The sequence below is a fragment of the Cebidichthys violaceus genome, unplaced genomic scaffold (genome assembly GCF_023349555.1).
Source record: "Cebidichthys violaceus isolate CVI_PGR_0920_01 unplaced genomic scaffold, fCebVio1.0.p SCAF_14, whole genome shotgun sequence".
NCBI classification, from domain to species: domain Eukaryota; kingdom Metazoa; phylum Chordata; class Actinopteri; order Perciformes; family Stichaeidae; genus Cebidichthys; species Cebidichthys violaceus.
In genome coordinates, this window is record NW_027176307.1 from 8748223 (window position 1) to 8891512 (window position 143290).

The window sequence follows — 143290 nt, forward strand, 5'->3', positions numbered from 1 at the left end:
TTGCCCATATTATATCGTCCGTATGATATCGTATCATTCGTATTGTATCATTCGTATCGTATCATTCGTATCGTATCATTCGTATCGAATCGTATCGTTTGTATTATATCGTATCATTCGTATCGTATCATTCGTATCGTATCATTCATATCGAATCGTATTGTTTGTATTATATCGTATCATTCGTATCGTATTGTTCGTATCAAATCATATCGTTCATATTATATTGTATCGTTTGTATCGTATCATTCGTATCAAATCATATCGTTCGTATTATATCGTATCGTTTGTATCGTATCATTCGTATTATATCGTATCGTTTGTATTATGTCGCACCATATCGTTCGTATTGTACTGTATTGTTTGTATCTCATTGTTTTGTATCCTTAGTCTCATGTCATATCTTTTGTATAGTTCATATCGTATCGCACTTTTTCAAATCGTTCATACGTATCGTATAATACCATTCATATCACATTGCTCCGTATGGTTCATTTCGTATGGTATGGTATTGTATGGTATGGTATGATATTGTATTGCATAGTATCGCATAGGATAGTATTGCATCGTTGGTATCGTGTCATTCGTAGCACACAGTACGGTACCCTATCATATCGTATTGTTTTCCCTCAATCGGACAATGACAGTGACCGCTGCATGGCCCTGGGCTGCTGAGGTCAGAGTAGGAGGTCAAGTCTGTTCGCTGAAAATAACATTTATGTCATATTTATAATCATCATTTTCAGCAATAACCTTTGAAAATGTCATAGAAAATGTCCACCTTTCTAAATCTTGCTCTCTATTGCTAACTGATGTAACACAGCTGTGATTCCCTCTATATCCAGTTCATGAAAACATTTACTCTGTAGTTCCAAAATCTGGTGTCAGATAGGTCTTTCTCAGGAAAAAAATCCCCACAGGAAGTCTTATGTTTTATGTTTCCAGCAGCAACAACAGTGGCCTTTACAGAAAAGCAAGGAGTATCTGGCAAAGTATTGATATTCTTTATGGCTCTGGTAGCTGAAAAAGAGAAAATAGAATAAAAAAGGAGAAAGATATATGATAATGATAATGGCATACAATATGCAATATTGCCTGTGTCAATAAATCGTTTCACAAAAAAGTAAACCTGCATAATCCCATTTTAAAATGTCACAATGTGATACTGAAGAGATCCCTAACCCCTCGCCTTGCTTCCCAACTCCCTAGAAGGTAATGTCCATCCTCGAGAATTTAGGGTCTTCTGGGGCCAAACTCATGCTTGAGTGCATTTACGGCTCAACCTGACCCCTCAACTGACTCCCTCATGTACCAGCAAGCCAGGCTGCAGCCGGAGCAGGGGCTTTAATGAGAGGAAGAGTTAAAAAAGCAAAAGTGAAGAAAGCCTTCCTTTGTTCCTTTGTTTGTGTGTGTGTGTGTGTGTGTGTGTGTGTGTGTGTGTGCGTGTGTGTGTGTGTGTGTGTGTGTGTGTGTGTGTGTGTGTGCGTGTGTGTGTGCGTGTGCGTGTGTGCGTGTGTGTGCGTGCGTGCATTTGTGTGAAAGAAAGACAGAGAGACAAGGGGGGGGGAAATACTTTTAAACGTGTTGGCCCTTTCAGTGTGTTCATGTTTGTGTTTGTAGGAGTAGGCCATCTTATAAACCACCACCTACACCACCCGTCGCCTTCACCAGCAAGTTCAGCTGCAGAGGTGGCAGTGTAACGGTGAAACTCCATCCAAAGCAAACACCGCAGTGCCTCTGTTTCACTTCGGATTCCCGCTACTTGGAATGTTTTGTTTTCTAAAAGGCGCTCTTTGTCCCCACTGACGTGTATTGATCTGGTGAGGCACGTGGGAGTCCGCCCTCGATTAAAACTGGCCCAGGAGGGGCTGTTTAGACGAAACAGATACTGCCACCTGAATATGCACGCTGACGATTGGTAGCAAAGTTGATTTTTGGCTCCTAGCAGGCTTTTCGCTGCTCCCCACACCTCCTCCTCTACCTTCTTTTCTGTGAATTTCCTCTGAAGCAAGAGGTCCGAGGCCTTGACCAGTGAATCGTCAATTGCTGCCATTGCTTGTACCTCCAATTGCAATAACTTATTTTCTAATTCAAGCCAGAACTTTCCCCAGCTCCTCCCTGTGCTTTTGATGTGAAAATCATAAGCACCAGTCTGGAAATGTGAGGAATTCCCATATTAAAAGTAAGGTTTTCATACAGCAGCGGTAAGGCGAACCCTATGTTTTTTTCCCCTCTCACGCCTCCACCTAAACGGTAAGACTAGAGGCGATCACAGCCCACACTTTCCAGCACACAAAGCCCAGCATTCATGCGTTCGTCCGCCGTCCTCGACGCCCACTGCTCTGACAGCATACAGAAAGCAGCGGCCAACAGGACGGAGAGGAACGCAGAGCTGATATTTCATGGAAAGGAAAAACATGAATAGCACTGAATGAATAGTCCCCTCAACACACCTAGACAGTCCTGTAGCACTGGATTCTGAAGGGGCAGTGTTTGAGGACAACACACCAGTGTTTCGGGCTTAACCACTTTTAATTATCAAGGAAAGCAAAGGTGTAACTGCTACAGTACTGTAGATCACATTGAGGGAAAGGGTGTTTATACTGTAGAGAATAGTGTGAAAATGACTTTGGTTTGAGACAGTTATTTATACTCCCAGAGCTCACAGGAGTACGGAGCCACTTGTATGCTCCCATACATCAGATGTGAGCAGGAATCTAATCTCTTATTCACAGCCCATTTCAAACTATGAATTGAGTGCTTTGATTCTCAAGTCCAGCAGCTTACAGCAGTTTTAAAGGGACTTCTTTAAAGACTTGTTCTCATAATTGGTTAGCAAAGCTTGTTTATTTGCAGTTTACACTAGCTTCCACCATTTCAGACACTCCAGCTCTCTGGTCCCTCAATGAAAAAGTTCCCCATAGTTGAACTCAATGGGAAAAATTGGGCATAATTCACTTTGCTCTTACCACAAATTGCAGTAATTCCAATGGACAGAACTGATTTTTTGATCGAGAGAGACTGACAGGAAAGGCAGGGGAGAGAGCGAGGATGACATGCTGCAAAGGGCCCTGAGTTTGACTTGAATCCAAGCAGCTGCAGTAATAATTAGGGATGGGTATCGTTTGCGGTTTTTCTGATACCGGTGCTAAAACGATACTTTTAAAACGATACCGGTGCCTAAACGGTGCCTGAACCGATACTTTAAAAAAAAAAAAAAGCACAAAACGACGATTGACGACATTAAAGAAAGGCTTTTTTTATTGCCAAGGCAATTTTTTTCTTCAAATTGAACAATATATTAACTGTTTAAAGTATACTATAAATATAAATAAATACAAAACACTTGGCTTCAAACTACAGCTTCAAACATTTTAACTTCAAACTATGAACAATATATTAACTGTTAACAACAGTTTACAGTATTCTTAAATAAATATAAATAAACTTCAGCAATTCTTTTGCAGAAATATGAGCATTCTCTGGCAAAATACGACACCTCTCCTGACTAATTGCATGTCCTGCACAGGAGAAGACCCTCTCAGATGGTGTTGATGAGGCCTGTACACACAGGGATGAATTAGTGTATAGGACAGATCATCCCTGGATGGGGGTCGGTAGCGAGGATTGAGGGCAGTGGTCATCTCTCTGTATGAAATAAATTTGAGGATATTTATTAGTCTTTTTCACGAATTGTCTTAATGGAACAGATTTGATACAAATATTGTTTTCACATCACTTTTTTTTACCTGAACCATGGAGATTCCACAGTGGAAAAAGAAGTCCCTTCACCACACATTTGGTCACAGACCTGAGGAATTCCTCCACCTTCTCTTTTTATAAATGAGCCTTCTTTGTCAAGGTGAATGGGGCCACTGTTGAAGCTGGAGAGCCAAAAATATAAACATAAATAATGTTAAATATTTTACAGGCAACAGAAGTATCACTGCACATGCCATCGCTAGTTTCATTAACATTACACTGACTTGCTATGTTGGCGGCAGGTAGCCTACCGTTTGCTAGTAGCTAGCTAGCTAACTTAAACATGGTTATAACGCCTAATTTATCATTTGTTATTAGGCCTACTTTTATAAATGCAAGATTTGTAATCAACGTTACATTACTAACCTGAGGTAAGGCTGCTGTTGTCATCATCGGTCTCCACTTGTTCAGGGTTGGGACCAGTCTCCCCATCGCCGGGGCCAGCGAGGCCCACACTGCCCGCTGACATGCTTGGCATGGGCTCACGCTCACGCAGGCAGTCGAACACGGTGCATGCCTTTTTGTGCGAAATACAGCCACACTTTTGACCGTTTACCTTTCGGCATTTTCTCTGTTAAAAGGTTGATGGCTAGCTAGCTACTGTAGCTCTACAAACGGTAGGCTATCGTTACCTGCTGCCAGGACGGAGTCATCAGAGTAGTGTAACGTTAACTAGCACAAGTGAGGTAATGCTTATGTTGGCTGTAACGTCCGTTTTAGGCCACCAGTGGCAGTATTTCAATCGGCTCAGGCACCGAAATGAAGCACTGAAATCTGCGTTGCGTTTCGGTCTGGTAGGCACCGGTTTTCGGTACCCAACCCTAGTGATAATATAATCTGTATGCAACAGGACCAGCTTTTGGTCTAAGAAGTGTTACGTTAGGTGGTTTCCATTTTGTAGTGTAAGTAGTATTGACCAATCAGGTTTGAGCGGGTTTAGGTTGGATGCAGGTAAACAGTCTGTGAGGAGAGCAAAAGAAACGGAATCGGGGAACCCACTGGCTATCATCTGAAGATGATTCGTCTTTTCCTTGGTTTAGATAGCTTGTAAACTGGCTACTCGTAAAACAGTCCGGTCATACACGTCGTCTCTCCACTTCTGAGCAGCGCATGGAAAAGGAAGTCGCAGCCCAGATACCCGCTGGCTACACCGGAACCCCAAAAATGTAGCCCCCTGACCCCAGAGGCTTATGGACGTAAGACCGACGGTTAATGGGTTCCGACATTGCTGCGGTAAGGACTCAACCTTAAAGGTACACGCTCTACCAGAGCTACCAGTGTATGCGGAATTAACTGAACTTTTGCTGTTTTAAAATGCTGGAGTGACCAGGCCCTGGGAATAAAAGAGTTTTCCTTTAATGAGTGTTGCCAGGAACATTGTCCAGTATGTGCCAACTGTGGGGGATGGCCAGCCACCTTGACCTCAGCATCAAACCAGAGATAGGCAGGGCTCACTGATCTGTGAACAAGATCTCCTTTTATCTCAGAACTGGCAGGCAGAGCCCTTCGGCTTAACAGGGGCCTGTTCTCGTGCCAAACCATGACACCACCACCTCTGATCCAAACACTGGATGTATTTCAAGTACATGTATCTGACTGGTTCAAGTGAAGGAATGAAAATGGTTCAGTGGTTCAAGACATTGTAAATTGTGACTGTGTTTCCCTTTTAACTCCTCTGCCTTAATTTGTCCAACGTTGTCAAGCCACTCCATTATCTTTATGCTTCACTGGATTGTGGGAAATATACACACTGAGTCAGCACCTCCCTCCATGGGCCTAATGTTATGGTAAAACATTCCTTTGACATTACCTTATTTCTTCTTTCTAATTTCACACTGTAGTTTGGGAATCTCCCTTTTCACGGACAGCAGCTCCGGGTCCAGTCGTCTGCCAAGGTTGGAGTTTGTCTGTGTGTGTGTGTGTGTGTGTGTGTGTGTGTGTGTGTGCGTGGGTGTGTGTGTGGGTGTTTAAAAGTGTGGGAGAGACGGCCTACTTTACGGCCTATGCCTTAGTTTCCAAACATTTGGGAAATATCTTTTGTGTAACTGATTGATCGCCAAAGATGAGTCAGGCAACATATAACATGAAACAGGGTTACCAAAGCCTGCGTGTGCATGATGCACAACACACATTTCTGTAAGCAGGCCAGGTATTTAAGAATTGAATCTGCATGCGGAGTATCAGTGACAGAAAGTATTATGGTTCCAGAAGCCCAGTAGCAGTGCAGATTAGTAGCAGGTGGCCGACGACTGGCTGTTTGGGGAGCCGAAGGAATCCCGCTAACTTGTTTACTTGACCTTGGCCTGCCATCAGTTGCTCACGACCCACAGTGGGACTGTTTACAGAGGAATCTAAGCGGCTCCAGAGCATTATTAACTTCTCACACAAACCATTGTTTCTCACACTCATTTTGTATCATAAGCAGTGCAGTCAGTGGTGTATAACTCCCATTCTGTTTTTTTTTTAGTGTATTAAATACTGAAATAAGCTTTGCCATTTGGGAGCAGTGCAACAAGCTGTAACCACAACATCAAGTATTACCTTAACGTTGGGATGAAATGAAAAAGGACTTTTTAACCCTTTAATTTTACATCCCTGGTCATATTGTGCAACTATTTAAATTTTTTAACAATATACAGTATGCAAAGAAAATACAAAAAAAATAAATCTTTGTATATTTACAAAGAAGTGCTTACGTTAACTAGAACCAACAATTTCATGACATGATCATCAATCAATCTGCAACTTGTAGCGACATTGTGGTAAAAGGACCCTGAGCTGTGGCCGCCCTTACAGTCAACCACTCTCCGAACAGACGCTAAAGATGCTCTAACTTCCATATCACTGGGACTCTAAAGTATATATGAGACATGCCTTATTTACACATTGAGCAAACACAGGGTAACATTAGCATCAGTCTGAGTTGTGTTTGTATCCAACTAATTCTATTCACTTTCCATTATGCTCTCCACCAACTGATGAGGGACACATCTCTTTAGCCTCTAAATGCTTCACAATGTTCACCTGTTAGTGGCTAACTTTTCCTACAGTTTGGTGCTGAGCAGTAAGTGTACAGTGGGATTATAGAAACTTTTTTTTAGCTGTAAACTGTATATCTCCATCCACAGGATTTCCATGTGTGAATGTTGCTTCAACCTTGTGTCTACAGCAGTGGTGGGCCGTCATGGCCAGCAAAGCCTTCTCTGCTGGCCTAAACAGAATCACAAAGTTATAGCTATTTTATGATTTAATTATTTTTCATAAATATTAGCTTAGCTTATTTTCTCATTGCACAGCTACTGTCTTCTTCTGTTGCTCTGTTTCCAGCCTGCAGCACTGCTTCCAGCACAGTTTGTTCTAAGTAGAGCTTTTATCCAATCAGATTTCACCTCTATGCTGTCTCTAAGTAAAAACATCTGCCCGGAGGCCTTCAGAATTACCAATGAAAGCCTTTGCAGTTTAAGTAAATGGAGACAATATTGTTGATTGTCATAGTCTTCAACCAATCAGATTTTTAGTTTGACATGTTGGGCGTATTCTTTGACATGCCAGAGCTTCTAGCTGGCCTATCCAAGTACGTCAGCATTAACTAGCGTGACATGTTTAGTGATGACAATCCCAATATCTACTTCCTCTGTCGAGTGGACATTTTCAGCCCTCAAACGCATTAAAACATATTCAAGCAATACAACTGGGGAGGCTTGACTGTCATCACTGGTGTCCATGAATCGAGAAGGACTTCTTATTAGAACTGAACCGATGTTCTGTACAACCGTGTCATTGAACTCTTTGTAATCAAAGAAAGGAGGATGGACTTTGTATAATGAACAGCAGCTTTGGTAAGTGAACTGCTTTTGTGTTATTACATCTGCAGTAGTGTTACTACTGTGTTAATTTGTCTATCGTGTTGTTTTTATGATATGGTTAATATTGTTCCCTCTGATGTGAATAATATTTGAATGACCCGAGCTCTTTTTTTTAGCGCTGCAGTGTTGCTGGATTGATTTTGACTATATGCATTGTCCGTTAATGACACAGCATCCCATCATGCACGTATTCATGTATCTGCACTCTGCAGTTAGTGTATGTGTAGCCCTCATAGGTGTTGAGCTTCATGTAACATTTTATTTCACTTGTCAAATGTGACAGTGTGATGTGAATATGAAGTTTTTTTCACAAAATAAATAATAACCGTAGCTGTGGCGTCATAGTGAGGTTATTAGGAGGTGGTTCAACTGTAGTAGGACAACACTGAAGGCCCAGGTATAAAACACACGGCCCGCCACTGGTCTACAGAGATAAAGCATCATCTTTTTTAAGGCTCACCACCTGCAGGCATGGCAACAGCAGGCCAGACGTCACTATGGACACCTCATGCTGTATTTGTATTTGCGGGTCACTCTGTTATGTCCACGTTTTTCTTTTTAACAAGAATCTGATGATAACTCTGGGCCATTTTAATCATCGTGTCGTCAGAGTCGGGCTTTATGGTTTCCAAACTGACCGTAATGCAAGAATTAAAAGTCCTAAAGGCAAAACTGCCACTTAAAGAGACCTCAGACGTTTTACTTTAAACACACACGTGAGTGCAAAGCTTTCATCCTTTCCACTAATTCTGATCTGTGAGGAAAGCCAAGGACATTTGAATTCTTTTTAAAATCATCAAGTTAAAGTTAGATCTTAAAACTTGGAGTGATAACCGAACAGAAGCTCTTCTGTCTGGCTATTAAAGTGTGTGATTGCAGTCTCGGTAGCGGCCTCTCCCTGCTGCGCGGGGATGAGGAGCCCTGCTGGTCTGGGATCAGAGGCTGGAGGCTGTTGGCTGTGGAGATCAGCTGCAACAGTGAGGGCCTGTCATGTACGTTTAGCCTCGAGACTAAATGGAAGGAGACAGAGGGCAATTTACCACACACACACACACACACACACACACACACACATACACACACACACACACAACAGTAGCAACAGCGCCAACAAAGCATGGCTTCTGCAGACCTGAGGTAGCAGACCTGACAGGCACTGTAACACACACTTTAAAACACACGTGTCAAACACACACACACACACACAAACCGACTCGTTTCACACCCAGCCCTCCTCCCATGCCTCTCCCCAATAAAACCCCCAATGCTTGGAGCACACTCCCCGTAGTGCAGTTTATTCATTCCACACTTCCTCTGAGCTGCCACAGTGACAGTTTGAGAAACAGCCAATGGTCAACGGTCATTTGATAGTTATGGTTGCTGTCAGGTAAAAACCTTGAATGTCCAATAAGTCACTTTCTCACACGTCTTCCTAACTGGATGCGATGCGAACGAGCGAACATCAGATTGTTTCTGTGTTTGCTGATGAAGACGTCCTAACCTGCAGTGCTGTAGTCAAGACTAGAGATGCACCCATACCGATACTGATACCAGATATTGGTCCAATATTGAATTCAACAGGTGGATCTGGTATTGGTGACAATTTGTTGATTATCTGATACTGTTATTCTAATAAGTAACAATTCAGTACATTTATATCTGTATATTTATTTGTTACATTTTCTTTTACAAAGTTTGCAAAGCAATTTTTAAGTCAGGCCTGATGTTGCCTTATACATGCAGCTTATTAATTAAACACTGGTAATGGTTCAGAACTCGTTATCGGCCCAAAGCCCAGGTATCGCTATCGTGACTGAAAAAGTTGGATTGGTGCATCCCGAGTGAAGAACACCGAGACCGATTCAAAGTCATGGCTAAGACCAGAGTGTATCGAGGCCGAGGCAAGACCAAGACTTTGACAGGTTAAGACCAAGTCAAGACCAAGACCAAGGTAGAGCGAGACTGAGTCAAGACCAAGACCAGACCAGTCCGAGTCCCACACTGCATGACACGCTTACAATCAAATGTGGAACATGCAAACTGTAGACACTCCTCGAATTGATCTGAAAGATCTACATTATCATAAAAACAGATGAAGATTCCTCTTCATTCACCTCTTTTATTGCCATATGTTCTGTATAGGTGTGTATGTATAAGTGTACCATGAGTAACATCTTGGTAAAATAATCCAAAGTTTGGGAATATTTCTTTGTTTTCTATGAGCGATCACAGTAGTGATGAAAACAAATAAATCAGACAATGCACAAGCAGATTAGTAAGTAGTCTTGAAATAAAATCCAGAGTCTGTGACCGAGACAAGAAAGTGAAGTTGATTCAGAGACGAGACTGAGACCTTTGTCCTGGGTCATTGACGTTTCCGTTTTCCGTCCGGTCAGCTGTCAACATGGATAAAAACAGTAATTTACTGGGTGGAGAAGCAGAACATCTTATCTGATCCACTGCAACCTTTTTATAAGGTCATCATCAAAAATGATGATGTGTAGAGAGAAATCTGGAAGTTGTAGGGAATTACAAGCAAGTAAACTTTACGAACAATCCGCCCAGAGTTTGCTCACTCTCTGTATGTTAGGAAGAGGTGTTGTGGTCTAAGAACAGTAGCGTTGGCTTTAACTTCACTGTGTTCCAGATGAGCTCAAGCTTCTGGAATGAAACTTAAATGGAGTTTGTATGTTTTTCATCAACAACCAATCACTACATGTATCATTAGAAGGTTCATTTCTCGACCGCCTGGGTAGCCTAATACTCAAGACTGATTGATAATTAATGCTTTTCTGAAAGTGCACGAGTTGACGTCTTGCTTCAAATGCTGTTTCGAACATTGCGCATGGTGAGATCACAGAGATTGACTGTAAAACTGTAACTCTAATGTAACTGAATGCCGCTAACAGCTCTGTGAAATTGCACATGAGTACAGTAGTGCTTTGAACTAAATGCTAACAGGCTCACAATCACGATGCAAACAAGTTGATGTTTTCATGCAACATTTACCACGTTCACATCTTACACCGGACTTAAAACTCTGCGTTAAGGTCTGCATTAATACAAGGGATAAAGCTACCATGGGACCGCAGGAACCGTGATCGTTCTGCTTGAGCTGCCTGTGCTTTCTCTTCCAAGTTCCCAATGTCAGTGGAGATGGTTGAAGGACGACTCAGATGTTGTCTCCTTTTCAGCAGCGCACATCTAACAAAGACATTTTCCTCCGCGAACTCTGATGTCAGCTGCATGGTAGTGGGCTCCTATTCAGTAATGAGAAGTTACTTGGATGTAACTCCAGTTCTATGTATGTGTCATAGGCCACAGTAGCAGTATAATACAAAGTGTCACTGTAAACACACAGGGGGAATATAATAACAGCATGCTTGGTCCGTATAATTCCAAACCTACAACACAGGTTATAAATCAAGCTTTGGATTAGCATGGTAGCCAGTGGGAATGTCATTATTTTTTGCAGGTATCGAACACATTCAGATTTTGACTTTTTGTGGCACTAGATGGAGTTCAGGGGACCACCAACTTTGGCTACATTGTCAGGAAACTATCTCTACCCAATTTTTCGCCAATTCATCAAGTACATGCTGGATGTCGTATTTTTGGAGGATGATTGAAAACCTGCTTGACCCGCTTGTGGCACTCGATATAAGTCGTGAGATCACCAACGTCAGTACAATACATCATCCGGAGACATTTCATATCTTTCATGGCAATCCGTCAAATAGTTGTTGAGATATTTCACACAAAACCAAAAATGACGACCCTCATGGCAATGTGAGACAGATCACCAAAGACTTGGATTGTTTCTCTGGGGACCATGTGGGCAATCCATCCAACAGCTGAGACATTTCAGTCTGGACCAAAGTGGTGGGTCAGCCGCCATCAGAGCAAAAGTAACTAATCCATTCAAAAGACATGATAGATAAACCAGTTTACAGGCTACATCATATCTTATTTTAATCTTGTATTTCATTATCTCTACTGCTGGTTTAGATTACACATTTTTGCAATCTCTCTTCACACCATCTTTGCTGTAGTTGCGCTAAGTTGGACCAAATCCATAAAAAACTGTCAACGGTGTCTCATGTCTGTACGCTTATCTCTCATATTATACCAAGCTTTACTGTAATGCCTCATTCTTATCACTTAAACACACTCACTGTAAATACACACACACACACACACACTGTCCGGTCTGAAGTGCTGCTCCTTTCCTAATTGATTGCCCTATCAGTCCTGACACATTCAACTGCCCGCTGAAAGGAGGCAGCGAGGGAAAATCTAATTATCAGCCTTTCAAAACAAAAGCGGCGAGGCAGAGATGATAAGCCTCGGTGAAGTCCCGGGGAAGAAGTAGCGGTGTGTTTTTGAAGGTGATTCAAACCAGACCTGGGCCGTTCAGAAACTTTCCAATAATTTTTTTTTTTTCTTGCGCTCCACAGAGAACCAGATGAGGAGGCTTATCATAAGCATTCCGATTATGTCAAGTGACTTATCGTATATATTTTTAAATGCTCATATCTGGCTGGTAATTAGGCTCAAGAAGTCTCGCCTCAAATGAAAAACAATAATAATGTCTTTTAAAATGACACAATTTTACTGAAACTAGTTGAGGCACTATTTGAGGAGGGGTTCAGTAAAAAGGTTTCTTCACGTTTTCCTCCTGTCTCAGTCAATGGACGGGGGGGGGGGGGGGGGGGGGCATTAGTTCAGGGTATCCATCCATCCCTCATCCATTTATTCATCTGTATCTGTCCTGCATTCGGCTCCCAGCAGTCGTCCTGCACCGAGCAGCATCGTCACAGTCTTTAATGCGTGTCAGAGCTGCAGTACTTCATGTTCCCCTCTGCCCCCTGCAGGCCTGCTGCTGTGATTTAGAGCGAGATGAGAGGGAGGCAGAAGCAGGAGGCCCTGGATGGAGGAATGCCTCCATCCTTCCTGCTTTTTAACAGCACCATTTCCCGTGGGGGAAACACCAACGGGGACCTGTAAAGGTAAAATCTAAGATGCGACACACTGCAGGGGTTTTACTGAAAAGGCCAACGTGAGGTCATGCTTTTTAGAGGTGCTCTTACTGTTCATGTTTGTAAACCTTCAAATATATACATAGTGTCACAAGATTGTTAAATTAGTTCAGGCCTGAAGGTGAAATGATTAAATAAAACAAATATGTACTAAAAATACTTAGTATTTGTATTTTTTTTTTCGTGCACACTAAAAACGCATATTAAAACAGGTGGATTAAAACAAAGTGACCTTACAAATTTAATACAGTATACAGGTGACATGTTAGCAAACAGATATGAAGCAACAAAATCATTTATTTGGAGCCATATTACGCTCTAAAAATCACTTTCTTTTAGCTCTGTTTTGGTCCCCACCAACTGCCGAGGGAAACATCTGGCACTTTAGCAGCTATGTGCTCCTCTATGTTCACTAGATACAGCTGCTAACTTTGTTTTGGTCAGGAGCTGGGATGATAAAACGGACAAAACCACAAGCAAAACATAACATGGGTTCATTCTCCCACACGATGAGTGACCCCTTTCTCACTGCACTTTGTCATTTGATTCATTGTCTATGTAAAAATGTTGATTAGTGCAGTTTTAAGTAGTGCTTTTTTGTGTGTGTTTTCAACGTGTCCTGTTCCAGCTCACAGAAAGGCCCAGAAAGACTTTCTTTGTAAAAGGCCTTCGCTGAATGCTCTTTTCCAAAGCTGATACTTGTGCTTTTGTGTTGATGAACATCAATAAATCTCCGTCTAAGAAAACACTATAAGGGAACACGTGAGGAATGCGTCAGATCATCAGATCTCTGAGCCCCCCTTTAAGGCGGTGATATATATGAAGCAGTTCTTCAAGGTGCAAGGTGATCAAAGGCGTGGCAGAGGTCTGGCCTCGGTTTACGAGAGTGTGGTGGTCAGGTGACGGGCCCCCCGATCACAGTGGGGGGAATTCACTTTTCCACAAGTGCACATCTGTGTTTGGCCCCCATAAAGGGGCTGAACTAATGCAGAAGGGTCTGCTCAGACCTCTTCACCGAATTCCTGTGAATTAGGGAGACTTATGACCCTCAAAAGGCTATTCTGTTATCAATGACATGGTTAATTGTTTTCTCCCTGTCTTCATATAACATCATCACTGTCCCAAAGGAGCACTCTTTTCAAAAAATGCCAAAATGTTTTCATGTGTTTGGCTTTGTGCCTGTAAAGTCAGTCTCGTGACAAAATTAATCCATATTTTAATTCATAAAGCAGCAGTATAGTCTTCTTTGATATGATGAAGCATCTGTACCGCATGTGTGTTTTCTCACAGGAGCCAGATTTAGTAGTTTTAAAGTGAAGTGGCTGAAAATCAGGTGAGACTTGGACAAACTTCAACATCATGAAACAATATCTTTAATATGTTTTTGTACCCTGATGCTATAGGTTGACACGCACTATTTAGCCACCAGCTAAAGAAGCATGATTGACTCAAACCACATGGTGAACTTGAAATGAAATGAAATGAAGTTCAGTCCATGCATGACAAACAGTGTTGTGGATTTTGGCAGACAATACCAGGTATAGATTTTTACAGAATTGGTTAATTGATGGAAATATGATTACATTTAAAAATAGAATACAGACCCCTGACTGACTCAGTGGAGGAATGTCAGAGGTTGAAGTGCACCCATTGGGTAGATAATTCAAAAGGAGCCCAGACACTGGAACTGCTTATGTTGTATTGTAGATCCAAATTCCCAGCATTCCCTACTGGACCACTGGAGAACACAACATTTTTAGCAAAGACTGAAGAATAAGCAGAGGCCAAAAACAGACACAGAGGGGAATTGTTTTGTTTCTTTTGTTCTTTTCATGTGTTGGTACACTCTGCTCACATTCCTATTTCTCTGCAATATTTTTTAACTTAACCTTAAATCATCTGACCTTTCAGAATGTCTTTATCTCGGTCCATTTCCATGCACTACAAACAGCAGCTCACACAATGAATCTGGCTTAGTGCTACATTTTAGAGGTGTCACACAGCAGTCAGGGTCTGATCTGCTGTTTATGTGTTGTTTAAAGGAACAGTGTGTAGTATGTAGAAAGATTTATTGGTAGAAATGAAATATGATGTTAATAACTATGTTTAGTATATATATTATATATTAGTATATAATCACTTGAAACTAAGATTTGTTGTGATTTCATTAGCTTAGAATGAGCACTTCATGTCTACATAGAGTGGGTCCTCTTCAAAGAGTCCGCCATGTTTCACCGCCATGTTTCTACAGAAGCCCAGAACAGACAAACCAAACACTGGCTCTAGAGAGAAACTTTCAGGTTTTTAAATCACCTGAAGGCCCCCATAGTTCTCCAAAGTGCTTGGAAACAGAGGGGTGAGCAGAGGGGTGTTCAGTTGGATGCAATACGAGGGAATTATCTGGCTCTAGCTGTTTAAATGCTAACTAGCTAGCTGCCATCTTTGTATGTTTGTTGTTGGGCAGGTTGTGTACTGTGATCTCTTAGCGCTTTTTCGCTGAAAACCGCTTCGTGCTGCCGCTGGAAACAACACTGATGAGAGCCGTGAGAGTGAGTCAAAACGGTGTGCAGAGTAAAAATTTTAATTAAATAAAAAAAGATGTTATAAAGCTCTGTAGGGTTGAGGGGAACTGTAGATTCAGGTGATGATTCTCCATGAACCCTTTGACACAACATAGTCATTTGAACCATTGTTGATATACAAATATTGATTAGTGCAGCTTTAAAATATATTCATGTCAATAAAGCAGTGAGTCCTACAGTAATAACAGATACACTGACCTTGTTAGAGTGACGCAAAATCCCCCAAATTGAGTCCTTAAACCAGAAAATGAGTCAGCATTTCTACACTACCGGTTCCCTAGTCTGAAAGTCAACAGGTTTTTTTAATGTGTTATTGGTTAGATGCCTGAAATAAGGTCTGTGGTTAAAACAAGCTTCAGAGATTTTTGTTCCACGATATAAAATAAGTCTGTAAATAGCCTTTTCTGAAGCATTTACGCATCTTAAAAAAGGCAGTTGTGAACAAGTGTCTTAATGAGACTACAACACGTCCGTCTTCACAGCCTCAGTGTGTTTACTCACGCACATGTGACTGAGGTGTGGTTCTTTTTACTTCAAAACTCATAAAAGTGGTGTTCATTTGTGAAGATTATGCTGACCAAAACGTGTAAGTATCATAAAAGCTGGTTTGCCACAGAGCTTACTTTCTGCGATAATCCAAAATCCAATGGAAAAATCCCCTTGGCTTTCTGTCAGGGCAACCAGTGAGATGTTATCATCCAGGTTGGCCCACGAAAACACATCATCACTGCAGCACTCTATCTCCTCTCAGGTCGCTGTTCATGTTTACACAGTTCACAGCTGAGGTTCAACACCATTATAGCAGTAGCCGTAAATGGAGGGTGCGTTTTGTTAAATGAGCCTTGACAGCAGCCCCCAAAAACACATGCTCAGTCTCAAGACGAAAAGACCGTGTGCATCCCTCGGAGAAAATGTTCAAGCTATTTGCCAGAGGGGGCAAAGGTCCGCCCTGACTGACCCCGACTCTTTGTTTGTTCAGCGGGTCACCACCTGGTTCTGTTTCTAATTCTGGATGCTGGCTTAAAATGTGTCTTTGTTACAGTAGGGGGAAGTCGTTTATTAAACAGGTGGGGGGGAAACAAGTTGACAGCTCAGTTTGGTGGGTTTGATAGTTGGAGCCAGGGTGGAGGAGAGTGTGTATGTATATATATACATAGATATATATTTGTGTGTGTGTGTGTGTGTGTGTGTGTGTGTGTGTGTGTGTGAGTGTGTGTGTGTGTGTGTGTGTGTGTGTGTGTGTGTGTCACTTCTGTTACTCTTTCTGTCCCCCGTTGCTTTCTTTATCTGCTGCTCTTTATCTGTCTTTTCACAAGTCTGTCTTTCTCTCTCTGTCCTTTTGTCTTTGTGTCTCTCCCCTGCTGTGCGGAGGTCACTCGTCCTGGTCAGTTGTTTTTTGGAAGCGGAGAGGTGAACAAAGATAATTGTTGCCGTGTCGGTGGGGAGGTGTCTCTCCGTTAGCTTTTTAACCACTCTGCTCGCTGTGCATCTTTTCAAAACTCACCGCAACTCTGGAGTCCCTCATCAGACACTCACTCACACGCACTGGAAGACAAGAGTTAAGTGTTCTTCTTCACTGATTAGAGTACATCCACACTACTCCGTTTTCGTTTGGAAACGCATATGTTTTGCTCCGTTTACACTGAGCGTCCACACTACGCCGGGGTTTTCGAGCACCGTAAACGGATAAGTTTAGAAATGATCCCGAAGCCGGATAACTTTGGAAACTCCAGGTAGCGTATTCGTGTGGACGGACGGAAACGCATACGTTTTGGAAAGCACTGTAACTAACGTTAAGTCAGAAAAATAAAATGTATTAAACTTTCCACGAACTGTATCTGTTTGAGTTTATAGAGAAAGATTTGAGAGAAGATCTTAAGTATCAAACACGTACTTACGATCATTAAAGACTACTTTATTACTCTCATTGCTTAGTTACAAAATACGACAATCTACTTCCTGTTTACATCGGCGCATGCCCAGTGTACGTGAAGAGTCACGTGATATTCGTTTCCAGGCGTGTAGTATGGACGGAGATCATTTCGGAAACGATGGCTGAAACGCTGTATGGACAGAGATCGTTTTCGTTTGAAAACTCCGTTTCCAAACGAAAACGGAGTAGTATGGATGTAGCCTAACTTACAGTAGTTATCCTTAAACCAACAAACAGACCCCTTCCAGCATTGAAGGCACTTTAAAGGGTGGGTCCATTATTTTTGAGGGGGAGCTTCCCAGCAGGAGTTCCTTATGTATTTAAATCCCAACATTCACATTTAGGTTGAAGCATGTATGTTTTAGCGTCAAAATGTTATTTCCACAACTCCATCTCCATACGTCAGGTCCCATGTGACCTGACGTAGGTTCTTGCATGATGAAGCTGCTACATATATATATCCATATAATCAGTGTATTACATACTGTCACTTCGATGGCGGTCAGCATGCTCTGCCAGTTTGGAGAAGGAGATAGGAGTACCAGCACTGAAGCTAAGCAGTACTACTGTGTGGACACCACATTAGTCCAAACCCGAAAGTCACACGATAACGCATACAAAATACATGATTGAGGCAGCGGTACACCAGCAACTCCTATGTTGAGCAAAGTCAAATTAATGTTTTTATTGATGGAGTTTGGTGGCTTTGAAGACTGGATAGATACTGGCTCCAGTTCCCTGACGAATAGGGCTGTCTGACTGCAAAGTTAAGTGGTGAAAATGTTCTATATATATTATATATATCATTTTGCTGCTCCCCTCCCTGTCACTTTATCTTTCCGTCAGAAGGCCCTTGTAGACAGAAAGATTTGTGCGTAGAAAGATCTTCTAGTGAAGATTTTTACATTAACAATTGATGAAATTGCTGTGTGTAATGTTAAAAGGGTCACCCATATGATGTCAAAGCCACAGAATTATGGACTCTGTGGTTCCTCCACAGAAGGTTTTAGTGTCTTTCAGCTCATTGTTGTCATTTTACAACTGTTTTGGTTCAGCATTGTTTCCAGCATGCAGCTGTTGTTTTCAGTTTAAAAGCGGTGATAAAGCCATTGTACACCACCTTCTCAGAACTAAGCAGCAGACGTCTATGTTGGTGGTGTTTCTAACTTGGCTAGACAATTGGCTGTATTTGCAGATGGGAGGCCAGTGATGGGTCGTGTCCTACTGGTTGCTCTGGTAACCTATGCAGCAGGGGACGGGGTCAAGGCTGCTGGAAGAAGGGGGTCCAAAGGGCCACGTTTCAATCATTCCCGTCCCCTCCAGGGAAAACACAACTCATAGATCAACTTCTCTTCCTCCACATCCACAAAGACTTGACCGATGGCCTGGACCTTCAAAAAAGTGCTCCCCAGCTTCTGCTTCTGCAAAATTTAAGGGTATGATGAGATTTTATTAGGCCTTACCTAACAGTTCAGCGTTGGTGATGTGGTCCAGTAGGAGTGGCACTTTGAACTTTCACAAATTCCTTTTTCCTTTTCAATGTTGTGTTACAAACTGATGTAATAGGCTATGGAATTGAAATGTAATATATATCTTTATACTATAAAGACTACTAAACGTGAGTAAAAAGAGGCAGACTGTTAAGGTTTATCATGCAAGCACAGTTTGAAATAAACAGAGATCTTTCTGTTTGCTCATTTTTTATATGAATACGTTACCTGAATCTTTTGCTTCATCATGAAAGAGGACACGCTGATGTGCTGCTGCAACTTTGTTAAGTCAACTTTATCTATACAGAATGTTTCATACATAACGTCACGCGGATCTGCAATCATGGATCACAATGTCAAAATACGCCAGAAAAACAAACGTGTCTTCACAGTGATTTTTTCGAACACCAGATTCACTGACTTTAACAACTTCATAAGCTCAAAAATCCACGTCAGAGCCCTGTGCATCATGTTTTAGTGTCTCCTGGTTGTGAGATTCTTACAGCGCCTTTTCTACATGCTGCACATGTGTCGTCAAAATGAATGTTTTTATGTGTTGTCAAGTGTTTTTGAGTGCTGTGGAGTTAGTGAAGATTTTTCTACATCTGCTTGTGTTGTGTCTATTTGCAGTGCGTTGAGATCTCAGGGCCACCGTAGCTTACGTCTTTTAAGAACACATGGTGCATTTGTAAGAAGGGGAATACGTCTCGTAAGGGACGTAAATAAGTCTGCTCTGCTCCTCTTGCAGATGAAGAGCAATATATTTGATGTATTTGTGAATACATGTGAGGGCCTGAATCCGTATGGTGTCCATATGGATGCGATGGTTAACTGGTATAGCAGTGCAAGGAAAGTGGGTCAGCTCTCTCATAGTCTACGCTATTCACAACCATTCCAAATAGAAAACAGCTCTCCAAAGCAGTGGCCCTGAACTGTTTCATGGGGATACAACCTGTTTACACCATTCTTATTCTAGTTTACTTTACTTTAGTTTATTCATGTTTGCAGTCATATTCACATTTCCTTGTAGATAAATCAAAGGCACTTGGAGAAGGGGTAATTTTGGATTCAATAATAAAATTCACAAGTACAGCATATCTCAGATTAAAGGTGCAAGATACTAGATTGGGGGGATTCCGATTGACTCTCAATGGCTCTCAACATGGCGACAGTAAAAACTACAGCAAACGTGCTGACAGAACTAACAGTGTTTACCTGAGGGGGAACCAAAGGGTGGGCGCAGCCATCGCTGTTTCTGCAGCGATGGCGTTGGCTGGGACGTCGTTATACGCTGTGACCGCCGTATCAGAGCAGTGCAGAGTGGCGGCCGGGAGCTAAATGGGGAGCGCTCACATGCATGAAAATCATGCGTGGATGGCCTGAAGGACATTACTGAACATTCTGCACTGTACAACACATTGCTGCATCACTGTATCATATCATCACTATTTTGTATTGGTAAAAAAAATGACAATGCTGCTTACAGATCAGCTTGTGACTGGGCCGCTGATGACTACATTTGAGTCATATTCCTGTTCCTAAAATGTCCTGTTTCTCTGTAATGATACTGTCATTATTACACTGTACAATATTAGTAATATATATGATAAACTAGATATTGCTCAAAGCTTTACAGTAATGTGCAGGTTTTTCTCTGAATAGTAAACTGTTACACATCATGGGCGCCAGATTCTTTTTAGAAAGTGGGACAGGGCATTTTAGGTGAAGGGGACAATGGCCCATGTGACAATTGACCACAAGGCGCAAATGCTTCTGTGTTCTTAATTTCTTCTTATCTTCAATTTGATCCCAGGAACTTTCCACAAACACACCATTTTCTTACTTCTTGTAAAACCGAAGTAGAGATATTTAGTACAAACCTGAATACAATGTCAGATGATTTAAAAGTTCCACAGTTCCATCTCTCATTTCATCTTTTTGAAGTCAAAGACTTAAAACTCTGTGGTCTTAACTCTATAATACAAGGGCTTTAATCAGACACAGCTCTATGTGGAGAAGACTCACTGCATGAGGGGAATGGCGGTCACTCCAGATACTGACCAAAAACAGCATCTCTGTAGCCCTCGTCATGTGAAATCCTAGTGAATGTCTTTTTTCAAGATCAAACTTAATTTAGAGTGACTTTTTGTTTTGACCGCCTGTGTAATAATCATGCTATTTAATCAGTGTGTGCGTGTGTGTGTGTGTGTGTGTGTGTGTGTGTGTGTGTGTGTGTGTGTGTGTGTGTGTGTGTGAGCCTCTTGATTGGTGGCATTTGTGCAGAAACACTCTTCTTCTGTGTTGCTGAAACACAATCTCACATCCCGTTGTGACCAAACATGTAATCATTGAGTGTGACGGGGTTATGATGGCGTCTCTACACGTGGTGAATAACAGGAGAGCACATGGTATGCATGACATTAATACAGTGTATAGGATGTTGAAGTAACAAAGGTAATTTTCACAGTAAATAACTGAAACATGGTTATAAAAGAAGGCAGTAACATGCCTGTTTGTGCACCATGTTGTTCAGAAGACTTCCTCTAGACTCCAGCTGATGGTGTCTCATAAGGATTTTTATATGGGGGAGTGGGATTTGTGTAACAGGGTTGATGGGTCACTAAGGTACGGAACTAAATGATGGGATTTTAACGAATAATCATGAATTCATAAAAACACAAATAAGTGGTGTCAACTGAAAAAAACAAGATAATTTCAGATAAGTATAGAAAAATGATGTTATGTTTTTTAAACTGTATTAAAGAGGCCATTTTAATTGATATAAAACATTTTTAAGAATAGATTTTGGTGACCCAATAGATGAAATACACCTAAATAGGTCAGAGGGACTCAGATCGCGCCGGATTTGGTGGGATGGCTCATATCACAGTATGTTTTCCTGATGGATGCTGTAACAGCAGTGGAGTTAATTCAGATCATTGCATCGATAATGAAGTAACCTGAGGCTGGTGGGAAATGGAGTCATCCATTTTACAGGCACCAGAGGGTGACAGAGCACTGCAGCCATAAGAGTTTATTTCAGCTCAGTTTGTGACAGCAGTGGGACTGAACTAACATTTTACAACAGTAAATGTGAGAAAAATAAAGTCTCTCCCCAAATATATACGTATATGGGTTTTGTTTTTGTTTTGTTTTTGGGGGGGGGGGGGGGGGGGTGTTGCGAATAAATTAATTTCATTAATTGAAATGATTTAAGAAATTTTCATAACTCAAGACTTTATCATTCAATCATTCTCCTCTTTTATTTCATCACAGCTTTTTCCTCAATTACACTTTTATTCTATGTCACTTGTTATTTTATCTCTTAATCATTTTTTTATTTTCTTCATGATGTCATTAATAGCATCATAATTCATTTATTCAATATTCGCCACTTTGGGCCCACATATAAATCTTAATGAGATGTTATTCAATAAAATAAATTGTTATCTTTTCCATACATTGACAAATACAACTAATTGGAATAAAAAAACGTAATATTGATTGTCTTTAAAAGCAGCTTGATGTTGCACACAATACTATAATGATTTATTCCTTTTCCCATCATTTTCAGATGCAGCATAACTCAGGCTTCAGGAAGAGCTGCAGGTAAATCTTTACAATGTCCAATGTCTCGCTGTCTGTCTTTACATCATCATTAACACACACTGGACAGCAGGTCCATCAGTGAGAGTGACGGGCAAGTTGTTCACAAAGAACAGTTAAATCCTCGCTGCCTTTGAGGAAGGCCTCCTCCTCTCTGACCCGTACATCGCGTCCATCACACGGGGGACTCATAGCTGCCACACCGCCTCATCACTGCAGAGCTGCTGCGTTACCCCTCTGACCCTGCAGCACAGGGACTTGTGTCTCGGTATGCTCACACACACACACACACACACACACACACATTGGCCCTGTATTTAGCATCTGCACTGCATAAAGAGAATAGCAAGAACAAATACCTGGAACACCTGACCTTTGATCTCAGGACCCCTCTGCACCCAGAGGGGGTCAGTGGGTGAAGGTGTTTCCACAGTGGAAAATAAAGAAAACACAAAATGAATATTTATCAGTGCAGATATCTGGGCCCGGTTCCAGAAAGCAGTTTCAGTTAAAACTGTCACGATTCGTCAACTCAGAGTTCAGGGTTAGGCTCAGAGTTGGTTAAACAAAGGCCAAATCCCAATGTCCTCCCTAAACCCTAAGCTCTGGACTCTCAAGGACTTAATTGACGTCACCTGGTGAGAGGCTGCAAGAGCTCGAAATGGTATAAATATGAACGGGACAGCACTCTGCTGCAACATATCACGTTACCATGAAAACAACAAAAAATAAGATGTATAATTGTGGGTATTTATTTTATACTTTGAACGTCTTCAGGCTCTTTCCTCACAAGATGATTTAATTTCATATAATTTGTTTACTTGTTTTTGTCAAAACAACTTCAATGACAAAATCAAATATTTGATGGATGAATAAATAAATATCCTCTGATTTCATGTGTTTTTGTGTTCTATCTTTAACCCTTAATGTTTCTGTGTAAATTTAATATGACAGGCTGAACACACGTGAGTCGTCCTCTTTGTTTACCTTTTTTTTACGTCTCCATACGTCTACTGGTTACCCAGTGTTTAACGTCACGTTGCTATGACTTGTGGGTAATTCCCTTAGTCTAAGTCAGCATACCATGCTGACTTACGGAAAGGGTTCATAAAGGGCTCAAAATGTCTTCCAGAGAGCCCTCAAACACTTGACGATTTGACAGTGGGACAGAACTAAACCCTCACGGACTTCGCGGGAGCGCGCCTCAAAGTCCGTGAGTCCGTTGGGACTTTGGGATTTGGCCCTACTTTCTGAAACAGGGCCTCGGTGTATTTTAACGGTGCTGGAGGCCATCACCACAGGTCAGGTCAGTAGTGTAGGACTACTGGGACTAATTACAGATTTGATCACTGGTTACATGTATACCTCTTTTATACCTGTAGATAGGCCAGAAGATGGCAGCACCTCTAGACTAAAATGTATGCCTGTTTGTCTCTCACAGAGTTTATGGTATAGTTTCCCCACTAAGCCGGCAGGCTTTGACACGATTAATTTTCTTATTGAATTAATTTTGTAATTTTGCTACACATACCAGGTACTTCTCTTAGTAGTAATAGTGGTATATATACTAGCAGTGGTAGTAGTAAGTAGTAAATTACTTCTTGGATCAGATACAACATTGCTGCAGCTCATAATTAAACTTCAGCTGTTCTGGCCTCATAGAGAAAGATGGAAACACATGGAATTACCCCTCCCCCAATCAGCAGGCTTTGTTTCTTGGAAAAATATCTTGAATATGAGGCTGACTGGCATCTTACTGTAGACCAGTATAAATATTTGCGGGATGTGTGTTCTGTGCTGCCAGGTTGGTATTTGTACCTTTAAGTACCTTCACTGCCTCTTGAGGAATTTGTCTTGCCTAGTAGCCTTCAGAAACATTCACACTATAGACACTTAACTATATATATATATATACATGTATATATATATACATATATATATATATATATATATATATATATATATATATATATATGTATATATATACATGTATATACATGTATATATATACATATATATATATATATATATATATATATATATATACGTATATATATATATATACATGTATATATATATACATATATATATATATATATATATATATGTGTGTATATATGTATATATATATATTATCTGATATTATTTTAAAAAGAGCTGGTGTTATATCCAGTGTGTCAGTTACAGCACACAGTGATGGTAGATGATGCTTCAATGCTAGCTTAACATGATACATTTTCGATATTGCAAGCAATGCAGAATAACTGCATAAAGCTGAAGACACACAGTGTTTTACATAAGCTAAAAACATTCAATAATTACAACGAGATCGAGATGTCACATAAGATACCATTAAAGGATGTTGTGTGTGCAGTATCAATGTGCCGTCATGTACAGATGACCAGAGTAACCCATAAACTATGTAAAAACCTTATTTTAATTGCCCCTGCAAACGTACAAAATGCTTCCAGACCATCATACCGGAGACTTGGGCGCGTACACACGAACACACATTTTTCCTGCCATTCAGCGACTTCTCTCTCACTGTCAGTTCCTTGTTCCCATGGCAACAGACTGTTCCAGACAGGCTGTCCTTTGACAAGTGTGGAGTGCAGGAGCTGATATCTGCACAGTGAAGGAGGTCAAGACAACTCTACGTTATTAGAGTCTATCAGGGCTAGTTATCGTTTTATGTTTCTCGTGGATGTTGTGTTAAATTTTGCATGAACTAAACATTTTGATTATGGCCGAAATGTAAAGATTTCCATTATTTATCCTTTTTTTCTGTTGATGCAGCATTAATGCAGATGGAAGTTTGCAGTTGTTTATAAGAGGACCTAAATCACTTATCCTAGTTTTTAGCTAAGCTAAGCACTATCGGAGCCAAACTCCTCCACAGATCAGGGGGAAAGGGATTGCGCTTCACTTCTGTACAAGTGGGGTGGACTTGCCATGTTTCCCCTTGATAGCAGATCCTGGCTGTCAAAATCAATGCTCGTAAAAAGCCCTTCAACTTCAATTGGATCACTGTGTGGAGCATTTTACCAGTAATCTAATTATCCTACAGTGGACACCTGCACAGGATGTACACACTGTGTCCATCCGCTCGCTTATTCATGAAACTTAGTCACAATCCATTTTGTGCACACACACACACACACACACACACACACATACACACACTTTGAGCAGAGTGAGTAAGGCTAGTAGTTATAGAATGATCTCATCCTGGGACACTGAGAGATGATGTCAGACTTTAGAACAGGGCCCTGGTGCTGCCGCTAAGCTACTGCAACTGTTTATGTTTTTACAGGCCACGAGGGCTTGCAGTGCAGTGGAGTGAGGAGGTGATGTGCAAGTGTGTGTGTGTGTGTGTGTGTGTGTGTGTGTGTGTGTGTGTGTGTGTGTGTGTGTATGTGTGTGTGTGTGTGTGTGTGTGTATGTGTGTGTGTGTGTGTGTGTGTGTGTGTGTGTGTGTGTGTGGGTAAGAACTTGAGTACTTTAAGAATGTTTTAATACTTTTGCTTTATTATCGCCTCCAGGCGTAAGCTTGTGGGTGATCATGCGTTCGGACGTGTGTGCATGGACGTGTGTCTGTCCACGGTTTATCTCGCATACTGCTGGACCCATCAGCCTGATATTTTTTGTGCTTATTTAGGACTAAATGCTCAATGACTTCTCATGGTTGTGGTTTTTGACTGTTTCATACAGTAAATACCTGCAGAGTCCTCACTCCTCTTAACCTGCTAGTCTAAACTAAAAAAGGTTAAAAATAAGCCTTACATTCCATACCAAGATGTTAGGATCCACTTAAGATAGATACTAGATTAATAAATCACAGTTTTTGTTATCTTGACTTGTTTGGGAGAGTTGAGGAAGACACACCTGGCACAGATCTGCACTCTACTGAGTGCACTTTTCTAGTTTGCATCTGTGATTCTTTTATTTTTTTTAAAAGTAAGAAATCTAGACGGAAGACAATCTAACCAGGCCATCAGCCAATCTTTCTTCCCTTGATTCCTATCTATTTAAATCTATTTCCTTCCTCAGTTGTGTGGGTCTGCAGAGATTTAACATGTATTCCTTCTAGGCAGAGGGAACTGGTTTGTCCTTTTTTGTTCCTCATCTCACTATTCAGCTGCATTCACAACCTGTAAAATGAGTGATTCTTCATCCTCCATCCTCAGATCATTTTATTTTAACAATCGTCTCCTCCCAACTTCTCCCATGGGTGTTCCCTGTTTCACTCGGTCCTCCCTCCTTATTTTTTTCCTCCTGCTCTGGTCCTCCCTCTCATCTTTGTTTTCCCAGAATCCTTGAAATAATCTGTTCTGTTTGATCTTATTTCCCCCCCCCCTCTCCTCCTCCACCTCTCACTTGTTCTTTTTTTCTTCTCTCTCTCTTTCCCTGGTGATCTCATTTCCAGGATGTGCGTGATGTCTAATGTCTAATGTCACACATGCGTTTACCGTCAGTGGAGGTTGGTGAGGGGAGAAGTGAGGAGTGGAGAGGAGAGGAGAGGAGAGGAGAGGAGAGGAGAGGAGAGGAGAGGAGAGACAGCGACAACAGGACACACCCTGGTGTGACCTCATGCATATCCCTCTCTCTCCTCCTGCGTTGTAAGCTCTTTCATCTCGTGTGCCTGTGGACAGCGTGGTGACATCATGTTAGTCGTGTGAGCTGAATGCAGGATCAAAGGGCGGCAACAACAGAGACGTCCCTCTGCATCTCCTCAGTGTTCGTCCTCTGCCATCCAGACAGTTTTCCTTTGTCACTTTGATGTCTTCACATATTTAGAAAAATGATTGTGATCGAAAAGACCATTTTTTCATTAGTGGTGGACTTATATTAATGCCAGTGCACCAGCAGCAGTTGCAGTAATAATTGTAGTGATGGTCATTCAGCAGGGATGTGCACAGGCTCTCCAAGGGACAGGGACAAAACTGAGAAAAAAAGCATGCAGGAGGTTATTACACTAGGGACAGCAGCCACAGAGTCCCTGTGGTGACATAAGGGCAAATGTGAAGCATTAACCAGTTAAATAAATGGCAATCGACCTCCTGTCATATCCAGCAGCTTGGGATACATGAGGACACCAGTGATTCAGTGACATTACGTTTTTTTAAGACTTGTCCGGAAATACCAGATTACATTATTATATTTTGTGGCCACAAGATGGACATGCTATCACTATTATCTTTTAGGATGATATGATAAACAAATTAGCAAACCATTTCTATTTACACATACAGCGCAACTTCAGCATTCGGTTGAAGTTGTGTCTCTGGTCACCTGATGTAAATCCAATATTCATTCTCTCTTTACCTCAGTTTTTGGTCTCTACCAACTCCTGAGGGAAATATCTGGCTCTTTAACAGCTAAAAGCTCCGCTATGTTCACCAGCTAGTCGCTAACTTTATCTGCCGTTTGTCGTGTGTTTTAGAGTTTTGATGTTTGATAAGAGCTGTGAGAGTGAATTAAAACAGTACAGGTGAGGGCAGTAAAACCTCTTTCTTGCTACAAGTAGTCATGGGACGACATCACTTTAAAAAAAAAAATATTGATCATAGCTGCTTCAAAACACAAACTCACCTGCAAAGCAAAGTCAGATAACACACGTGTGAACCCATACAGACGCTTTTGTCTGTGAGCGAGGCTGGAATATCAAAGCGGGAAACTGCCCGATGACCCCAGACCTCCAGGATCCCCAAAAAAAACCATGTTCACTGTGTGGCAACTTGTTCGTGGTAGATTTATCATTGTAGCTTGGAAATAGTCAAGGCCCTTCTCATGCAATAGAATAATGTACCAAATGTTGCCTAGGATCTGCACAACAGCAGAATACATCATATGAAAATGAATTTGTCGGACCATATTTTTTTTTATCAAAAAAGAATGCAATCAGGTTCCAGCAAGAACATGCCTATAACACAATAGCTACACTTCTATTGCCACAGGTAGTGGCAAAATAGTGGTAATGATAGTAGAAGGAGTTCTGGTAGGAGTAAAGTAGTTCTTCAGATAGTTGTAGTAGAGGTACCAGTATATGTGATCTTAACACAAATATAAAATATAGCTATTTTGAAGAACTGCATGTGCTTCACACTGCACAATGTTCTCTACTTGTTCTTGTATATACTGTCAGGCTCTAAATAATTTAGTGTCCTGTGTGCTTCCAAGCTGGGCCCCCTGCTGAGATGCACACACACACACACACACACACACACACACACACACACACACACACACACACAGACGACCAATCTTCACCAATTTCTCACACTACTTCACTCAACCCTTCACCATGCATAATATACATACCCACACGCACACACTCCTGCGCCATATAATAAAACATCCCACCACCCACCCTGCAGTACAACACAAAGAGCTCACAACCCTCCCCCGATCCTTCCTCTGCGCTCTTATTGGCTGAGAGGCTCCAATGCTGGCCGCGTCTCTGGCCAATGAGACATCTTCAAGGTGATGTCATGGAGGCAGCGTTGATGCTGATGCTGTTGCCCGGCGCCTGTATCCGTGCAGCCAGACGGGGGTAACCGTAGTCACCGGTCCATCAGCAGCAGCGGAGAAGACAGGGCCAGAGGGGGGTGAGTCTGCATCACGAGACACACACTGCTCACATCTGCATTTAACTTCATGAACTTCTATGTTTGAATGTAAAACTGAAGGTCATGTGCGAGTGTGTGTGTTGGTATAGGGGGTAATGGGGCGAGGGGTGAGGATAGTGATGATGCAGTGGTTGCTGCTGACAAAAGGGAGAGAACTCGGTGTACCCACAAACTGTACGCTGTGTAACATGTGTCATTTATTATTCATCCGCCATATGGGCAGACACAGCTTTGTGTCTGCATTTGGGAAGGGGAGAGGAAAATTTGTTTGTGAGTACGTTTATGGTGAAAGGGTGTGTGTGTTTGTGCGTGTGTGTGTGTGTGTGTGTGTGTGTGTGTGTGTGTGTGTGTGTGTGTGTGTGTGTGTGTGTGTGTGTGTGTGTGTGCGTGTGTGTGAGACAAAGCAGGATAGAAAGAAAGACACGGGAAGGTACAACAAAATTAAACAAGAGTGACAAATTGCTTCTAAAAGTTCCTATTCTTGTTATATTTTTGGTCAATTTTGAACATTGAGTGTTAATTTCACCTCGGGCTGTACAATGCTTCAGGTTTATTATTGTCGTGCACAGCGCCTTTTCAAGTGCAGGTATTCGGTAAGAAAAGATGGGAAGACAACAGTCTGCAAACTTAATCTTTGTGAAACCTGTAAAACCAAACCGACTGAATCAAAATGGATCGTAAAGATGTCAGATATAGATGGGTGTTAAGGGCTACATTTACCAATTGTTGATATTCTCTTCTTGCACATATGGTATGGGAGGTGTGGTTTGAAGTTGGTGTCTGTTATAACAGCTCATCCTATAAGAAATCAAAATGCTGCCCTCAGAATATTATTACAAATAATCAGAGGTGTGTAAGATTGTGTTCAGAATTCATGAGAAAATACGAAAATGTATATCAGTAGTGTATCATATACTGCCAATGGAAACAGAGTCAATAATAAACTTAGGGTTCATCAAGAACAGTGGAAGGTATCAGAGCATTGTACTGAATATGTAAACTGAAAACAAGACATCCACTTTCATAAAACTTGATATTTGTTCAACGTGGCAGCTGGCTCATGCTAAAACAGTAAACCTACTGTAAGTAAGGAACAATGTTGGAATTTTACTTATTCTCCTGAGACTTTACTGACATCCCACATGATTTTAATTTGAAATATATAGACTAAGTCACCTTTATAAAATTGGATAGTTTTACAAAAACGATGCCCTCACTAAAAACACTTTCGTTAGATGAGAAGAAAAAAACAATTCACCTCTTTAAGGTGGTTATGAACCTTTAGAGCTGCTGGTAGGCAGATTTTGTTACCTGGGGACAGAGCCAGGCTAGCTGGCTTTATGCTAAGCTAAGCTAACTGACCGCTAGATAAAGCTTCATATTCAGCATCTTACTCGCATCAAGAAAGAGGAATAAGCATATTTTCCAAAATGTTGAACTTTTGCATTAAGATTCAACATTACAAATTAGACTTGAGTCTGCAAGTACAACAAATAATTAGCTGTGTTTTTTATTATTTTAACTTTTTTTTTCATTGCTCTTTATGCCTCATGTAGGGCAGCAACAAAAGTCTTCCACTCCCGTCTGTTCTGGGCGAGTCGCTGGATGGTGCCCCATGAGTGGTTTAGGCTCTGCATCTCTTTCCCCACAGTTCTTCTCCATGTATTTCTTGGTCGGCCTCTTTTTCTTTTCCCTTCTGGTGTCCAATGTAAGGCTGTTCTTGTAGTATCAGCAGGGTCTTTTCTCAACACATGTCCTATCCATCCCCATCTTCTTCTCATTGCGCAAATTATTTTAACATGCAATTATGAAAACTCAAAACTATTGGATATTATGTACAAGCCCAATTTTTAGAGACCTTAAAGGCGAAATATTAGCTTCAGCGAACATGAAGGATGGTGGTCTTTGTGGTAGAAATCCCATGAATATCATAAAATTGTTTTATGAAAAACTTCATTATGTTTTTACTGTCAGCTAATTTCGCAACATGAGTTGTTTTTTCTCTCTCTCTGTATTGACACACGAGAAAGGGAGCGCTCTTACACCTGCAGCAGGAAGCAGTGCATTGATCTGCAGCCTGGGTGGTTCCATAAGATGAGAAGCAGCTGTGTGCACCGTGCATGTGTATTCCAACAGTGTATAGCAGTACTGCCTGATTAGTATGGGTGTCCGCAACGTGTGTGCATGTGCCTATGTGAGCATGTCATGTGTGTCCTTGATTGTGTATGTCCCACCGGGACACATGTCAGGGTGGTTAAGTGAGCGTGTGCTCTACACTGTAGTGAGACGTCTACCACTCTTTGTCATAGGTTGTCTCATTAGTGCACTGCTCCTCAGGTGAAAGACTGATAGCATGAAAATGTTATTAGCTAGGTCAAAGTTTAAAGGATTTGTTCAACATTTTGATAAATAGACTTATTTACTTCCTATCTGAGGGTTACAAGAAAAGACTTATTCAACTGTCTTAGCTAGGCGACCAGCCTAGCTTAGCTTAAAGACCAAAAGCATGGAGAAACAGCTAATTTTCGCTATGTCCAAGGTTCAAAAGCCACCAACACCTCTAAAGCTTGCTAATCAACATTGTTGGGGAGTGGCAACACTGCAAGCTTACACATTTCACATTAACTTTCAGGTAGTGTAGCTACCTACAAAATGCCATGCAACGTTTCTAGTAGTTAGCTATTTTTTTCCAGTAAGTAGTGGGGCAGTGCTACGTAGCTGCTTAGCTCAACTTAGCATAAAGTCTGGAAGCGGGGGGGGGGGGGAGTTCTCGCTGTTGCCGTAAGGTTGCCAGGTATAACCAGCAGAGATTGTTCATCAAGTTAATAGTTGCAGTTTGTAACTCCCTTTAAACCAGCCATACCATCCTACAGCTGTATCACTACAACGTTAGCATGCTGATCTTCCAGCACCATGGATGCTGTGGAGAAATACAACTTCAGAGCTTTGAATACATTTAGTTTTTAACATAATTCTTTAACCTAATGTATAATTCATAAATATTCTTAGGTCCTACATGTTGGACAACAATGCAAAAAAACAACACATTACATAAAAATTGGCGGGGGGGTTAAGCAAGTAGTGCATTCTGTCTCTTTAATGTGGGCAGGGCTTTAGCATACAGCATTTACCAGAGTATATTCCAGAATACTGGTTTGGATGATCATCTATGTAGAAGATGAAGGGGAGTTAATTGAGAGCAGTGCCATTTTTGGCAGACACATCCCACCACAGATGTTTGGTTAAATTAGGCCCACGCAAGGAACCAGTGGGATGTCTCGCCCTGAAGTTCAGTCCTTCATTTACTCTACTATCACTCCTCAGCTTGTTTGCGTCAATACCTAGGTCCTCGTGGGTGTCCACATGATGAGTGTGCTTATGATACCGAATACCAGAATTAAATCCAAACTTAATTAGTGTGTGCACTCAGCTGTGGATAGGTCAATGAACTGCAGGGCGCTCCTGGACTCATATGTGAAAAGATTCTCCAATTAGCTGACATTTAAGTATTCAAGACCTGTGAGTGTATGTTGATTTGATTAATCGTGAGCAGCAATGATGAAGGAAGTTGTGTCCATCTTTTAACATGATCGCATATTAATTTGCTATAATTGTCATTGGAATAAATAGGAAATCGGGGGGTGAGGAAACCTTTGTTCTCTCTCATTATATAACCATCTCTTTCACTAGTTTGTTTGCTCGACCAATTTGCAGCGTCCCTCAGATGTCCATCAATTCAGTGTCGATGAGACCATCTGACAGACAGCAAGGGGACAGACAGACAGAGAGATAGACAGAGAGATAGACAGAGTGCAAGCAGGTGGTGGAAGGTCTGGTGAGACAGTTCTTTGCTTCTGCTCTCTCTCTTTCAAGGCAATTCAGTTTAATGCAATTACTGCTTGAATTAAGTCAGATTTCAATGAAAGTATTCTTGAACCCCCCCCCCCCAGACAATGTGTTAAAATATGGCAAATACAAAACCGTCTGAGCAGATAGATGGTGCACAAGAAGCGTGTGACTTACTTGTCACTAGAGCTACTATTCCATCACATCTACATGTTTTTCGTTTGTTTGACAATTGACTGGCGTTGAACCAACTCCTATTATAATATTCAGATACTGTACTTTATAAATTGGCACGCACTTTGGATGGAAACTTTGAATCATTCAAGTAGTAGACATATTTTGGGTAGTAGTTCAACTTTTTAAATGAATAACCAGGAAAAGTAATTTTCAGGATTTTTTCAAGGTAATTTAACTTTTTTGTGGAAAAACCGCATCAGACACAAACATGTCTGTGGGATCTTTAAACCTGTTCTCTGAGGGTTGTGCAGTGCCAGTTTGGGAAACACAAGGAATCACTGACATAGAAGTGGACATCTCAGATCAGTGATATATAATCGTGTTCAGGGTAAACAAGAATGCAATTTTGAAGTGAGGGAGCTTTTAAATGCTTCTGTCTCCTATTAAAGGGAGGGACGGACTATTTTTCTTCACACGTCAATGAGACAATGACGTATTTATGATATTATGTGTTTGATGATGTCTTTATATTTATTAGTTCTTGTTTCGTCTCTGGTTTGGTTTTCCCAGCGATCCATGGCAAGAATGACCCTCTATTTTGGCCCACATGAATTCTTTGAAGCAGAGCTGTTCTCTTATTGGTCAAATTAAACCTGAATGGGAGGTGCTTGCACTGCAGCTTACCGTCCTTTTCATTCTCTCCGTAGTCACTGCTTCTCACATTCATTATATGACCTTTGAATATGCTTCATTCAGTCCTCTCTCTCTCTCTCTCTCTCTCTCTCTCTCTCTCTCTCTCTCTCTCTCTCTCTCTCTCTGACAGACTGAGAAGGATCATTAGCATCCCTGGAGAGTTATACATACGCAGTGAGAAGATGACTCTGGCAGGTAAATGCAGCCACAGCAGAAAGTCACACACACCATCGTAGCTCCCTGACCTCGCCTTTATAAACTGCTCATGATTCCATTGTGGGAATGATAACGAGAGTGCACTTTTATTATCTGAACCATATGTCTTGACAGTGTTATGACTGTCATAACAACATAATGAGGATGACTAGTCACTGTCAGAATCGTTCATTTAGAGTCAAAACAATGTCAAGCATCACAAAGCAACTGCATATCTGTGTATGTGTGTGTGTGTGTGTGTGTGTGTGTGTGTGTGTGTGTGTGTGTGTGTGTGTGTGTGTGTGTGTGTGTGTGAGTGTGTATGTGTGTATGTGTATATTACTCATGTTGTGGGGACATAAATCTGTTTACACAGTCACATTGTGGGGACTCACTTTCCTTCTGGGGACAAAATGTACGTCCCCATAACATGAATCGACTTGGTTTAAGGCAAGTGTAATGTTAAGTTTAGGTTAAGGTTAGAGTAAGATCAGGTCTAGCTAAAGGTTAGGGTAAGGTTAGGTTTAATTTAAGGTTGAGGTTAAGTTAATGTTAGGTTTAGGTTAAGGTTAAGGTAAAAGAAAAAGTTAAATAAAATGGTACGGTTGAGGGTGGGGTTAAGGTTAGGTTTAGGTTTAGGTTTAGGTTAAGGTTCAGTTCAAGTTAAAGTTATAGGTTTTGGTTAAGGTTAGGTTAGGTTGGGAGTGATGAGGGTTAGGTTTAGGATTAGGCTGGTAGTGGTTATTAGGGTCAGGGTAAGTCTCCAGGAAATTAAATGAATGTAAGTGGATGTAATGTCCTCTTAAGTGATGGAAACATGACTGTAATGTGTGTGTGTGTGTGTGTGTGTGTGTGTGTGTGTGTGTGTGTGTGTGTGTGTGTGTGTGTGTGTATGTCCTCAGCCTACAAAGAGAAGGTCAAGGAGCTCCCCCTGGTGTCTCTGTTCTGCGCCTGCTTCAACCCACAGACTGCAGACAAACCTACATACAAGGCAGAAGGTAACAATAACTCACTTTAGCATGTAAACAATCTTACAGTATTCTATCCAAATATACACACTAGTCATTCTGGAAAATGTAGGAGTTATTGTTTCCAAAGCAGGGATGTAGGTAAACCACAAACCACACGCTGCACCACAAATCACATTGACGATCTGTAATAGTGTATTGAAAATGCATAGCAAATGAAGAGTCTAAACATGGCGACAATCCAACACCACAGATGCGGTGGACCTGGGCTGGTGCGTCATCAAAGACGTGGAGGTAATTGAGCTGAACAAGCGGACTTCTGGTCAGGCCTTCGAGGTCATCCTCAAGCCCCCGTCCTTTGATGGGGTGCCAGAGCTCAACGGCTCCATGCCGCAGCGCCGCGACCCGTCCCTGGAGGAGATCCAGAAGAAGCTGGAGGCGGCCGAGGAAAGGCGAAAGGTGAGAGGAGTGGAGGAGGGTGTGGTCGGTCTAAACTTGTAATCCTAACCCCAGCTGCTGCTCATTCAGGCATTGTCAAACATCTGACAACACTCTTTGTGGGCAGCGTGATTTATCAACTCAGGAGGAAATAGGGTGGAAATGGCTAAAAAGAAAGAGGGAGGGAGTGTTGGACTGGGTGGAGGAAGCAGAAGGAGGGTGGAAAAGATGAAAAGAGGAACATGAAAGCACAAGGGCAATCATGAAAGGACGCACCCACGGTGGCTCATGTTCATCAAGCAAAGAGGACGGTGGAGAGAGGTCGAGGAAGGGAGAGGTGAGGAGAGAGCAATGATAGCTGGCCTGCAACAGAGCGCTCACGCCACACCTGCAGCATCAGATGTTTTCTTTAGTAACCATTTGTTTAAATGTCTTAACGGCCCGAAGATGTATTTTCTCTGGTTCGTGGTGGGCAGGACTTAGTTTGAAAAAAGTGATGTACTAAATTCCCACTAATACGTTGAGGATTTTTGAAATCCCCTTGTTGACTTACCTTTGGTGCTCTCTGTCTCCCTCTAGTGCCAGGAGGCGGAGCTGCTGAAGCACCTGGCGGAGAAGAGGGAGCACGAGCGCGAGGTGATCCAGAAGGCCTTTGAGGAGAACAACAACTTCATCAAGAACGCAAAGGAGAAGCTTGAGCAAAAGATGGAGGCCAACAAGGAGAACAGAGAGGCTCTGCTGGCCGCCATGCTGGAGAGGCTGCAGGAGAAGGTATGGTCCATTCGAGCTTTGCTCTCAAGGTCTCCCACTTTATGAAAGATCCACTCTAACACACAAAAAATATTATTGGTGATGTACCATTTTGACGTTTCTATACAAATGATGATTGATTTGATAAAAAATCAGTCCCTCAGAGCAGTAAGGGCTTCTGTGTAGACATAAACAAGATTTGGAGGACATTTATCAAAGAGACAGTGTAATTGAGGAACTATTAAAGGAATAGCTCAACATTTAGAGAAAGGTGTTCACTTGTGGTCCGAACAACAGTTAGATGAGAAGATTGATACCACTTTTCATGTCTGTGCGAGTACAGAGACGATTAGCTTAGCTTAGCACAAAGACCATATATTGTCATTTCTGTTTCTGTGTGGATTAAACAAACACAATACAATGTGTTAATCAGTTAGTGTAGAGGTGTAGGTATGGGCTTTTTTTACTTTGAGAGACAGCCAGGCAACCTGTTTCCCCTGTTTCCAGTCTTTATGCTAAGCTAGGCTAATTGCCTCACAGCTTCACCTCCAAAGTTAGCACGCGTGGTATCGATCTTCTCATGTAACTCTTTGTAATAAAGCAGAATTAACCTAAAATTGAATGTTTTCTTCAATGACGCAAGCCTGGGCTTGCATTTCCATTCTAATGTTGTTCACAGGCTTGATCAGTAATCATGAATATTATATAAGGTGGAAAAGAGTTTTTATTTCTCCCCACTCTGTTTCATTCCCCTGTTCAATTCTTCATGAACAGTCGATGAGTCATCGCCTTGTTCTGCCGGCGTCTCCCTCATTAATGCTAATGTATTCATGAATGCTAACGTTGCCGTGTCTGTGTTTGTCTGGCAGGACAAACACGCCGAAGAAGTGAGGAAGAACAAGGAGATGAAGGAGGAAGCCTGCCGGTAGATGAATGGAGAAGAACAGAAGAGAGAGAGAGAGAGAGAGAGAGAGAGAGAGGGAGAGAGAGAGAAGAGAGAGCGGGACTGGGATTTTTATCATCGGTATAAAAAAATTAAAATACAAAGACCAAGGAAATCAAAATAGTACAGGAAAAATTTTAAAAAAGAACTCAAAATGAACAAAGGGGAATGGAGAGTTTTCACATTTGATGTGTGCTGTAACGATTCTGAACAAGCTGTACAAAGTTTAGCCAATTCAAAAATAAATCTGTCTCTTTGTTCAAAAGGAAAAGTGGGTGGGGCATCAAAATAAACATTTAAAATGTCTAAAAGAGGGGCAACAATGGTTGATTGGTGAGGAACGAAAGCATCGAGGCAAAAGATGCACATATTTAAATCACGGCTCTGAATTCTGCAGCAGGGAATTATAACCGCCTGTTCACTGAGCTGTGTTTGATGCTTTATATCAGGAGTGGTGACCATTGTAACACAGCCAATCATACCGTTTCTACCCAATTAGACTGTAAGTACGGAGTAGAGAGCTGTAATCTAAGCTGTTACCAGGTAAAACGTGACAAATGTGTGATGTGCTCAAACAAAACAAAAAAACTGGACTCCCAGATGTAGTTTAGAAGTTCGAGTTAGTCCAAACCAGTACAAAGCTAAGAGTCCCGTGCTGCTCCAGGCTTTCATTTACAGGACACTTACCAGTCAATACACACAAACAGGAAATAACACACTGCTGTTTCCCTTATTAAAAAAAAGAAAGAAAAAGAAAGATTTCCCTCGCTCCACCGCTCTCATGCATTTTGTGTGATTGTTGTGTCTGTCTGTTGGGAGGCCTGTGCGGGCAGAAACTCAGTGAATCTCACGATGTGGTTTATGAATATCAAAGGAAAGAATCAGACCTCGCTCCAGGAGGAGTAAGAGTAACAAAAAAAAGGTTTTAGAAGGGGGAGGAAGCTCTGCTGCATTCTGCCATTTCCTGGCTCGTTGTAAAAAAAAACCTTTTAACTGTAGTGTCTAGTTGTAGATCAGTGACATGCATTTGAGTCTTAGATTTAGAGCACTGATTGCACTCTTATTTCATTAAGCACAACTCAAAAGCACATGTGCACACACATGGAGGACAGCAGATATATATACATACAGTATAAACAACAATAACATCACAAGGAGGCAAAGAAGTGACGTAGTTCAGAATTTGGACAGATTTGGTCATGAGGAGGAGGATTTTTTGGGGGGGGGATTCTGGCTAACCAGCGGTCTCACTTTGCTTTGGCATGTGTCCCTGTGCTCTGATTGTCAGTGTTTGATTTTCAAAGGAATGTAAACCGAAAAGAGTAAAACGGTAAAGTAAAATGTTGCTTGTTGAGTCATACTGACTTGATTGAGGAGTCTAACATGTTTGCACTGTATCTGGGAAGTGGTTGTACTTGCTGTGGTGTCGCTGTGTATCTTCGAGGTTGGGTTGATTCTATCTTTTTTGGCATGGTCAGTAAAAACGGCTTGACTGAACTCTGGTTCTCCTCATTCCTCGTGTGTTCATTGATGGCGCATGCACTTGTACACTCGGAGCAATAAAAAGGTCATTCAAACCAATAATATAAATGAAAGAGTATTTAAATAAATATTTTATGTGACAGTTAAATCTGACATATAAATATAGATGCTAGAATAGAAGGTCAATAATAATTCTCATTCTAGTAAAGATGAAAATGAAGCAATCTGATAGCAATATCTGTGAGAGAGGAAGCAAATTAAAAATGATTGAGCCCACAATACATCAGAGTTGAATTAAAAACTTTAATAAAACATTCTGATATTGCTTACAATAAAATAAGAACAGAGGTATTATTATTAAAGGGTGAGTTAAAAACAACCAGGCAACATAAGAGGAATAAAATACTAAATCTTTTTTTTTTTTTTTATGATTCCCTCCCCTGTCCCAACACACAAACAAATAATATAGCATATACAATTATATATTTCCAACGACATCCTTTTCATGACATACAGTAAATGACTGTACTTGTACCTACTGCATTTAGCTTGTTCCACCACTAGGGGGCAGAAAGAAGCTCTTTGCAGGTCTTTTGTGTGTCTTTTGGGAAGTACATAAAAGATGATTCAGTGAAAACTTAAGATAATATTGCAAGGTTGAGTTAGAAAGTGGTAAAACATTGACAATATGCAGAAAGAGTTGCTACCATCAGAAGAGTCCTGTGTGTGGCTGCTGTGGGACGACACTGGGCCTCACACAGGTGCAGCCCACTGTGACCACCTCCGTCCCCAGTCTGAAGCTGTACCATTTCCTCCTTCTGTTACCGGGCCTTCGCTTGGAGATTCTGGAGCGGGATGAAGAAATGAGTGAGTACTGATTAAACACAGACGATGTCATTGTGAGATCATTAAATGGAATCACATAGAAAAGACGAGGAAGAAACAAGTTAAAGTCAAAAAGACAATCTAATACAATCCAGTGTTTCCATTCAGTTTAATGCGATGAATGCAACTTCTGTTAAAAATGCCAACAATTCCTTGACATGGGATGATAAACACCAGATTAGTTTGGGTTTTCACATTCCTACCACTTTGTCCAACTTATTTATCAAATATACATCCCATAATGTTCACTAACTTATTAAATGGTAGAAAAATACAGTTCTTGTATGTACAGTTCAATAACTCTTGGAAAACAGTGAGTCGATACCTCACCTTGTATTGGTATGCATTAAACACCCAGCTATAAAAACATTCTTTTAAGTTTGTGCCTTTGCCTTCAAATTAAAAGAACCGCAGCAGATTGATACTATTTTCATGTGTGTCAAGTACGGAGCTAGAGCAGGGAGACAATTAGCTTAGCTTAGCATAAAGATCATATATTGCTGTTTTTAAATTTCTGTTTTTGTGTGGATTAAACAAACAACGCAATGTGTTAATCAGTCAGTTTTAGAGGTATAGCTATGCGCACTTCTTTTTTAAATCTTTGAGATGCTAAGCTAGACTAATGTGCAGAAGAATACAGTGTTCTCTGTCCTTGTAATCTATGTGTATATAAAAACCCTATTTACATCCTGGAAACAGTGAAACTATACTTCATCTTGTACTAGTGTAAAAGGTGTATTAGGGCCATTTTACGGAGTCGGGGGAGTGGGATTTAAAAAAACTTCTCTGAGATTCTTGTGACAAATTTATGAAAAAGAACTCACAAATTTGCGGATATAAAATTTATGAGATTTTTTTTACAAAGACTGCAGTGGCTCACTTGTGGAGGACCAGAACCTGGTGGTAGATGGGTTTGGCCTCAAGGGCTGCATTCTCTCCCCCCCCCTGCAGGCTCAGACAGCCAGAGGTCAGGCACACAGCGTGAAAGATCCGCCGAGGCAACCGAGACTCCACACAGGACTCCCTGGAGAGGGAGGAAACACATCTTTATGAAAGGGAACACAGGCTTTGAATGTCCAGAACTGAGAACTGAACCGCCGAACAAACGGGTGTTTTTTCTTTGGCACCAGCATGTGCAAAGCGATGAGAGAAAGACCGGTGAGGCCTCACCTGTACGTCCACGGAGACAGAGACATGTTGGCGATGGTCGAGGCGGACCTGCCGAACTGAGGCGGCACTGAGGGATCCAGGACCAGTCTCACAGACGTGCCCCTCAGTCTAGCTCCTTGCCCCGACTTCAGGGAGACCGTCAGGCCCAGCACCAGCAGAGCTCTCAACACCTGAACACCAGAACACCAGCAAGGGCTTTATTGGTTAGAAGGCATGTCAAACAAAGAAGAAATACATATTGATTCTGGAACATTTACACAAAAAAGATTCATCTTTCATTTGCGTCACAACAGTTTGGAGGCATTAGATACATTAACTTTTAATTTAAAGTGGTGACATCCCATCGGTACATATCCCATCATAGTCATCCTGTGAACAGTGATCTGGTGGCCATGGATAAGATTGAAGCACTCACCAGCAGCATGGTTCGTCTCGCCTGCAGAGCCCGACTTTAACAGTGAGGCGCTCCTGTGCTGTCTCGTCGAGTCTACGTTCCTCTCTGTGTTTTTATGCAGGCGGACTGTGTTGGTGTGTGTTGGCAAGATCTGCGGTGCATTTCCGCTATGACTGTCTTTAATTTTTAAAGATGTCGATCTGTAGATAAGATTAACGGTTTTGTGGTCTTTCCCGGCCCCCGTCCACTCGTTACTTTCTACCTGTGTGTGCACTTTTCTCATTGTCGTTACGGCGACATACATTTGAAACATACGAAGGCCTTCCTACACTGGATGACAGTAACTTTTGTTTTGCACAAAGCATCGTTCTTTTTACTTGGCCCCATTTTGACCTGTCAGTGCCTAGAAGAAGCAATACTTCCTCTGAGTGAGATGAGCCAGCTGACACCAAAAGGTGTGAAAACCTTTGTTCTCCGACGGAACTTTTTGATGTGGTTGTGAAAACAGTACACTATTTGTTACTTTTATGGCAAAAAAAAGAAAAGTTTTTGAGTTAAAGAAAAAAAGCACTGGTGTAAAAATCTGCAACTCAAGCTTGATTTTTTACAAAACAAACCAGCGATAATTTTGTCACTAAAACAAAGTAAAACTAATAATCATATATAATGTCTTTTCAAAAAATTGGAAATGGTCCTGTTATCGTTGGTATCCCTTTAAGAAACCGACTCATCATGAAGAGATTCAACTTTGATTTACTTCTCCAAGTCATATAAAACACTAGTAAGCACACCTACACACTGCCAGCCCAGAATGAACGATGTAGGTCAGGGAAACGCTGAGGAGACTTCTGGTAATGAATCAGCAGAACCACTTTCAAACAGAAACCGTGTGATAACATCTTCTCTCCTCCTGCGTCATAAGGAGCCTACAAACTGGAGCGCGGCAACTGTTGATTGATGGATGATGTGTGGTTGTTTACCGTCCATGCTGCAGCATGACTGAAGAACAGAACAGTAACATGAACACCTTAAAGTGATAGCTCAGATTCTTACCCACACAGGTAGTGCTGCTCCATGAGAGTGCAATAGATCCTCCAGTTTGACCAGTTGACTGCCCCCGTGTAGCAAGAACCCACGTTTTACTGGGAGTACAATCCTCCCAAATAAATGAGGAGGATACTACTGACCCAATGAAGCGTGCGTAAGAATCTGAATTATCACACAGGGGGAAGAGCTAGCAGGTTAGCATGTTCTGCTCCCTGCATACTTGGATTTGGACAACAGAAACGTTGCGTTTTTACTCAATGCACTGGGATTTCCACTCTGAGCATCTTCATCGACATGATGGTCATCATGGCCAAGTTGAACTTGGTACCAAACTCCAAAGTTTCAACTGTTCAGTGGCAGCGAGCCACTTTTTTAGGTCGGGATCCAAAAAATGTAACCAATAATAGAAATGTTGAGATTGTATCACTTTTTATACTCTAGGTTGTTGTGGTGGACTCGACAAACAAAAACCTCAAATCTCTATTCTGTAAAACCCGGTTGTATTCTGGAAGCTTTTAAAAACATACATAGCCCTTTGGATAAAAAGGATCCTTCAGTGAAGGAGGGAGTGTAATGACTCCCAGGGCACACTTCTCCCTCTGGTTACGGAAAGGAATCCTCCTTTAAATTATACAAAAACATTAAATCCAAACGCCCCACTAAAGACTATAGGGTGCACCCTATGTTCACTCACTGCCATGACATCCCTTTTTAATATAAACCCTTTCAGTTTGAAATGGTCAGATAAAGAAAAAGGTTATATTTCTATGTATGGCGCTGTTCATAATGCCTTCAGACACTTTCAACAACAATTTGTCAACACTTTTAGATGACCTACATTGACGGTGAGGAGTTGCCCCCATCGATTACCTTGCAGCCCGATTCGCTTCTGTCGTCTGCAACGTTCTACCTCAATACCGGACCAATTTCTACGATTGTTGTCCTCATTAGTCACTTACACACTTACACATGAAGTTACCCTTTACATATTGCAGTTTGGCACTTCAGAGTTGGATGATGTTTCTCTGTGGGTTCGTCTCTACGAGTCACCGTTGTCCTATTACACACTTTTGTCATTTGTTATGGTAGTATAGCAGCTTTAAAGACTTATGAATTAAGTAAAAATAACATAGTAAGATATTTAGTTAATAAAATGTCCTGGGGTGAAAGTACGGAATCTAACATGATGAAGTTTTATTTATGAGTGATTTAGTGCAGATGTCTGATAGTCATGGTGCAAGTTTAGTGTTAAGCTGATTTGTCCTCGTGGAGCTCTGATGAAAATAGGAACAGGAGGATGTTAGAAAGAAAACACAGCTACGTGGTAAGAGGCAGCCAAAGAAGGCATCTGTTAGCGGGACAGAAAAACACTTTTTGTCCCACATGTGATGCATATCTAAGTGAAAAGCTGACGAGTTGGCAAAGAGTTGCAAACCAAACTTCCTTTTAAAGTTTCCCTCGTAGGAAATGCATGGGAGTCAATGACTTAGTGTCTGTGGAAGTAGTAGTATGATACATCATGACCTGCTTCTGATGGACAGCTCTCTGCACAGACACACAGGGCTGCTTTTGTAATTCAGGGGCCCGGGACACATATCGATTAAGCATGTACCTGTGGCAGAAGGGATCACAGAATTATCACTAAATGCTCTGAGAAACAGAAATAGAGAGGAGAGAGAAAGGAAGGGTTATTGTCACAGAGGGTCCCACTCTTTACGTGGAATAAGAGTCTGAATGTAGTGCAGCCTCATCTTTAGTTGTGAGTTTAAGGAGACAATTAAAAAAAAATTCTCGAAGCAAAGGTTTTGTAACATATTGACATTTGGGAAATCACATCCACCAGTATTCACTTTCCTGCCAATAATTATTTCCCTGAGATAATAATAATATATATACAATATATACTGTATATAATCAAATTTTAAAAAATTAATAATTTCGTAAAATCAACAAATAAAAATAAAACAGAAAAGCGACGACATCACATGAAAATGGGTTTTAAGAAGTGATTTAAAAGAGATTATCTCCTCAGGCAGCTCATTTCAAAGCCGAGGGGTCCTGATGGAGAAAGCACGTCACCTTTAGTTTTCAGCCTCGAGAAGGGCCCCACCTGAGGATCTAAGGCTGCAAGCTGGGTCATAAGGGGTCAACATTGACTCTATGAATGTTGGGGTCAGACCCAGATGTGCTTTAAAAGTGATCAGAAAAATCTTAAAATCAATTCTAAAACAAACAGGGAGCCAGTGGAGAGAGGCCAGGATTGGGGTGATGTGATGCAGTCTGTTAAAACGAGTGAGAAGCAGAGCTGCTGCACACTGAACTAGTTGGAGGCGAGAGAGTGATGTTTGGTTGAGGCCAGAAAGAAGGGAGTTACAGTAATCAAGTCTTGAAAAGAAGAATGCATGAAGGACTTTTCCCAGGTCAGGTTGAGAAAGGATTATTTGGACTTTGGAGATGGTTGTTATTTGTAGAAAACAGGACTGTACAACTTTTGTGATTTGTGGTTTGAAGCTTAAATCTGAATCAAAAACTACTCTGACAGTGGACTCTATGTTAACGGACAGGGGGCAAGGACACTTTTAATGGGAGTTATAGGGTTTTTGGGGCCTAGATTTCTGATTTTGAGTTATTGAGTTGAACAAAATGTTGTGCCATCCAACAGTTGACATCATTAAGACAGCATGGATATGAAGCTAAGGCCAGGTAGCTTAGCATTAAGACTAGAAACGAGGAAAACAATTAACCTGGCTCTGTTCAAAGGCAGCAAGACCTTTTATCACTCTGTTTCTTGTGGACATTAAACAAACCAAATTTTAAGTAATTTTTAAGTGCTGGTAGGCAGATTTAGCTATTTCCCCATTAGCTTAATGCTAAGCTAACCAGTTTAGCACCTTGCCGCAGCCTTTTATTTACTGGACAAATACAAAAGTGATAGCTATCTTCACATTTATACAAGAAAGCAAATAAGTATATTTCCCAAAATACTATTGCTTTCAGACATCAAAAAGACCTAAAATACAAGCCTGTCTTCTCTTGCGCTTTACCAAAACTCACAAGCAATTACTGCTAATCCGCCTGCCATTTTTCTTAAGGAGGGTCACAGTAACTTTAAATCATTTGTTTATTCTAAGAAGTTTCTATAATCATGTGTAAACCCAGCTTTAAAAGACTAAAGTAAAACTAAACTGAGTGTCACAGCTGAGGTGAAAGATGCGAGGCTGCTGCAGCAGGCTGCAGCCTTTGATACCAGATGTGATATGAGTCAGCCGTGGGTGTCGAGAGCCCGGCGCCTCTCGTGTCCCGAATGATTGTTGGCCTTATCATCAGACCGATCAGAACCACAGCAGAGTTACATCACGAAGCCCAAAGTCAAATGTCTGTGATGTTGTGGGTGCAGCGACAATGTGAATCCCCCCCACCACCACCTGAAACATAAGCTGACTCGTCATGCTGAACTGTTAAGTGAGGTGAAGCAGCGTGTCAGGGAAGGTGGGAGCTGAACACAGGGGAGTGTGAACTTCATGGGAACGGCCTCCCACACGGAGTGGATTTTGGGGGGGGTTTCAGATTCAGTGCTTCTTGTAAACACTCTGTAACTGAAGCAGGAAGAGGTTCAATCATTCGAGAGCAGCTCTTCTGGGAAATCACAAAGTTCCCCAGCATCTCCGAACATTTTTCAATTTCACTATTTAAGCTCTTAGTTAAACAGGTGTTCTATGCGCATTTTTTACATCAAAATTCATTTCCGCACCATTTTTTGGTACACTGGAATAAATAGCAAATTTTCTTATTTTTTAAACAGCTTGTCCTTATCCGGAGTAGTAGAGTGAATGAAATTTGTATAAAATTAGGTAAAAACGAAACACCAAAGTATGGTTTATATTTTGTAATACCTTGTCATTTGCATGTACCTTCATCAATATAAGGGTTAGCTGTAAAAAATAAATGTTTTATTCACACAACATAAAATACAGCCACAGTAGGTTACACGCACAAATGTACCTGCATGCGGCATGCAGTGATTTCCTCAGGACTCATCACTTTTGCTCCCAGTTTCACTAGTTGAAATAAAAAAATACACTATTCACTGCGCAGACAAAAAGCTTATTTCTCTCGTTCTGGTCGAGGGTTTGGTTTGTTGCACTTCTCCTTTGTGGGGAATCAAGATGCTGAATACACGGTGTTGTTACTACACAAGTGCGTCCTGGGCTAGTCACAAAAAAGGCCTTAGTCTTAGGATTCAGTCAGCATCTTGATGTGCCACACCTGTTTAATAACGAAGCTGTGTAGTCTGCATTTTGATGTGCCACACCTGTTTAATAACACTGTGTAATCAACATCTTGATGTGCCACACCTGTCAGGTGGATGGATTATCACAGTAAAGGAGAAGTGCTCACCAACACGGGTTTTACATAATTTGTAACAAAAATTTGTGAAAACTTGTGAAAAACTGGAGCAAAAACAAAATATTTCGGAGGGGTTTTCGGAGTACAAACTCTGGTGAGAGGAGGTAAAGGTATGAAGTAACATGCTGTAATATAGAGCTTGTCAATTCATTCAAGAACCCAAGTCGTGTCCCATTACATTTTTATTTTTTAATACACAACTACAGTTACAAAACTTCTTTTAAACTATATACAAATCCAGACATCAGAAGTGTTGGTATACTACTTAATGTCCTTATCCCACTGTAGCAACAGTGGAACAATCTGCACCACAGTGAATCCAAATCCATCGGGACAATAAACAGTTTGAGATCATCATCGGTGCCTCATGTGAGGAACTCACTAGAGATCAGGGTGTGTTTTTGCGTGTGCAACATAAAGAGATTAAGGATGCGTAATGGTACAAACAAAATGAATGTGCATTTGAATACAAGTCCCGGTTTCTTTCAAAGTCCATGCAATCAACATCAGCCCCTCAGATGAGGAAGATGATGTCGTCGGCCACCATGACCTGGTTGTCATCCTGCATGCGAGCCAGGGCGCTGCGAACCTCTGGCTCCGTGAAGCGGCTCTCACGCCCTTTGTTGATGTCCTCCGTCAGGTTCGTCATCTTCACCGACTGAGCGTGAGCGGACTGGAACACGGCGAACAGGGAGGACTTGAACTCCTTCAGCCTGGTGGAGGAAGCACACGGATTTTATTACGTTTCACAGAAAACTGCTGTCAGGGAGCTGCTCACGTCTGACATATGCCACATCGTTGTTTCTTCAAGTCTTAAGTCTCCTATTGCGACTAAGAATAATCCTCACATCCAGCCAAAAAATTACAATCTCCTAGAAAAACTCAAAGTTGAAGTTCTTATTTGTGAAATGGGGGCAAATCCATCCACCCCGACTTCATGAAGAAGCAGCTGTTTAAGTTACAACAGTGGAAGTGCACATTGAAAGGTAAATGTCATATTTACATTTAAAATAGTGCTTATTGTCATAAAGTAAAACCTGTTCTGCATGTAAATTGATGTTAAAATTTGTCACAATGTTATTAGGTAGCCAGTTACGGTAAACAGCCTGAAAGTTATCTTCTATCAACAAAAAGTATTCACAAAAACATAAAAAATTGCCCCGATGGGACTTCAATTGTGTGTACATCAGTTTGATGATGATCACTGTTAGCTGTGGTTTTTGTTCACGTTTTGCATGCCTGCTGGTCGGAAGTTTGAAATTCCACCTGGGACAATTCCGACCTACGAGTTGTCAGGAATGCAGCGCTATTTATAGCAAGTAGTAGCTGATCGTGAGGAACGTATCTGGAATATATTGATAGACTTTTGTTTGAATAAGTTGCCCACCTCTCTGCGGAGAGCGCTGAGTCTTCAGCCTGTGACGCGGCGTCCATGGGCTCCTCCTCCCGCTGGGGCTTGGCTGGTTTCGGGGTGCCAGCCTGAACTAGAGAGCAGAACGACCAACGTGAGAACTCCAGTCAGAAACATGCATGCTTAAAGTAAGGGTTCAATCCTTTGAACCGTAGGCTGCTTTGCTTGAAACATGCTATACAGGCATGCTATTCATTGTTATTTTCAGCCTTGGTGGAAGAGGTACTCAAAGAAAATGGTACTTTAAGATTTATCATAGCTTATGTACAAACACGTGAGAAGCAATTTAATGTTACGTAATGTTATCTATGAGATCGAGATCATTTTAACAACTTAATATACTGTTACAGGCAGGTTCATAGAACCGGAGTAGAACAGACATGTAACTGTTCTCAGAGGTTGCCAGGAAGATGAGTGGACAAAGCTCTGGCTAGCTGGTCAGCTAGGTATAGTTACCTTGTCCTTCTCTGGAGTAACGGCGCGAGACAGAGGGACTAGCCCCAGCGCTGCCGTTAGCCACCAGCCGGAAAGCAAGCTAGCTAGCTAGCTAACTAGCATACAGCTGGCTAGTTAGCGAGGTAACGCTAGCTTGTCCTTCTCCGGAGCGAGGAGAGACCATTACACCCAGCGTTGCTGTAGGCCACCAGCTCGCTGTTGGGCTCATTTTAAGAAAACAGTGTAGCATGGCTCAGATAGCAAGCTAGCTAACTAGCTATATTTCCACTGGTCGGCTAGCTAGCATGCTAATTCCACAATACTTAAATGCTACACATGGTTACAGAAACTAAGCTGAACAAAGTTTTGCTTCCCTAAGCTGTGACAAGTGGGTGGATGGAGAATTAAGTAGTTAAAATGTACTCATTTACATTATGTTTTTTAAATTGACCACACTGTTTTAGTTGTTACTGCAAAACCACTCAGGGAGTCACCAGAAATTGTGTAAGCATGTCAAATTCCACCGCTGACTATCAGAATAAGTTGGGCCATACACCATGCAAGTTGCAAATTAACACGTTATGACAGTTTTTATGAAAATCAAAATAATTTGTCTGTTTACTTGCATGCATATCCATATGTGTGTACTGTGACTGGATAGAGAAGAGTGGCAGTGCTCCAGGATTATAAGAACCATGTTGATTGGACATCAACAGTCAATGTAGTGATTACATTTATAAAAAAATAAATTAAAAAAATGTAGTGAACAGACTGTCAGCCTCAATAGTGTTCATGTTACAAAGTTCATAAGCAAAAATTAAATTTGCAGTCTTAAAAAATATATATTTTTTAAAAAGAGACAGAACACAGTGTAACAGGAGAAGGTAGTTGTGCTAAAGTGAGAATGAATGTTCAGTTGTGTCTGGAACGAGTCACAGAGAATGTGAAAGCAGACTACAATAAAAGTGATGCTTACTCTCAGGAACCTCCTGCTGCTCACTGAAGTCATACGGGCTGTAAGGCTCGCTGCCCTGAGAACCACGTCGCCCCCTACAGGACGCACAGGATAGTGTTATTAATGATGGCTGTGAGAGCTTTTTAAAAAAAAAGATCAAAAGTGTGCATCTGTGAGTCACCTCTTTTTCGCGGTTTTCTGTGAACTTTGAGTGGAGGACTCCTCTTCCTCCTCTGAACCAGAGTCCCGCTCCTGTCTCGAGCGTTTCTTCTCTTTTTCCAGGACCTGCGGAGGAAACCAGACAATATGAGCTTCATTCACATGTTAAAAACGCATCATTCCATCCTTGAGCAGACACAGCGGGACAGACCTTTTTAAAGTAGGCGAACTGGACAAGCTCCACGGCCACCTCCGAGTCCTCCAGCTCCACGGCTTTGCTCATGCGGGCCTTGGCGTGTGCTGTGGACAGACGGATCAGCGTCTCCAGCGTACGGGCCGTCACTGGAGAGGTCTGAGGAAGAGGACGATGACAAGGTCAGAGCAAAATCTAAATGTCTGCTGTGATGAGACCTCTGCTCAGACCTTCTGTACACCCCCAACAGAACCGCTTTATAAAAAGGCGTAGGCGTGTGCATGCTGCTGCTCACCCTGGCCATGTCGGCACCCATCTGCTCCTGGCTCCTCAGCCTTGCGTACTCCTCTGCGATGTGATTGGCTGCCTCCTCTGTCAGCACAGGCGTCACCGCCTTGGCGATATGGATGTACTTCCTCATGAACTCCTTGCTCACAATCTTATCCCTGAGACAAAGGACACAGTACATCTCTCTTTAGTTATTCTCTTAAACCAGTCAACCAGATGTTTATGGTTATTCTCTTAAACCAGTCAACCAGATGTTTACGGTTATTCTCTTAAACCAGTCATCCAGATGCGTATGGTTATTCTCTTAAACCAGTCTTCCAGATGTTTATGGTTATTCTCTTAAACCAGTCACCCAGCTGTTTTTTGTACATGAGGATAAAAATGACATTTAACTGAAGTTTTGTTTAGCTCCTGCTAAGGTTGATGGTGTGTGCGTACCTCTTCCTCTTGGTTCCATGCAGCAGGTTGTTGTGTTTCTCGTAGATCTGCAGCTCCTCGTCTTCCTCTACTATAGCGTCTGGGTCTTCAGTAGCCAGGACGTCTACTGTCCCGCCAAAAGCCATGGCTAAGAAAAACAAAACACCAAGCCATGTTTAAACAAATAGCAACTTAATACACAGATTGCAATTTTAAGAAGTCCTCGTGCGCAGCACCTGCTCCCTCCTGCTCGCGGGGGTCGCGGTAGCGGTGCATCCTCAGCACGTGGTCCGAGATCTCGCGGTCCTGCTCGGCATCCATCTGATCCAGCACGATGAACAGGAGGTCAAAACGCGACAGCAGGGAGTCCTGGAGGCCGATGTTCTCCATGGGGGTTTTGTACTGGTCATACTAAACAAGACAAGAGCGGGGTTAACACTTTTGTGTGTGTGTGTGTGTGTGTGTGTGTGTGTGTGTGTGTGTGTGTGTGTGTGTGTGTGTGTGTGTGTGTGTAGGTAGGTAGGTAGAGAGAGAAAAGAGTAAATCATGACAAAGAGTTCTTGTTAGATCGGCTGCTCACCCTGCCGTAGACGGGGTTGGCGGCCGCCAGCACGGAGCAGCGGGCGTTGAGGCGGGCGTGGATGCCGGCCTTGGCGATGGTGACGCGGCCCTGCTCCATCACCTCATGGATAGCCGTGCGGTCCATGTCGGACATTTTGTCAAACTCGTCGATGCACACGACGCCACGGTCGGCCAGCACCATGGCACCCGCCTCCAGACGGCGCTCGCCTTGGGGAGGGACAGACGCAGACAGTTGGTGTATAGGCTTATGGGGACGCTAATAACGTTTGCACACCAGCGCGGATGTGCGTGTCATACCGGTCTCCTGGTCGGTGGTGACGGCAGCGGTCAGACCCACTCCAGAGGAGCCCCGCCCCGTGGTGGGGATGGCCCTGGGCGCTGTGTGAAGCACGTAACGCAGCAGCTGGGACTTCGCTACCGATGGATCGCCTGGTGAAGAAGAAGAACGCGTGATGAGATTAAGCAACAAAGGGCAGCAGAACAGCTCATTAGTATTGGGAAAAGATAAATATACATATAGTTTTTAATTGAAGTGTCATGAGCACGAATAATAAACGGCGGTACCGATGAGCAGGATGTTGATGTCTCCTCTGATGCGCGACCCGTTCTCCAGCACCTTCTCCACGCCGCCCAGCAACATGCAGAGGATGGCCTTTTTTATGTACTCGTGGCCATGGATACTGGGAGCCAGGGAGTGAGCCAGCTGATCAAACACATCCTGAGCAAAAAATAAGACCAGAAAAGGGAGACTTCATCATTCAATTAAAAAGGGAGCTCACTCTCACAATGAGCCAATGCGAGCAATGAGTAGTTAGAAGGATCCAAGTCTTACCAGGGAGCGGTTCCGGCTGAAGTTCCTGATCTTGGCCACGTCGTCCGCTGAGAAGTTGGGGGACACTTCCTTGCTCATAGGTTTGATGTGGCAGGCTATCATGATGGTCCTGAGCAAGAAAAACAGTTAATTAATAACAAAAAACTCGGGGGAAACTCCGCAGCTACGGCACACGCTCAATCCCGTCTCACCTGAACGTCCCAGAAGTGAACCCCCCCTTCTTTCCGGGCAGGCAGCGGTACGTCCCGATGGCTTGCACTCTGTCTCCCGGCTTGACTACGTCCACCAGGTCGTTGTCCAGGATGATGTCCACGGAGCGGGGCAGCTGGCCGGCCGGGGCTTTCTCCGGCATCTCCTGCACCGTGATGGTCTGGTGGTCCTTGTAGATGGAGAGACCAAACTCTGTCTCCAGGGGGTTGTTCTCCTCGTCCTTGTCGAGAGAGGGACAGAAACACAGGAGGAGACGGGAGTGAGTGAGTGAGTGAGAGAGCGTGAGAGTGAGAGTGAGAGTGAGAGTGTGTGTGTGTGTGTGTGTGTGTGTGTGTGTGTGTGTGTGTGTGTGTGTGTGTGGCATGGAGCCAAAAACTGCTCCAGTTAGATGTGAACGCAGATCAAGTTATAGTAAATACCTTGGTGGGGTAGATGGCACTGGAAGGAAAGGCATCCAGCGAGGTCATGTCGGTGTACTTCCTCTCCATTGTCTTCTTGGTGGCCGGGCAGTAGTGGACGCTGCGCACTACTTTAGGACGCACCAAGGAACCTGAAGAAGAAGGCAACAATATACGCGTTCTAAACATCACCGTGAGCATTGTGAAACAAAGACTACATGAAGGCAAGAGACAAAGCAGTAGAGCCCAAAATTATGGGGGGGGGGGGGGACCACACTCACACTTGGTGATGATGCCCTCCACGCACACCATGCTGCCCAGCAGGCGGGAGGTCAGGGTCCGGGGGGTGACGTGCTTGGTGCCGAAGCTGCCCTCCAAGGCGACGAAGAACTCCTCGTACTGCTTGGCGTAGGTGGCGTCCACGGAGGCCACGAGGTCCTTCAGGGCCCGCTGGAAGGCCAGCAGCTCCTCGAAGGCATTGCTCATCAGTCTGGAGGAGACGACAGAACACGCGAGTAGAAGAGGAATTAATATACTATAGCTCTGGGGGCTGTTTTGTGGTTGTAAATGGGGAACGATAACACACCAATAAACAAAGTCTATATTATATAAGATGTGTATGTGATACAGCAGCTACAGTACTGTTAGTGTGAGGAATCACAACTCAGATCAACACTAGAAAAAAAGATTACTGGTTATTCTATGTAATGAATCGTGTGTGTGAGAATTAAGGGAATCAAAACACTTAACATTTGTAGATCAGCTGACTGTGAGCCATGGTAATAACACATCAGTTCGTTCACACACACACACACACACACACACACACACACACACACACACACACACACACAGAGAGAGAGAGTTCCCTTCCTTACTTTGCAGCCCGGGCCTCGTTGCGTCTCCTCAGGTCGTTGATGTTGACGACGAGTCGAGCTTTATTCTCACTGATCATGTCCCGGACCTTGCTTTGGTAAACCCCCTGGTCTTGCTGCAGGAAACAGACATAATAGGTTGCGGGTTTTTTCCCCCATTGTTTACCCAAAATAATTCGATACTGATTTCACTGGGTTTAAGGGAACACATGCATCAGATTACGGAGAACTAAACTTAACTGTCGCACCAAGCGTCGTAGTAACATGTAGAGTTTTGCAAACCGACGTCAATTACTGTCAACAGACCGCATGGTTTCTCATATATGTGCCATAACAAAGAGTTTAACCGGATACAAGTCGGACTTACGGTGTCGTCCAGGAAGTCCAGGTAATCTCTCTGAGCCTCTCTCATCTCCCGGTCATCTACGACGTCGGTTGCCATGGTGGGATATTATTTCTTGCGCTATAAAAACCTTAAAATATTGCACAGAGCTCGGTACGGTGTGCGCCTCGCTGCCGTCGGACTAAACACTGAGGAGGTTTTCGCGCCACTGCGTGCCGCGTAACAAGTAGACCGTAAGAAGCGATTGGTCAACTCTGCAAGCGCGTTTTGCATGGTCGGCGGGTAAGCGTTACAGCTGTCCAATAGAATGCACCGTGACAGCACATGAGCCCGCCCCTTAAAGAACTCGCGCGAAAGTGGAGCCGGAAAAGGGTCGTGGCCTGGCTCCAACAGTGAACCAACACTACGGCCTGATAATCGACAAAAAAATGCCTCAAAGCATTTTGTAAATCGAAAATGACCCGGAAGTCACAAGGAACAGCTAGCCTACGAGGTTCCATTTAGTCGCATTTGTTTTGTATTCTTCATAAAGCATTGTAAATATTGAAAAGATAATATATAATGTCCACCACATCCAATACGGTATAATTTTATAAATATAATGATATACATATACAAATATGAAAATATAAAATATAATAAACACGTATAAAGAGTTTTATAAACCCTTACAAAAACATAAAAATGTCTTGTGAATGTGTTCATAATCCAATATAGGTATAATCTTCTTAAAGTGTTACCATAATGATTTGAGGGCAATATTACATGTACTTTCACAGCATTTTGTTCATATCAAAACAACAAAATGTTTATGCAGATGCAGACACATTGCTTTTGTTAAAAATGTAACAACCTTTTGAAGTATTTAATATTTTAATGATATTGTGTGACTTTAAGGCTCAGGGCCTTATAGCTACTGACAAAGACAGGAAAGGCCCATACCAAAGCTTTAACATAAAGTCAATATGGTGACAGTACAGTGTTCATTGGGAGGGCTGTGTGTGTATAACTATTGGACTAATGGCCATGAAAATTGCTTCGCGTGTTCATGTTCACTTTGGTGACCCTCTCATTTTTCATCAGCATTGTCACCGCGTCAGAAGTTCAACTTGTCCAACACTTTGGTCTATGATTAAATACCTGCACAACAAGTGGCATCCATTGTGTGTAGTGCTTATTAGCAGAGTTAGCATGCTATCACGGCACACTAACATGTGGACCACCTGCTATATATCACTGTTAGCATGTTGGCACTCCGACATTAGCATTTAGCTCAAAGCTCACTATTTGTGACTATTATTGAAATGCAGCCGATTCCTCCTTCAGTCCACGTCTCCATTAGTGAATATAAAGTAAATATGTAGCATAAAAACAAAAAAACAGTAATGAGTCAATAAACTATATATTACCATTATTGCTTTATGGTCTAACACTCAAAAAAACTTCCCTCCACAATGAAAACAGAAGCTAAGATCAGGGCTCCTTACTTGGTGTTGTCCTTGCTGGGGCCATAGAAGGACTGGAGGTTCATGTGGGCCAGGTTAACGTGCACATTTCTCTCCAGAATTCCCACCAGGAGTCTGGTTTTAGACTCCACCAGGCCCACCCTGACAGAGGGAACAAATCATTTTCAGAGAGCTCTTCACAGGTGGAAATTAAACATTGAAACGGTTTCCTCCTTTACTCTGTGTACTCACCATTCAAGATGCTGCCTCTCTGAAGCCGAAGAAGTTTCTAACAGAATGAAATGCCTTGAAGAGAGCCAGAACAGTCACAGCATTGGGCCTTTGTACACATGCTGGCATCTTACTACATCACGTTTCCTCTTTTACCAATAGTGGAATCTCTGTTCAGTGTTTAAAGCAGGCCGAGCAGCAGCACAACGTGTGACATCACTGGACAAAGATTTTCATCACAGCATCATGAACGTTAAAAGACAAAACCTCTGTTGACTCTTTTCAAAGTGGCTCCTGTAGTGAATCTGTTTGTGCATTTCATGTTAAATCTTACTGAGCCGGTGACTCCATCTTTAGTCACATCAAGGATACCGTCTGCTCTGACTTCAACTGCAAATGATCAAGAGTTTCCGTCCAAATTTGAAAATAAAATAACAGATATCTGAACATAACGCTGATTTATTAAAAAAGGAGAATATATTAATGTAACAGAACAAACTGAAGCTAACAGAAGCACAGCTTTTAGTCAGAGAACATCAACAGCTTCTTACAACTACTGAACACGCTTCAGTCCATATTTCTAATAAATAACAGCAAAACTCTTTCAGCACAGTTAAATTAAAATCTATAAATCCACAGAGACAAACACATGATCATTTTCAGTTAATAACGAACAACAAAACTCCGTCTGCACCTCATTAAGTTTCTCATTAAGAAACTGACAATTAAAATCAAGTACAAATAGAAATCTGTCGCACAATAAAAACATAATAACAGCAACAATAACAACATCTGTTTTGCACATTCATTAAAGACCTCCAACAGTTCACGGTCAGTACAAAACAGTCAGTTTACAACAACAAAAGTATTTCTATCACATGTAATGAACAAAGAGGCTGACTGAAAACAACATAACGTATCAAACTTAAATACTAATTCATGCACTTTAAAGCACAAAGTGTGAAAACAAATGAGTCCAAGTCAAGTGTAATGTAAGTAATGTCAATGTGAACTAAATAGTTTGGTTTAGAGCGGGATTCAAAGTACTGTACAGCAGAAATTATGAAAATAAACAACATAAACATCAGATTCACTTCTTTAGAGGAAAGGTTTGGAGTAGCAAACAGTTTGGTCCAGTCAGCTTTCTTCTTCTGTATCTCTTCTGTGACAGTAAACCCTTTGAATGAGGACGTCTGAGTCAAATCTAAGTTATGAGTACAACGTGGTTAAATCGTGGCAACTTGATCCAAAATGACGGAGCACAGATTGAACGTCTGTTCCTGACCAACAGGGTTTTTGCATCAGAGCCAACAGGAAAGTGCTCTGTGAGAATCTGCTGGACATCAGCTGAGCGACTACAGTATGATGGTAACGGTGGAGAAAGACATGTTGAAGGTGGTGTTCTGCTGCGGTACGCTGTGGGGATGATGGGCATCAGGTGCGGCCACTTGGAATAACCTGGAAATGCAGCAGAGCAGCGTGTTTACTGACGATTCTATGATCAAAGCATCAAATCCTGATCAGAGTCCTGCCGAGGCCTGACCCTGGGGTCCCAAACAGGATGGCTGAAGTCGCAGAATTCTCACAGCTTTAACTCAGTGGGGGCTGGCCACTCCCTGACACAAAACACAAGAATTTAATATACGTTTACAAAGCGTTCACACGCTGCTACATCTTCAGAGTGGAAGATCATGAAAATGTCTAAGAATCAAATCTAACGAGTATTTTATGTTGTTCCAGTGAATATGAAATTAACAACACATCAAAGGGTGTTTTTCCCCCAAAGGTCACCTCATATTTTAAAATCACCAATTCAACACAAACTGTGAGAAATGGGTTATAGTAGTGAGTCAACTGGTGAAGCTCAAATGGGCCGTCTGTTCATGGAAACGAGGCATTAACTAGACCCACTCATGGACCAGTAAGGTGACCCGACTACAGCGGGTCTCAGAGACCTTCAGTAAACCCGACTCTGTGTTTCTTTTCATGTCAGAAAACGGGAGAACTCACCACATGTTGTAGCTCTTGAAGAACTCGGTCAATAGAGTGGACGTTGTGGCGTTCGGGTTCACCTATAAGTATGTGGTAAAACATATTAGATAATAACACAAATCATCAGGTCAGTGTTACAAAGCAGGATGTCAAAGATCCTTTGAGACAGGAGAGACATCTTAGAGCCGTCCTCAGCTCCTTGATGACTGAAGTGTTCAGTTTTGACTTGAATACAAACAAAACTTTAAATGAGAGATACTGCAGACGGTGGAGCCGAATGACCCCACTTCCATCATAAAACAGTTATATGAGGGGGGCGAACGCCTCTTGAATGGCCTGAAGAACAATATTGTTACTTTCAACAGAGAGAGAAATGCTCTTTGACTCGCTGTGATTCAGATTATAGACTGACCCGAATGTCTTTGACCTCCTGCTGAGCCTTCAGCTTGTCAATGAAGGAGGTGAAGAAGTCTTTCCTCTCCACTAATCCCGGTCCGACACAGAGGGCATCGATGTCAGCACCTGATCAAGTCATCCTCTCTGCAGATCCTCGCTGATAGGAGCGCTGATCCAGAACCACTTCAGGGTGGATGAGGATGGTGGAGCTTTGCTCTTCACTGGACTGAAACGGGACGTTTGCATTTTAATGAACTAGTAACAGTCCTGACACGACAATGTAACACACACAGCTGTATCAGAGGAGCAGAGGATGAAAGCTAGGCTAAAGTTGTTGCTCGGTGACAAGACCTCTGGAGCAGGAGATCATTCCAACACCTTCTTCTGTGAGATTCAAGATGGAAAGCATCGCCCTAGAGCTGTTCTGGGGCGATGCTTTCCATGGTGCAGGTCGGGATCCACAAACTGGTGGGTCATCTCAGAGTTTCTTAAGTCTGGGGGGGCCTGTGATGAAATGTAATTCATATCATTTCAAACAATGTATGTATTAGCAGAATGTGTCCACAGCACATCTATGCCATTAATCCACTCACAACTTTGAATAATGCAGTTTACCTTTGAGCCACCAGAGGACACCAAATCATTATGAATACGATTAAATAAATGTTGAAAGAAGCGAAGCTTCATGTTGTAGTCTGGCTGTAGCTTACAGGTTTAATTTGATATAGATGATTAAAACCACCAGCAGAACTTGTCATATCGGCTATGAATAAAATAATAAAATAAAAACCTCAATAAAAACCATAATAGATGTCTCTTTAGAGAGGCAGCTGTGGTGGGCTCGTGTGTCTGTCAAGGAAGTGTAAGGTGTGATATAGAGAGAGAATTTAAATGTAACTAATGCTATTAATGAAAATAAAATAAATCTTTATTCTTTTTATCTTGATTTCTGAGCGTGTGTAACAATCAGTTAAGATAAGATAAAATAAAGTAGAACTTCATTAATCCCGAGGGAAATTCAAGAACATTACAACAGAAGAATAGCAATAAAAAAACAATAGAATAAAAATATGAACATATATGAACAATAGAATAACAAATATTAAATGTAAAATAAATAATAAGGACACCAGTGCATAATAGAATACAATAGCAATAAGAGTAAGGTAAATAAATAAATACAAAATTTAAAAAAAAAATGAAAGTAAACAAATACAAGGTGTATAAGAAGTGGCACTAATACCAGTGCCTAATGGAAACGAAAATATAAAAGTAATATCTTGCATGATATTGAGAGAGAGAAAGTTTGTGATTGAAAAATGTGATAACGTTAATTGAAACAGCAAGAATAATGTGAAAGAGCTTCTTGTCTCGTACAGTTATCAGATAACATCTGACATTCTTGAAGCGTTTAACCGCTGATTCACTCAACAGTGAACCACCCTCCCATTGAACTGCTAATAAAGGAAGTTGATCTCAGACATGTACTACTTTGTTTGCTAGTTGATTTAGTGACAAAAACACACACACACAATGGCCCGTTCATGGGCTTGTTGTCAGCACCTCCTTCTCAACAGACAGCACACCAATGAGATGAGTCCCTCCCTGAGTCACCTGCCTGCTGCGAGCCACATAAAGCTGAATGACTGACAGCAGTAAGTGACAGAGCTACAGCTGAGTCAAGCAGCATACAATGTAAGTAATGAACCCTGCAGGGTTTTTTTGTTGCTATATTGCCTTTTTGAAAGAATATGGTTATCTGAAAAATGTGAGATGCTGTATGTTTACTGGACATCATCAGATTGTACCTTATTGAAGAAATAAATGTTAATTCCACATATCTGATACCCACTTTGGTTGCTCATTGCTCATTGCTTTGACGATGTAGTCCTGTACTTTGTTGACACCTTTTGCTGCGTTTTGCCCTTCTTTTTCAGAACACCAGGACAATGGCTCCAGTAGGGATGGTAGGCGCGCTGGGTTGGCTTTCATCCCCAGAGGTGGGAGTCATCTCCCTCATCGTCTTCCTCATCCTCAGTGCCACTCTCCTCGCCCTCTGCGTCCGCTGTCAAAGGTGAGGCGAAACATGTTTAATGAGGAAAAGTGATAATTCATTTGAGTGAGTCTGTGTCGAGCCCTCCTCGAGCATACTGTAGAACATCGATTGCTCTTCTCCGTGCAGTCACTCAAAGGGAGTGAAAAGAGTTAGGAGCAGTGTCACCCCAGGTGTGAGTAATGGTGACCGACGCTGCCACCCATAAAACAAGTCTTCTCCTGTTTGCCTCACAATGCGCCGGCTGATTCATTTCTTTCCCTCCCCGTACACATAAAAAGGCTTTAATTGCCATTCATCACTTTTCAGCAGCACAGAGCCAAAGACTCGTTGGACTCGATGTTTAATTTTTTTGATGAAGGGCGTTGCCTGTTTGAAGAGGAGGAAGCAGAGAAGTTGCTGTCAGATATCATTTTTATTTGAGGGAGTTGAGGCCAAATGGGCTGGGCTTGGATCATTAACCTTCAACAGCGCTGCTCTTCCCAATAAGATCTGTGTGTGTGTGTGTGTGTGTGTGTGTGTGTGTGTGTGTGTGTATATGTGTGTGTGTGTGTGTGTGTGTGTGTGTGTGTGTGTGTGTGTGTGTGTGTGCGTGCGTGTTTGCACGCCCATTACTGCGGTCGTCACGCCAAACATACCAGTGTCTTATCTTCTGCAGCCTGTTTCTGTACATTCCATTGCTGGTTTGTCACTCAGAGGAATGAAACCCATAAACTGTTTGTTTAATTCAAGGAGGGGAACACAGCACTGTCAACATGTGTTGATTGAGTTAAGACACATGTTGCATCAAGGAATTCTTCAGCACATATCCGATACCCCCACTTTTTGACTTGAGATCTCACAAGTTCAACCTATAAGTGCTGGAAACTTTGTTATAAACGAATAAGGCCAATAAATAATTCAGTGTGGCATTTTTTTGGAAAAGCACAGGAGATGTTTTCAAGTCCTTTGAGTGGGACTACATCACGTTCCGACCGAGACCAAATCTTGATCAAGTCGAGATTCTTTTGTGGGACTGAATCACGTCCCAACCGAGACAGAATCTTAATCAAGTCAAGATTTGTCGCTCCAAAGCAGGGCTCAGGTCAGCCAGAATACCGCACTAGATTATTAAACTGGGGCCATGAAGCAGCACAGGAGAGTGCTGACGGAAGAACTATAGGCACAAAGACTTGTTGTAGCTAGAGCAGGGGACTGAGACCAGAGGACCCGGTGAACCAGGATGTTATTAAGGATACAATATAAAGATTCAGAGAGAAAACAGGTGGCAGACGGACAGCTTTTTAAAGGTCTTGAGCATATATCAAATCCACATATGTAAATAGAACAGTATGCACCTTTGTCCCCATAACTGACAGATGTGGCACATCATCATAACACTTGATAGCCTCTCATTTTCTTCTTTGTTATCCACAGGAACGCTGGCAACGCCTACGACGTGAACGTTGGAATGACGGTAACTGTTTCTCGCCTCTCTCTCTCTCTGTTTCCACTTCTTTCTGTAACGGTCTGCCACTTAGCTCGCTCCATTCGTACAACATCACTTTCAACCTTCAATATCACAATGTAGTATGTGTTGCAGTTCAGTCGCTGCCAAATAAGAGCGGATGATAATCAGAAGGAGGACAGTAGAGGGTGTGGTACTTCTGGCCTCATTAGATTCAAACCATGCAAACCCGTGGGACTAATGGAAATAGATTGGGCCATTAATTAAAATGTCTAATTATGTGAAACATTAGAAAGAATTTTATCAGGCTGTTATGACTACATCATGACCATTACTTCCTGAATATGATTAATGTCAGCTTGAATGACAATCGTTTGGGGTATGACATATGGAATCAGCAGTATCATATTTCATATTGTGATTGTGATACTTCTATTCAATTCTTAAAGTTGTCCAACCTGAATAACTCAGTCCAGTGTTGACAACTCTATTCCAGTAAAAGTAGCTAGCAGCACTAGCTCTAAAAGTTGCTAAATCTAGCAAGAAAGTCATCAACACTGACAGCCCTTCCCATCAGGCCTCCCTCTAAAGCCACTCCCTCAAAATGATCACAATGAACTCAAACAACCAACAGGCAGGTGGCCCGTCCAATCAATTTGTTCGGGCCGAATGTAATGATTGGACGATTACAGTCCTGCAACAGCCACAGATACCAGATTAGTTTTCTCTGTTTTTTTATGTCAAAGCATTTGATTCATTGATTGTTGAGAGGATGTACTGAGAATTTCAACAAAAAGATATCAAAAATGTTTTTTACAGAAGATTACCTACCCCACCTTTAAAATGTTAAAAATAATATGCTGTAATGCAATATCATGCCACAGCATGCGGTTTGAGTCGAGCGTTGTCTGACTCAGCATAAATAGCAGGAGCGCAGAGGGACAAACAACGGGGCACAAAGGGCAAAATCACCAAATCAGTATCTGTTGAGTCACCTGAAACCTAATCAAAGTGTAGCCCTTCATCTTGACGCAGGGATGTGGAGCATACTCCCACTCAGTGAGACAAAAGTTCCAGCTAGATACCTGAAAGTCTTTCTGATGTTGAGGAAATCAATTCGAGAAACATTGTTGGTTTGTTCGACTCAGTTACTTTCTTTTGCTTTTGCCAGGGACCTCACTTTAAGAGTTTAATATGTACAACCACACATCATGTGTAAAGCAAGCGCCAAAACGCCACAAACGTACTGTCAGCCCTTGTTTCCGGTCTATATGTTAAGCTACACTAACCGGCAGCTCCATATTTACCTTAAAGACATACTGTTCACAAACTATGTCCCTATTGTCCTTGAACCTTTTCTGTCTTTCTCTTTGACAGACTGATGGAGCAGGAGGACCCAACGGGACCGCCGGCACAAAGACAGGAGGAGCCGCCGGTGAGTTCCCTGTAAATGGAAAACAAAATGTTCAATCAAACGTAAACACGCGCGTCACTTACGTTTTTTTTCTCATCGACGTTTCCAGACCCAGGGGTGACATCACCATGGAGGGACCATAAAAGCATGCCTCCCAGCACACTAAACAGACCCAAAGCTCTGACACACTAACACACAGTGCCACATAACACACACACACACACACTTTCCACTCTTGACATTGTCCCAAATGGACAGATGGACAGAAAGTTGGCCTTGTCCTCTGCCAGCTCGAGCCACCATCCCCACCTTGTTTTCACTCATCTGGACACATTCCTCAAGGAAGAACCTCTTTTTTTAAGTCTCTCAGTCATGGATTCTGAATTCATCTGGGAAGAACTTTTCTTCTAAAGACTTTCTATCTTCTCTTCTGAGTATTTTAGCTTTATGAGAACATGGATTCTGTTTTTTTTAAGAAAATTTGTTAGATTCTGAATTTGCCATGGAGCTGAGTAGAATGCAGTAGAACATTTTTAAGGACAGAAACTTTGCTTCAGCGCAAATCATGTTGCCTGATTAGGTCCACATTTTGGGAAATATGCTAATTGGCTTTCTTTCTGAGAATTAAACGAGAAGATCGATACCACCTTCATATGAATTCGTTAAATATGAAGCTACAGCTAGGAAACGGCTAGCGCCCCCCTCCCTTTTCCAATCTTTATGCTAAGCTAAGCTAACAGTACTGGCTTTAGCTTCAAATCTAATAAACAGATATAATAGTGGTATCAATTTTCTCATTGAATTCTCTGCAAGAAGGTGATTAGGGATGTTTCCTTGAATATTTTTGCCAGCCTTATTCAAACTACTGCATTACTGGAGTTAATGATTATGGGAGGTTTTGATGTCACTACTGGCAGCCACTGGTTTCCACTCCTGTACCATATTCAAATAAATGAGCAGATCCTTGCACCTGGCTTGACGTTTGTAATCCATCCCATCAATTCATGTCACGAAACTTAAAGGGACACTTTGCAGATTTTCAACCAGCTGTGAGTCATTGCAGTGTGTGTGCAGCTGATGGGTGTTTGTTTCATCATCAATGACATTTGTATTTGTACTTTTGTTTCTGACGGTGGTGCAGGTCAAGTCTATGCATTATTAATTCTTTTGTTGTAAACATGTATGACTTCCTTGATACTCGTGGGTCTGTTTGTCCTGGACACAAAGACATCCTTCCTAGTAGAGATGGGAGTGGCACCTGAGCATTCAAAGTGAACCAAAGGTCAGAAAAGCCTCAAAGTAGGGTGGAGTTGTCGTTCTTGACAGACCAGTTTGTCGTGCCATGCACTGCCATATCAAGCTGCTGAGCTGTCCTTATAAAGCACGCCCAAGTGAGACACTGATGTCAGTGATTCTGCTTCCCTTGCTACTGTGCATTAGAAGCCTCTCAGCGTCATACTATGAGGTGGGTTGTTGGCACTCAATCTAAACAAACCATTCCCACACAGCCCTGTTGAAGCAGATTAGCTGAGTTTTAATTACATTTTTTGACTGTTTGGGGGTCTTAAAATGGGTTTGTGCAAAATGTGATTGTGCATATCAAATTTTAGATAAAATATGCTTCCTGTACTAGTAAATATTCTTTTCAATAACTAGCTGGCATAGGGGCTCTGACACTTTCTGTTTTAAGGATGGCAACATCAGTCGATCGACCACTTTGGTCCAGACTGAATTGTTAACTACTGGATGGATTGCCCTGTGTCTAAGCGGGGAAGTCTTACACACCTAACACGGTGGTCACTCCGTCGGCTGTCCCACCTGCAAGAATAAGGTTCTTCTCTCCAGTGTTGGGACAATACTGTCGGTCTTTTATCTCACCCCATAGCTAAATTGTTAGGATTTCGGAATTATTGTCTTCTTAAAGTCTTTTACGGTGAAGCCCTAGGCGCTCTTAATGGGATGCAACCCTAGCACCATGTGTGTAATAGTTATGTACATCGTCTGTACTTTACTATTGCCTATTGTGAACATTCTCACCATTTTATGACTAACACTGTCAAGTCTTTACCCAGGGAACTTACCTTAAGCTCCTCTGATTGCTTCAGTTGTCACCTCTGATCACACCATCAACGGACAGGGGAAGAGGGTTACATTGTTTTAAAGAACCAGAATACTTTATTTGGCTTCAGACATTTACAAATTGTAATCACATACAACAATTTCAAGTCAATGAAACAGTTTCTGTGCTACAAAGACTAAGTCTAACACTCCTACTTCAAGGGGGTCTTTCTTCTACTCAATTGTCATTGATTTACTATGATATATAATCCAGGTCTCTCCTGGTATCTCCCCCTCCTCTTCTAAATGTCTGCTCTGCTGCTTTTATTCTGTTCTAAGGCTGGAACCTCCTTTAGGTTCCTACATCACTCACACACAAGTCCTCCTGTTTTCAGAGCAGACACAGAATGTAACTGGTTTGATCCTGTTCTAAAGAGGAAGAATTGTATAAGTTTTGAGTGACTACTTTATATAAGGCACATATGCAGTTTATATGGTTTAATCACATCTATCAAAAATGTAAAAAGTGTATATGTTTTAATGGTTATACTTTGAATCAAAAAGGTTACAGGTTATGATGGTTATATTTTTATGCTTTCATACTTTTCTACGATCTCTCAACAATATGTTCATGGTTCCCAGATAATGAATGCTGCTGTGAGGTTTACATATTTGGGTTTGATTGTAACGTCTCAGTTAGTGGACCAATTATCCTGGAATTGGTACAAACATTCACATTCCCCTCAGGCTTAATTTAATCACTTTACAATCCCCCAACTTCGTCATCGTGTCAAATCTTTAATGTGTCCAACAGGTCACTCATACCAAGAAAACTGATGACAATCCCATCAGGAACAGCTGTACTTTGGTTTTAGGACTAATTAACACATGTTAGCAGGCTAACATGCTAAACTAAGACAGAGGGAATCACACTAGAATCGTCATTTGCGCAACGCATGACATCTTTAAAAGAGCCAAGCTACTATCATTAGCAGACATCAACTTTTTTTTTATTCACTCAACCCAGATTTTAAAAAAAATGTCAGCCCTCAAAACCACCAAGAAGTACGCTACAGATGAGAGGATCCAGCGAGCCAACCTGGTAGGCAATACTACCACGCATCTAAACCGACATTCATCCGCTAACCACTACTCTTAAAATCATTATTGTACAATGGCAAATTAATGTCTTATCAAAACTACTGCTGTGAACAATCATTATCTGTTTATTATTTCAGTCTGTCTCACCAGTCAGCGTAGTTGCCAGAAGGCCTGACGAAAGCTTACATGGTGTCAGTAATGTATGAAATATTCTGGTTGGTTTAGGAATCAGATTGGGACTAGGATTGGGTTGCTGCCTCTCTCTCTCTGTGTCTGACTGTGTCGGTGCTCAGACCCTAAAATCCCTGCTGACTGGATGTCTGGTGGAGAGGGTTGCAGACAGCCGGCACTAATCCGGTCTCTCAAACACACACCACGAAAACACACACACACACACAGGCACAGACTCTGCAACACACACATACACACACACACACACACACACACACACACACACACACACACACATTGGAATCACACATGCAAATTGCGTTTGATCTCCATGCAGGCATTTTATCATGTGATGTTGGGGGTTGATACACGCTGTATAAACCATGGTGTCAGCAGTTTTATTAGTTTTAAGATATTGGATTAAAACTGTTTATGATGCATGAAAGGTTTTCATCACTCATCTTTGTATTTATGTATTCATATAATATAGTTATTTTACTGCGTCATATGAGTAGCAGCATTACACTGCACATAATCCTCAGTATATACCACTATTATGATATTTCTATTGGCACTTCTACTGCTGAATGTCTGAGTGATCGTGTGGTAGTTTGATCCATTTCGGTACTATGTCTATATTGGATATCATATACTGCATATTTGCATTGTAGCATCTCCATTAAACATGTAGAAATTGTGTGGGGGAAATAAATACACTGAACCCTTCTGTGTAATTTCAATGCAATGCATTTCATGTTGGAATATCTCATTTTGCACACTTTTTTTCTTTATTAAGGACAGAATCCAAACCGTCAACCCAATTTCTAAAGCTCAGATTTGTATGTGCTTAAGGGAGACAGACAGACAGACAGACAGACAGACAGGCAGAGAGTGAGGATGCTGTCTGCTGCTGCTGCTCTGGTAACCCCTCACCTACATCATCCTTTTGTGCACGGCGCGCTCGTGGTTGTCTCTGCGCTCTGCACAGCTGCCACCGCGCCGGCATTGGTTCGCCAAACAGACGCACGTAGGGCGCGTATCCGACCGACCAACCCACTTTTTCCTCCAACCCCCACCCACCCACCCCACCCCCCGGATAGACTGGAGAGCCGGCAAGCGGCGGGACAGCCAGCCAAGCAGCGACGACCGGCTTCTGCAGCTCAGTGACGGGACGGATAGGACCGAGGTCTCCGTCGAACGAGTAAGAACGGAAAAAATATACATTGTGGTTTTTGTTCTCAGCGGATGTGTTTCGGTGCGTTGCAGCGAAGCAGCGTACAAAATATTGTTTTCCTTCAGCGGCTGAGCTGGGGGAGGGAAGGGGGGAGGAGGGAGGAGAGAGGCGGGTGTTTCTCCTGATCTCGATCTGCGTTGCCGGGTGGAGATCAGTGTTGTAGTTGACGGATGATTAAACTCTGACTTATATTAAAGTGACTATCATAAAGCGCTTCATAACCAACGCTACTGGAAAATACCAACGCTGTATTTGTTTGGTTAAGTGCGAATTGCGTCATTTAAAGCTCTGTCACCGCGTGCAACTCGCAACACATTTGCAATAAGCCATGTTATAGCGTCATCATTTTTAATGTTGTGATATTAAAATGCGTGTAAGCTCGTATTACGCGTCCGTAAATGTATCGCATCTGCCTCCAGGAGGGGGTGACGTTATTGTTTTTGTTCATTTTAGCAGCACACACTATATTTTCATCACTTCTGTCGACCTCCTCCTCCTCCTGTTGCATGATGGGTCGTGAGTGTAATTTGACCGTGCTGTGTTTTTATTTCTTTTTTTTGGCGTTCAAAAGTGCGGTCATTTGCGGCAGTGTTCCCCCGTCCGGCTCACAGTCCCCCCGGCGAAACTCGTGTCCGCACACGTTGTCAGAAAGGAGGTGTGTGCCTGAAACGCAGAGCTCAGCCAATGAGCGGCGGCTCCCCCGCCCAGACTGTGGCACTTGTTTACTACCGAAGCCCGACGCTGATTGGTGCAAACGTGGAGGGGGGAAATCGGGCTTTTTGCTGCGTTCAGGTGCACAGAAAATAATGGGGGAGGTGAGCTTTTCTCGTTGAAAACAGTCAGACGATCTAATGAGAGGTAAACAACTTGAGAACGTGCAGGGTTTATCAACATGAACGACTGTGTACACTATTCACTTTGGGACACAGCCACATTGATCAAATACTACACAGTATCAGGACTACTTTAGGGTTATTTGACAGTTTATCGTCGTGTTTGGTGTTTTTTTTATGTATTTTAACCATTATATTAATAACAAATACTGTAAGTATGTGTAAATAATAATAATTTTCATAATCACCAAAATAAATTATTATTATTTGTATTATTATCTGTTAGTAGCAAGTCTGCAAAGTGTTTTGTTTTGTATTTAATTCACAACAATATAAAACTGAAAAAGCCTCACAAGAAACCAAAACTGTTTGGCATTTTTGCCACGGATTGAATAATTGCTTCTTCTTTTCTTCCAATTTATTTGCTGTAGCATGAGCTCAAATGTGTCTCCAGTCATTGAGTTTGACAGCCTTAAAGTGACCTACTCCAAGCGTAATAAATCATAGACGGTGAATGCTGCAAAAAAAACAACAGTTTTGAGACATTCGACAATTTCATCAGCATTATTCCCACGTGCCCTGAATGCAGCATTACCCCATTTTACCTCTGTGGGCATCAGGTCACAGTGAATGCATCCAAACGTCAGATCACGTCCCCGGAACTCCTTATCAGTCGCATACTTTATCAGAATAGACAACACAACTACAGCACCAGCTCAATGCCCACAAGTCTGTGTTCACTTCAAGTTCTTGCAATCATTTTCAAAATCCCCTGCGGTGTTTTTGCTCTGCGCTGTCAGGCAGAGAGATCCAAGATCCAAGAAGGTGTTCAGATATTACAACAAAAGAATATAAAGTGGATTTAAACACACAGTTTAAAGGTGAACGTCATCAGAGTTGTCTTTGACTTGAGCTTGAGACAAACATGGCGGTGTGGGCTTTGAAAGAAGTGGACATCTGGGAGGCGGAGAGGTTCGAATGAAAGATGCTATGGAGTTGCATTGTGGGAAATGTAGGATGCAGTGATTTTGAAGCTAGGGGAGCCAGTCAGGATATCTCGACCTCTGCTGAGCATACTTTTTAAAAATCTGCCTCGAGTACCGGAACATAACACAAGTGCAACACAAACGTTAATCAAACATTTACTGCACGTTACACTGCTGTTGCATTGGACACTGCAGTCAGTTATTTTGAACTGGTTCTAATCCATGTTGTCCCTGGCGTCTCGTCTGCAGGGAGGTGTGACATCGAGCTGAGTCCCCCTCATTTGTGTGCGGCAGCACCGTGGCAGCTATGGGACCCGAGGAGAGAGCCGGAGCGGGGCCGGGCGGGACGGCAGTCAGCCCGGCGGGAACGCTGGCCCGCGCCTCTGTAACGACACGGCCCGACACTCAGCGGACCCTGGTGAGTGGACGGAGAGAGAGGGACTCCCAATTCACCTCACTTCCGACCCTTCTATCTATTCATTCGTTTACATTTTTGAATAAACACATGTAAATATAGCCGTCACCAGGACGCCATATTTTGGTTATGACTCACATTTTGATGATGGGAGGAGGAACATCTCAGTAAGCCACAGAAAAAGGAAAGAGCATCCTCAAATGGATGATGATTTCCTCCTCCTGCGTTATGCGTAATGCACCGCCTGGTCAGAAGCTGGCACCCACATCCTTTTCCCACTGGCATACTGTCATACTGTGCTGTCTGCAGGCTGGACGCCACAGATGGACAGGAAATATTCCCTAAACTGCTTTATTCTTGGTCAACAGAGAGACTCGCGTAAACCCAATAAGGCTGAAAGAGAGACTGGGTTACTCACTGTCTGTTTCCATTCATTTACTGCCTGGGTGTGTAGTGTTGGAACAAAAGCTGCTGCAGTTTTTTTTTAACTAGGAGCTCTTTATTTTCATTACTCCTCACCAAAGGTGGGCACACAGTGGTGTGCGCAGGTGGAGAAAGCGTTCGCGGAGAGCCGTCATCGGAAAAACACGACATCAGTCCAGCTGCCGCAGAGGGAGGCCGAGCGAGGCTGGAACAACCGGGCTGCTTCCTCGGCACCCACGATGCACCTCAGCAACGGGCCAGCAACCCGAGAGGCCCCGTACTGGTGAGGGACGCAGGTGACGGTGTGTGATGGGCTGCAGCTTGTCACACGCCGGAGTCTAAAGGAGACTTTTCTTTGTGTGCCGCGTCCAGTTTCCGCAGCCCAGAGTCGGTGGAGATGGACGAGATCATGGCGGCCATGGTTCTGACCAGTCTGTCCTGCAGCCCCGTGGTCCAGGGCCCTCCACAGACAGATCCCGGACCAGGTCTGTCTCACCTCATACCAACACACAGCCTCCCCAGTGTCCAGCTGTTTACACTTTCTAATAAAGCATCTGTCACTGATGACGTTATTAATGGTAAACATCATCATTAGATAATTTATAAGCCATAGCCAAGAAAAATATTAGGTTGCCAGGTTGGTTATCCTCCTCTATTTGATAATGCACTTATACATGTTAATAAGTTATCAATAAAGGGATTTCATTATCAAGTATGTAGTTGTTTGAACCAAATAAGCATTAATAGTGTCTTGTGATTGATCTTTCATTCATTAGTACAGCTTATAAAGCCTTTGTAAAGGGTCCTTATTGTTAGTTATTATTACCTCGTTTTCAGCCTTGCTAAAGCCGTATTCAGTATATATGCTCTGTTTGTAAAGCAAGATTTCAAAAGAAGCAGTAAGTAACAAAAGCAGTATATAACAAAAAGAAAAAAATTGATAACAAAAGAATATTTGTGCAGCTGCTGCATGCACTAAAACCAACAGTGGGACTAAAGCAAATATAAGCTTATATGCAAAATGTCCCTTATTATCAGACCCAGAAAATGTTCTTTGTGCAAAATACAAATTGTTTAGATGTTAATCTCTCTGCTGTTTTAAAACGAGACTTTGTTACTTTAGCTGCATAATGTTACTTGTTGCATTTGTAATATAATGTTGAATGCTGAATTGTTGTATACAGAGTATTAAGTCATTGTTTTTAATGCACCGGTCAATTTTGCTTCCATAATATCCATTTAGGTGTTTTATTTTACTACTTTGTCTATTTGCAGCCATATAATTCTCCTAAATTCAATTGTTTTAAAGCCAGTGAACTATGGCATCTGTCTAAAGTTTGCTAACATTAGCTGCTGGTCATACCAGACCAAGGAACCACCAAAAAACCCCAGAGTGGATTGAATTGAGCTAGCTGTGTTTTATCGCTTATGAATATTAAAATATGAAAACTTAGTCTCACTAAGAAGAATTGCTTGTTAAAATCACGGCCGTGCTTCCAATAGGCGAGATGAATAAGGAAACATGCAGGGCGGATGTAGTAGCTACTACTGGGTCTACTTTCCCTTTAAAACCTTGATTAAAGTGGAAAAAAAAGTCAAAAATAGATTTCTTGCAATTAAAGATTTTTTGGCATGTTGAAAAACAAAATAGCAGTAAACATGGAACAGAGCATTTAACGAGACGATGGGACAACACACAGCGTGAGACACCTGCTGTCTCCTGTCCCTAATGCACAGTTTCTATTTCAGTCACACGATATCTGATCGCTAAACCGTAGAGTATGTTTCCACAGTCAACTGTTTTGCTGAGGATCAGGCGGGAATACGATGGTGGCGTGTTTAAATGTGTGCACTTCTTCATAGTGTTGAGAGTTTCTGAGAACGGACTTCCTGCTTTTCCAGCCGGGTCGTCTTCCTCAGCCGACATGGAGTGCGGTGGCGGCGAGCTCTCCGACAGCGGCAGCAGCGGCTACTGGAGCTGGGACCACGGCAACGTGAGCCCCGCCCCCTCGCCGTCCGTCACGGAGATGGACAGCAGCCCCGACGAAGGCCTGCAAATGGAGCTGGAGCAGGGAGAGGAGCTCAATGCCAAGAAGCCAAAGGTACGCAGCTGAAGGTTCAGCGCCGTGTGGTGGAGACCTCAGACGTCCTTAGAACCAGCAGAGGAAGCATGTGATGGAAGACCTTGAGTCTTTCTGTGCATTTCTCTTGACTTGCTGTCCGTGTACTTCACCTGTGTTCTCTCTCTCTCAGAGCTCTTTCAGAGGCGTGTATAGGTGTCTGTGGCCCAGCTGTGGCAAGGTGCTCACGTCTTCAGTTGGAATAAAAAGACACATCCGTGTGCTGCATCTGGGGTGAGTTGGATCTACGCAGTCAGTTGCATCCTCATTAGAGGACGCTTGGAATGTTTCCATACTAGTGCTGAATCTTATGTTTCACAAAAAAATAATTTTAGTCGCTACAGCCGCTCTCGTAGTCGTCTCCCAGAGGCAGAGAGAGGCGGAGGGACCGCGGGGTGTAATTCTTGTCTCATTAGGATCAAAAGTAAATTCATCATATTCACTTCCCCCAGCCCATATTGCTATTTTCCTAGTTTTGTTGCAGCTGTCACATTTGCCGACGTTGCGTCGAGGTTTTCGTCATACGGGCCCCATCCCCCAAATATCTTTAAAAAGTACTAAAATAACTACTGAACTACTACAATGTTTTGGCTACACCTCAACACCATGAATCATGCCATGGCACATAGGAAAGAGGATTTTTCAATGCAACAATTCTTTAACTATAAATATATAGTATATAACTATAACTATATATATATATATATATATATATATATATATATATATATATATATATATATATATATATATATTTAAGCACTGAATCTTTCAATTGGCCACTCCTCCATTGTAGTCTGAGGTTTAGTATGAACCAGACAGTTCAGCCGTTTAGAACATTTCTGAGCTGCAAAACAACATTAAAAAAACAAGAGGGAATAAATTGTTCAGGTTGTGGGAGTGCTCTGACTTAGTTACAGGAAGTGTTGAAACATTTTGAGATTTTTTTTCTATCTGGGCCACAGTGAGTGCTGCATTCAGTAAAGGTCCAAGTTAACAACTCACTTTTTATCCTGCGTGTCCGCTGGTCCGTCCCTCCACCTTCCACGCACAGCAGTGGGTCAGATCAGTCCCAGAGAGAGGAGGACTTCTACTACACCAAGATCTCCTGTGAGACCGTGGATGCCAGCTCTACTCCAGCTCCAGCTCTAGCTCCAGGTCCGGCTCCAGCTTCAGGTCTGGCTACAGGTTCAGGTCCGGCACCAGCTCCAGTTCCAGGTCCGGCTCCTTCCCAGCAAGCCCTGGGCCAGTCCTTGTCCTCCCATCTCAGCTGGGCCTCCTGCGGTTCCCCTCCTCCCTCTGGGCTCCAGATCCCCCCAGCTCACAGACCCAGGTCGAACTCCAGCTCCGGGGCCGGTCCGAGCAGGCCCAGTCCGCTCAGCCAGTCGGCCCCAAGCAGCTTCTGGCAGATCCACTCAGAGCATCTCTATCAGGTGGGTGCAGCCGCGTTGCTCTGTGCTCTCTGAGGAGTTTTGGCCTGCTGACTGATGGCTGTCAAGTACTGCAGGAAAGGTGGGTGCACAAGGGAAATGAATAAGTTCTTCTGAGCCAATAAATTAAATTACACTATTTCTACAAAAGGTCAACAAATTTAATAGAAACACCAAAAATATATATTAAAAAAAAGCACAGTGATTAAAACTACAGCCCATGTTTAAAGAACAAATTAGAATACAGACTAAAGACTGGAAGAAGAGTGAAACGCTCGCTCTGGAAGCAGGCTCTGTCCAAAGGTGACATAAGCCATGTACCAGCTCTAAACCCTGAAGCTGGAGACGTGTTGTCACCATGAGGTTTCGAGTCAACGTCGACCAGTCACACAGGAAGTAGTCCCACGCATAATAACCCACGTAACACCACAGCATGTGATTCTTTTTCACCTCTGTTTTTATGCAAATATAACATATTATTCAGTGAGCTTTAGAGGTGCTGGTAGCTGGATGTTACAACAGTTCTATGCAAAATATTATAATATTAAGATGTTTTAGAAATCGTCACATCTAGCTAATAACAGATGACATAGGTTCCTCCCAGACCACAGCTAGTAAATATGGTTTTAAATATTCCTTTTCCTTTTCATATGACTGAGCAGATGATTGATCAGTGCAGTGTAGGAGCTTAACCAGCCAAAAATAATGTAATTAGTCCCAATTTGAATGGGGATTTTTCAGTGCTTTGTTAATGTCTAAAAGCTGTTTGCAGGCTGAAATGAGAGATTTTTTTTTAGGTCAATTTGAGTTTTGGCACAAAGTACCTGTTTTAGCATTGGCATTTAAGATCCCTAATTTCAATAAATAATTGTTTACTTCCCAGAGCGAGCAGTGTTTTGTGGGTGGCGATAGTTCTGAGAGCGACTAAAAGGAGACAGCCCGGCTCTTGTTAGCATGAATTATTCAATGTCAGACGTGGATGCAGCATGCGTATACAGGAATTTATGCTCCGAACATCGCAGGTTCCTGTCGCCCAAAGTCATCTTTTCCATGAAACCAGGCTGCAAATGAAAATAGAAATGATGGATTCATTTTTTTTTCTCCTGCTAAATATCTGAAAGGACATTCTCTCAATTTTACAGGATGTTGCGTGGTTGTCGTGTTGTTTCATAGGTCCTTCTTCCCCAGCCCCCCCCCCCCCCCCCCCCCCCCCCCCCATCTAGATACCCCCTCTAATGAGCCAATGAGCTACAACTTTGTTTATGCATCACAAAGCAGCACATTTTGCTGGTGACCCGCATTTACCCCGTACCGCCGAGTCTGTAAATGGATGCTTTGTGACAGTGAGAGAGTAAGCTGTGTCCCCAAAGGAGACCAGACTCTCTCCAGCCTGTAAAAGGCAGAAAAACACGACATGGAATCTCCCAGTGTGGTTGTGTACAGCGGTTAAGACCAGATGTACACGTGCGCCCACTTTGGACTGACTCGACCTGAAAAATGTGCACATTTTTATGTGATACAGATGTAAAAAAAAATTATTTGTCTTTAATTTCTTCAGGGATGCAGGAATCTGGAGGGGAGGTCCTGCCTAGTGTGGGTTGAATTGTGGGTCAGTGCTGCTGATGGAGCAGCGCTTGTGTTTGCATGGGTGTCATGGCTGCTCGAGGATTGTGGTTTGAAATGCCTGACCACGGTGGTCGAACTCACACTGGCACGTTTTATTTTTTTCTGACCATGTAACTCCAGTAGATGCTCACTAGCACCAGGTTTTCTTGTGCAGATATTAGTGAAATTTCAACAAATGTTCTTGCCCTACGCCGTGGGATGGGGTGCTAGGAATGCAGCAGCACGGCTTAGTGAGAGTTGCTGCACAGGGAGGAGGAATAGGGCGGAGGGAAATAGGAACAAGTTTGCAGGAAAAGACCATTTAATGTGTGGCATTTTGGATGCTGCTTGTTCCAGCAACTGGGTAAAAAAAGCCATGAGATGATTTGTTGTGACAATTTAGCAATTACGTCTGCAAACAGCTGGCAGAGCACGAGCAAACACAACTCCATGAAGCACCGAAGACGACAACAGAAGAACAGAGGTGGGGTAATAGTCACTGACTACTTGGGGAAGTGAGATCAGGTGAGGCTGGTGCAGGACTAATGAGGGACAGGTTAAACTGATCGGGGCGGGGCAGACAATAAAACAGGCAGAAAAACAGTCAGACACAGGAGGTAAAACTAAACACCACACAGAAGAAAACAAGAAACAGACTCCAAGAAAAATCCCAGGACCAGGACAAAGTTTAGGAATTTGTCCGTTGGATTTTCCACAACACCCAACAGGGAACCAGTGTAGGCTCTCTTTATGCTAGTTATAAAATGGTGGCTGTGTAAATAAGCCATATCAACTGGTAATAGGCTGTTTCTGCTGCTAAGTGGCTAGATAATCAATGATTTTTTTTTTCCAGTACCAAAAATGTAACTTCCTTACTTTTAGTATGAAACATATATCATCCAGTTATATACAGATATACTATGTAACTCATCCAGGTGGGTGTTCTACTAGCAACCCCTTTACTACTCAAGGGGTTCATCTTGAACCCATCCAGAGGGTTCTGTAGAGAACCCTTTATAATATAAGGGTTTCATCTGGAACCTGCCCAGAGGGGTTCTAATGAGAACCTCTTTATATCCAGGGTTTCATCTTAAACCAATACAGGGGTTCTACAGAGAACCCTTTATAGTTCAAGGGTTTCATCTTGAACCCAACCAGGGGGTTCTATCGAGAACCCCTTTATATACAAAGGGTTTGATCAAGAACCCTAAAACAATCAACAAGCATGGTCCACGATCACAGTTTTTGAGTGGGTCTGGGTTTGATTGTGGGTGTTCAAAATGGGTTCTTTGGAGGAAAGGGGTTATTAATGGAACATTAGTCTTACAAAGAACCCTTGAAAACCTCTTTCTTCAAAAAAAGGGTTCTCCTGAAGCAAATGGTTCTGAGTAGAACCTCAGCCCATCAGGAAGAAGCTTTCGGCACCCTTATTTCTAAGATGAGTCATGTGTCTCCTCCTCTTTTCTACTCCATCCAGGCCTGTAGCCCCGTCCAAGTATCTGTGGCCCCCAGAAGCCCCGGCTGCCAGGGTTGGACCCCCTCCACCTCCGTCACTGGCCACAGTAACACTCCGGTGGGTCTTGTGTCCTGTTATGTCTTCATATGTGTCTGTTTGTCTGTTTGTACTTGTGTAGCAACCATGCCGGCCACAGGGAAATGAAATGACCACGCTTTATGCCTCTTTCATGACTCGTTCCCCATTATGCTTTTGCACTCTATCTGTGGTTGTGTGTCTCTTTAGGTGGTCAAACCTCGCTGTCGGTCTGTCAGTGTCGGAGAACAGTGGCTCCAACAGAACAGGCTGCAGCCAATAAGTGTGTCTCCCTCCCGCACTCACTGCTCCTTCAGGTGAGGCTTTGTTCCTGCTCAAGGTGTAATACTGCGCTGTGATTGGTGGATTATCTGCCGATGACAATGTGCTGTGACAAGAGTCTTTGATGTGGATGAAGTTGTTTGATTTCCCTCATTTAGCGGCAGCCTTGTTAGCTAAACGTACTAACTCCCTCGTGCTTTCATGCTACACTGGTTACAGGAAACGATCATCTGGTGATAGCAAAGTGCTTTCCTGCGCTGTGACGAGAGTGTGTGGATGAGGCGTTACATTTTTTCATATTTAATCATTTAGCGATCTAGCTTGCTAATCCCACTTTCATGCCACACTGGTGAGAGAAATTGAGCACAAGTGGGAGAGGTTTGCCCAGCCAGGAATCTCCTTAGGTTTAGAGAACAAACCTACGTGGTTCGGCTTAGGAAAAGATCATGGGTCAGGTTAAAATCAAATGCATAAATGATAAAAGAGGAGAAGTTACTCTTGAACGCAAACTCTTTAAACTTCCAGAAAACAAGAGCAACATAAATTTATTTGTTCCCCAATTCAAGTCTATGTATCAGAAGATGAATATTTTCTAGGGAAAATAGAACTAGGAACTAGGAATAATTAGGGAATATTTAACTTATTTTAAACTAAATTATAACAATTATCAATGTATTATTTTTTCTTAGGATTGGCTAATTGATTTATCACCAGATTTCTTCAGCTATAGTAACGAGACCTGATCAGTTCAGTGGTGAAGCGATGCTGTTGTTAATGTCCAGTTTTCATATATTATTTTACAGTTCACATGTATCAAGAAGATTCCATATATTTTGAACATGGAGAGTAAATAATCTGGGTCCTCACATTCTTCTGCTGCTTTCTGTTTTGATTCCAGCATCTGTCCATTATCTTTCACCTCCAGGTTGTCATTTTATCGCCCACTCTCTGTAGAAATCACATTTCCATGACATGGCCAGGAAGGATCAAATGGATTCAATCTTCTCTTCATTGTTATTAATTTGTTATTTCCCCTGAGTCTCATGTTTTTATAGAGATTGCTCACATCGAGCGTGCGTCTCAGCGCCCTCTCCTCTCCTTTCTCATCACTTCTCATCCACGTGATTTGTGTCTCTGCATCTGCAGGAAGGGTCGCGGGGAGGCCAAAAAGTGCCGCAAGGTGTACGGAGTGGAGCGCAAGGATCAGTGGTGCACCGCCTGTCGCTGGAAAAAGGCCTGCCAGCGCTTCCTCGACTAAAGACTGCTGCGTGACGTAGAGAGAGAGAGAGAGAAAGAGAGAGAGAGAGCATGAGAAATGAAGACGTGGATGGATGGATGGATGGATGGATGGATGAGTGGTTAAAAAAAAGACTTTTATCAAAAAGAGGATATAAATCAGGGCCTGAGAGCCATCAAGAAAAACAACACTTGTGGTTTGTTTTCTTTCAGGCTACATCCACACTAATACGTTTTCATTTTGAAACGCATAACTTCTGCTATGTTTTACGTTTACGTCCATGCTGCTCCGACGCTATCAAATTGCTAACATTTTGAAAGTGCAGACACGTTCGCTTCCTGATTGGGTCTTATCAGTCACGATGTGTCCTTCCCTGATTCGTCACTTCCCTATCACATGTACGGTGCAAATCTCTCTCTGTCGTTTTATTTCTGTTGCTGCCGTAAGTGAACCTAACTCCCTACCTGGCTCGATCACGTTAATTTGACAAATAATTCACTGATAAAAGCACCATTTACATTTCATGGGATTATACAAAGGACAATTCTTTTAAATGCTGTAGAAACAAGAGGTCTTAAAAATCTTCATTTGAGTAAATATTTATCAATATATCTACAGTCTATTGGAGAATTTCTGCATTACAGTCGTGGTCTTTTTGATTCTTCACAGTTTGTATGCCCTCTGGCGTTTCGGAGAATAATGCACCGCATATAGTATAAACGGCTCCGTACCTATTCCGTATGACCGTATAAACAAAGCTTTAGTAACTGTGTTAAGTTCTGTCCATGAACCCAGATCCTGGTCCGATGAGAGCTGGCACAAATTAAGCTGTGCCCGTGACCCGTTTCCAGAAAAGGAATGGCGTGCGCTTTGCTTCAACTCACCAAATCTATGTTTTTCCAGCACCGTGACCCCCCTTGACCATGTGATGTGCTAAGCCTACAATACTCACCTACTTTACCCAAAGGTTCACATTACTGCAACCGATTGAAACTTTTCTCCCGTGTGCCAAATATCTGGAACTACGGTGGCCAAAGCAACGTGAAACAGTATCTAGGGTGTTTGGTTTGTCCATTCTGAGCTACTCTGTGAAGAAGACGTGCTCTGCATATAGAAATAAACAGCTCCTTTTAAGGAAACAAAAACACATTGAATACTTATTACATGCTTATTGACATTGGATCCTCCTAAACGCTCTTTTTAACAGGTCCAAGCTAAGAAATCTCTGGTCTATCGCTGTTCTTCAAACCGCAGAGTAGACGGTCTGCTTCCTGTTTACACCGGCACACATACGCCGAGCGTGTGAAAGTTCATGAAATATGTGTTTTCGTGCACGTTAGTATGGACGGAGATCAATTCTAGAACCGGTGCTAAAACGCTCGTGGGCATGGAGTTATTAGTGTGGATGTAGTCTCAACCTTTTTGTTTCCTTTCCTAAATAAATACAAATGGACTTTTCTGTATCTTTGTAACTTGATCCTGAAAACTGAAGTCTGCGATGGTGCTAACTGTTGACCGACTTTGACCACGTGATGTGCTAAGCCTACAATACTCACCTACTTTACCCAAAGTTACCCAAACATTACTGCCCCTGTAGCTCCACTGTATTAGACTGCTACTTGGCTGTTTTCTTTATTCCAATCCTCTCTTCCAGTGGTTACACAGTGGTTATGATGTACATTATATTGTGTGCTTTGAGTTACGTATAAGTATTTTATACCTTCTTTTTTTATCGTCTTGTTCCGCCCGTGTATTGGGCAGATTCTTTTTTTTTCATGTTTTTTGGCACTTTGTTGGAATATAAACTCACAAGAATAAGCTACATTTGGATCGACTCAACCAAGTTCCTGTTTCCTTCCTGCCCGTGTGTTGGCATACGACCAGTGTTAATGGTTTTAAAGCTATGGAGTCATGGCAGTGGGACTAGCATTAGGTAAATGAGTTTGTAAAAGCAATACAAAAAAAAAAGAGAAAATATATTGTCAAACACAAATTAAAAAGCACTGAGAATTTGAAAAGTGTTTGGTAGTTGTTGTTTTTTCTTTCTGCATGACAGTCCACAAAAGAAATAGCAAACTGTTTTATTGTAGTTTTCTCTATACACATTTTGTATGAAGACTCAGAACAATGGTATAATGTTAGAAATGTAGTCTGAAATGTACACTGTATTCACAATTTCCATTTTTTTTTGTGTTGGGTTGACAGAGAATCGCACACATGCACGTGCACAGTCACACTGCAGTCACCCACGCACTCATACGTTATTACACCTCGTAATTGAAACACTAATAAACACTTAAACGCTATTAAGATGCAAAAGAATGAATGTAACCTGCGAGTGGAGGGAAATGTGTTGATGGGCAGGACAAATTAACATGTTTTCACCCAAGCGTGTTCACGTGTTATTCTGTATAATAATGACCACAGCTGACATGCACTTTTCACTTAATTTCACCCCCCCCTGATCTTAAATGGGATATTAGGAGGGTGGTTTCCAGGGTGGGTGTCGCTTAGACCTCCTTTCTCATCCAACAGTGCGATACACACCCAGCGGCCCTGCCAGTTTCCAGCTTCATGCACTTCTGGACTACAGTGACATGACCAAGTGTCCCCGGGTGGAGGGAGGTTATGCCTCCACATCACTTTCAATTTTTGCTCCCTCATTTCTAGAGTTGCAGGGTAAGTTAGGGACTGTACGAAAATGATTGGATGAAATAGAATTGGAATATTTGGAATCTGCATGCGGGGAGGACTTGCAATTTATAAAACAACTCCGGAACTTCTAAGGTGCAAATTCAAGGCTGTAAGATTATTGCTATAATCACATATTATGGGTTAAATCTAGGTACACTGTTGTTAAGCCCTGCCCCCTGCTACTCCGTCAAGCTGTCAGAGTTACCACGGTGCCCACACTGTCACTAACTGCACTCCATGAAGACATAGTCTAGTTTTTTGAAAACAAAGAAATTGGTTTCCTAGAGAAGCAGAGGGAGGGTCTACACTGTGTTTGAAGGATATTGACATCTGGACATTTACAACTTCAGCAGTTAAAAAGAGAAAGATAGAAGCTAAAGCTACAGAACACAGAGTTAGAGTGAACCACCACATCACCTGGTGATCCAGACAGAACAACACTGTTCCTATAAAGCCTAGTAAGTCTTTATTCACTGTTACAATCATTACAAAGCTAAAGCAGCCTGTGTATACATTCAGTATAGCTTCTGTACGTTAGCTCCACAGGGTTTTATGTAGAAACGTATATCTCCTTCCAACCGCCCCGGGTAACGAGTGTCACTATTATACGTTTAACCAGGGCGAGCTCCAAATCCACTTAACCAGCCTTAATAACATGAAAAAGATTTGAAACCACGCTGCGTTATGATTAGCCAGTTGGCGTTTGAGGGCGGGACTTAGAGAAGAGTCAATTCTCCACACTTTACCTTAGAGTGTTAAGAGTTGTTAATAGTGCCATGAACTGTACTAATTCAATTACTTTGGAGGCTTTGTGTTTATAAAAGGGGAACTATAAGGTTCAGCCCCCATCCTCACCCAAATCATTGTTGTACAGTCCCTGAGATGGTTGGCTATAGACAGACACTACTAATACTGTCTGAGAATGAGGGATACTATTTTTCTCTGTCTTTCAGGAACTTTCTGATATTTCAGTTCAACTGGGAAGGACATATCAGCCATAAATCAAGTGTATCTGTATGTTTGACATCTTTTGTTAGTTATCATTTCACTGTAATTGCAGAAAAATCCAAAGATTTGCATGAAATCTTACTGAGGACACGGCCGTCAGTATCAAAATAAACAGTAGAGGGCAGTATTGTTCCACTGAGAGGAGCCCTAGTGAGCCTGCCAACCTGCTGCTTCCTGGAAGAGAACCCCCCCCCCATCAAATGGTGCGGAATTAGAATACGATAGAGAGGAAAAACACATTTCTTTTGTCAAATCTCAGAATGAAGCAATGGGAACAATGCCTCTTTTTAGGAGAGATCCAGAGTTTTAGTGAGCTTTAAAATTAAAAACTTCACATCCATTGTGTTTAATTAATTAAGTTCCTTAAGCAGAAAATTTGATTCTTTTATCAGTAATGAACATTTTGTGCTTCAGCAGTGTCCAACCATCTGACTGAACAATCAGAAATAATAATATTAATAATAATAATTGTTTGTGATTTGTTTTGTCCCAAAATACCATTTAAAAAGGGGAAACCTATGTAGTAACAAATAGGTCCATCACATGAAAGCTGGACATCAGTAACAACCCACATAACACGGAGTGCAAAACAAAGCATCCATCCACACATGCATGAAAGTGCATTCAGCGTGATTTTAAATGTCCCGCCCTCAGGTCTCACCTCTGGTGAAAAGCTCGCAGTGAACCACTTTTACAATCTCATTTGGCCCTTTTTCTTATTATGCCGACACACAAAAATATATATTCGATTGCACTTCTCTAATTCTTTTATTTCACAGAATGGCATGAACATGTGCTTGATAAGAAGGACATCACGGTCAAAAAACACTCCTCGTTACTTAGAGACACAGAGAGAGGTGCGGCGAGATGGCGGAGTCTGTTCCTCTGGTGACGATGGCGACATCGCTCTTCAAAGTGTGAGTGAGCTGATGAAAATGTGATTGGTTGAGGTAACTGGGGTGGCGAGGTCAAACGGAAACACATTACAGTTGGTTTTGCCTCCAAACCCGAGTTACGGGGGTGTTGTTGAGCCTGCCGCTGCGGCTGCTCCTCATGCCCAGGTACTGCCTGAGCAGCTGGTTCACCCGTTTTTGACTGTTCCACTTGCGGGCGGATTTCCGGACGCCTATGAACCCGCCGTAGCGCTTTTGTAGGGGCCTCATGGGTGAGCCAATCAGCTTCCTGTACCCGTGGCGCCCCCTCTGAAAGCCGCCGAAGCGTTTGGACAAGGCGACGGCCTCCGAGCCCTCATCCTCGCTCAACCCTTCCTGCTGGCCGTCGCTCCCCACGTTCCTCTCCTCCCTCGGCTTTCTCTCGCCGTCTGCCAGACTCAGATCCGGGCTCCGCAGGCCCTCCCCCTCCTCGGAGGATTCCAGCAGCGATGAGTCATACTGGACACTGCGCTGCTCAAAGGGCGCCTCGTCCCGCTCCCCCTCCGCGAAGCGCTCTGCGGCTGCCGACTGCAGCAGCTCACTGTCAGAGTTCAGGTCGAGAGAGGTCAGCTCCAGCTCCTCTCCCGTTCTCTTGAACAGAGCGCCCCCCTCTGACAGTGTTGGATGGCGGGACAGCTTCACGGCACGTTGACACACCTCCCATGTTAGTGAGGAGGAGACGTGACCCTCACACTCCAACAAGCACACCTGCAGAGGGAGAAGAGAGAGGGACGGGTCAAGGCAGTGCATTCAAGGATCCGCTTGAATTCATCAATCCAGAGAATGATACAAAAATCAGAATGTTGAAACCGTTTCTAGCCGTGTCATCGGTGGATAGTTTGAAGAGGAACCAGTTCTAAAGCCTGAGAAGGAACTGAATACCTAGATGTACCTGCTCTGTAGGCTGCTGAGGCTCTTACTGTTTCATTTGAGTATTGATGCTTTGTCATATGGAAACCTAAAGTAACACACGGTGGCCTCACTAACAAGTACTCCATGTTAGTGAGGCTTAAACTCTCACTAGCCAGGAATACATACTTTGTTATTCCTTAGAAGCATAAGCACAGACAGACTTGATCTTAAGTATGTTTTTTGATGCTTTATACATCACCAAGATATTGCAAAACAGACCATGGCAGCATCGTAGCCTATGAGAGTGATGAGTTCATTATCAAATAGATTTTATTATAGTTGTCAACATTATTATTATCTTGGTTGAATGTAAATAATTAAAGCTGAATTCATGTTTTCCGTTTGGGGGCTAAACTCAACAAAAAGCTGAATATAACACATGTTTAACACAGTACACTCTTATAAAGTTAACTATTAGCAAGTTTTTCCAGCCTTTTCACACATACAGCAGACATGCAGCAGCATTAGCATCCGCTACCTGATGAATGTAAGTGTGTAATGTAATATGTGCTCTCCTTAGAGCTCTGTTTTGGTCTTCACCAGTTTTTGAGAAACTGTCTCTTTAGCTGCTCAATGCTCCACCAATGCCTCCCTTCCACTGCATGGTTCGGCTCCACTCGACTCACTTTTACCATGGTGCTTTTCTCTAGTTCATTTCCCACTGCAGATAGTAACCTCTCAGTGTAGGTGGGATTCTACGATAGCTGACGGTCATAGCAATGCCAATGTCAAACTGCAGCAACATCATCTTCAACGCAAAACTCTGTGCTGGATCTTTTCATCGTCAACCAGACCGAGGAACCTCTGTACGTAGTGTACACCGCGGAGTTTTGCGGGCTGCCAATTTTCGTAAAAATCTGGGTTGAGTAAATAAAGAATTACCGTTGCTATTGCTGGTAGCTTGGGTGTTTGCAATGAGAATCGGCTCAGCTCACTTGGAACCTCGACCGAGGTCTTACCAAAATAAAGTACCAGGTTCCAGGTACTATCCACAACTTTTTCTAATGGAAACACAAAAGGACACGGTTCCAAGTGAGTCAGGTTCTGCCGTACAATGCAGCGGCAACGCAGCTCATGATCAATATCTAGTCACGGACTTTGTTTGCTGGTCAGTACATTGAAGGTTTAACAGATATTGCATCTAGAAGTATGGCTGATAGGAGCCCAGGGACTGAACCAAAGGTTTTTGGGCCGGAAAACACAAAACAATTAGCTGGAAGTTGCTAAAATACTGCTTGGAGCTGAGGTAGTTTGCAGAGTTCAGTATTATTTCTCGGTGGGTTTGTCATTATTATTGCCATTTATGAACATATTGTCAGATCCTTTGTTTGAAGTGGACTTTCTTTCGTTACTATTTTGCCGCAGGCTACAACCAGACCCAGGCTGAGAGAGTAGTCTCCTGACCTGGATGGCCTTGATGTCATGGGAGTTACCGGGCGTTGTTCCCGCCGTGTTCGGCGTATATATGAAAAGTCGCGTATGTCCATCATTTTGTAAATGTGACATCCAGTTCTGCAAAAATGATTGACAGTACATAATTGGAAGAAATTACAAATCAGTTTGAAGGACAGCAGGTAAATTATGTCAAATCTTTTTCAGGTCGGCTCTTCAATTTCTGGTAATGATATATTTGCTCTTAAAATGACATATATGGTATTTTTTATATAGAATGGACTTCTCAGAGCTGAATCACTGACTCTCTGCAGCTCTAATGACCTTCCTGTCTTATTATCATCACACCTGTCATTTGGGCGTCATGCCTGAACACTCACAGTCCTGTACCAGTGTGAAGGTAAGGACGTATGAAGAACATTTAAAGTTTGTTTAATCAGTGATATGATCTGATTTTTTTCATTGTCTTTGGTGAAAACACTTTTTCACCTGCTGACACACTTAAAATAACACTGAATTGATCATGTATGCCCTTGAACATAGGAAACCACAATGCACTACTTTCTCTTCAGACAGGGTAAACAGGCTGCAGCTCATGCACACACATCTCTCCTAACTCCATTTTCTTGAACTCCCGTGCCCTCCGAGTTAAATTTCAGTTTGAGGTAAGAAGCAAATCCCATTTACTCGTCAAATCTTCCACAAATGAGATAAATTGCATTGTTATCGGAAAAACCTGCTCACATCAAAGGACTGGGAGAAGAGGGAGTTCCGCTGTGAATCTATCAGCGGAAATTAATTATCCATCGTAAATGAAATGAGCACACCAGGGGATTCTCCACGTCAGATCAATGGAGCAATCTAAAGGAGTTTATGAGTGAGACAAGATGTGTGTGTGTGTGTGTGTGTGTGTGTGTGTGTGTGTGTGTGTGTGTGTGTGTGTGTGTGTGCGTGCGTGCGCACGCAGTGATGTATTTATATACTTGTGAGGGCCAGAGGATGAATAGGCTGTGAGAATCCTCCGTAGTGAGGAAGCTTCAAAGGCTTTATTTTGTCAGAAGAGTTAGGTTCAGGGCCGGTAAATATAATGTCAAGGTTAGACTCCTTACATCAAGTCTGGAGGGGGACCTTTGTCACATGTTCTGCCATCCGTCAAATAAAGTAATTCTGTTGTTGAAGAAACTCCTCACTTTACAGGGCTGTATCTAGTGGCTAGAACAGGAGGGGTAAGGGTCACCCCTTGGTGCCATCCAGGAGTCTGTACACATGAATGGATGATGGCCATGTTAATGCTGCAACCGTCAGCACGTATGCTGTACAACTCCAATGTAAACCCAACTGCGTCATTATTTGATGGTCAGAGCTACTGACAGAGTATAAAGAGCCACGTAGTGAGGGTGTGAGGGGAGGTCCAATGGCTCAAACAAACACAGGACTTTCACCTGAGAGACTGCTGTGAAACCAAGTCAATGTTGATTTGGTTTACCTTAGTCTTGTTATGTAACTTATAAGTAACGCATATTTATTACATAACAAACATACGTGTAACATATCTGTCATGCAGGAGTCTTAAGTTTACCTACCGTCACACGCCGACAATTAGCATTTGGCTTTGCAGCCTCTACAACAACCCTACCCTACCCTCAACCAAGTGTTGCAGTTACTTAACCCTAACCATATTTGTCATAACCACCATACTGTAGTTCCCATCCCTGTGGTAGACAGCGGGAACTCTAAAGACATTGGCATTGGACTGCAGTGCCACCACCCCATATGATGGGGCAAATGAGATGGTTTGGCATCAGAAAACTTTAAAACGAAATGTTGAAGAACCCAGTTGATAAGCAGGAGTATTGCTCTAGGATTTTAACTTCTCAGCCTCACCTAACTAGAATTTATCACCAACCCAGATATGCAAGTGTATGGTGGGCTAAACCAAGCAGAATGCCATTTATTGCAGAACTACATTAACTATATCCTACATCTCAACAGTGCCCAACCCTCCCCTGCTAAGAGGACATAATTAGGCAAACCTATTCACACTCTCCTTGATTGAGCAGCCGAGCAGGACCACAACATCCAAGGCAGTACAACAAAAAATTCCATGAACCCATAAAACAATCAAACTAAACTTGTATACCCCTTAATTTACAATGTATCAAATTAACTAAAACATCGGGCTGAAATTGATATTCAAGCACACACAAAAACAACATGGACAAGTGAAAAGGATAAAGTAACATGATCCAGGATTTTTGCAAAATCGTCCAGTTTTGAAAATTGTTGTCTGGACTGATCAGTATGTAACAAAAAGAACCCAAACATCTGGGATTAATGACTAAAAAAAAGGAATATGTGTGATAAAGTGACAGCACACGCTCGGGCCAAAATCCAAGATGGCGACCCGAACTCAAGGCTTCAACACATTACATTACGGTTATTTAGCAGACGCTTTTATCCAAAGTGACTTATAATTCAGTATCTATCTACACACCATAGACGCAGCTACGGGAGACATTTTGGGGTTAAGTGTTTTGCTCAAGGACACATTGACATGAGACTAGACCAGGGATCGAACCGCCGACCCTCTGATTGAAAGGAGGCCCTACTCTCCACTTATCCACGGTCATCCCATATGATCCCATAAACACGGCTGTCTGCAAACCGACCGGTAACGTCACGGTGAATATGTCCTCTTCTTGTATACTGTCTGTGGTTGAATATTGTGTAGGTCCCCAAAAAATGCTCAGGCTCTATATTTATAACAACCAGACACATTTTACTGTACATACTATTCATCAGGTTGTGTCATAGCTGCTTTACGTTTTATGTCTCTTCTTTCCATCACAGCTTCATTGGTCTATTGATCATTCTGTACATTACTGATCTGGTTAGATGCTTGACTCTATTTCGTTGTACTGGTACTTACTGTGTGCAACGACAGTATAGTTGAATCTAGAGTAGAAATGTGTGCTTGCATAACAGACAGTATTGTGTAATGCCAAAAGGCCTCTATGGAAAGTAAGAAAATTCATATATATACAAAGACAATGTGCAGAAGCTGCTCAGAATTATGTAAATAATAACTGCAGCACAGATGATTAGCACAAATGTAAACAAAAGTTGGCATTTACCCTTAAGATTAGCATTACACAATGAGTGTAGTCATTGGAAGGGATGATGCTATGAAAAGCTCCGTGTGTGTGTGTGTGTATGTGTGTATGTCTGGGTGCATGTGTGGACACGTTCACGAGTGTGTAGGTGTGTGCACTAATAAATCAATGAGTCCTGACATTATAACACACACCGGCGGCTTCACACACACACTCTTGCGGTCTGGAGAGGGAAACAATGGAATTGCTCAGTGGATTCCATCTGTGGCTCAATGGGAAAGCGGCAAACACAATGAGGAGCTGATAAAATGTGTCAGTCACCAATGTAAGCCTGGGCTGATGATACAGAGCAGCAGTCAATTATAGAGTTCTATTACAACTCCCAAAAAGGTCCCAGCTGTCTTTCTCTGCATCATTATCAGCTAAATTAGCCATCCTACAGCTATTCATGGACGCCCACGGACTATTTTTACCCGCTGCGTCTCGCACTGTTTGGAAATGAGATTGTGGGCTGCACTGGGGTTTCGGTTCGAGTTCGGAGAGCAATCGCACTCTCTCAGTGGCGAGGCTGGTATCGTCATGTTGATCACGAAGTGCCGTAGATACTTACATGTGCAAATAATCCCCTCTTCCACTATTAGACAGAAATAACAACAATTTTGTCTGGTTGAAATGTAAATGCCAACTGTTGGGCAGCTCAGAAAAAAACTGCCTTGTATTTGTTTCGTTTTAGCTCGACCCCCTTTCGCTGAAAATCAAGCTTAAGGACTTTTTGGATCCCCTGACCGTTCCTCTAGAGTCACGAGGAGTTTTTAAATTTCTTCTTAGTACAACGTCCCCCCAAATGTAGGCCTGACCAACGGTGTTGTTGCAGAAGCGTAGCGCCCACCCTATGGTTCCCCCTTAGGTAAACACTGTTCGCTCTGTTAGCACATTTGTCGTAGTTTGAACTCTCAGCACTGTTAGCTGCTTGCTAGCTGTTGCTAGTTGTGGTAAGAGCCGTGTGGAAGCAGATACAGTATGCTCCTGATCCCGTACATTGCACCTTTAAACATTGCACTTGATCAAACTTGCCGATGTTAGCGTTTCGCTCAAAGCACCACTGTGCCTATGAACAGCCTCACAGAGCTGCTAGCATGGCTCGGCAAACAAACACGGGCAGTTCTGTCATTCATTTAAATGTCAGTTCACTCAAATTTTCCTACAAAGTATGGAACTTCCTTTTTTTTTATTCTAGTGGAAAGATATTCCCTCTATTATGTATAATTTATTATAGTCTTTGATTTTTATTACATTTTTCTAGTCCTTCTAGTTTGGAAGTTTACAACCTGAAAATATAGTTTTAAAGATTTGGTGAGAGGCTTTTTGGCTTTAATTGACAGAAAATATTTACTTGTTTACTTTTGGGGCCTGTTTTGAAAAATTAGCCTTCATTGCACAATAAAACTACTATAATCACATCATTCTACCCTCATATTAACTCCCTAATACACAGGTCAACAAAGTGCTCAACAACAAATTAAGCAGAAGCTCTTATGGTGCCTTAAAATAACTCAAGAGAATCACAAACACAAACACACCTCCATCAGGGTGACACTGTACCCACACTGGCACACACACTACAAGGCGGATGCTCTTATCAACAGTGACTCACGACGACAAACAATGACACATACACACACACACACACACACACACACACACAAATACTCACCATGGTGTTGAAGACTTGCTGCAGCTGCTGCTGCTGCAGGAGCACACCGCAGGCCACACATTCCCCCTGGCAGTCGCTGCGTCCAGGGGTGAAGAGACTTGCCAGCAGCACCACCAGGCACCACAGAGGAATCTTCATCGCTCAGCACAGCCAGACGGGCAGGGAGTCCAGCAGGTACAAGGGAAGAGTCTAAAACAAAGGGTCACCAGCTGGAGAATCTGGAAGATAAAGCCTTTTGGGATGTGGGTCCAGCCTACAGGGAGAAAGCAGACGGAGTGACAGGAGCATTGCATCAGTTCCAGTTTATAGGAATCATCAGCTGGATTTGGGCGGTCAGTCAAAGCGTTGGTGGTGGGAGCCAACATCAGGGGATGGACAATGTGGGTGGGTTGGAGAGAGAGTACAACCTCAGGCAATAAATGAGAAAATGGGTATTTTCCAGTGGGCAGGAAGCAAGCCACTACAGGCTGCAGCGTTGTATCACTGCCGGAAATCAGACAGCAGAAATGAGCAGATCTGTGCCCGAAGACATCGTAGACACCATGGGTCATGCCCTGTATCAACAAAAACCCCTTGGTATGGGGGCTGCAAAGCTGTGAACCAGGTGCACAGTGTTTGGTGCCTGACCTCCACTCCCTGACCCCCATCTATCCTGTCACTCACCACTGTATCATCCCATAACACAGAGATAACAAAGAATCAACAGCCACTCAGAACATAACAGATTGCTTCTGCCCTGCTGCCTCACCAGAAACATACGGCCTCTGCATGTTTATGAGCCAAGACCATAGCTAAGATGAATCAACATGTCCTTTATGTACAGGTATTTAACAATTATTAAGTAACTCTAAGGCTCCCTGCTGAGTTTTTTTTATAAGCAAGTGCCTGTTTTGTATATCTCATGCCCGCACAAGTAACCACATCCACACGGGATTCAGCCCTACCAATGGTGTCACACTGGTGTCACACTGATCAACAGGTGGTGAAACACCAGGGCAGGATATGCGGCAATGTGCCAGAGGAAGTGAATAAGAAGACCGCAAGTAAACAAGGCTGTATCTAAAATACTTTGCCTACAAATGTTTAACAAAGAGGTTAAATGCATTCGAGACGTTTGCTGGAGCTCAAGGATACACTGAGTGTGTTTTGGTGAGTAATAATGGATAAAAGCATAATTTTTGTTTGTTTTCAAGAAAATTGTACGCTCTTAGAAATAACGGCTTCAAACAGGTTCTCACTCAAGGCCTGAGGTTCTACCTAGAACCATTTGCTCCTGAAGAACCATTTTTTGAAGAAAGGGTTTTCCAAGGGTTCTTTGTAAGACTTTTCATTCGAAGAACTCTTCGTGAGGGAACGCCCACAGCCCAGCCCACAGCCCACTAAAAACTGTGGAATGTGGAATTGTGAACCACGATTGTTTAGGTTTGCGCAGCATCACATCAGCCTTTGGGGTTATGGATGAAAGCTTTGGAACACAAAAAAAGTTACCGGTAGAACCCCATGGGTGGGTTCCAGATGTAACCCTTTCAATATATGAGAGCTCTTGGTGGAACCCTCTGGTTGGATTCTGGATGAAACCTTAGAAGTATAGAATGGGTCCCGGTAGAACCCCCTGGGTGTGTTCTTGATGCAGGTGGAAAAGTTCAGGATGGAACCTCCAGAGAGGGTTCTAGGCGGAACCATTACACCATAAGGGTTGTCTGTGGAACCATTAACAGATGGTTCTAGGTATAACCCTTTATGTTCCTTTATGTTAGGTTTAAGGTAGAAACCTCTGAAATAATTCCAGGTGAAACCTTTACAGTAGGTTCTACCAGGAACCAAAAATGGTTCTCCTATGAGGACAAGCCAAAGAACCCTATATGGTTCTAGTTAGCAGCTTTATTTCTAATAGTGTATAGGGCACCTTTAAACCTGTTACGTTATTTTTTGGCCACATGGGGGCAACGGAAATAAGCTGATGTATTATCGTCTTCTAAATCAATAAGGCTACCTTGTTAACAAACAGTTGCAAATCCAACACATCTAACACACACATGAAGATGAAAAAAAGCTTTTGACATCCCGTTGACCCGCACAAGCACCAATCGGGTCAAATGGAAATATTTTCACAGGCTTGATGAAGACAGGGCCATGTGGTAGCAGTCACAGCTAGTGACAACCCAGTGCCATGGTAGAGACCTCAGAGTGATGAGAGTGAATGGAAATCTTTTACAAAACACAGAGCGGGTGTCGTATCGACGGGTACACTGATGTAAAAATAAGTAAAAACTAGCACACCGTGACCATTTCCACAGTACCACATTACCACTCGTAGTCAATAGCATATGAAACAGGTCGTGTGTGACCCCGGCTCATCTAGAAATATAGAAACGTCTTTATGGGAAATCATTAGAGGGACCTGTTCATTTGCCTTGCAGAGATGTTTTGAGCAATGATCATTTCCTAGCCTGCTGACTAAGCCCATTTGATATTGTTATGTGCTCCCTTGAGTGGCCCCTACTAAGTGAGTTGAACAAATGAGTAAACCAGCGCAGCATAAGTGATGGTTTAGGCCCTGGATACGCTCCTGCATTACAAAGATGTGGCTCTCACACATTAATAATATTCTAGTGTATTAATAGGAGCTTTTTTGTCAACACTATTAATGAAAAGTCCTGCAATGTCCATCAGAAGCTTTAGAATTAGACAAAGGATGTCCATTTGTTTGCCTTCACACATTCAGAGGCTCATATTAGAAAAGTGGGATTTGGTTTTTTTGCAAAACAATTTGGGGACAGCATTGGATTATCTGAGGTACAACAGCACATTATCAGAAGCTTTTCATTTTAATTTTACAAAAGAGCTTTTCAGTATTTAACACTAATTTCTTCAGTATGTTCAAGGATGATTTGATGAAGACACATGCATAAAACAAAACATTCTAACTGAGTTTGAGTGTACTTTTTTTAAGCTGTGTCAAAGCAATTTTGAAGGGATTTTTACTAAATTTCCATAACGAGTGAAGTTGCATTTATTGATTAATTTCAAGTAGCCCGCAGAGAAGGGAAGGAGTTACCAAGCCACCGTCTGCTGCCAGCTCTCTTTTGAATGGAAGTCATCCCAATTGATAAGGATATTAAGTGTTAAGGTGCTACTTTGTCATCAATCTGTGGCCTCACGATGTCTAAAGTGGGTATAGTATTGAGCTGGTAGTAGTTATTTGTGATGGTCAAGTCGTTGACACAGCATGGGTTTAGGCTGACTGCACTTGCTCAATGTTTATTTACTACATAATCAAATCAGTTTGCATACCTTATGTGCCCACACTTTAACCCTTTACTACTCTGCAATACAGCCCATTAACAGGAGAATGTATGTGGAGTAGTAACAGTAGTAGTTTTGGTACGGTACAGTGCATATGGCAAGTTTCAACGTTTGCCTCCATTTTGAGATCAAATCACCAGCACGCCTCAGTTGATGTTTTCGGCGAATACAGAATCAGTGCAGCCGACTGGAAAAGCACACGGAGCCGAGCAATGATGTGAGCTGATTTCTTTTTTCCAACAGAGAGTTAATGAACATATTAGAAGCTGACTGAGGCAAGAAATATACTGAATCTCTGCTTTTACAACCATGTGATTAATGATAAATGAGAATGTTTTTGTTCAAATTAGGAGAAGAAACCACAATCATTTACATATGTAAAAGGCACATCTGTATACGTTTTACTAATGAAATATTGCCTTTAAAGGGACACTCTACTTATTTTACACATTAGGTTCAGTTTACTTATTATGAGGAGCACTATGCCCCTCCCTAGCAGCCATTTTCACATGTTATAGCAGGTTAAACACAGGTGTGACTGATACAATCAATTATGGTGCTGTTCTATTTAGTGTGTCACAGCCATTGAAGAAAGCCTACATGCACAAAGGCCCACCTACATTGAACCTGGCCATAATTAATGTAATTCATTATTTACCCATAGTTTACCCTGCAATGATATTTCGAAATGTCTGCTTGTGAAAACAGTTTAATAGTATATTATGTGGCAGTGGAGGAGTTCCCAAATAACACCAGGGTTATCGCAGCTGGGGCTTGACAAGAGACGAGAGATGTGGGTTTTTAGGAGGCAGGGAGGATCTAATAAATGAAGATGTTCAGTTGCATTATGTCAGGGTTTAATGTATTAAAGAAGCTTGACCCACACTAGGGACTAATAGTCAGGACATCTCAACCTCTGCTGCTTCAATTTTGACAAATCTCTCCCAACTTTGGTAAAGTGCAATACTAAATTGCTGGAGTTCACCTGTAATTGACTGATTTTTATTCAATGAAGAGCAGCCAAGGCCAGAGGATATTATGTACTACTTGTCATGAACTTTAAAAATATCACCTGCTGAAATATGCAAGTCAAGCACAGTGTAGTTCTTAAAAAAACTACAGATGAAGAGCATTTGGTCGTCATTGTAAAGGTCAGGTTCTAGGTATGGCGATGTAGGTCGGTCAGTCAGTCCACCACTTTGGTCCAGTCTGAAATATTTCATACAGGCATTCATGGTTTTCGCTTAGAGGACGGATCCCATGACTTAGGTGAACTTTTCCTCTCGTGCTACCGTGAGGTGGACATGGATGCGTTTGAATGAAATGTCTCAAGAACCGTTTGGATGGATTGTCATGAAGTGGGGTACTGTCCCATGCTGGCAGGCCAAACTAAGAGGGTGAACACATTACTACTGGCCCAATCAAAATTGTCATTGTGCATGCTAGTTGGTGTCAGAATCAGAATCAGAACCTTTTATTTGCCACGGTATGTTGCACATACAAGGAATTTGACATGACGGGTGGTGCATAACATTAAACATTAAACACAGTGCAAAAAATAGAAACTAAAAAAGCTAAAGTTAGCTTAATCTACTTAAATTTCATATGTCATCGTGTCTATACAACCTATTTTGGAGCTTTCTCCATTCTCTTAAGAGCAGAATACTAAAGTATGTTACAATCACAGTCTCTAAAGAAAGAAAACATTCTGGGATCATGACAACGTTGGCAAGGTTAAAAATAACAGGATAGTGTTATGAGGTCGCCAATTTGAAATAGAAACACTTCTTAAAAGGAGTAATATATGACATTCAGAGCATTAATATAGCAGGAAACAACTATTTGCTAAGTAAGTTGCTGTCTTAGCGCGTGTGAGTGTGCCCCACTGGTTAGCTCACCGCTGCTCTCATACAGAGGTTACAGCTGATAACGTAGCGTCCACCCTTCCGACTCCCCCCTCCGGTTAACACAGTTAGCTCTGTCTGTAGCACTGTTAGCACCATTAGCACTGTTTGCACCTTTAGCACTGTTTGCACCGTTAGCTAGAAGCCGTCGGCTCAGGCGTCGCCATGTTGAGAGCCATTGAGAGGCTTACTTACCTTTAAATGGAGATACAGTGATCTGACTACTAAAAGTCATATCTTGTTGATCACATATACAGCAACCTATACAATATATTCACTCCAGTGAATAAGAATCATTTTGGTAATTTATTGTGTACCCTCGTGTCTTGGTTATCATACTTTTCATGGCATGCATGGATTATTGTGGCCAACAGCTGCTGACAGAAATAAAGAGTACCAACATGACCATAATCTCAATAATTTGAATTTAATCTGTGCCCTTCACATCTGAGACACTTTCAGCCATGAACCTACACACTCTTCTCTCTGCTCCATTCCAGTAATGATACAGCTCTTGGTCTTGATATTGCCACTGGTCCATTTTCGCCACCCTTCCCTATAAATTTGCATACTATTTCAGCTACCCTTAACTTTTCATATCATTTGCATAATCTATCTGACAGAGCTAGCACTCGACTGGGTGCAGGGGGCTGATATATGATGCGCTGACCACGGATAAAGCGGTCGAGGGGTAAAAGGAAAGCCCTTGAATGCCAGACTCTCCCCCAGATAGAAACAAAATAGCACAATCCGTCCAGGAGCCTGGGAAGAGCTGCATTTGAAAATATATCTTCATCATTCACAAATACAAACAACCTCGCCCTCTAAAATTAACGCTGGCATGAAAGCAAAATGAAAGTGGACCATAACGAAGGGCTTGATGTCCCTGTACTTTTAGATTAGCCTTTCCATCTTGCACAAATGAATGCTTTTACCCAGTTCTTTCCAAAACAAATACACTCTTTTATGCTTCCATTAGAGTTAACTAAGACCCTGAAAATGTTTTCGAGAGAAAATGTTGTCCCCTTTCAATCACGCAGGAAGCAATCAGAGCATTCATTTAAGGACCACCTGTCTCATGCATTTTGTTTTTCTGGAAACAGTTTTTTGTCTGAGCCTGAAATACATAAGAATATCTGGAGTAATGTTGAGTGGCTGGATTCTTTTCCCCCACCACTTTCTTGACTTTGCCAATTAGTCCTCATGCAAGAACCACTCTTACGAACAGATTAGTTCTTAAAGGTGCAGTATTTGGTAGCATCTAGCTGTGAGGTTGCGGAATGCAGCAGACTGAAATGTCAGGCATGGAGGACGGTGACCGACACGATAACGTGAAAATGCAAATGTGCCTATCTAGGGTCAGTGTTTGGTTTGTCCGTTCTGGGCTACTGTAGAAACATGGCACATCCGTGAAGAGGACCCGCTCCGTATGTAGCTATAACGGCTCATAATAAGATAACAAAAACACAACGATTCTTATTTTCAGGTGATTAAACACTAAAGAAAAAACGTATTATTATAATACTCCATTTTTGCTGATAGACCTTCTAAATGCTACACACTGGCCCTTTAAGTGGCTTACACAAGTTATTTAAGATAAAGTTTTTCAATAATGGATTGTATATTTCATTACTTTGAAGCAGTTTTGAGTTTGAAAATCCTATGTACAATATACTTAACTATGTCAACAGTATCCTGTTTGACTCCGCAATTCGAATTATAATATGATTCTAAATGTATTCATACAGCCTAACGATATCATCATTCATTTCCATTTGCTGTTAATGCATATTGTAAAACACTGCAATATCCATATGATCATCTTTAATTATTTGACCCCCTCCCGTTGCCGTCAACAATGGCCTCACGGGATGCGAGCCGCCTGAACACCGCGCACAAAGTTGCAAAGCGAAGTGTATTAATAGAGTTACCGCTGGGATAAATCAACATTAGCGGCTGTAATGGAGAGTGGAGAGGGGGCCACAGTGTCACGAATGTGAACGGGGGGGAGGGAGAAGAAAAGCTTGGCGCTCGTCTCCGACAAAGCTCTGCCTCCCTCTATCTCATCCATTAGTCGCCTGCATGAAGCTGGAAAACACAAAGGACAGATAACTTAGAGGACTCTCTGCTTCCTGTTGCATCCACGTTTCCGTCGTTACCTCAACACTCCCCTTTTCTTCCACCACTCATCTCCATTTCCAATCCATCTGTGGATTGTGACTGGGATCTATTTTTTTATCTTTCATGCCATATTGCTGAGGTTTCCAGTCTCTTCCAGCGGTGCGTAGATCTCACTCCCCTTAAATAAGGCCAAGCTGAAGCCAGGAGCCACCAAAAATGGCCGGCGTGAAGATGTGGTCACTTTGTATGAAGGGAAAACAATTCCAATTCCTGTTCTACCTATTACTTCTTGCAGGGCCATTAATGGTGCCTGATTAATTCTTTATAACCTGAGGAGATTCATGAGTGTTTTATCGCCTCACACTCGCTTAAAATTGCTTGTTGAAAACGCGTTGATGTGGGATAACGGGCCAATAAAGTGCAGTTCAGTGTGTGAGTGGAGAGCTGGGGGAAGACAAAGACGGGCTTCGTGATACTGATTCAAAATTCATAGTTTTCTCCAGTGTGGTTCTGATACATTTCTCCAGACGCCCGTGTGAAATCAATACAGTCTATTATTTTAAAGGGTTAGTTTACTCAAATGAAAAATGTAATCCGTAGTGGTTTGGAGATAGTTTTCCTTATCCAGGTTTTAAATAACAGTCTCTGGTATTTCTCCCTCAATTCTAATACAATGTTAGAATACAGGTAAGGCTGTGAAAGCTCATAAAAAAGAAAGAATCAACACTTTGCCAAACTGTGAAAACTGTTGATACCAATTGTCATTTTTAAATGCTGTGAGAGCGACAAATGCATCTCCGTTCACCTCCATTGTCCTGAGGTGAAGGAAGAAATGGCAGAGACAGACATCTGAAAACCTGAGCACAGCAAACCTAATATATCAGCATGCACGGCCGTATACCACCAGGGGTAGATCAGAACATATGTTTCATTGTAATTTGACCTGAGCTTACAGTTTTAGTACTACATACAACAAATGCATTTAGACTGAAATGTAAGGAGAAACTACATGTTTCAATGATATGTTCATTTGTTTCTCCCACAATAACTACTCTTGCAATACAATATTCGCTCACAGCAACTATTAGTTTAATACCAAAAAGACATAAGACATCCAATGCATTTGGTGCCTGAACCTAACCACAGACAGGATGTGAACCCTGGTCTCTAGTGTCATAGTGCTGCATTTCCTGCGCCCAACTTCTTTGCCATGCAGTTCAAAAATTAAAGCACTTCTTTGGCAAGAAAAGAGTTGCAAATGTCGTCATCATAGAAACACAGTTATGCAAGCATAGTATCTAGGAGACAATAGAACACAATATTAAATAAGGACTACTTCTTTGGTATAGTGTAGTTCAGCGAGTGGAAACTGATTTCCCAGATAAACAGGAACATTCACCCCAATTGTTTAAGGGTGGAGTCAGACATCTCTGAGGCAGATATCTCAGAGCCTGCATGAAATAAAACCATCACACTCTGCTTGGGTAGATACACTAAAAGTAATGAGAAAATAGGTTCTTTTGTAATTTGGGGCGCAGCGACCCTTTAATGTACGTTAGGATTTTAAATGGTTTCGAAAATGGAAGGATCAGTAGAAAAACAGCACACAGAAATAAGAATTATAAAATAATTCCACTCCCACGTTAACTGTAATTGTTACTAGAATCAACATTGAAGAGGGCTGTTAACCTTAAATGAGTGACGTCTTCTGAACCAGGCTCTCTGCAACATGCTGCTCACATGGTGACTCATCAGGCCAGCCTTTTGACATGAGATAGTGTATCTCTCATAGGTCATTGATTGCCTGCAATTAGACCGTACTCAATAAACTCATTTAAAAGTCCAGCCCTAATGGAATCATTTCCAGATTGGTTTTTGGTTATTCTGCTCTTCCCAAACCGTACGGAGAACATTTCTGTTCCCACGTTGTTATTCAAATAACCAGCCTGATTTCCACTGGGGATGGAGGTCCAACGTCCCCCTCACTTTTAGGTCAATTTTCAAACAAAAACCTCTCTGAACATTGGACCTCATGCAAGACCACTTTGGTAAGAAGTCCGATTGTGTAGAAGTCTATGAGAAAATGACTCTACTTTTCTCTTGATTTATTACCTCAGTAAACATTGTAAACATGAGTTTATGGTCTCAATCTCTAGTTTCAAGTCTTCTTCAATACAGCATGATGTTCATTTAGTAAATTATGGTCCACTTAGAGTCAAACAGACCATAAAGCAGGGTATGCTTTAGGGCAGGGCTACCTTGTGATTGACAGGCCTCTACCACGGCGTTGTCTGGTCTGGGAGTTGTCTGTGATTTCATCTTAGAATTTAAACCCTTCCACAGAGTGTTTTCAGTTAGTGGTTCCAAAAACCAAGATGGCGACGACCAAAATGCCAAACTCAAAGCTTCAAAACTGTATTCCACAAACCAATGGGCGAGTACAACCACTTCTTATATGGTTAAGTCTATAGTTGTCGGGGTGATATGAAACCTGAAAGGAACCCTTGCAGACAGTCCTTAGGACTGAAAAAACGACTCTTATTTGTTTTCGGGTAATATTTCTATCTACAATTTATTGTCCTAAAAAGACACTAAAATCAGTCAAAAACAAGAAAGTAAAGCACAGAGCTCTTTGTATTTAACATGGAAAAACAACAAGAACTCTCTTCTGAAACTATTCCGCCACTAACTTGGCATCGCCTCGATTCATCCCTGAACTCAAAACTCACATCCACAGAAGCCCAAAGAAAACAACAGGAGTTGTGCAGTACCACAGAAAATCAACACCAAACTTTGACCACTCCTGTCCAAACACAGATAACAAGTTACTCTTTCAAAAACCTTCAGTTTGAGGAGGATTTACACACACACACACACACACACACACACACGCAGAATCATGTTACAGTGTAAATCCAGCCTGCACAGCCTCAGATAAACAGTGTGTGACTCAGTGGAGAGTTCAGATGAGGAGCGGGAGAAGAAGGTGCGCTTGCAGTTGCGCCCTTCCCTCGCGTTCAGGACGGGTCCCTGAAATGACTCATCTGAGAGAATGTGCTTAATCCCATTTAGACGTGTCCGCCACCAGATTTTCTTGAGTGGACCAGATTACCTGCCCCGTCACAGCACAGTAACCTGGTTATCGTCACCGCAGAAAGGGAATGAACTGTGAGCATCGTGGGGGGGGGGGGGGGGGTCAAAGGCGAAGCTCATTGAGGTCGCGATGATGCTGCAATTACATGCAACAGAGACACGTTTCGTCTCGGGAATTGTCTTTGTCTTACTGCCATCACATCTGCTGATAGAATCACACTTCCAGCTTTAGGAACTCTCATCTCAGACCGTGGAGCACACAGATTGATTGGAGATGTGATAAACTGAATCTGATTCTCACCTCGTATCCCGCATAGCCTATAACGCTCTCACAAACACGTATTAAGTGGAGATACTCTTCATACTCCTTCATATTCCTTTCAAGGCACCATCATATCAGATCAATTGAGCATATCATTGCTACTGTTTCCATCAGTTGCACTCGCAGGGTTTCTTTTAATTGGGGAACATATTTGCACCTGAGGGAAGATCCTCCCCACCATAGAATGTCGTTCATAGGGGGAACTCACACCAACAATCATCTCATTCAGTCCACATGGAGTCTTTGTTTTATAGCTCTGAAATAATGCTCTACCCGCACAGTTCAACTTTCAATTTGGCTGATATTCTTGAAGAGACAAACGGCGGACGCTGTTCCCAGAGAGCTGCATTCACATGAATCTTGACTCTTTGTACTAAAGTTTTAGAGGGTTGTTCTGCTATTTTTTTTGTTAAACTTTGAAGAGACCAGAAAAGAAAGTAGCGTTCACTGACGTGGGGGGGGGGGGTTAAATATGGTGACATCAAGCTCAACTACAGACACTACGTTTTAAAGTGTCAATGGTCAAAGCAGAATCAGCTGTAGACTTTTGGAAAACAAAAGGTTATTAACACAACAGGGACATCGCGCCCTTAATGGTGCACTCGGTCCCCAGACTGCGTGGCTGAAATTGTGCAGAGTGTTAGCTGACAGGGTGTCATCACTGATCTGGTTGCTGTTAAGCTGCGTTGACACCTGCACTAATCCATTGGACATGGAGCCGGAGGGCGAAAGCAATCTAGCACAGCCAGACAAGGCTCGCCACTTTTATCAAGGTGAGGACAGTGAAGCCGGAGAAAAAATTGATGAACTGCAAAAGTACTCGTGCATGATGGGAGAGGGGGCGACAGATACGGGGAATTTTTGAGCTAACTTTGCTTGGTTTCCCGCAGTAGATAATTCTGTGATCACCAAGAGGATTTGTGTTTGTGAAACACTACAAGCAGCCGTAATGAATGTTGACTCAGAGTCTAAAAAAACCTGTAATCAGTTCAATCATAGCGCAGGCAGCAGAAATCCTAATAGCGTTTATCAGCTGATTAGAGAGAGAATGCTCATCATGTACTGGCAAAGCACCAGGACGGAATAATGAATTGCGAATGATTTATGACATTCTTTGGCAGCAGTGTGAGGTAAACCAATTTTACATTTATATGATATATATTTACAAAAAGTATAGTATTTACTATGGATCTTTGAATGATCTAATTTTAATTGTTTCAAAGATCAGATATTGAGAGGCCTCTCCGGTAGATAAATATAGATCTTTCAATAATAAGACAAGGAGCCAAGGTACATTGTTACACAAAATGAACACAAATCTCATATATTGGGCCGGTGAAATGTCTGACTCTGTCCTGTAAGCATGTTATAGTCCTCATGAAGCGTTTCCCCTGAGTGAAGTCATCTATCTGTGAACGGCACATTAACCACCCATTTTCTCTCCCGTCTGCGCCACTATCGCCTTTACTGATAATGGGAAAAGATTATGCACATTCATTACCATTATCATTAAAATCATCATTATCATGCGCTTGGCATAATAACAGCGTTCAACTGGTTCGCTTCTCCAGCTTTTTGTTTTTTTCATCCTTCTGGGGCTGCTTTAGGTAAAATAAAATAGCTTTTGTCAACGTTTCTTTGAAGCCTCTGTGTGATGTATTTAATGTGACATATAATACTCCATGATCTATCAAAAGGGCAAACCATGAATAAGCTGCTTTTGGAGAGGCATTCTCTGACTTCTAACAGTGCAGTTTTGATCAATTTAGCTTTAATATAAGTGAAAACTATTTGCTTTATATAATTTCTTTATATATTAGTTGTTGTTTTTTTACTTTTTCTAGTATCAATGTAGCTCAATTTGAATGATTTTGTATTTTATTTGTGTATTAAATATATTTATATGTACACTCTACTTGTGTTAGATTAAAGTCAGGTACACCTTAGCCAAATGCAAAGTGAAATTAAGTGTCTCTCTGCTCTCTCAGCACGACTTGGGACTTTCTCTCCTGTTAATTAAGTCAGAATCAGGTGCGATGTGGGTACTGCCGACGGTGACTGTGGTACCTTCAGAGCCGCAGGGACACAATCAGAGTAATGGAAAAAAAGATTACTGCAGGGGAGGAGGGTTATTTACAGGAGGCACCTCATGAGATCAAAATCCCAAATATACAAAGCCAGAAACAGACAAAGCAGAAAACTCAGTTTAAAAAAAAAAAAAAAAAAAGGTTAGACATGAAAGAGGGAGAATCCTAACAGTGGTTGCCCTACACCGACGTTCCCCCAGGATCTATTAGCCGCTGGTTTGTGCATACACCAGACAACAAGTCCTCTGCTAATAACTGCTCTCTCCTCTCCGAACAAGCGTCTCTTTATCAGCTCTTACTCGTTGAACTGCACGGTCTCTCCACGCAGGTAGACTCATACTCATATGAACAAACAAAAAAAGTCACACTTGAGTACTTCCTTACCTGTGTCTGTGACGTAATGGTCTTCTGTCAGAGTCCTCCTTCTGCTGCTTACAGGACAATTTTGGTGGCTCAGCTCGTATCCTTAGGCTAAGGCTTTCAACAACTGAACGCATGCCTCCTCTGAGGCTTCTTATAATGGCACACCCCTTCCCTCCTGGCTCAACCCTCCAGTCCCCCCACCACCACCCCCCTCCCTTCCCCTGTATATCACCACTCACATAGAGGAGGGCTAGAGAGAGAGAGAGAGAGAGAGAGGGGTGGATTCCCCTCATTCTGTTACGCACAAAAACCCCACACAACCCGTGACCCCTCCAGCGCTGACGTAGCGAGGCGTCGCCTACGCCATCGGTTTCGTCTTCATCGAGCCAGCTAATGGGGCTCTAAAAGTATGCATCATCCACCGTGAGATTGATCCAGGATTCCTGTGTCTTAGGTGTCCATAAAAACCCAGCAACCTAGACGCCAAACCGGCTGTCAAGGTCAGGGGGGAACAATAACGTATTGAACTGGATGTTTACCCCAGAAGATCAAGTTGAGAACAAGTGAGAAAAGCAGTGCCGTGGAGATGATCACGGGTCGATAAGGTTGTTTGTGCCGGGGAGGGGGGGTCCATTGGTGGCGATGGCACCGCACCTGAATAGGAGACTTTATTCTTCTTGTGAATGAAAGAGTGAACAATGTAAAGCAGTCGATGGACAAAGTACACAACCAGTCTGGGGTCTGTGTGAGTCACGCAGGAGGTTTGAGGATGCAAAACAAGACGGGTCCTGAGAGCTTTCTCTGTAGTGATACATGTTGATTGTTCAGTTGAGGAGATCCAGAGGTATTACAAACAGGAAAGACGGGGACAAAACAAGTATCACGTGAAGGTGCATGTTTACCGTTTTGGTTCAAAAACAGAAAATGTGCTCATATACTCAGAACATTCAGTGTCATTGTCTATGGAGCACAGATATTCTTGATGACCTTTACAAAATTGAGTTCAGGCCACTAATATTTTTGGACTGTCTTAGAATCATGTCTTAGAATCACCAGATATTTTCCTGATAGGGACATGATCGTCATATTTCATGGAAATCCATCAAATAATTGTCTAGTCCTTTGACTCAAACCACAAATATCTGGGGATCATCAAAGTCATTGGTATACGTAGTATATGAGTGGTGCAGGGATGACGTGTTTTCTCAGAAGTTATTATCTCACTGATAATCTCACAAACTATGGTGAACCAACAATTCTGACATTTACACTTTTTGTTTATCAAAATAATCTTTACAAATTAATCATTTTTTGAAGTGTGAATGCAATCGGCAGAAGTAAAAAGCTAATGTTAGGCTTTATACAAATTACACCACAGTCAGCGCGAGTAAACACAATGAGGCTGAGAAGGTGGACGAGTCGGCGTGGTGACGTCTATGATTTGAATGCTTTGCTCTACAATATAGAATACGTCAGTATATACCCCTATGGTGAATTTTGATGAACAAAACAATAAAATCTCGAAAGCACATATTAACCACTGACCTTATTTCAGGAATCCAACCAAACAAAAAAACACAGTGACTTCGAGACGAGGGAACCGGAAGAGCAGAAATGCTGACTCATTTCTGGGTTTTAGGAATCATTCCTGCACCTCTCACCAGCTGAGAGCCTTGGACGTTTGGGCAAAATGTTGAGCCAATCCAACTAGATTTAGATATATTTCACTGGATAAGTAAAAACTTTGACCTGCTGGTGGCGCTAGAATCAGGAAACCACCAAAGTCATGAGGATTCATCCTCTGGGAACCATGAATGTCTGTAAAACATGTATAATTCATCCAATAATTGTTGAGGTATTTCAGTCCATACCAAAGTTTTGGAAGGACCGACCGTGACTACCAGCTTTGTAGCAATGAGTTGTTAGTACATGCGATGGAACTATCATAATGATTGTGTTTCTGTTAAATACAATAGCCACAGCAAAACCCCACTTTTTAGGGTGTTGAAGTCACACTTCAAATTGGACTCCCTCCTCGTGGTGAGCTGGCATTAGCTTTAGCCCCCTGTGAAAAGTGTGAATGCCGGCCCTGAACCTGTGTGTGGTCTGATAGTGATGGATGAATTGGGTACATAGACGGAGCCCTCGGTGCGGCTGAGATAAGGAGCCAAGAAGAACAAGCAGCCGTCGCAAGGGCCTGTCTGTCATTGATATCGCCGTTATCCACCGGCTGTCCAGTGTACACACACGCTTCCTCTGGTGGCCAAGAGGCAGTGATTACCTCGATGACGGAGAAGGTCGAGCTTAACTTGGCACCGCGTCACGTCAAAACCATGTAAGTCCAGTTTTGGTAGGGATGGATTTTGTACATCCTCTCGTAGATGTAAGAATGAAGCCGCAGAATCCTGTATTATCTCAAAATGTGAGGTAATCTATCTGAAAATATTGGGTTTTCTTCAATTCATGACAAAATTGGAGATGTTAGTGTTTCACATGGTCTGTAAAATGAATTTTAGAGAACAATATTAATTCCACTGATAATCTTTAAAAAGTATTTATTTCTGGCATGGAGTAGAGCCCAACCCGTTCCCAGTGTTAAAAATAAATAAATACGATGTTGTCTAAGACTGAAGCTTTCATCATTTCCTAATTCTCCACGAGGATTAGAAACGCAAATATCCTTCTGTAGAAATGTGGAATTGGTTTCCAAATGGGCATACCACAACATTAAAGCTGTAAAGGGTTGATAATAAGAAATGTATTGATTTTTATCAATGGAAACATGCTAAATAATTGAACCAGAGAATGATGACTAAAATGCTTTACGGTGAAAGAAATTGCAAGTTGTTTTATATGCCCCATTGTGGTGAAATCAGAGAGAGTGATGGCTGACATAAAAGCTGGACTTATTATGCAATCAGCTTAAATGTATTATCTGTCCAAAGTTCCCTATAATGAACTCTATTTTCCAATAAACAGATGCACTTGGCGGTATTTCCCTAAATTTGCATTGACGCTATATTTGCATATACAGTGCATTCCACTGTTTTGGCTTAGTGGCCAAGTTAGACTTTTACTTCCTAATTTAATTTACTAGATTTAGGAGATTGACCGGTATTAGGATCATATCCAAACTCCTCGTCTCCTCTCCATCCAACCCAGAGTTGTAACCCTCCTAAACCCAATGATGAGAAGCTGTGGGGTGCATGGCGTCTCTGGGCTTTCCCCTTGTCAAGACGCAAGTAATTGATATTAACAGCAGGGCCCGAAAATGACTTTTTTTTCCCCCAGGAAAAGCCGCCTTAATTTAAATTTTTTTTGCACTGAAGAAGAATTACACCGCACCGCCCTGAAAACCTGCAGCGTCAGCCACCGAAAAGACTCTGGGAAAGTTTGATTCCGGAGCATAAGCATTCGGGAAGCCACACACGGCAGTATCTCATGTGTTTGTATACATCGATCTCATTGTGTAACTCCCTTCGGGTCCCTTTTTGGGGGGCGTCTGAAACCAAAAAACATAATGCGATGTAAGGACACTGGGCTCTGCACAACTGAGACATGTGGAAGCTGGCTTACTGAGGAACAAAACCATCGTTTGTAAAAAAAGAGCGACTGCTGTGAAATTAAGTACGCGACGCCGAGGAGATGTTTACTCTTTGCGCACAGGGGGAGGGTATAGACCTCTGGATTAAATGCAGGGGTTCTGACCTCAATCAAGGAAATAATTACTGTTGCCCCTCCTGTTGGTGGACTCTATAATTAGCAAGCAAAGCCCCCACAGAAACACAATTAGTCTGAAAACAGAGGTGATTACAACTATAATTCTTATCGGACTCGTTAACATTTTTTTTGGTGGGGGGTGAGGGGGGGCTGGAATGCTTTATTGAATTTGTTGGGAAATTCAATTTCGGCACCTCCAACACCTCCGAGTGGGACCCACTAAATATTTCCCGTGCACTCTATATTATGCTGGATGTCTGCATCCAGATATCTGTCAAAGCGAGTGAGATATGATAATAGAATAGAGGGCACGTGCGTCATGATAAAAGCAAGCCGAGTGTGACTGCCTCCATCTTCCTCAAGTAATGAAGAGGATTCATGATTGGCATCGCGGATAAAAGCTATGGATCACATACGCACTCACACATTTCACACACACAAACACTTCAGAGACTTTCTTCTTCTTCTTCTTCCTGTGCTTCAGTGCAATGAATCACCATGTTTCCTATTATATTCTCTCAGAAGAACACACACACACACACACACACACACACACCGATGCTGTTATCTGTCATCATCACCACGGTTGCCGCTCCACCACCAAAAAACAGTCGATACTGATGCAGCACCCACTCATTGTGTGTGTGTGTGTGTTTTGTTCAGATGGTCTTTTGTGATTAAATGGGGACTGCAGCAACGAGGGAAGTTTGGTGTTTTTGCACTTCCAGTGCTTTTTGTCAAATGAAATTGCTTGATTACAAAAGTGTCCTATTTCATCTAGGCTACCTATTCAGATGTATCACTTTAGTAAAGCATTATCAGCACTTCTATGCAGTTTATTTCGTCCAATGTCTAATGTGTCCTGAACTGTGAGTCTACCAAACTCTCTCTCTGAGCAAAGTCTAGAATGTGCCTATAAATAGTTTTTTTCAATATAGGACATTAAGTTTTGTAATCATGAGAATCATTCAGAAATCATATTAACATCACCGATAATAATAATGATAATAATAACAATTATTATTATCATTATTATTATAAACATACAAATACTATGGGACACGTCATTACCTTTGCTGGTGTAACTACAGTGCATCTAACATTTAATGTTTACATGGCTACTATAATGAGACCAGTGACGTGCGGTGAGGTTCGTGGCTGGTGAGGCTCTGACACTACATAAGTCAGATTTACAAATACATGAACCCAATAGAGTAGCTTAAATCAACATTCAATTGGCAGCTTGCACATTGACTACTGGTTGTTTTTCATATTTCATATCAGCATTATTTACACACACATAGGTAAGGTACATACTTGATTCCACCGGGAGCGTTTCAGAAGCGGAGCGCTCGCGGGCGCCACCCGCGAAAATCGTGAGATTCCGCGATAATCTGTGTAACAACGATGGATGTATAAAGAGAACAACAAACACATAAAAGGTTACTTTACCTGTCCGACATTGAATTGCTGTTGATTTGTTCATATTTCCTTGTTTTTTGAGACATTTTTAAGCTTGGATATAGAATCTTACATTGTTGTGGTCAAAGAAAAATATAAGAAGAAGAAGAGAAGTGTAGAAGAAGAGCAACGACAGAACAAACATAAACCCGACCCGTGGGCTCTCGCACGCCCTCTTCATTGAAGCAGAGTAGTGTTTGCCTCTCTGTGCTTTTTCACTGCGGTTTAATGTCAGATCAGCAACACTAAATATGTTCTACACAGACGTGAAATACAGTACCTAGTCTATGTAAAGAAAGGACATATAATAAAAGTGTCTACAAATATTACAGTGTCTACAAATAATACTACAAATATGAGAAAGCAAAAGGCACGCGCTCAACCCAGTTTGTGAGGGATCGCCTCACCTCACTGTCTCCTCTGTTTGAACAGGACATGAGCTTATTCAGCGATTTTGATTATAAAAATGCTTGAAATTATTGGAATCATACAGAAATTATATTTATAGCACAGATTAGTAAAGAAATATTAATATTTATTTTATTTTAGCATTATTTGTTTTTTACTTTTCATGATGACAGGTAGCCTCACCTGCCTCCCCTGACCGCACATCCCTGAATGAGACACACTTGATAATAATATCGGCTATATAATGAGACACTTCTAACTAACTCCTCTGACAAACCTTGCAGCGGCAAAACTGCGTTGTTTAGCATTGTTTATTTGATCTAATATCACTTTATTGCGTTAAAAATATGTTGGCATTCTTAAAATAAAGGTTGCATTAACTATTACCATTATTTCTGATACCAACAGTCCGTTTCAATGCCTTTAAAAATCACGAAACCAGCCGACAAGTCTTCTCCTCTGTTTTGAATTGTTCTACGCCCTACGGCTCTGCTACCAACCAATCACAACACGCGGCTGAATTTCTGTAACCAATCACAATACACGTAAACACAGAGCGGGACGCTCCGAATTTAGTTGCGGAAGTCTCTCGCATTAGCTGGTAGAAGTGTTGTTTATCGACCATAAATAATCAAACTTCGTTGAATATGGCGCGAGACAGTTTGTCCAACAAGTAGATTCAAGTCTGTTCACTGCCGGTAATGTAAGCTGAAGTCTTTGTGGGTGAGCCTATCTAACGTAAGAGCTTTGTGTATCGCTTCCCTTTTAAACTAACGCCCGTGCTGCTACAGACAGCGCAACGTTAAACGTATTTAGGAAGTTCCTTCATATGTTCTCGAAGCCACTGAAAATATAGTCATTTGTACAACACACTGTGTCTTAACGTCAACTTTAATACAAACAGGAAAGCTAGCTTAATTAATTCAAGGAGTAAACGGCTCTAGCACATAACGTTACAGTAACGTTAGCGTTAGTAATCCCAGCTGAGTTTAATTAAGCATTAATTTTGTGTCTCACGTGAAAACGTAAACTTTAAAATCAGCCTGGTTAAAGGTTTGTTGCAATTTTACAGTTGACGTTACACTGTTGTTAATACTAGACGCTCATTTTGATAGTTGTACTCGTTATCATGCTAACCATCGTTTGTATTTGTTTTAGCACGCAGTCACACCAGGCCTCAGCCCCTGTGAGAGATGGAGGAGCTCTACACTTTAGAGAGGGAGGTAGGACGAGGCAGCTATGGCGTGGTCTTTGAGGGCCATATGGCCAAAACAGGACAGAGGGTGGCTATCAAGCGGCTGCCCTGTAGCAACCCGGAGTGCATTGAACTCTACCTGCAAGAGCTGTGGGCCATGAGAGCCACTGCCAAGAACCATGTCAACGTCATTGCACTGCACAGCTGCCTCCTGCAAACCGGGCCGAGGAGCCTGAAGCCCCTAAAACCAGGGAAAGTGCCTCCACGTCTGGTCGAGAGCGTGCTGAAGGGCAGTGTAGTCAGAGCAGCGCAAAGTCAGGAGAGTAAAGACACCCAGTGGAGGAGCAGTTCTGTCTCAAGACTTCAGGACAGGACAAACTCTCTTCAGGACGAGACTAAATCAAGTGCATCTGATTCTACAACTCCACACAGGCCTCAGAACAAAGCCAGGAAGAGACCGGCCCCGATGGAGGAAGAGCAGTCGCAGACACCCCTGCGTTGCTTCGCCCTGTGGCTGGTGATGGAGTACTGTGATGGGGGCGACTTGAATCGGTACCTGCTCTCCAGGCCACCGGACTGCCAGCGTAACCACAGCGTGGTGCGACAGCTCTGCAGTGCCGTGGCTTTCCTGCATAGTCTGGGTATCACCCATCGAGACCTGAAGCCCGACAACGTGCTGGTCTGCATGTCACAGAGGGGTCCTGTCGTCAAGGTAGGCGGCCTGTTGTGACACAACGGTGTTTACGTCAGCCCCAGTGGCATTATCCCAGTCAGTACACAACTTTGAAACAATAATCATTTTTCTTTCAGAAGGTTATTGGGTCTAAATGTAATACAAAAATACACCAAATGTATGTCTGCCCTCACATGCCTTCATCTTAGACATCCTCACATGTATTTGTGTTTTTTTTAGCACTCTTAATATTCATGCATTTCTATTCTCCAGTCCACAGGTGCACTAATTTGGAATTTAATATTGGAGTCACAACATCAGGCCCATTTTCTTCCTTTTTCCTGTCAGCATGTCCTTTTGGTAATGGTGCACATGAAATGATGTTGTCCTCTGTCGAATAGAGAGATTTGCTATAGGGCTGCAACTTGAAAAATAAACAATCTGTCCGTCAATTAATTTCTGGTTGTAATCATTTGGTCCATAAAATGTCAGAAAACACCCCAAAGGGGGGGGGTAATGAAGCATCGGGTTTCAGGACATTACTATCTTACTCTTTTGCATTACAGCGTTTCATTTTCAGTCAATCTGTCCGTCCAACCTCTAGGTGGCGGACTTCGGTCTGAGCAAGATGAGGGAGGTTCCGGTGGACGGTGAGCTGACCGGGCAGCACTTCTCCTCCACCTGCGGCTCTGACTTCTACATGGCTCCAGAGGTGTGGGGCGGACTGACCTACACAGCCCAGGCAGACATCTTCTCCCTGGGTGTGATGTTCTGGGCCGTCCTGGAGAGAATCACCTTTCTGGAAGAAGGGGCCACACAGGAACAACTGGGTGAGTACACAGTCGGTAGAAAATGGAAAGAGATGGGGAATACCTGACGCAGTGGAGGTATAGACTTACACATCATGTGAATACAGACTGGGACAATGTTAACATTATGAGTCATAAAGTCATAGTGTGTCATTCAAATGTCATGTTGCATCCCCCCCTCACCAGCTCACGGGAAGGTCGGAGAGTTCCAGTGTGTGGTCAGGCGGCTTGATGACACATCGCGCTGAATCGAGTCTGACTTAATTAACTGGCACATATTAAAAATGTCACATACCATACATCATATATTCATCAACCACAGATGGTACAATCATAGATCTAAATGGCAAAGAGATGGATGATTTATGCTGTGTACATTTTGATGTGGATGATAGTAGCTCCGCTTCTTGTAATGCGAGCTGATAGCATGTAATTCAGCCGTGCTGTCATTGGCAGCATGAGGTACCAGTTTCTTTCATTTTTAATCTTTTCAAAAAACATGACAACATTGGTCCTGACCCAGTGCTTTTAAGGACATGTCCACGGCAATGCAAAGATGCAGCCGTGTTCTCGTCAACTTCGTCATCACAAAGAACGTTTGATGTAATGAATTGGACCTATAAAGTCTGCAAAACTCTGGCCAATTCAACATGAGCAAGGCGAGGCTCTGTGCCAGCATTCCAGTATAGCTGTGAGATTTTAATCTTTTATTTATTTCATTTCCTGTTTTCCTGTCAGGACCCATGTGGCCATAGGATGAGGAAGCGTCTTAATGGACGCAGGGCCCGGTTCTGCGCTCCGCTGTCAGAGAGTAATGAAATGGCTGTTTTACAGTTGTCTCATTTTATTCACAAAAATGGGCAGGGGAGATATGAACCATTATCCCCAAGTTTAGTGCCTGAGAACCTCCCTGAGTCATTGATAGTCCATGAGGCGGAATGAAACGCTTATGATTGGAGGGCGAGAGGGGGTTTCAGTGGATTCAAATTTTAAAAAAAAAAGAAAAAAGGAAGGCAAAATGGAATTTAGCAGCCCAGATCACAATCCTCTTTGTCAGTGTGAAAATGGGTAGAGGCAGCTGGAGGCTTTTCACAGACAGATAAAATGGTCCATTATTTTACTTTATCTTCTCTGAAGACCCACACACCCACAGTTATTTGAGTAGGCAGGGGAGCCGAGTCGAGGAGACACAACCTCCTGTGTTTGTCCTTGAAGCCCAGCGCCGCTTGTTAGCTTTTTGCTCTGTCGGGTTAGGGACTCACTGCTGGCCTCTTACCAGGCCGGTCCTGCACTTGACTAGGGATGCACCGATCCTGCTTTTTCAGTCCCCGTACTGATGGAGAGTACCGCTCTGTTACCAGTGTTTAAATGATGAGCTGTATCCTTGCTGTGAGGATGTGAGTGGGATCATTCTTTTATGTGGAAGGCAACATCAGGCTTGACTTGCACATTGTTTTCCTAACGTGTAAAACAAAATGTAACAAATATAAATGAATGAATTTATTATCGAAATAATGAATCAAACACCAGAAATTTGCTATAAAAAAAGTTCCATAAATGTAAAATGTACAGGAATCACAATCCTAGTGTAAACCTTTTTAATGCAGCAACTAGTTGGTCAAAACTTAGACAGGAATTAAAAGTCCAGTATAAATGTATATACATATAGAATAGTTGTCACATATCCAGCTATATGAGGCTACATCCACACTAATACGTTTACAATCTTAAAACAGGGTTTTAAAGCGAAAAGGATCTTTGTCCACACGGGCATTCCAGCACCATACTAACACGCCTGAAAACGAATACCACACTCTCACACACATCAGATTTATTTCATGATGAACACTTACAAATCAAAGTTTACTAGATTATGATCCATAAATGTGGTCAACACACGTCTCTCACTCGTTTCGTTGTCTGTTCTCACTCGTAGCTCTGCTGGAGGCTGAAGTCTGTCCTACTGGAGAGTATTTATGCTTTTTGTTCCTTTACAGTTTCTGTGTGGACTAAACAATAGTTGTGCAGAACAAAATAAGCATAAATAAGAAAAGGAAAGTCTATCGCCCTCCTCAAAGCCACAAACACGTGACTTCAGACGTCCGCTCCGTAGGTCTGATAACACCGCTGAACACGCCGCTCGCTAATCACTCCAATAACGGCTGCTTCCTCCGCATGTCGGAAGTCATAAAATTCAGAACTGAACTGCACAACAGCTGCTAGTATAGACAACAAGGTCAGCAATGCCTGTAATCGGTTATCCATGTTGAAATAACTTCTGTAGTCGATCGATAATAATCAAGTTTGTTTTCTTCCGGCAGTGTGACGAATCGAGGAAGGACACGTCGTGACTGCTAAGACCTAATCAAATAGTGAACGCAGAAGTGTAACTCATCGTTGTCAAAGGTTTCCGGTTTCCCCGTCCACACTACGTCGCAACCCCGGAGTTTTCAAGCTAACACAGTGTCGATAGCGTAGCAAAAAGATAGCGTTTTTAAATGGAAACGTAGTAGCCTGAATCGGTACCGGCCCACATCCCCACACTTGAACCTCGACTTTGTGTGAAGTGTGTAGGTCAGGGTTCAGTGTGGAGCATCATTGGGGGAAGAGGACTTGCATGACTGGATGTGTTGGACAGTGCTCCATTGAAGTATATCCAAGAGACATTGAGATGAAGTAACGATTAATGCATTTTAATTACTTTCAAGGATAATCGTCTTTCATTTTTTAGGGGGTTGCTACTAATGATTTTTTTCGATTAATCATTTAGTCTAGAAAACGCTGAATGAAGACAAATGACCGATTCAAGTTTTATCTTTCTTAATTGCTCTGATCAGCAGCCAAAACCCAGAATTATTAATGTCGTAATGGTATGAAAGAAAGAGGAGGAAGCTAATGTTGCTAATTCAGCTTTGCCCAACTTTAGTTAAACATTAGTTAAAATGTTATTCAGCTGGAGTGTCTCCTTAATATTCATCAAGGCTTACTGCATTAGACCGGTCCAGTGTGTGGCTGCAGGTTAGCTGTCTGACCATGTTTACCACATAAAGTACTCTAAGCAACGCACAGAGAGCATTGATGAGCTACTGATCACTGGAAAGTATGAAACAAGTGTTGCTCTATTCTGCATCTCTTTTTATTGTGGCGACGGTTCGGCCCTCAGGCACTGATTATGTAGCCACACCCCAGTCACACAGCTGATGGTGATTAGACAATCATGTTCCACCACGGGGCGGAGAAAATCAACCCAGAGGCCTACAGTGAGCTGCAAACAAATGACTCCTACCAGACATACACATTCAATATTTGCTTTATGTGTGTGTGTGTGTGTGTGTGTGTGTGTGTGTGTGTGTGTGTGTGTGTGTGTGTGTGTGTGTGTGTGTGTGTGTGTGTGTGTGTGTGTGTGTGTGTGTGTATGTATATGTATATGTATGTATATGTATATGTATGTATGTATATATATATATATATATATATATATATATATATATATATATATATATATATAACCACAAGGGCAAGTGAAATGACAATTTTTAACAAGTTTATCACTTGTTGGTGCATCATGAGTACGATGGAATGATCTGCACCCACGCTCAGAGGTCCCTGCGGCCGATCGACCCGGTCACGTCTTTTTTGGTGGAATGAACTCCCCACTGACGTCAGGACAGTGGAGTCGCTGCCCATCTTTCGGCGCAGGCTGAAAACCCACCTCTTCAGGAAGTGCTACCCTGAGCCTTCCACTTAGCACTTATTGTATTCATACTAGCTTGATGCACTTATTGTTTTCGTATTACTTATAGCACTAACTGTTTTTCTTGTTTCTGCACTGTACTTTGGCTCTGAGTTATGCTCTGCTTCATGCTCTTAGATGCTTGTTTGGAAAAGGAGATGTACTTATGACTTCTGGTGACTAGTAGTTCTCTTGAATACTTATGTTGAATGCACTTATTGTAAGTCGCTTTGGATAACAGCGTCTGCTAAATGACTGTAATGTAATCTGACCAAATGTTGAGTGTACATTACATTACATTACAGTCATTTAGCAGACGCTGTTATCCAAAGCGACTTACAATTCAGATTCTAGCACATTCACACACTGTAGGCACAGCTACGGGAGACATTTTGGGGTTAAGTGTCTTGGTCGAGGACACATCGACATGCCACTAGCGGAGCCGGAGATCGAACCACCGATCCTCTGAAGGACGACCCTGCTCTCCACTTAGCCACAGTCGCTCTAGTGTAGTACATTTAATTATTTTGTTATGGCTATGAAATAAGTGTTTCAATGTTTGTTTTTGTACAAAAATGTCGTGATGACACAGTTTAATCTAACTTTTAAAGAAAGAAGGCTGCATCATGCTGCAGTATTTCTAAAGAGTCTTTTACATTTCCAGGTCAAACACTCTTTGTCCTTGGAAAAGTACTCGGGCTCTGTTGGCAATTCCTAGAAAAATGTCACACCAGAAGGCACTCGACTGCTTGCAAAAACAAGCGTGGCCCACAATCACTGGCATGAAGTGGCCCCCCACGGCGTCTGCTGCTGTGAGGCAGGCCCTCCTGCACCACGACTTAACGCCGTCTTCCCCCGTGTTCCCTCTTTAGGTGCCTACGTGTGCCGAGGTCGCTGGTTGATGCCACTGGGGGAGGCTCTGTGGGAGAACGCTGACCTCCAGCTGTGCATCCCCATGAAGTTTAAGAGAGCGCCCCCGCTGCCCCCACCTCCCGGTCCCGCCATGACCTCCCTGCTTTTAGACATGCTCGCCTCAAACCCGGACGCTCGGCCCCCGGCCGACCAGCTGGAGGCCAGAATGAGCTCTGCTCTCAAAGAGGACACCCACTGACAAAGTGCACTTAAGAAACCACAATGGCTTTAACCACCGAAGCCACCGCATGGAAATATTGACAGTGGACCCCTGACTGCGGTGCTTTCCTACATGTGTAAGCAATAGCCACTTTGCTGCCACGGGGAAGTGGGATAAGAAATATGTATGATTACATGGGATTGCAGGTGCTTTTCTTTTTGCTGAAACAGCTCAATTTCTAAACTGTAGGAAACCACATAATGGGAAAAACACGCAAAGATATTCAAGTGCATATAGAGATCTAGTGGGACTTCGTCGAGCTGTGTTTGACGTAAGAGCCTTGAATGCTTGACATAGGAAATGTATTTAAGCGTGTACATACACACATTAAGTGAAGTGTAAGGGATTACTGCTGCTTGTCTGGGGACTCCCCATTATCTCAGCTTCTTTTCTGCTGTTGATTTTTACTTCAAAAGAAAATATATATTTTGTGATTATCTTACCCAAATATTTCCACCACACAGTGATTAAAATGGATCTTCCAGGTGTCTTAAATATGGATAGTGAGTGGGAAAAACAACGTGTAATACAGCACAGTGCAGTAGTACACACAAGTCTTAATTGTAGACGGGTGTCAATTTCTTTATTTTTTTCCCACTATTGTTTGTTTTTGTTATGTGTAAATAAATGAGTACAGCCTCTAAATGTGTGATGGTTTTAAGTCGACATACAAAAGCTTTTAACACTTTAACTTTTAAGCTTTCTACAAATTGAAATAACTTGTGAAAATGTTCATGTTTTGAAGCGTTTCTGTTGTAATATTATTGCCTCGTCATTTCACTAGTTTGTTTTCAAGGTTGCTTCCTTGAAGTACGGAGCTGGTTTTGACAGTGAGGTGAAGCTGTGCTGCTGCGTGAGCATCTTTGTGATATCCACACTGAAAAGTGAAGCGTTATGGTGACGAACGATCACTGACAGACCGGCCCCGAACCAACAGGAAATTAAAGGCAGACATTAAGATGATCGCTGATCATATCCAGTTCACAGCATTTATTACTGGTCATCAGTCTTGGTCATTGACTGTCCTTATCTTTAATGACTTACTTTTTGCTCATATGCCTGAAAAAAATAGATAAGTGTCGAGAAACCCCTTTTTAAATTGATTGCCCTTTAAATGAACCTGAACCTGTAACTTTGATATGATGAGTAGTGACACATTATGTAAAACTCATGCTTTGCTGAAGTGAGGATAGTGACCCACAAAGGAAGGCCTTCCTATTAAATGCAGCATTACCATAAAGGTAACCATCCTCCTCTGTTCTCTCAGCCGTCCTTGTGATCAGACCGAGCTCAGCAGCATGGAGGTTTAAGCTCGGGAGGCTAGCTCAGCTAACCTCTGCTCCCAGCTCAATGACCGACCTCGTCGGGTGAGAGCGCCGACCAGCCGGTAGCTCACTCAGACGGCCTTTGAACTCCCTACTTCTCAAGTGAGTTTAGAGGAATTGATGCAACCTTCGGGGGTGAATGTGTTACAAGTACGGTGGGAAATGGTCTCCACGATTAAAGGGCCAGTGTGCACAATGTGGCGTCATCTAGCGGTGAACTGAAACTTCTCACGTGTGAGAAGCATGTAGGAGAACTACGGTGCTAACATGAAAACGGTAACAAATACAAAGATTCTTTTCAGCTGATTATACACTAAAGAAAACAAACGTATTATTCCATTCTGCCAATAGATCCTTCTAAATGCTACACACTGCTCCTTTAATCACGATTGGTATATTTGGGTCTGATGAGTGATTTGTAGATTTTGATTTTTTTACCCCCCAAGTCTGTCTTAATACAATACTTGCATGCCCATGTGTACATTTCAAGAATTTATTTTAATCATTCCCTCCCTCAATATAGTCTGTGAAGTTGTGGCCTGTTGGTTCATTGAAAGTAATAAGGCACACAATCGACAGTGTAAAAGTGCATTCTTAGGCTACAGAAGAAAGAGGCTTCAGCACTGTGAGTGAGTCCAGAATTGACGTTAGCACCTGATAATAGCACTAAATGAAGAGTCAGAGGATCACCAAACTCAGCAGGATCCATCCACTGGGGACCATGACTGATGTGATTCATTCAATAGTTTACACATAATTGAATGTATTCAGCTCACGCTTTTCTCCATGCAAAGCAACTTACAATAAGTTTAGTCGACCATGTGGGTATAGCCCAACAAAAGGGCAGTAAGTCAAGTATCAACTTCATCAAATATGCTGATCTATTTCAAGGGCTACATTTAAAGATGAGGTAGAGTCTTTATTGTTTTGACTAGAACAATTGTCTAAAAATGATGCTATTCCAACTGAATGGTAGACATGGCTATGATGGACCACTTTACACAGTGCCAATATTGACATTAAGAGGTGCAATATCTGGGATTCAGAGGAGTACCGTATTTTTCGGACTATAAGGCGCACTTAAAATCCTTAAATTTTCTCAAAAATTGACAGTGCGCCTTATAATCCAGCGCGCCTTATGTATGGTTACTTGTTGTGCTTATTGATCGATTTTATGTGGTACAATGCGCTATGCAATGCAAAAATCTGTCGAAATGTGTAAGTACGACTTTGGTAAGCAACGAAGCCGCTCCGCTCAATGGATATTCGGAGCATTACGGTACGCTGTGTCACTACCTGATCGCCCCGTAACAGGAATGTAATGTCTAAACTAAAAGTCAAAATCGATCAATAAGCACAACAAGTAAACATCGGTTGCAACCGTCGTCCGAGCTTTCACGAAAGCTGGAATCATCACTGAACAGCCAAGTACCGATAACGGCAACAAGACTGACTCGGAAAATGACGAGAGGGATTCGGGCATTCTTGATGCCGAAATCGCACAGCTGTTTCACTCAGACACTGAAGATGAAGAATTCGATGGATTTGTGGAAGAGGAATGAATCGATAAGTGAGTGTATTTTTCTGTACCGGTATTTGTTGTTACAACTAAGTTGAATAAAGTTTGATTTACCGGACTGTGTTGTTTTGCTTAATGCGCCTTATAATCCGGTGCGGTTTATGTGTGAACATAGACACGTTAATTCACAGTGCGCTTTATAATCCGGTGCGCTTTATAGTCCGAAAAATACGGTAATATTCATTCTAGATCGATGTGGTCCTTCGTGGTGAAAACCAAAAGACTGTCCAACTTTCTTAGAGTCATCACACAGGCACAACTGATACTTTTTATACAGCAACCTCAACATCAGACACACGGATGCATTCTGCTAACAACTCAAAGTGACGGTCCTGGTCGTCCAAGGTAACGTTACGAGTTAACAGTGGATCTGACCGCCCGTTGTTTGGATTTAGAATTGAAATCATGTAGATGTTTGATTTTTTTCAATGATACATTTTAGTTAAAACCTAAAGCAATCATATTTAGTGGGTTTTAACGTTATGCCATATGTAATGTGTAATAGGTAGGCTATACTCTTGTCCTGTTTATAGAGTTCATTCGTATTTCCCCTTTTCCTTTTTTTTTTACCACAGTTTTGAACTTGGTGGGTCACGCTACTGCATTCTTGGAAAGGGAGGTGTGAGCGGAAGGGTATTCAGTTGGTTGAAATGTGAAACCACAATAGTGTTGAGGTTATTAGTCTTTTTATTCTGTGATTTTGTTCTGTTTTCTTGAATATGGGTATTTTGGATTACGTTAAAGTAATTTATTTTCAGTTAAATGATAAATTGCACACTTGGTTTATTGATTTCTGTTTATAGTATTTGTTTCATGTTATGTTGGTATTTGATGTTTGATTAAAATTTGTGAAAGACGCTATTTTTGATAAATAAAAGTCATCGAAAAATCTTTTTATTTGGGTCATAGGAGAGCCGTCTGAACCCTTTATTGCTCTGTCGAGGACAGCAGAGCGATTGACGTTGAACTTGCAGGTTATCAATTTTGTCACTGAGCTCTCAGAATTTGAGTAATGGGGAATGTGTTCTTTTGGCTGCCTGAAATTTGAATGACAGACCTATCAGTAACTGTGATATCATGTCATATCATAATTTCATTTTGATATTGTGCAATGACTCAAATTATTCAATGATCTATTGAGGCCAACAGTATGTACCTGACAGTACTCTTTCATCTCTACCTCTGTTTGTTGCAAAGTAAAAACACAAATGTACCTTGAAGTTATTTTCTATGTAGTTCTTTATTTTGTTATCTGTGCCTCTCCAGTGTCCCTTTTTCGTTACCGTCACATCTTGTTCCCTTGCACCTGTATGTATCATTACGTTCTGTACTGTAACAATCAGTAAAGATTTCAATTATTTATGATTTAGTTTGAATTAAATTGGGATGAATTATGCTGCACGTTGCGGCCGTAATCAAAATCTTTCCCCATTATATTTATATCAACATGTAATATTATGATTATCAATACTTAACAGTACTAACAGTAATGCCTTTGAGTCAAATGAAAATCAAAAAGATATTAAATTATAATTTGCACAATATTTATTGTATATTAACTATCATACATTGTCAGATTTTTTAATTATATCAGAAATATTATGATATTGTTTCTAATAAAGATATATTTAGAAAGTTTGTCTTACATTGATTTTTATTGTGCTACTCTATAAATAAACAGTATACATACAGTACATACAGTTTACATGAACATACTGTGTTCTATGTGACAAATGAAACACCTTAAAGCTTTTAGAATAATGATTTCTCGTTCAGCCTGAAGCGTCTGTCTCCTTCTTGACTTGTGATCAGATGCAAAGAGCTGCTGATGGCTTCCTGTGTGTGTGTGAGAGGAGCTTCCCAAACCCACCAGCACAGAAGAAGCAGACGGAGACAAACTACGTCCTCTGTGCCAGTGGGGACGGGGCGCTCCTCGTCCTCTCGGCTGGTGGGTGGAGCGGGTGGTGTCGGGACAGGGAGGACGTCACTGTACTCACTGGGTCTCTGACTCACTGGGGTGCTGAGAGTGGTTCAGTGGTCTGTGGTGGGTCTGGGTCTTCCTGGGATGATGGGTTGGTTGACGTCCACTCTCAGCTGCCCCAGGAGTGAGACAAAAGCACAGAGGAGTCCTGCCCTGTGAGACACAAACACAAGAGATGAATACTTTTAACTCAACTATACGACCTTTACATTGTTGTGTTGAATCTGGCCTCTATTGATGTAATCTTATTACTGATACTTCTGTAGTCTTAGTGAGGGATTACTTACTCAGCCCACTGAAGGAAAAGAGACTCCATCTGGTCCTGTGGTACTCCATCCTTCTCATCTGGTCCTGTGGTCCTCCATCCTTCTCATCTGGTCCAGAGTGAACACATCTTCCCTGTTGTCTAGGAGATGTTGTTTCCTGTGTTACAGCCATCGATACCTGAGAAAAAGAGACTTGGAGACTTTTTCTTAACGTTAGTAATTTTTTACCATACCTCTGTCTGATACTGCTCCTTTTGGTGGACTCTTCTGACCTCTGGGGGACCAGGGGCGGAGCCTCTTCAGGATGTTCCACACCAAAAGGGAGGGAGAGAGAACGGCCTGCGGGAAAGGGAGAAGGAATCGGCACTACTCGGTGCAAAGGAAAATCCATAAAAAAAAGATATTTAAAAGCTCTGCTGCAGGATGCTACCTATCGCCAACCCTGCCAGCTGCGAGGGAAGGCTGTCTGGCGCTTTATCAGTCTTGCCAGACACAAAGGTTTTGCGATCCTGCAGAACACAGGCTGTCGGTCTCGATCCGAGGAGGAAGTGGAGGGCGCTGCATCCTCGTGGTGGTCCTCACCGGTCCTCTGCCTCTTCACACTTACCTGCTCCGTGCGGTCCTCTTCCCTGCCCCTCTTGGTGGACTCTTCTGACCTCTGGGGGACCAGGGCCGGAGCCTCTTCAGGACGTTCCACACCAAAAAGGAGGGAGAGAGGATGGCCAGCGGGAAAGGGAGAAGGAGTCGGCACTCTGTGAAAAGGAAAATCCATAAAAGAGAGATATTTAAAAGCTCTGCTGCAGGATGCTACCTATCGCCAACCCTGCCAGATGCGCTTTATCAGTCCTGCCAGACACAAAGGTTTTGCGATCCTGCAGAAAACAGGCTGTCGGTCTCGATCCGAGGAGGAAGTGGAGGGCGCTACATCCTCGTGGTGGTCCTCACCGGTCCTCTGCCTCTTCACACTTACCTGCTCCGTGCGGTCCTCTTCCCTGCTACTCTTGATGGACTCTTCTGACCTCTGGGGGACCAGGGCCGGGCCGGAGCCTCTTCAGGACGTTCCACACCAAAAAGGAGGGAGAGAGGATGGCCAGCGGGAAAGGGAGAAGGAGTCGGCACTCGGTGAAAAGGAAAATCCATAAAAGAGAGATATTTAAAAGCTCTGCTGCAGGATGCTACCTATCGCCAACCCTGCCAGATGCGAGGGAAGGCTGTCTGGCGCTTTATCAGTCCTGCCAGACACAAAGGTTTTGCGATCCTGCAGCAAACAGGCTGTCGGTCTCAATCCAAGGAGGAAGTGGAGGGCGCTGCATCCTCATGGTCATCCTCACCGGTCCTCTGACTCTTCACACTGACCTGCTCTGTGTGGTCCTCTTCCCTGCCCCTCTTGGTGGACTCTTCTGACCTCTGGGGGACCAGGGGCGGAGCCTCTTCAGGACATTCCACACCAAAAGGGAGGGAGAGAGGATGGCCAGCGGGAAAGGGAGAAGGAGTCGGCACTTGGTGAAAAGGAAAATCCATAAAAGAGAGATATTTAAAAGCTCTGCTGCAGTATGCTACCTATCGCCAACCCTGCCAGATGCGCTTTATCAGTCCTGCCAGACACAAAGGTTTTGCGATCCTGCAGAAAACAGGCTATCAGTCTCAATCCGAGGAGGAAGTGGAGGGCGCTGCATCCTCGTGGTTGTCCTCACCGGTCCTCTGACTCTTCACACTGACCTGCTCTGTGCGGTCCTCTTCCCTGCCCCTCTTGGTGGACTCTTCTGACTTCTGGGGGACCAGGGGCGGAGCCTCTTCAGGACGTTCCACACCAAAAGGGAGGGACAGAGGATGGCCAGCGGGAAAGGGAGAAGGAGTCGGCACTCGGTGCAAAGGAAAATCCATAAAAGAGAGATATTTAAAAGCTCTGCTGCAGGATGGTACCTATCGCCAACCCTGCCAGATGCGCTTTATCAGTCCTGCCAGACACAAAGGTTTTGCGATCCTGCAGAAAACAGGCTATCGGTCTCAATCTGAGGAGGAAGTGGAGAGCGCTGCATCCTCGTGGTTGTCCTCACCGGTCCTCTGCCTCTTCACACTGACCTGCTCTATGCGGTCCTCTTCCCTGCCCCTCTTGGTGGACTCTTCTGACTTCTGGGGGACCAGGGGCAGAGCCTCTTCAGGACGTTCCACACCAAAAGGGAGGGACAGAGGTTGGCCAGCGGGAAAGGGAGAAGGAGTCGGCACTCGGTGCAAAGGAAAATCCATAAAAGAGAGATATTTAAAAGCTCTGCTGCAGGATGGTACCTATCGCCAACCCTGCCAGATGCGCTTTATCAGTCCTGCCAGACACAAAGGTTTTGCGATCCTGCAGCAAACAGGCTGTCGGTCTCAATCCAAAGAGGAAGTGGAAGGCGCTGCATCCTTGTGGTCGTCCTAATCGTTCCTCTAGCTCTTCATACTGACCTGCTCCGTGCGGTCCTCTTCCCTGCTCCTCTTGGTGGACTCTTCTGACCTCTGGGGGACCAGGGGCGGAGCCTCTTCAGGACGTTCCACACCAAAAAGGAGGGAGAGAGGATGGCCAGCAGGAAAGGGAGAAGAAGTCGGCACTTGGTTCAAAGAAAAATTCATAAAAGAGAGATATTTAAAAGCTCTGCTGCAGGATGCTACCTATCGCCAACCCTGCCAGATGCGAGGGAAGGCTGTCTGGCACTTTATCAGTCCTGCCAGACACAAAGGTTTTGCGATCCTGCAGCAAACAGGTTGTCGGTCTCAATCCGCGGAGGAAGTGGAGGGCCCTGCGTCCTCGTGGTCGTCCTCACCGGTCCTCTGCCTCTTCACACTGACCTGCTCCGTGTGGTCCTCTTCCCTGCTCCTCTTGGTGGACTCTTCTGACCTCTGGGGGACCAGGGGCGGAGCCTCTTCAGGATGTTCCACACCAAAAGGGAAGGAGAGAGGATGGCCAGCGGGAAAGGGAGAAGGAATCGGCTCTCCGTGAATCCCCTGCCAGAAACTCCTAGGTGGGAAGCGTTGGATAAGAGGGTCATCTTCATCTTCTTCTTCCTCTTCCTCCTCCTCCTCCTCCTCCTCCTCCTCCTCCTCTTCGTCCTCGGAATCTGAGCTCTCCCAGTCGAACCCGAAGTCTTCCTCCTCTTCCTCTTCTTCTTCCTCTTCTATTTCCTCGGCATCTAAGCTCTCCCAGATTGGGAGAGCAGGAGAGGAGGAAAAGGACTCCCAGTCCTTTTCCTCCTCCTCCTCAGCTGGGACCACAACATGAAGCTCAACCTCATACTCACCCTTCACATAATAAAAACATTCAACATATACGACACCTTTGCCAGCAGAAGTGTGCGGGACGGTCCTGTAGCCGTCTAGTGCAGGACGTCCCATGATGTAGTTCACACCAGCGGAGAGGGAAAAATTTAAACTGTAAGGATTTCTCATAACATGAAATATTTCTGGATTACATTGAAGAACTAGAAAATTCCGCAAGAAATATTGACAGTGCGGCTTCTACTGCCCGAAGACGTCTCAAGAGTCTGTTCATACTTGGTTAAAGACTCTGGTCTCTCTGACCACTTTTCTCTTTTCGGAGAACGTCATGTGAAACAACTTCTCTGACTCACGTAATTATTCACTTGCCCTTCATTCCCTTTCCTCGTCTCAGACCCGTGTGTGTAGATCTCACTGGAGTCAGGAAACTAGTCAGAATACCCATATTTGATTGACTGAGCTGCATCATGTGATGTGATGTACAACGCATGTAATTGCTGCTTGTAACAAAATAATTTCCCCTCGCGGGATCAATAAAGTTAGTATCTATCTATCGATCTATCTATCTAATTGGTCGGTTTGTTTCCTGGCTCACTGACCGAGTGCCGTAAAGGCTAGAAAAGCTGCGCCGGTTAAAATATAGGCGCTCCGTCAAAATGTAATAATTCTCAATTATCTATCAGTTTTAGGTCCAGGGTCCGGATACAACGGCGTCTGGGTCCGGATCCGGACCACGGTCCGCCTATTAGTGACCCCTGGTGTACACGTTAGCGTGCCCCACTGGTTAGCTTACGACGGCCGCTAAGCAATGCGCTCATACGTGTTGAGAGGAAAAAGATATTCTCCCAATCTTGTGTACAGCACTTTTTTGAGGAACAACTCTATGGTAACGCCACTATTTTGAGTCTGCATCGTTGTGAATTCTTTTCCCGGTATGTGTATTGTATGTATATTAAAAAGTGGTGACTCGTAGTGATATCTGGCCACCATTCCAGTCTTTTACAACAAGTAGTGTAAACCAAGACTGCTGATGCGTGACACTACACTACATTATTCACAATGAATTGAAATTAGATAATGCATGCATATGGGGAGCAGAATATGTACAGCACCACACTCCTTTTCTCTTCTTCTACTTGTAATTGTTGTAGACCAGTCCTGCATCCTTCCCTTCAGTAGAGGTTAACTGAACTTGCTATTCTCCCGCTCTTGTTGCAGTGAAGATTAGACCAAACTCTTCCTCCGCTACAGCAAAATCAGCTCGGCATAGAGTCTGAGCGGTGGTGGTGGGGGGAGTCCTTTCACATTTCACAGCTGATAGCAGGAGTGAGCAAGCACAGAGAGCGAGAGAGAAAGCCCAAATGTGGGCCTGTTCCACAATGCGTCAGGACTGCAACACCAACACACAGCGCAGTCACGACACAGGAGGGGGGGGGGGGGCTTCCAGGAAATTCCCCGTGGCCGTTCAGCTTCAGTCACCCCACGCAGTTGGAATCCATACGAGACACAGGTCACCGCATGGGCCCTCGGTGCTTTATAGCTCTCTATTTTTTATTTTTTTTCAAATGACAAAAGGCATTTCCAGTAGCGACGCGGCAGAACGTGGCGTTCAGTCAATGTTCAAGAGACGAGTAACCGATGGAGATGTAATTGGAAAGGCTGCGTCAAATGAGCCAGTAAAACACTCTCATAGGGCAATCATCAGGGGTCTCCTGCAGGGGCTGGCACCCTTGACATGGAGGAATACATTAAAGGAGCCTCTCTCACGACGTGACCTTTCATTGGGAGGCTTAAACCTTTTTGTCTTTTAGGTGGAATTCTTCAAAACGTCTTCACTCACAAAGCAGGACACCCAACAGTAACTGAAATAGACTTTATTCCTTGAGAAGAAAACAATGAAGCGATGTGTCTAACATCTGGAATATACCAGAATACATGAAGCCCCGAGAGCGCGCGGCAGAAACGCAAGTAATAGGATTAGCCGTCGGCGCTTTGAAAAGCAATTTATGTAACGCTAATATTCAATTTCCTGCCCTGTAAATCAAAATTGCGCGATTGCACAACATCTGCCCAGCGAGGACACTTCCCGCAGTTCATTCATCCACCGCCAGCCATGAAGGAAACGCTCGACTCGTGATGGGGTTTTCTATTCAGTCGCAGCACAAAACATGATTAACTGCTAATCCTGGACCAACACAGGAACTATTTAAAGGACACCCAGACATTCGGGTGTTTCTTTACCAGAGACATGAAACATTCAAATAGAATTATTTCTTAAGAACAGGGAGCCGGTTTAGCAGACTCAAATTTGACCTTTCTTTTACTGCAGTAAAGAACGTTTGCATCTTAAATTGCACTCGTCCACAAGACACTCTGGCTTCCTCCCGAATAACTTTACTCCTCGCGCCCTCTCACGTCCTCTTCTTATCTAAACAAAGCAGAGGAGATGCAGCAGCAGGTCCCAGTGTGTAAACAAAAAGCACCCCCCAACCATTATCTCCTTTAGCTTCACTCAAACACACTGCAGCAACCGTGTCCCTGGAATATTGTCTTGATAAATACGATCATGTCTCCACTGTCCAACATAAAAACACTGTCCAGGTTCAGTCGGTTCCAGGTCCGTAGAGGTCCTTCAACATGTACGGCCCCTCCAACTCGTAGCCCATCTTCCTGTAATAGTTCCTTGTTCCTACGCCTGCAACAAACACCAAAGAAGAAGACAAGGAAAAGTGAAACAGCTACCAGTGGAAAAAACACTGCAGATTCACATTGAACATTCATTGATCCTTGGGGAAACTTCAGCAAAGTATACAAATGTGTCTGTATTTCCTTAATTAATCCTCCGCGTCGCAGCAAAAAGTGGCGTTTCATATTTTATTTTCATATTATTCACAATCTTGTTCGGCCATTTAAACTGTAGGATGCAGGCCGAATTATGACTGGCTGGGTTTACAGCAACAGGATCACGTGGACAGCCTCGCCAAACGACGCATTTCCTCATTATTCGTGTCTCTATCATCATTGTACTAATTATCTGCCCACACCATCTGCCTCTGACTGCAGCTTCGTTCCACCATCCAGACAAGGGTTGTCTGAGGAGAGGATAAACGATGCTCCTCCGTGCCATTTGTGTTCTTACCTGAGATAACGGCCAATTTGCTGGAGCCGTGTTCATCTCTGGCAATCCTCTCTGCCTCCTCCATCAGCATCATGCCAAAACCCTGACATAGGAAGGAAGGGGAAAAGAACAGATGAGGAGACTTTGGATAAAATGACAGATTTTTACAAACACGTTTCAGTCGCTTGTGCCTTATTTTGTGGTGAATCAGGCCGGGGTGTTTGGGTGTCTACTCTAGTGCCCGTGTACCTGGTGCTGGAACTTGCTGGGGTCCCGGCTGCTGACGGGGACGACGCTGCCGTAAACGTGCAGCTCGCGGACGATGGACACACCCCCTTTAAGCTCCTGGCGGAAAGACTGCGGGGAGCAGCGGCGCAGGCGCAGCAGGCCAATCAGGATGTCCTGCTCCGGGTCCTCGTAGGACAGGAAGGTCTCCCAGCCGCCGTTGGCCATGTAGTCCCTCCGCACCAGCTCCACCTGGAGAGAGACACACACACACACACACACACACACACACACACGCACACGCACACACGCACACGCACACGCACACGCACACATCTTTGTTAGGGAATGGAGTGGTTGTGCAGCAAACACACCGCATTTGGTAAATGTAAGCCTTCTTTTATGATTAGTGTGTTGAGCAATACGGCTCCCTCTGCAGGATGCTGTCCGTTACCTGGTAAGGTCTGACTTTGTGGTGGATCTCCTGAATGCCCACCTCTCGAGTTCTCACGTCTCGACACTGCACACACAGAAACGTTCAAATGGGTGACACTCAAAATCTAACTCTATTTATGCTGGTCATTTTTCAGCAATAGCCATTCAGTGGATTTACATACACCTCTCAAAGCAGTAGTTTTTCCTTGTTAGTGGCGGGGTCCGCCATTCCTGCATTCCAAATTGCCTCCACATGCACGAGAGATTCACTGGAAATGATGCGACATGTAGTCTTCCAATGTTTTACAATTGTATCCCATTTACTCGCGTTCACACTGCTTGTTGACCCAACATCTCCTACTGCCACTCCTTCACATTAAAAGCATTCAACTGGAAGAAAAACACTTTTATTGTGAAGCAGTCAAAAATGCAGTGTAGAAAACACGACAATGGCCATTTTAACCTTTTTTTTTTTACCTCCATCTAACTCCTCAGCAACGTTGCTCGTGGCATGATAGAAAAACACAGATTAGTGACTGATGTCTCTATTGGAACAATGTGAGTTTGTTTGACTGCACTGACAACAGAAACACCAGTTGCTCTTCTATTGTATTTCAGATGTGAATGTTGATGCTCATGGATTATTTGCTGCCCTCAGAATTCTGTAGTAATAAACCAAACTTCTCAAAGCGCCACAAAGTTCTCCTGCCCATTTGCATCCGCGTGGTTAGAAAACGTTGGAGGTGCACGTGAAAGCGAATACCCGCCGCAAGGACCCCAATGTGAAGGGATGTATCTGATGGTGTGACACAAGCGGACGCGACAAGCATAAACTACGCTTTACTTTAAAGGCTTTCAGTTCATAGATGGACTACAATACGTGAAATAAAAGTGAAATCATGGCAAAATAGACCAGAAGTCTGGTCTGTAAAAAGCGATTTTGCAAGTGATCATGAATTCATTAATAATGAGATAAAAAAGTATAAAGTTTTACTGGTGAGAAAAAAGAAGTTGCCACTGATCTTGGTGTGGTCTTATTTCAGCCTGACGGTCAATAAGCGCCCTGCTTGTTTCTAACAGAACTCTTTACCCCATAGGTGTTTTCTGATGAGCAGTCTTTTTGTGATGGGAGTTGGTACGGGGTCCTCTGCTCCATGCGCTGTGCTGGTTGGTTAGGTGCACCCCTCCCTGGTGATTTTCAGGCTGGATGAACTCCTAAAGTTGTCATCTACTTTCTACTTTCTAACATAAAGTCAATACATGTCGTGGAAGAGAGGGTGCTCCAATTCTACGCTCCAACAGTTTGAAACTCTACTTCACTCTGTCGTCTTACTCCATCACATGTAAATGATTCTGACAGTCAAAGTTTTACGCTACCCGTTTGGATCGCGTCACAGCTGGATAAGTCTATAGTTTATTGGCTTCCTCGCTCAAAAATGAGCTGACACAGCGTCTTAGTTTGAGTCTCACCTCAGTGCCCATGTCTTTCATCCGGGCCAGTGCCAACTCTCTGAGGTTGCCGTGCTCCACTCCGGAGCTCACCAGCGGCATGGGGATGTCCCTGATGGGTGGTACAAGAGCAAGGAAAAGACAAGAGGATACATAAAATGATGGAAGAACAGCTTTAAAAGTGTATTTTACAAATGCAACCACATAAACATAAATATATCCCTGAGGCTGTATTCACAATATATCTTAAAGGGGACATAATGCTCATTTTCGGGTTCACACTTTTTTTATTTGGGGTTTCAACAAGCGCATGTTTACCTCCTTAAATGTTAAAAAAAATAAAATAATAAGTTCTTTCTGAATATATCTGTAATCACTATGTTTGAAACGCTTTGTTTTAGCGCCTGTCTCTTTAAGAGCCCCCTCCCCAAAAAAAGTCCAGTGTGCTCTGATTGGTCAGTGTTTCCTGGTCTTCCGCATCGCTTTGTCACTGCAGCCAAGGACTCACTGGTTGTGTCAACTCCACTGAGTTTAGCATCTTTTCTACCGGTGACTGTATCGTTGTGACGTCACATCCTTACGAACGTCCTGGCGGCTTGTTTAAAGGCACAGTGCCTGAATACGCGTGTGCATTTCTCTGCGGATTGAGGGTCTTGATATTTTCACAGTATATATGTACATAGCACCAAGACCTGCTTCATAATCAAATCAAAATCTCACTTTCTACAGTATGGGACATTTAAGTAGCTCCTTTCTGGCAAAGTTTGAAGAAAAAGAACAGGCTCGTCAGTTTTAACTTTTGGGCTTCCTACGTTTTTGGCTTAAAAGGCCTTACATGTGTGTGTATATGTGTATGTATATGTCTAGGGCTTTTATTGTGAAAGGTAAGAACAGGAGGAGCGGATCTGGTCTGCGCTGCCTTCGTAAAGGTTGAAAGGAGTGGTGAAGTTTGTCGTCTTGGTTACGGACTTCGGAGTCTCTGTGTTCCGCACAACATGATTGGTTGATGCATTTATTAAAGCTCAGAACAATCAATCTGGAAAAAAATTACTTTACCTTTTTGCCGCATGATGATTGCATTACGTGTTAAAAAACGTTTGACGTGCGATACATTTTTTTAAAAAACATCTAAAGAGTAATTCTCAAAGCATTTAGAAGTATTCCTGAGGACTCCTGTCACTGAAGACCTTGGTTGTCTCACCTCTGCACCCGGTAGACCCTTGTCCAGGGGGGCACCAGCGCCAGGATGCGGGCCACCAGGTCCACCAGAGCACTGGGCGTGTAGCTCTTGTACCGGCCCGTCTTCCACAGCTCATACAGGCCCGTACCTCGGATCACCAGCGTCGGGTACAGCTTCAAGCCATCGGGCCTGAATGCTGGGTTCTCGAAAAACTCCTGCAAGAAAACACGTAAATCCATGTTGAAGCCTAAAGCGAATGGCATTACTCTGCATCCACATTGGTCTGGAAATATTACAGCTGAACAAAAAAACAACAAAATCACAGTTTGTTTCTTCTAAAATGGAATTTCTGACACAATCTGAAATGCATTTAACACACTGAAGTACTTCAACATGAAGAACGGCATCCATTTATTTTGGATGCTGTTCTACCACACAGACCGACATTTACTGTCTACAAGGGTTTAATTTGAGACGTACACAGCTTCTTCTTTGAATCGACATAAGGGAGAAGAAGAATGAAGAGGAAATGAAAGAAGGTTGTTCGAAAGGAAAGCATGAGTGTATTTTATTCATGGGGGAAGAAAAAAAAGACTCCATTTGCAAAGGCACCGCCTGCTAAAACGTGAAGGAGGGCATCCACTGAGCTTGTGTTAAGCAGATATCAACCGCACAACAGCGCTGCGTTATTCAATTGCAGGCCTTTTTCTGGGTCTGGTTTATCACGGCGAAGAGGAATCGGTGTGATTTCCAGTCACCCTCCTCCCCTCTCGGCTCCGCTATCACGATCAGAACCGTGAAGATCTGGAATCGAGGCGCATTCTCCAAAATAGGCCACATTATCGGTATCTCCTGATCTCTCTCTCCCGTCACAGCTCATAATCACACAGGGACACGTCCCACATGGCCCTGCACTAAACCCCTAAAGGGAGGGATCGGGGAGCCAATCTGACAAATAACAATTCTTCCATACCCAGAAAAAAAAAAAAGATGAGACACTATTTTGATTCTGCACCTGCTGCTTTTTTTTTGGATCACATATCAGAGCTCCTTTGGTCGGTGGAGAGGAACCCCGTTAAGGGATGCCTCCCCCGGGACACGGAGCATCTGTATACGGGAGATAAGTGCGGGAGCATCTAAGGCCGGGAGGAAGTTGTAATCGAATTTCTTTATCAGGACAGCCATGATAGACGCGAGGAGGATGCAAAGCTCTCCTGCTGCTGCTCACTGCTGCTCCTGAAACGGGTCTGTGGTCCCGGCCGACATTAGGAATTCAGCTGGGATATGATCAAAACAACACACGCAAGAAAGATAATGGCTGAAAGCAGCAAGCATGTTTGAACGAATGGGATTAATGCAAACAGAAAATAAAATGAAGAGATGCTTCCTATAGCTGGCAACCAGCACTGAAGAGCTCTGTGTCTGAATTAAATAATTATTACCAATTTTTCATGGTTTTTATATTCGAGTAAACATCCCTTCACTGAAACCTCAGCAGCTATTTGCATCATATTTGCAGCATTTGCTTCCCTTTCTTATCAAATTGGATATGGCAAGCAAACAAAACCTATGAGCTGGATTTTTTTATATTCACCCGTCCACTTATTATATTTTCATGCTTAATCCTTTTAAGGGTCATGGGGCAGCTGCAGCCTTAGTGCAGGACGGGCTGCACAATTATAGCTAAAATTATTACCAGAGATGAATTGCTCAGTCTTGAGATAAAAAAAATATTCATCCAGATGTTTTTTATCCATTCAACAATATAGTTTTTCTGAAACAGTGTGTAGGATTAATGTGGCTCTATATTTTCATTAGTGTTTACATCACCTGAAACGTTTTCGTTAGCTTGGAATTAGCCGTTCATATCTACATAAGGAGCGGGTCCTCTTCACGTAGTCCGCCATGTTGCACACAGGTGGCAACACTCTCTCTTGATTTCTTACCTCAGTAAACATTGTAAACATGAGTTTATGGTCTCAATCTCTAGTTTCAAGTCTTCTTCAATACAGCATGGCTTCAGTAAATTAAATCAACCTTTTCACAGTGAGTTTTCAGTTAAAATGTATTTTTGTCTTATTCAGCGTTTGCTTGTACTTAGCTCCACCTTCTTGTGTCACTTCTGGTTGCAAAGAACAAAATGGCAAAGGCCACAAACCAAAACGGCGATGGTCAAAATGCCGAAATCAAGCTTAACAACCATAGTCCACAAACCAATGGGTGACGTTGCAGTGTCTACGTCCATGTTTCTACGGTAGCGCAGAATGGACGAACCAAACACGGGCTCTAGAAAGGGCCTTTTATGATTTTACATTCCCTGTAGGCCACCGTAGTCATCCGACACGCGTGGAAAGGGAGGGGTGAGCGGAGGCTTGTTCAGTTGATTGCAATCTGCAACCTCACCATTCGATGCCACTAAATCCTATACACTGCTCAATGAATGCATTCGCTAGCATTATTAGTTTGTAAGATAGATATTTTAGTGGAACAATGTAGCTAACGTTAGCTAGCTAGCTAGCCTTCAGATAACGTTAGTCCTCATCGGCCAAACAATCTTTTTAGCTAATGTTTTCCGCCCAACACAGAGTTAGCACACAGCTTGTGTTATTGCTAGCTTTATCTCAAGCCGTGTTTTTCTGTGTTGTTTGCTCCTCTTGTGCTTGTACAGGTTCGTTGTCCTCAAACTAGCTTTGAGTCTTCGAAGCTTCAGTGCAGGGGGAAACAACCCCCTCAATTAATTAGAATTTGGAAGGCAGTATCCATTTTAAAAGATAGTTGTCACTATTACATATTCCTTGTTCCTTTCACATCTAAATGTCTTTTTTGCTTAAAATACAAGTTGCACACAACACATCTGGATCCATTTCCTTTTTTATGTAAAATACGGTCTAATTGAGGGTAACCGGTGAAGATGCTGCTGATTGTAAACAAACAAGTTATATTCACATCTTGACAAACCAAAATGCACTATGTGTATCACTGAGTTCCAACAATTATGTTAAATCCATTTCCTTTTTCAGAATATTTTGAGTCCTGCGTTGTTTACATCAGTGTTTGCGGTCTTCTTGTGTAGTCACATTGCTACGCTTCTTTTTACCACCACCAACTGTAGATCAGAGGAGTAATGTGACAGCAGCAGCACGACTGTGTATCATGTACTTATGCATGTGCCTGATGCAAACAAAACAGGGGCCCACTCACAACATTGCTCCATAGCGCAACCAGTGGTCAAAACTCAATTAGGTACCTTAAATTGAGACAACCTGATTTATTCTGAGGTACAAGTCAAAAACTAGTCATATTTGTATGAATCTATTTTCCACTACTTCCACTTGCCGTCTGACTATTACTAGACGCAACCTGTGTTCGAAGTGCAACAGGGAAGTTTATGGATTCCACTAAAAAAAATCCTGAGATGCTTAGTTTGGATCCCGGAGTGAAGATGTTCAGGAAGCTGTGTATTTTTCCCGGCTCACTGGCACGGTGTGTGTCATGGGAGATTAGATGTGACAAGGAAGAGCAAAAGGGGAGACACACACAAGCTGTGTGATCTGAAAGTGTCGGCGTGATAAGAGAGGGGGGGGACTGGAAGAGATAGAGACAGAGAGAGACAGAGACAGATGAGGCGACGGGTGAGATGGGGGAGAAGAGAGACCGTCCGACAGAAGAGGAGAGAAAGCGTTGAGTGGAAAGTTACGACTGGAGAGGAGAGAGGAGGAAAAAGATGAAGCGAAAGATAATGGAGACGACAGAAAGGCGCGAGGGGAAAAGAGACAAAAAACAAGGAGACGGGAGAGAGAACACGCTGGAGAGACGAGAGACGAAGGAAGAAATGAAGTCCAGCAGGAGAAGTGACAGAGGAAGTGTGACAGGAAAGCAAAGAAAGAGTCTGTCGGCCAAATATACATTTAATCTGCTTCCTCTCACTGTGCCGACCTGCTGCTGCCCCCCACATTACCATCACACACACACACACACGCACACACGCACACACACGCGCACACACACGCACACACACACGCACACACACACGCACACTGAGGTAATGGAACAAATCTGTGGGAAGACACAGACTCTCTTCCACAACTTCAATATTTTCTTGTGAAATAATGAAGCACCCTGAGCTGTCCTGAGTGTCTTCATGGCCATCATGTATATTCCCATTTTCCTCATTCATTCACTTCCAAAAATGGTGCTTTGCTTTCGCACAACTGCGTCTATTTTAGTTACAGCCTGACCGAAAGATGATCTTATCGTAGATCAGCATATGTGTACATAGAGTAGTTTTTTTCCCAACCAGTATTGACAAAATAGACATTTTGGTTTTGTCCGTAGATTAAAAAACAATCTGGATGGTCGGTCGGTCCATCACTTTGGTGAGGACTGAAACATCTTGGATGGATTCCCATCAAGTGAATACATTTATGGTCCCCAGAGGATGAATCCTAAGAACTTTAGTCACTCAAATCACTACTGTATCTGAGTATAACCTCTCAGTACAGCTAGCAGTGCTGCAGACTCAAGTTGTTATGCTAAGCTAACGTCTCCCGCCTCTATCTTCATACTTAATCTTCTCATCTTACTTCCAGCAAGAAAGTGCATCAACGTAACCCCCATCCAAGAAAAAAAGCAATAACAAAACACAGAACCAGTTTGACTCACAGTCAAATAGAGAGGGATGTTGTTGCTATTGTTGGATCCGAGACAATGAGTGACATGTTTTGGTAAGAGTCACCGGTGTGCGTCAGAATCTCGCCTGCACCAATTAGTGAAAATCTTTTCTTTTGCGTCGCTAATCACTTCATTTCTGTTTTCATCAGTGTAAAAAAAAAAAAAAAGAAGCCAAATGAGCCTCAAACTGAGTCTTCATTTACATCCTACAGTCAGGCGTTCGTCTGGTCCCGCACACTCACATTACAGCTGTGTTTCCAATCAGAGCTGTGGTAGAGCCTGCTGCTGAGCCACATCTGACGGGATTCTCTACCGAGTCGCGCCACAGTTGGGACCGCGAGTCGACTGTCGCAGCCCTTCTGTTTTTCTATTTTGAAGACGCTACATGTAGGACTTACACTACTGTGAAATAAGTAGCGGTGACGCACGCTGATGCCGAGCAAAAGGAAGGAGATACGATTGCTAATGTCACAAAGTTAATCATTGACTTGTTGCATGACTTTTATGGTAACATTTTAAGTCTGTAGCCAGACGGCAACCTCCCTAAAGTCTACCTGAACCAAATTACTCTAGAACTTTCTAAAGCTTAGCCTAATGCTACTGTTCGCCCATCACGTCTTATGGTATATTTTTTCTATTTAGGAGCATAAAGTTGGCTCAAATATGATGTGCAAGAATCATTTTTACAAAGGATTTCCTTCTCTGAATTCAAATCAAGATAGGGTGAAGGTATAACTATGTGAAAATAATCTGTTAAAAATAACAACAAATCATGACTATGAAAGCTTACGATAAACTGCTCCACGTCCCTCTCCATGCCCACGTTGGGCAGGTCTGGCATCATGTGGGCGACCACCTTGAAGCCGGCGTCCTTCGAGAGGTGGAAAGACTCGCATACGGCCCGCACCGTGTGGCCTCTGGAAGAAACAAGCCGGACGGTAACAGAAAGAAAAACACGTTCTCTCCATCACACGTCACGTCTGCTCTCTGAGCATCCGTCCGCTCATTCATTCATTCATTCATTCATTCATTCCCGTGACGTACTGACCTGTTGGTGTCTCGGGCCACGTCTTCATACACACTCTGGACTCCTATCTCCAGACGGGTGCAGCCGTAGCCCAGCATGTCGCTGAGGTGTCTCTTCAGGCAGTAGTCGGGCCGCGTCTCGATGGTGATCCCCACACACTTGGTGTTACTGCGCTCCGAATACCTGCATGAGGAAACCGTCTCAGTCATTCCTGTCACAGCTTATTTCTGCTCTTAATACTCTTATAATATGATTCTTGCTTTGATATAATAACCTCTTTATTTTATTTATTTTATTCCCACTGAGTATGTTGGAGTGTTTTTTATGCTGGGATCATTAAGCAACATCAATTTACAAGCTGGGAGTTTGCACGGCTCATTATCCAGACTCTGGCCCCACATTATGGACACACTGAAATGCAATAAAGGAAACAGAGGATGGGGAAAAAAAGAGTATGTTTGCAATGCAAATGTGAAATGAGACATTAATGAGTGTTTACTCTGTGTCAAAAGCAAGTTAAATACTGAAATTGTTCAGTCATTTAGAAGTCCTGAAGGGACTTGGAGTTGTTCTTCTGTACCCAGCTAGACCTTCAATGTTCTTGTAATACAACATGGATAAAATCAGAGGTTCTCAACATGTTCTGACGTAAGGCCCACTCCGGAGTGTTTCAAAAAAAAAAAAAAAAAAAATTCAGAGGACCAGCTTCATAAATAAATGAGAAAAATAAAATTTAAATGACACAAGAAGAAACAAAAAGATTCCGCTTACAATGGTTGTATGGGTTAGGGTTAGTAATAATAATAATAATTCAAAGGTCAACATTATAAACAAAGATTTTAAGCATCAACCTATCCGTTACAGCCCTACTGCTTACCACCACCCATCACTGCCTGCTATTATAAATCAAATGTACGTGTTCAGGGGCATATTTATTCACCACACACTTCTACTGGTGAAGACTCGTCGCCCACATCACTTTTTCTTTTTCCATTTAGTGTCATTTAGACATAAAAATAACTAGCTTTGTATGTTACCAAAACATTACATCTTTAATTTAATGGAACTATTTGGCAGGACCTCCACGGTTGAGAACATCTGGATGAAACGACTGTGGGTACTGGTCACATTAACTTCATGAGGTGATAATATGTTTCCTCCAAAAGGGAAAAAAAACAGTTCATGTAGGTTTTAATTAATCAATCGGTTCGTGCCGGTTGGACCTCAAGGGGCCGAGGGGCCCCTGAGCAGCAGGAGACCGCTGTAGCAGTAATTGAACAAGCTATCCAACGATTTCCCATGACTAGAAATCCTCACGTTCATCCTCATTTTCAACCAAACTTTTAAAGCGAGACTAAAATGAAACATGTAAACACATTACGAACGGGAGCACCAATTAATTTTACACATGGGAAACAAAGGTATCGGTATATTTGTCTGACTGAGAACACGATGTTCTTACAAAAGCATACGTGTCCAATTATCAGGTCGAATAAACTATAACCCTCTTCACTGTCTTACCTTTTAATATCACTTCTATACTACTTTCATCTCACTTCCCTATTCCATAATCACTTCCTAATCAATAAATACTTGAACAAATGTATATACTGTATCCTCCTCAAACCGATTCTCCAACAGTAGGCCAACCTTAACCTTTGCGAGCGATCACCGAACCAGTTTTGCCTGCATCCATCAAAGCGGTAAGAGCAGCAGCCAGATGTGGAAAGTGACTCTTTAAACGTAATCTCAAGACAGATATCTATCTGAGCTTCATCACGACTCCGCTGCTACTTCTGAACTCATCTGAGTCACTGATTGACCCCCCCCCCCCCAAAACAAACAACAACAGACGCATCTCTCCCAGCACGCTAGCCGGCTATCATTTTCTCCCTTCCAGCTGCTCCAATGACCATTAGCTCCCCTCATGGCGGCGCATATTCCTCCCGATTCTGTATCTGCCGGCAATAAATGTCCATCTTTTACAGTCTGCTGGCTGATTTACACCAATTACAGGAGTGTGTGCTCTGGAGAGAGTGATCAGATTGTGTCGGGTGAATCAATAAAAAGTCTATTATCTTGGCCGATTATCTCGCGGTACCTCGCTGTTGTGATCAGATCATGAGCGTGGTGACAAAAACGCTCACCCCTGCACACATGCGGAGACATCACAAATATCTCACACACACACACACACACACACACACACACACACACACACACACACACACACACAGACAGACAGACAGAGATAAGGGCTGTCCCCAGCCAACCGAACCAAGTTTCCTCCTTCACAAACTGAGCAGCAGCCACCGCAATTACCCCAATCACAGCATCTTAACGAAGGCTGCTGATAGCAGACACCTACAAGCACACACACACACACACACACGGTGACAAACACATACGGCAAGAGAACACACTCTCACACACTGGCTTCTCTGGTCTTATCGGACTTGAGAGAATTAAATAGCCCCCGCTGACAAACAAACAAACAGCCTCGGTCCTGAGAAAAAGTCATTATTTGGTCAAATGGTCTGTATGACGTCTTTTCAACAAATAGGTATTTCTACTTTGTCTTTGAATTGTCTCTAAGTCATCTAAAAAAAGAGTTGCTGCTCATCCATTCAGAGCAGACGTGCGGCTGAATTCATCTGGACTCGGTCAGCGAGAGATCGATCAGAGGGAAGAGGACTCATTCAGAGTGGCCTCGCTTATCTTCCTGCTGCATCCTGAGCGGGTTCATTCAGCAGCTTAATCTGTGGAGATGATCCTCATGCCTTGGCTTCCCACAGAATGTCTGGTGTTCAGCTGTGGTCAGTTTGATGGGAGCAGAGGTCAAGGGGATGTAAAACACATCCCGGTGGAAAATGCTCAGGGAGATATGTTGCATAGCACACACAGAAAAGCACTGGGAACGGACGAGGAAAGGGATGTAGTGCTTATTCTAATTATAGTCTCTGTTTTGTATTCATGTTTAAAAAAATGTATTTACGTTTAAACAAAAAATATTTATCTTATATTTAAGATATATATTCAAAAAATATATATCTTAATAAATATTATACTTAATATTTATTAAGATATATTTAATATGTCATAAATATTTATATTTATGACATATTAAAAAAAATTCAACTTCATGATGAAAAAGTGAAATTATGGATTAGATGAAAGACAGAAAAAATAGCTGATATTTTTTGAATTTGTTGATTATTTATGTCAAAAATCCTAATATTTTCTGGTTCCATCTTCTCACTGCAACCTTTAAGTTTTTGTGATGATGTCACATAGTCATATGTCAGTGGGAGAGAAATCTCCAGCAGAAGAGGAAAGCTAAATGAATGACTGTAGAGGAAATTCTACACATGGTGGAGAAGCTCCCTCTGGTGGACATGACTGTTAAATATTCTCAGATATGCTTCTTTGCAGTTGCAATAAAGAGGATGAAAAAGAACACTATACAAATATCAAAATTGACAGAAATGTTGCTCCAGAACTGTATCGGGGGGGGGGGGGTGTTACCTGACAGCCTCGGCCACATGGTTGGAGGTGTGTCCTGACAGGGCGTCGTGCAGGTTCCTGATGAAGTAGTCTCTGTACTCCTCGGGCAGAGCCATGAAGGTCCCGCCCATCACGATGAACTCCACCTTGTCCACACTGTGACCCAGCTGCTTCAGCTGCAGCGCGGACACACACACACACACACACACACACACACACACACACACACACACACACACACACACACACACACACACACACACACACACACGCACACATACACAGACATTTTAGCGGCTCTGAATTGGGAGTACAGTACAGTAAAATAATGTTCTCTACAACAGTAGTTATTAGGATTGAGCAGCGCATCTTGAGAGATAAACTGGAAATATACTTTAAACAGCAATTGCACATCAAGCTGATTTCCAACTGTCTGAACTCAATGGAAACAGAGGAGGACTGGGGCAAAGTGAGATTTGCAGATTGCTCTGCTGCATTAGACTAATGTGGCCATAAATTTAAATAAGGCCGTAATTGGGGTCGGGTCTTGGCAGGCGGTTGGGCAAAGCCATGACACTCATTACTGTAAACTAGATATATTATCAATGCTTATGATTTATACACGTGCAAGCATCGACGATCACTGCACAGAGGCTGATTTGTTTGATGGTTTTTAGGTTTAGCACCATGTGACTATATAAAAGAAGTTCCACAGCTAAACTAAACAGAGGAAGATGTGTAGAGCAACTACATTATATATATATATATTGTTGTGTAATAGCCAAGCCCGCATTGAAAAGACACTGCAGGGTTACACTGACCTGCTCCACCCGGTGTCTGGTCTGAAGGTAGGGGTCGTAACGTGCTCGAATCGCTCTCATGGACGTTGGCTATCAAAGAGAGAGAGAGAGAAACACAAATGATCATAAAAAACATGCTGAAATAAATATCTTAAAGTCAAAATTCAACCCAAAACAAAGACTTGATGAAACTACCTTACCTCGTAGCCTGTGTAAGACTGTGTGGAGTACTCAAAGTCTGAGTCTGGTCCACCGGGACAGTAGCTGCCAGAGAACAGATTGAGGGATGATTTAAGTAAGGGACAGTTCACCCCAAAATATACAAAATACATATTCATCCTCTTACCTGTGGCGCTATTTATCAATCTAGATTGATTGGATGCGAGTTGATGTCTCTATCCATGAATCATGACATGGTTATTTTGGTCGTTTCAACTATGGTTGAAAGAAAATAGTCCCTCCATAAAACTGCTCACATCTGTGGATTGTCTTGAGTAAACGGCACATGATTCCTGGAAAGAGACACTACTCTTTAGTTTTTCAAATGGGATTTGTTTGTAGTGCTTTGAGCACCACAAGCCGAGTCCCATATAGTGTCATTATATTGGAGAGAAGACATCTATACGACCGATACCTCCAACACTCGGCCACTCACACAAAACTATTTATATTGATAGATAGCACTACAGGTAAGAGGGGAAATATGGAATTTGGGTTAACTGTCCTCTTGGAACAATAAGTTAATAAACGTGATTAAAAAACTAAAAATAATTGTTCTAAATGAGCCATAACAACTGGAACCCCTATCGGTGGTTTATCAACATCTCTTGCAGCCTAAGTTCTTGAACCGGAACTTGTTCAAATTTAAATTAACATAATCATGCTCTGCTAATATCTACAGTGCACAATTTTTAAATAAAAAGGTTCCTCAACAGAACTAAGTAAACCTTAAAAATGTTGGCGAGGAGGACACCCATTACTCACACACAGATGTTGCCCGTGAAGCTGATGTGTGGACATCGGTGCGGTTTGCACATCACAGCCACCACCGCGATCTGGAGAGGAGACGCAAAATAAGTCAATCAGACTACACGTATTGCAGTGATGTTGCATTGTTTGTGGCAAGTTCTTGTATTTCTTTGGCTAAATGCACCGAACGCCTTCCAGCTGTTTGGTTACAGCCTTAAACTGCTGACCCCAGGTCAGTGTGGCTTGTGGGCTACTTACCCCGCTGGCAGTGCGGATGGGTTTGGCCTTTAGTTTGGGCACCAGAGCACGGCGGTAGTGTTGTGGAACGGCAGCAATGATGTCGACCAATCGAGGCTGGGCTTCGAGTCCATATTTCGCTGAAGTCTTAGTCTTCACTCTTTTTAAAAGGGAATCATAAAAATAATATATATATATATATATATATATACGCAGTATATATAGCATAGTCTAGTGTACAAGGTAGTAGGAGAGCATCGTTTTTGTCTTTTGTAATGCTCACGTTAATATGTACAAGTACAAGTCCATGAACAGACACTCAAGTACAAGTGGCGCAAAGTTCCAATCAATGGGTCACAAACAACAATACTTCCTTATAATAACTCTTTCTGACACTTTAGATTTAAGGGCTCTTTCTAAAAAAGACAATGACACATCAATGACGTTGTTAATTAAACAGTTGTATTGTCATACTGCTCTTTAAAGCTGATGTCAGCCTTTACACAGGCCCTGTTGCATACTCTTCAGCACTGCGACTTAAATCACAGGAAAAAGTGAATGATTTTATACATATGTAAAAATCACACCATTCTAAATCTACTGTAATCTGTACACATCCAGACAGCTTGTATAGAACTGTAGTAACAGGCTTATGTGGTGTGTAGTGTACTTCTGATCACAAGATGGCTCTATGTGTATACATGGGGAGGACTTACTTGTTAAGATTGATGTCTTTGCCCTCTTCATGGGCTTCAACTAGCTGCTTGATAACATCAGCAATGGTCATCATCATCAGCTCAGCTCGGCTGAGATCACCTATCAAAGAGGATCAACATAGTGTGACCACAATGTCTGTAGGGCTTCCATGCAGATACGAAACGCGGAATCTACAAGCTTCGGGTACAGCTAATGTTAGCTCTCGCAGTTTGTAAAGTTCTCAGTAACTGGATGACTTTCAAAAGATGTACGACTCGTTTCTAAGAATAAAAGTTCAAGTTGTATCGCTGTCATCGTGTTGTGAGACTGGGAAAGACAAGTTAGCACTAGCAACAAGCTAAAGCCAGCCAGACCGGTTTAGGAAGTAATTTCGGATCATTTTAACACATTGTAACACACTGTAACACACTCACTCTTTTTCTTTGGCTTTCCCATTTCTTCCTTTAGTCACACAGTCAAAATTCTAACGGATAGATGCTGGTTTGCAGGATTACAACTGTTTTTATCCAGTGGGGGCTGTCATAAATAGTAAACAACTCCACGTTGCGTCTGAACACGGCTTCTGTCGTAAGGCAGTCGACACTGTCGTAAAATGACGAAAAACACGCCTCTCAACGAAAGTAACTGCTGTCTTTTTAAAGGTTGTAAAAGGTTCCAAG

At 42.7% G+C, this 143290-nt stretch overlaps 7 protein-coding genes across 12 annotated transcripts; 3 read left to right on the plus strand and 4 right to left on the minus strand.

Annotated features, from left to right (window-relative positions):
* The first annotated feature begins 28805 nt into the window (after positions 1–28805).
* Positions 28806–38414, plus strand: stmn4 (stathmin-like 4). The gene is made up of 6 exons (XM_068708701.1): positions 28806–28886; positions 33754–33818; positions 34721–34816; positions 35040–35245; positions 35804–35995; positions 36844–38414. The coding sequence occupies exons 2-6, from the start codon at positions 33806–33808 to the stop codon at positions 36901–36903; spliced, it is 567 nt and encodes a 188-aa protein (XP_068564802.1). The 5' UTR covers positions 28806–28886; positions 33754–33805; the 3' UTR covers positions 36904–38414.
* A 663-nt stretch (positions 38415–39077) lies between these two features.
* il17a/f3 (interleukin 17a/f3) lies at positions 39078–41009 on the minus strand. Its single transcript, XM_068708702.1, has 4 exons — positions 40870–41009; positions 40455–40624; positions 40165–40308; positions 39078–39244 (listed from the first exon to the last, which is right to left on the minus strand). Exons 1-4 carry the CDS (start codon positions 40876–40878, stop codon positions 39109–39111), a joined length of 459 nt encoding a protein of 152 aa, XP_068564803.1. The 5' UTR covers positions 40879–41009; the 3' UTR covers positions 39078–39108.
* Positions 41010–46471: 5462 nt separating this feature from the next.
* mcm3 (minichromosome maintenance complex component 3) lies at positions 46472–53583 on the minus strand. The gene is made up of 17 exons (XM_068708703.1): positions 53425–53583; positions 53061–53173; positions 52464–52672; positions 52204–52334; positions 51766–52004; positions 51575–51683; positions 51307–51460; positions 51040–51171; positions 50741–50949; positions 50397–50571; positions 50182–50308; positions 49751–49901; positions 49474–49614; positions 49285–49388; positions 49125–49198; positions 47690–47786; positions 46472–47015 (listed from the first exon to the last, which is right to left on the minus strand). The coding sequence occupies exons 1-17, from the start codon at positions 53497–53499 to the stop codon at positions 46817–46819; spliced, it is 2439 nt and encodes an 812-aa protein (XP_068564804.1). The 5' UTR covers positions 53500–53583; the 3' UTR covers positions 46472–46816.
* A 13222-nt stretch (positions 53584–66805) lies between these two features.
* znf395b (zinc finger protein 395b) lies at positions 66806–79643 on the plus strand. Of its 3 annotated transcripts, none has more exons than XM_068708704.1 (10): positions 66806–66909; positions 69011–69179; positions 69701–69882; positions 69972–70084; positions 71463–71701; positions 71853–71953; positions 72774–73152; positions 76232–76327; positions 76496–76602; positions 77714–79643. In XM_068708704.1, the coding sequence occupies exons 2-10, from the start codon at positions 69069–69071 to the stop codon at positions 77823–77825; spliced, it is 1440 nt and encodes a 479-aa protein (XP_068564805.1). In that variant the 5' UTR covers positions 66806–66909; positions 69011–69068; the 3' UTR covers positions 77826–79643. The 3 variants fall into 3 exon arrangements, with proteins under 3 accessions (XP_068564805.1, XP_068564807.1, XP_068564808.1); XM_068708706.1 differs by having other exon boundaries at positions 72777–73152; XM_068708707.1 differs by having other exon boundaries at positions 71502–71701.
* A 226-nt stretch (positions 79644–79869) lies between these two features.
* On the minus strand, positions 79870–102881 carry pnocb (prepronociceptin b). Its single transcript, XM_068708708.1, has 3 exons — positions 102787–102881; positions 89570–89822; positions 79870–83146 (listed from the first exon to the last, which is right to left on the minus strand). Exons 2-3 carry the CDS (start codon positions 89705–89707, stop codon positions 82490–82492), a joined length of 795 nt encoding a protein of 264 aa, XP_068564809.1. The 5' UTR covers positions 89708–89822; positions 102787–102881; the 3' UTR covers positions 79870–82489.
* A 6050-nt stretch (positions 102882–108931) lies between these two features.
* On the plus strand, positions 108932–116528 carry si:ch211-63o20.7 (Serine/threonine-protein kinase pdik1l-B-like). 4 transcript variants are annotated; one of them, XM_068708731.1, is made up of 4 exons: positions 108932–109092; positions 109513–110261; positions 110827–111052; positions 115637–116528. In XM_068708731.1, exons 2-4 carry the CDS (start codon positions 109548–109550, stop codon positions 115873–115875), a joined length of 1179 nt encoding a protein of 392 aa, XP_068564832.1. In that variant the 5' UTR covers positions 108932–109092; positions 109513–109547; the 3' UTR covers positions 115876–116528. The 4 variants fall into 4 exon arrangements, with proteins under 4 accessions (XP_068564832.1, XP_068564833.1, XP_068564834.1 ...); XM_068708732.1 differs by having other exon boundaries at positions 108932–109077; XM_068708733.1 differs by having other exon boundaries at positions 108932–109057.
* A 9630-nt stretch (positions 116529–126158) lies between these two features.
* On the minus strand, positions 126159–143178 carry elp3 (elongator acetyltransferase complex subunit 3). Its single transcript, XM_068708251.1, has 15 exons — positions 143045–143178; positions 142631–142730; positions 141936–142074; positions 141693–141763; positions 140909–140972; positions 140730–140798; positions 139930–140084; positions 136426–136587; positions 136168–136294; positions 130728–130921; positions 129548–129638; positions 128097–128162; positions 127667–127894; positions 127439–127520; positions 126159–126994 (listed from the first exon to the last, which is right to left on the minus strand). Exons 1-15 carry the CDS (start codon positions 143064–143066, stop codon positions 126903–126905), a joined length of 1662 nt encoding a protein of 553 aa, XP_068564352.1. The 5' UTR covers positions 143067–143178; the 3' UTR covers positions 126159–126902.
* Positions 143179–143290: the final 112 nt, after the last annotated feature.

What these genes read in the sequence shown, in the direction of transcription:
- elp3 (XM_068708251.1), bottom strand. Translation starts at nt 143,066, where the DNA reads ATGGGAAAGCCAAAGAAAAAGA. An exon ending in GGGAAAGCCAAAGAAAAAGA is followed by an intron (nt 142,731 to 143,044) that starts GTGAGTGTGTTA and finishes CCTCTTTGATAG; the next exon opens with GTGATCTCAGCCGAGCTGAG. An exon ending in GTGGCCCGAGACACCAACAG is followed by an intron (nt 136,295 to 136,425) that starts GTCAGTACGTCA and finishes TGTTTCTTCCAG; the next exon opens with AGGCCACACGGTGCGGGCCG.
- il17a/f3 (XM_068708702.1), bottom strand. An exon ending in CTGTCTCCGTGGACGTACAG is followed by an intron (nt 40,309 to 40,454) that starts GTGAGGCCTCAC and finishes CTCCCTCTCCAG; the next exon opens with GGAGTCCTGTGTGGAGTCTC. An exon ending in CAGGTTCTGGTCCTCCACAA is followed by an intron (nt 39,245 to 40,164) that starts GTGAGCCACTGC and finishes ATCCCGCTCCAG; the next exon opens with AATCTCCAAGCGAAGGCCCG.
- znf395b (XM_068708704.1), top strand. Translation starts at nt 69,069, where the DNA reads ATGGGACCCGAGGAGAGAGCCGGAGCGGGGCCGGGCGGGACGGCAGTC. An exon ending in TCAATGCCAAGAAGCCAAAG is followed by an intron (nt 71,702 to 71,852) that starts GTACGCAGCTGA and finishes TCTCTCTCTCAG; the next exon opens with AGCTCTTTCAGAGGCGTGTA. An exon ending in ACTCAGAGCATCTCTATCAG is followed by an intron (nt 73,153 to 76,231) that starts GTGGGTGCAGCC and finishes TACTCCATCCAG; the next exon opens with GCCTGTAGCCCCGTCCAAGT.
- pnocb (XM_068708708.1), bottom strand. Translation starts at nt 89,707, where the DNA reads ATGAAGATTCCTCTGTGGTGCCTGGTGGTGCTGCTGGCAAGTCTCTTC. An exon ending in AGCAAGTCTTCAACACCATG is followed by an intron (nt 83,147 to 89,569) that starts GTGAGTATTTGT and finishes CTCCCTCTGCAG; the next exon opens with GTGTGCTTGTTGGAGTGTGA.
- si:ch211-63o20.7 (XM_068708731.1), top strand. Translation starts at nt 109,548, where the DNA reads ATGGAGGAGCTCTACACTTTAGAGAGGGAGGTAGGACGAGGCAGCTAT. An exon ending in AGAGGGGTCCTGTCGTCAAG is followed by an intron (nt 110,262 to 110,826) that starts GTAGGCGGCCTG and finishes TCCAACCTCTAG; the next exon opens with GTGGCGGACTTCGGTCTGAG. An exon ending in GGCCACACAGGAACAACTGG is followed by an intron (nt 111,053 to 115,636) that starts GTGAGTACACAG and finishes TTCCCTCTTTAG; the next exon opens with GTGCCTACGTGTGCCGAGGT.
- mcm3 (XM_068708703.1), bottom strand. Translation starts at nt 53,499, where the DNA reads ATGGCAACCGACGTCGTAGATGACCGGGAGATGAGAGAGGCTCAGAGA. An exon ending in CATGGAACCAAGAGGAAGAG is followed by an intron (nt 49,902 to 50,181) that starts GTACGCACACAC and finishes CCTTTGTCTCAG; the next exon opens with GGATAAGATTGTGAGCAAGG. An exon ending in TCAGCGCTCTCCGCAGAGAG is followed by an intron (nt 47,016 to 47,689) that starts GTGGGCAACTTA and finishes TTCCTCCACCAG; the next exon opens with GCTGAAGGAGTTCAAGTCCT.
- stmn4 (XM_068708701.1), top strand. An exon ending in ACCTACATACAAGGCAGAAG is followed by an intron (nt 34,817 to 35,039) that starts GTAACAATAACT and finishes CCAACACCACAG; the next exon opens with ATGCGGTGGACCTGGGCTGG. An exon ending in CGGCCGAGGAAAGGCGAAAG is followed by an intron (nt 35,246 to 35,803) that starts GTGAGAGGAGTG and finishes GTCTCCCTCTAG; the next exon opens with TGCCAGGAGGCGGAGCTGCT.